This window comes from Jaculus jaculus, chromosome 1 (genome assembly GCF_020740685.1).
Source record: "Jaculus jaculus isolate mJacJac1 chromosome 1, mJacJac1.mat.Y.cur, whole genome shotgun sequence".
Taxonomy (NCBI): Eukaryota; Metazoa; Chordata; class Mammalia; order Rodentia; family Dipodidae; genus Jaculus; species Jaculus jaculus.
Window position 1 is genome coordinate 30,418,699 of NC_059102.1, and position 121,896 is coordinate 30,540,594.

General features: G+C 40.4%; 2 protein-coding genes across 4 annotated transcripts; one reads left to right on the top strand and one right to left on the bottom strand.

Moving 5' to 3' along the window:
- The first annotated feature begins 4,132 nt into the window (after positions 1-4,132).
- Positions 4,133-109,897, top strand: Cfap43 (cilia and flagella associated protein 43). Its single transcript, XM_045161221.1, has 38 exons — positions 4,133-4,197; positions 5,341-5,594; positions 10,466-10,562; positions 15,703-15,870; positions 18,896-19,046; positions 22,800-22,956; positions 25,947-26,014; positions 28,271-28,402; positions 31,760-31,876; positions 45,632-45,712; positions 50,001-50,149; positions 53,406-53,509; positions 54,739-54,879; positions 56,081-56,253; positions 60,131-60,280; positions 62,220-62,350; positions 64,645-64,798; positions 67,582-67,680; positions 69,693-69,770; positions 71,253-71,378; positions 72,983-73,087; positions 74,951-75,067; positions 77,617-77,847; positions 80,005-80,211; positions 82,908-82,997; positions 83,244-83,324; positions 84,103-84,228; positions 86,656-86,775; positions 90,214-90,321; positions 91,869-91,955; positions 92,817-92,905; positions 94,805-95,018; positions 96,535-96,647; positions 98,347-98,506; positions 103,635-103,799; positions 108,092-108,172; positions 109,069-109,222; positions 109,533-109,897. Exons 1-38 carry the CDS (start codon positions 4,133-4,135, stop codon positions 109,697-109,699), a joined length of 5,010 nt encoding a protein of 1,669 aa, XP_045017156.1. The 3' UTR covers positions 109,700-109,897.
- Positions 109,898-111,692: 1,795 nt separating this feature from the next.
- Positions 111,693-116,246, bottom strand: Sfr1 (SWI5 dependent homologous recombination repair protein 1). Of its 3 annotated transcripts, none has more exons than XM_045159891.1 (5): positions 116,174-116,246; positions 115,787-115,921; positions 115,561-115,678; positions 114,590-114,997; positions 111,693-112,967 (listed from the first exon to the last, which is right to left on the bottom strand). In XM_045159891.1, exons 3-5 carry the CDS (start codon positions 115,654-115,656, stop codon positions 112,776-112,778), a joined length of 696 nt encoding a protein of 231 aa, XP_045015826.1. In that variant the 5' UTR covers positions 115,657-115,678; positions 115,787-115,921; positions 116,174-116,246; the 3' UTR covers positions 111,693-112,775. The 3 variants fall into 3 exon arrangements, with proteins under 3 accessions (XP_045015826.1, XP_004659429.2, XP_045015827.1); XM_004659372.2 differs by having other exon boundaries at positions 116,165-116,246; XM_045159892.1 differs by lacking the exon at positions 116,174-116,246 and adding an exon at positions 116,009-116,075.
- Positions 116,247-121,896: the final 5,650 nt, after the last annotated feature.

The window sequence follows — 121,896 nt, forward strand, 5'->3', positions numbered from 1 at the left end:
CTACAAATGAGTGCAGCATTTTTGTTTGCTTTTTAAGGCCAAACTTTCCATGGTCAAACAGATAGGATGAAAAAGTTATGAGGGTTGAGACCTTGCGTCATTCTGAGTGGATGCTAGCTAAATTTCTGCACCCAAACACCTTCCTTGCCTCACCCTATTTGTGAGCTTTGTGCCCAAGTTCTGAAAAGCTAGCAGTGTACAAGAACAAGATGCCCAGAGTCAAAGCACCATCATGAGCTTCCCACCCACATTCTAAATTTCTGAGACACATTCGGGTTGCCAAGGACACATTACCAGAAGTCCAGTAGTCCTGAGGCCACTTGCACATCTCTGTCTACATGACATTGAGGAGTCACCTGGTCTTGGCTCTGACATTGGTAAACTGAGGCTTTCTAGGTCTGAGATTAAGTGGGAATGTGATTTATGGAACTAACATGGAAGGATGGACAAAAATGTAGGGTGTGTTTCACACTAAATTATTTCTGTGATTTACCTTGCTCGCCACAACTGCCCAGTCAGCCTTTTGTACAAAAGTATCCTCAGGAAAATAATTTTTCCAAAGTGACCAGCCACTAGAGCCAAAGCAATTTAAAACTCCAAAATGCTGATCCATTGTCTTACTGATACCATCTGTATAACTTTAAAGAGAGTATGTCCAGGAAAAAAGACATAGATTGTAATGGCTGCCTCGAGATCAGGGAATCTAAATATCGGTCATTAAAATGACAGTCTCATTAGATGGCTTATAAATGAGTACCTTTTAGCCTTTGGAATTGTCATGTATACAGACATTCTTGGCTAAAAGTGTTAACATTTTTTTCTTCCACAGAATAAGAATCTTTGAAAATCTTCAAAATAGTAATGTAGCGCCATTTTTCACTGTCATTCTGGAATTTCCTGTGAGATATGCTTAGATGGTAATACAGCATGCTTTATATGGATTGAGGAATTCATATAAAGTGGGTTCCGTGACTGGCTTTTATATGATTTGAAAGACAAAAGAAGAAGGGAGGGAGGGGAGAGAGAGAGAATGGGCACACCAGGCGGCTGCCACTGTAAACAACTCCAGACGCGTGCCCCACTGTGCATCTGGCTTTACGTGGGTACTGAGACACTGAGGCTTTGCAGGCAAGCACCTTAACTGCTGAGCCATCTCTCCAGCCCTTGATTTTATGTTTTGTTCACTATGTTCCAAGTTTCTAGCACAATGCATGAATGCATAGCAGAGGCTCAGTAAACGTTTTGCACGTGTATTGTGTGCTGGTTGTGTGCGTATGCATGTGTACTGGTTCACATGTGCATGGGCGCATGTTTTCCATGTGGAGACCAGAGGTTCATGGCTTGTTTATGAGTCAAGTTCTCTCACATGAACACAGACTCATCAATTTTGCTAGTCTAGATAGCCAGCTCGCCCTGCAGATCCTCTATCTGTGCCTCCTGAGTGCTGGCATTGCAGGCTGGTTGCCACGCCAGTTGGGCAGTCACACGCCGGCTGAGCGTCTGATGCCAAGTCCTCATGCTTGCGCAGCAAGAGCTTTAATCCACTGCGTCGTCTTCCCAGACCTTAATATTTTTGAGAGAAATAAAGGGAAAATAGATGGTGTAGTGAAGATGTGGAAGTTGTTAGCAGAAAAAAGTGGAGTCACTTGCATTAGCTCTGACCCAGAAACAGTAAATAAGGCTAGGAGACTATTACGGAAAAGTTCCCTGATAATCATAATTGCAGATTACAGCCTTGTGTAGAAGCCACTGTGACTTTATACAGCTTGTGCTTCCGCAGGACATCTGCCTCGTCATTGTCTGGCAACCTCAGACTGACTATGGAGACAAAGGTGTGGCCGGTGCTTAGCTACTCCACAAGGCATAGAATAATTTTCAGGCTGGGTCCCTTGCCCTGAGGGACTCCTTTCTCTAAAGCAGCGGTTTGCTCTGTTGTCAGTTAAAAATACTGAAGCAGAATGACCCTTCGGCTGGTTTGCTCATGGACATAACCACCACCTGTCCAGTGCTACAGAATGATAATTGACACAAAACAAAATATTACCACTTATGAACCCAACAAATTAGAACAGGAGTGCATGGGTAGAGTGGCATATTCAAACCATACCAGAAAAGTCAGGTGATGTAGTCCTCTGTCCCCGGGGTCTTATGCATGAGGGAGCACCCATCCGTGACATCTGCAGCCTCAGGTGTCCTGAGCCTTGACTGCAGGTAGCCTCTCCCAACTCTATCCCTGGGACTCTGGCTCTGCATGATTCACCTTCCAGACCTGGTCCACTCAAATAGCCATGTGTTGGAAGCCAGTGAGCCTTGGTCTGGGCTCTGTGCCTTCTAGTCTTGTGTAGAGCTGCTCTGTGCTCCATTCCTTATGTTAATATCTAATCACCTTTAATGAGCCCCTTTAGATTAACTCTCTGCCCTAGCCTTCAGTAAGACCCCTTTGGACCCTGCAGGCGTTTTAACCCTTTCTTAGCCATTCTGTATCTATATATCCTGTGTGTGAAATCTAATATGAGAGTTCATAATAGTAATGAAAATATTGGAATAAAAGACCCTGTCATTGCCAATGGCCTCAAGATGAATTAAAGGTAATGAAATTGACGTAACTTGTGAATTTATTGTTCAATAAACTCTAAGATGGTGGAGAGACACAAGTGGTCTCACCTGTGTTCCTGACACAGCTTATTCACTGACTTCACTATTGTTATTATTGTGATCAATAATTATTGCTTCAAAATATTTTGAAGTACACTTCCCTGTCTTTCTCTTTGAAGGCCCCCTTTGCCCCCGCCTATTTATAATGAACCACCATGCCAGAAAGCCATAAAAGCAAAAGTTAGGAAAGACTAAGCAAGGGATTAAAATGACTAGCTTCTTTGAAGACCATTGCTTTATGTGTCTTGGTGGGGGTGGGGGGCTTAGGGGAGGAGCTAGACCTCTGTCCTTCATTACCATGGCAGGAGGGCGGGAGGGAGAGCCAAATCCTATAAAAGCCAGCCCCTGAGCTCACTTTGGGCCCAGTTCTGGGACACTTCGTTCTCAAAAAGGGAGCTTTCGCTTGCAGCCAAAGAATAAAAGTTTGCTGCCTGTCTGCTGTTCGGTGTATTTCTGAGTCTTCATTTCTGGAGCTTCCAAAGCCTTGTTTGCTTCTAGAAAGGACCCTAGAGGGGGAAGCAGTTTTCCCGCCACAGGAGGGAGGAGAAAGGGAAGGAGAAGAGCGGCGACACACTGCCTTCCACCAGCTCACTCCAGACTGCTTCCTTGAGGTGGCAGGGGAGACATCTGAAAAGTGTTATTCAGCAATTAAAGGCTCGGAACTTTGGCTTCAGACTAGGTCTGGATTGAAGCCTATTCGGCAAATTACTTTCCTTATGGGTGATAAGGGGATGACGGGGCATAGAATGAAGTATTAGTTGCCTGACGTGTACAGAGCAGTGTGTGGTGCGGTCAACACTCAAACTAATAGATGCTCCGGGCTGCAGGGATGGCTTCGCGGTTAAGGCACTTGCCTGCAAAGCCAAAAGGACTCGGGTTCAATTCCCCACACGTAAGCCAGATGCACAAGGGGGCACATGCGTCTGGAGTTCGTTGGCAGCTATAGACCCTGGGGTGCCCATTCTCTGTATGTGCCTCTTCCTGTCTCTCTCAAATAAACTTAAAAAATTAAGAATTAATAGCTGGAGCCGGGCGTGGTGGCGCACGCCTTTAATCTCAGCACTTGGGAGGCAGAGGTAGGAGGATCGCCGTGAGTTCGAGGCCACCCTGAGACTACACAGAGAATTCCAGGTCAGCCTGAGCTAGAGTGAGACCCTACTTCGAAAACAACAACAACAATTAATAATAATAATAATAATAATAATAATAATAGCTGCTTTGATAGTTTCGTCCGGGCTGGACCTCACCACTGCCCATTCACGGAGCCCCTCCTTCGCTGGGCTTGCCACTCGCCTATTGGTCCAGATCGCAGGGCTTTGGCCAATCGCCGGGCTCGAGAGCGAGCGCATGCGCAGGCAGAGCCAATGGGCGCGGGCGTTGCGGTCTCCTGGACACGGCGCGCACCGCGGCGGCCGCTCCGAGGGCCGCTCGGCGTCTGCGCTCCGCCCGGCCGGCCGCCGGGGCCCGGGGACGCGGCATGGCGCAGGACCGCGACCGCGACCGCGACGAGGCCGCCTTCCAGGCCGCCACGCTGTCCGTGAGGTGCCGCGCGGGGCTGGGGCGGGGCGCCCGGACACCCCGTGCCCGCTTCCTCCCGGGTGGTCTGCCCGCTCGGCGCCCACCTTTATGCCCGGTCTCCGCCCCACCCTTTCCCGCGGCCTCGCCCGGTTTGGTCCAGGCCCCCTCCGCCTGCTTACCCGGCCTTGCCTCCCTCCACCCTTCATTTCTGCTTCAGCCTACCCAGCTCTCGCTGTCTGTCTGTCTGTCTGTCTGTCTGTCCGTCCCGCACACCCCATCTCACATCCCGGAGATGTTCCCCCCCACCCCACGCCCGTCGTTATTTCAGGCCCTCCACTGCCTTCCCTCCAGCTCCCACCCTGCAACCGCGGTTGCTTTTGCATGTGTTGAGGGCGTTGTAACGTAGACGCCCCCCACTGCCCATACTGCATCCCGAGGCCAGCCCCAGGGTCCCCTCCCACCTCCTGAGAGGACTTATCAAACCTGTGTCCATGGCCTGCCCTTGCCTTCTGTGCCGTCTTGAAGCGCAGCTTCAGTGTTTAAATAAAAATACAATCTTCCTTGTATTCGACCCGCCTTCCCCTAGCATGTATGCTTATCACACAGGCCTTGAAATAATGTTCCCCTCACGTTCTAATCCTTTCACCCATGACTCCACTCACCTTTTAAAAATAGATCTTCAGGTTTCAGATGCAAAACCTGTTCACTTGTGGAAAGAAGCGACTTGGACCTGGGTCTTTACAACCATGCCGACCTACTCAAGTCGTTTTTAACTTTTATGTTTAAAACACAAATCAGTGACAAGAGCCCTGTGCGCGCTGTTTCCTGTTAGACACTTGATCTCTCCTCTTTCTGCTGCTGTCAGTTTTGCTCTTGCAACTATACAAGACCTCAGAAATCCTTTGGTGTCTTTAGGTTCAGTCAGGGTTTACTTAAAAGTTCTCTGAGGAACGACTTTAAGGTCTGTGGAACTTTAAATGTCTATAGTTCATGGATTCAAACTGGTGTTCTACCCAGAATGTCACTGATCTTAGTTGATGGGGCAGAAAGGGAGTGAAAAACAGAGCAGGCATGTTTCAAAGATCCTGACAACCTTCTATTTGCTCTTTAAAAAGGAAAGAAAAATTATTTGAACTGTATTATATTGATGATGTCCTTTTTCCAAAGATGGGTGCAAGGATTCCCTAGTCAGAATGTGCATTTTGTCAACAATGACACCATTTGCTACCCTTCTGGGAATTATGTCATCTTTATTAATATTGAAACCAAGAAAAAGACTGTACTCCAGTGTATTAATGGAATTGTGGGTGTCATGGCAACCAACATTCCTTATGAAGTTGTGGCTTTCTCGGACCGGAAGCTAAAGCCCCTCATCTACATATACAACTTTCCTGCATTGACCAGAAGGATCAAATTAAAAGGTATCCTGGGATGGCCCTCCTCTACCCATAACTGAAGGTCTTATAAATGAAGATGGTTTTCCTTTCAAGTCAAAGGAATCAAGCTGATCATTAAATATTTAAGTAGGCTACAGCCTTGCTAATCCAAGTACCTATCTGCTTATCATCAACATAACTGTTGACCAGGAAACTATTTGAAAGTGCAGAAACTGAGCTGGGTGTGGTGGCAATGGCCTGTAGACCCAACGTCTTAGCAGACTGGGAAAGGAAACTGCTTTGAGCCCATGAGTTGGAGGCCAGTCGATCTAGGCAGGAGAGCAAGAACCCAATCTCAAAAATAAATAAATAAATAAAAGAAACTGTCTTCCATCCCAAACCCACCAAATCAAAACTTTTAATAAGACTTCCCAAGGGATTTGAGAAACACTCATGTTAGAAGACTGACTTCTTACAGAACAATGATCTTTTTCTTCCTTAATCATTATTTATTGAGAACTCGCCTGAGCTGATGTCTGCATAACCAATAAAGACAAGTGTGAACTTCACTCTGTAGGGGGAAGGTAGTATCTAATGTAAAGTTTGTGATGATGGCAGATGAGTGCTCACTGTGTTCATGCGCACGCGTGCACACACACACACATACACACACACACACACACAAAAAAACCCAAGTGCTCAACTGGTGTTACCTACTGCTTGTACATTTTGAAATCTTTGTGGGGGCCATGCTGCATGTATTAAGGTAAGAGGACAATCTGGCGTGTTGGTCCTCCCCTCCCACCTTGTGTGAGGCCTGGTCTCTGCTGTATACCACACACGCTGGCCTGCCTGCAGCTCACTGTAGGAATGCTGGGATAACAGACATGAGCGGCCTTGTCCAGCTTTCTGGGGATCTGAACTCGAGTCCTCATTCTTGCACTTGGGAGCTCGACATGTAGCACATGCCTGCAGTCCTAGATCTAGAAGATCTAGAGTTCAAGGCCAGCCTGGGCTAAAAGTGTGACTGTTTCAAACAAAACGCTATACACTACGTGGGCCAAAGGTCATGCTTGAGGCTGCTTTTAGTTTTGGAGCCTTGTAAGTCAAATAAGTGGGTTAAGTCAAGAACCATCACTAATTTACACGATTTGTGGGAAAATTTGTGTCCTCACCAGATTAAGTCACATTTTAATATATTTTTGTTTATTTGAGGGAGAGAGACAGAAAGAGAGAATGGGCACGCCAGGGCTTCCAGCCACTGCAAATGAACTCCAGATGCATGCACCCCCTTGTGCATCTGGCTTACATGGGTGCTAAAGAATCGAATCAGGATCCTTTGGCTTTGTAGGCAAATGCCTTAACTAGTAAACCATCTCTCCAGCCCTTAAATCACATTTAAAAACAACTCATTTAGCATGTTGGGAGCTGTCTATACAGGCTATTAACTACCCTTCATCTTTAAAGATCCCCAGCTTAGTTTTCAGCTGTAGACCTGTGCAAGAAATTGGAAATAAATCCACACCAGTAACATGTTAAATAATAAAACACTAAAAGAATTCACAATAAAGTTAGGACCAATTCATCAAAGATATCTATTATTAAAATAATCACTTTATATCAACCTGTAAAGTCTAACCGGTATGATAAAATGTTTAAGAAAGTATAACTGTGGGAAAGGAGAGTCTAGGGAATGTCTATAAAAATGCTTATATCAAGATGCAAGTAGACTTAAATATTTATAAAGAAGCCAGAGACATGAGTTCAATTGCTCATGATGAAGACAGCCACTAACATCATGGATTGGAAGTATTAACTCCATAGAGACATCCCTGATGGAAGAGCTACCTATAATAAATCAATGTGTTTCTGACAAAATCGTTCATAGGTTTATTACCATAGAGAGAATGTAGTACTTAGCTAACTGCAGAGTTCACCTGGGACAATAAGAGAGCATGGTGACAAGGCAGAGGGTTTTGGTGACCTTATGGTGCTATAGACATTAGGAGTGTGCTATTCATTTGGGGACTACTGGGTCATGCAGGAGTTGAAGACTGGGGACAGGATCTAGGAAAGTGAAGTATATGATGGAGAAATTTACAAAAGGATGTGGGCTATTCAACAGTGATGTTAAGAAAACAATATTTGGGGGCTGGAGAGATGGCTCATTAGTTAGAGGTGTTTGCTTGCAAAGCCTAACAGCCCAGATTCAGTTCCCCAGTATTCATATAAAGCCAGATGCACAACATGGTGCTTGTGTCTAGAGTTTGTTCTGCACACCCATACTTTCTCTCTCTCCCTCTCCCTCTTCCCTCTCTCTCTCTGCAAAGAATAAGTTTTTAAAAGAAAATAATATTTAACCAAAAGCATCAGGTTAGATATACAGTACATCAAAATATATCACATGGAAAAAAGCAAACCCATTTGAAAAGTAGAAGGCAATTTAATAGGCTACTGAAATTATTTCATGTTCAGAAAAATTTTACATATACTTTAAAAAGATAGAATGATGAAAGAATGACCTTACCTAGACAGATCACATAATTATAAATGACCAATTATACACAGTCCAATTTCACTGTTAAAAAAAAAAGTGTAGTTTAAGCCCGGGAGCTACTTTTTTTGAAATGCAGTTTTCTAAAGACCATGATTGTTAGTCAAAGTGCAGTGGGACTGACAGCATTCCTGTAAGCTTGGTCTTCCTGGGAAATGTATATTCATGGTCACTGTGAGAAGCAAGACTCCACTTTAAGGCACTATGATAATCAGAAATACAGTTACAGTTTTGTATGCAGAGAAGTTAAAAAGTACTGCCATAAAAACTGAAGATGGAAAAGAACCCAGTCCCTAGCAGTACGAATACATGGCAGTGTGTCAAAGCTCCCTGTACAAGGTTAAAAACATACATTTTAGGGCTGGAAAGATGGCTTAGCGGCTAAGATACTTGCCTGTGAAGCCTAGGGACCCACATGGGACTCTCAAGATCCCATGTAAGCCAGACACACAAAGGTGAGGCAAGTGCAAGGTCGCACATATTCAGTAGGTGGTGCAAGTGTCTAGAGTTCAATTTCAGTGGCTGAGGCCCTGGCACACCAATTCTCTCTCTCTTTCTCTCTCTCTCTAAAACTACAAATAGGGATGGAGAGATGGCTTAGTGGTTAAGACCATTGCCTGCAAAGCCAAAGTCCCAGGTTCGATTCCCCAGGACCCACGTAAGCCAAATGCACAAGATGGTGCATGCATCTGGAGTTGGTTTGCAGTAGCTGGAGTCTCTAGCATATCCATTCTCTCTCTCTATTTGCCTCTTTCTCTCTCTAATAAATAAATAAAGATGTTAAGAAGTGAAAATAATTTTAAAACTAAAAATAAAATTAAAAACTACATTTTAAAGAAATATTAAGAAAATGGTAAAATGCTTGTTATAATGTGAACATAGAAACCAACAGGACACTATGAATGATCTGAATTCTATTTCTGTGTCTGGTTTTATGTGGATCTTACGAGCCCAGGCCTATAGGCTTTGCAAGTAAACTCTGTAACCACTGAACCATGTCGCCAGCCCCTGAATTGCATTTTATTTATTGGTCTATTTATTTTCAAACAGAGAGAGATAGAGAGAATGGGCACACCAGGGTCTCCAGCCACTGCAAAGGAATTCCAAATTCATGCACCACTGCGCATCTGGCTTTATGTAGGTATTGGAGGGAGAATCAAACTCCCATCATTAGGCCTTGCAGGTAAATGCCTTAGGTGCTGAGCCATCTCTGCAGTCCTCAAATACCATTTTAAAAATATTTATTATATGTAATATTCACTCCATACTCATAGCTATAAAAAGCAAACTTACATTTAAATAATTATATTTGTATGTATTTTTACATGTAAATACATAGGATAAAAATACCAGAAAGAAGCTGGGCACAGTAGTAGACATTTGTAATCCCAGTATTCAGGAGGCAAGGACAAGAAGGTCTTGAGTTTAAGGTCATTTGGGGCTACATAGTGATTTTTGAAGCCCGCCTGAGCAAATAAACTGGAATTATTACAACTTCCCAAAGTACTGGAATTGTGAATAACTTTTAATTGCAATGTCTCATTTGAGACTTTTTGCTTTTGTTTTTCGAGGTAGGGTCTCACTCTAGCTCAGGCTGACCTGGAATTCACTATGCAGTCTCAGGGTGGCCTTGAACTCATGGTGATCTTCCTACCTCTGCCTCCCAAGTGTTGGGATTAAAGGCATACACCATCATGCTCTGCTTCATATGAGTCATTTTAAGGACTTGGGATCATTCATTTTGAATCAAACTGAAACATTAATGTGCCGAGTTCTGAGATGACATCTATCCACAGGGTCCTAATGGTCTTAATTCACTCTAGTAAAACATGGATCCCAGGGCTGGAGGGATGGCTTAGTGGTTAAGGCAAGGCCAAAGGGCCCAGGTTCGATTCCCCAGGACCCACGTTAGACAGATGCACAAGGGGGCGCATGCCTCTGAAGTTCCTTTGCAGTGGCTGGAGGCCCTGGCCCACCCATTCTCTCTCTCTCTCCCTCTTTCTCTGTGAAATAAATCAATAATTTAAAAAATTTTTAAATGGGTCCCACTAGGACTGGTGGTACCTGCTTATAATGCCAGCATTTGGAAGACTGAGGCAGAACTATCATGGGTTCAAAGCCAGCCTGGTTTACATTGGAAGACTCTGTCTCAAAACAAAACAAAACAGACCAAAAATAATAATGACAAAAGCAATGAAAGCAGTTCTTAACTTTGCTATTAGATTTCTGTTCATGGTCTTAGAGGTTGACCAGAAGGAAATCTTTTGCTGCAATAAATAGTTAAGTGCTTTAAAGATACATTAAAAAAATCACTAGAAAAGAATGTGACCATCAAGTCCTTGTAATGGCTTTTATATTTTAGGCAATATTCTTCTGGACTACACTTTACTTTCCTTCAGCTACTGTGGCACCTACCTGGCTAGTTACTCCTCTCTGCCAGAATTTGAGCTGACCCTCTGGTAAGTTTCAGCACCCCAAAACATTTCCTTCACTAGATTCCACTGGAATTGTGTCCTTCTGGATATTATAAAAGAGAACGTACATGAATATCTGAAACAAGGGAAGATAGAATAAAAATCCCAGTCATTTAATGTAGTTGTTTAGGTATGAAATTTGTCAGGGCAAAACCATATGATGGCTAAATTATTGTCTCTTTTAACTCACGTGCTGCAATATTTCCTTCATCGGGTAACAGGTGCAAGTACAAGTATTGTTTTTAGTGACATCAGAACAGAATGCTGAGAGTGTAGCAATAGACCACATCTGTCACCTGGCCATCCATGTAGGAAAACCTGTGGATTAGACAGACACAGCTCTGGTCTGAGCTGAGTCATTTCGCGTGACCAACTTCACGGCCCCATTCACTTTTCCATCTGTAATATCAACCTCTTCAGGAGAGAATAGTTGTTATAAGGAGAAGTATAAAATGTTCCAGGAATTATTGAGGACACTCTTTAGACACAAAAATTTCTTGCACAAAAATGTAAGAATCAAAAGCATATTGAATTTATGTGCTTTATTTCTTGGGTGTGTGGACATGTTTGTATGTGTGTGGGTACATATGTGTACACGTGTGTGGGGGCCAGGGAACAATCTCAGGTGTTTCCCTTAGATTGTTGTTCACTTCTTCTTAAGACAGGGTCTCATTTCTGCCACCTCAGTGCTGGCCCTAAGGCATGTGCCTCCCACTATGCCTGGCATTTATGTGGGTGCTGGGGATCAAACTCAGGTCCTCATGCTCATGAGGTAAGCCCTTTGCCAAATGAGCCACATATACCCCTGGTCCAATTATGCATGATTAAAAAATAGCTTTACTAAACCAGGCATGGTAGTTTACACCTGTAATCCTAGCACTCAGGAGACTGAAACAGGAGATTGTGGTGAGTTTGAGGCCAACCTAGGCTATGTAGTGATTTTTGGACCAGCCTTGGCTACAGTGTGAAATCCTGTATAAACAAATAATCAGTTTTTATTGAAGGCTGATTGCTTACTTAACCTGCATGAGGCATGAGTTCAATCCCCAAAACTACCAAAAAAAAATCTTCAGCTTTATCGAGATGTAATTTAAATGTAATAATCTGCTCATATATGAAGTATACAGTTTAATCATGGAAGCCAAATATATCCATCCTCCATGTGCCCTTTGAGAGGCTCATTATTGGCCCTTGCCACACATACCCTTATCTTATCCCTGACCTGGCACTAAGCAGTGCCTGATATGTTTGTATCACTCAAGATTCACTTGCTTTTTCTAGAATTTCAAACACAGGGAGTCATACAGGGTATCTTCTGTTTCATTTGCCTGATTTCAGGCAGCACAAATGAAATTTGAATGTCAACAGTCTTTCTAGCCCAGGACATGGATATGCCACACTTCGTCTAGTCACCTCTTGGCAGCTAGTGGTGGGTCTCCTTTACAAGGGTGATGACCCTCTTTATGAGGTCCTGCACATCTGAATTGGGGGCGTGGGGACAGAAACATTCAGAGGCAGCAGTTCCTGAATACATAAAAAAAGAAAAGCATACCACAGTTCAAACAAAGAATGGTCAACTAGAACTTTAGAAGAAATACAGGAATACCAGAACAGTGAACATCCCGGAAGTCTCTGCCATAGCACTGAACTGGACTGTTGTACCAGACAGCACAATCACAGCATCACCTTTGTTCTGGTATTGACCTTTCCCCAGTGAAGTCACGCTTCCCCTTATCCCGTAGAGCTTGCACTCAGTACCCCACTGCAGTGGTGTTAACACCTGAACTCAAAGCAAGGAACAAAGTCCACGGTTTGAGTTCAAGGGAGCTGGTTGCAAACTGCTGAGCCAGCAGTTTTCTTTTATTCCAGCTTGGCTTTTTTCTTCTTGTGAACTCTTTGTCCAAATTCATGTAGTGGGTATGTGGTTGAGTAGGAAAAACCTGAAAAGGGTCTGAGATCTTCCGCAGCATTCAGTGGTCTTGGGCTCAAAGGTGCATGGACCAGAGACACCTCCTGTACCCTGAAGAAGGAGGTCAGGTTTAAGTAGAAGCCTGTATTAGTTTGCTAGGCCCAACTTAACAGGTACCACAACATAAGTGGCTTAAGCAACAGAAATCCATTGTCTCAGGTTCTGGAGACCAGAATTTCAAGATGGAGGTATGGGCGGGGTCAGTTTGTTCTGCAGTGCTGAAAGCACATCTGTCTGTTCCAGCCTCCTGCCAGACTCTGCTGGTTTGCAGGCATTTTGGGTGCTCATTTACACGTGACCCTCTCTCTCTCCCCCTCCTTCCCTGTGTGTGTGTGTTTGTGTGTCTTCATTAAGGCTCAGCCTTGATTACCCTGTCTTAACATAATCACCTCTGTCAAATTCCTGTTTCCAAATATGGTCATATTCTGAAGGAAGTCAGGTCACTCAGCCCCTTTTCTCTGCAGTTCAACCCATAGCAATATCAAAGGGAAACCAGGGATGAGCCTTAAGAAGAGGAGAAGGATCCCAAGCAAGGGAGAGGCACGTGCAAAGACCACAGGATCAGAGAATGTATATCAGGCTTTAATTGAAAGGTCGCAAGAGATTTACTTTAAAGATCACAATAAAGAAATTAGGCATGAGAGAAACAAGCCTGAAAGGAAGTGTGAGGCCAGCTTGCAGTTATTCAGCAGGGAGTGTATCCTCAGGAGGGAGGCAGGGTAGACCTATGTCTTGAAGGCCAATCTGGGTTGCATAGCAAGATCTTATCTTAGCGAGAGAGGAAGAGAGGGAGGAAAGGGAGGCAATGAAGGGAGAGAGGGAGGGAGGGACAAAGTGAGGGAGGGAGAAAGGAAGGAAGGAAGGGAGGAAAACTGAGGCTCTGTGAACTGCTGTGAGTATGGACAATGGGGAAGAAGATGAGGGGAAACAGTTTATCCCTCCTGTATCACTGAGCAAAGGTTCACACCATACACTACTGACTCCTCTGGTTTATTGCCCCCTGCAAGCGACGCTCAGGGAAGCCCCTGAGCATGTGCAGCATGTATGAAGTGAGACACAGGTTGGGTATGCCACATGAAGTAAGTAAAGCAGTAATGTCCACAAAATTAGATAGTCATTGAATCCATGGGAACAAAGGAGGTTAAGGCCCGAGACACAACGAGGTTGGGAGGACATGAGGTATAACATACAAGCTGCATGCCAGAGCATCAAGAGTTCTTCCATGGCGCATGCCTTTAATCCCAGCACTCAGGAGGCAGAGGTAGGAGGATCGCCGTGAGTTCAAGGCCACCCTGAGACTACAGAGTTAATTCCAGGTCAGCCTGGACCAGAGTGAGACCCTACCTCGATAAACCAAAAAAAAAAAAAAAAAGAGTTCTTCCAGAAGGTGTTAAAGGTTGAGACATGCCCTCTTGATTAGTGGCAATGGCAGATGTCTATGAGTTCTAAACAGAGGTGTGGTAAGGGAATGGTGGCGATGGGTACAGGAGGCTTGGGATGAGGAGGGAGAGTGGTGCCGAGGGAGGAGATACAGGGAGTTTAGCACAAGAAATTTAGCTGGAAGAAGACAGTGAGAGACATGGATGGCTTGGAAAGATGCAAAAGAGAAGGTATGAGTGAATAAGCTCTGGAAGACAAGACCTGATCTAGTGCTGGGTGGTCAGAGGCCTTCAGCTGGAAGCAGGGTAGGCCTTGCATGGTAATGGGAGAGAAGTGGCCCGGGAGGCAACCAGAAACAGTGGTTAAACTTGAAAGTGTCCCGACCCGCGGGACCTCGTTATTCGTGGGGGCGAGGGGAACCCTAACCTGAAATAAGATGGGCGAGAGAGAGGAAGAGACTCAAGCAAATGTACACTTGTCAAGAGTCCAATTTTATTGAGCCACAGCGGCCTTTTTAAGGGTTAGGGTTAGGATCTTGGCGGGGGGGGGGCTGGAGGAGGCAGGTGGTGGAAAGTTACAGAATCTTCTTGGCCTTTGGCCTAGGACAGTTTGCGGTTATTCCAGGAATTCACAGTATAGTTCTCACGTCTCTGCAGTCGCCAGGCAGGATGTTAATTAGTTAGGTGTGGCGGGGTGAGGGGATGGAATCAGTTAGGTATGGCAGGGTGGGGGGATGAGGAAAGGTCGGAAGTTGCTCAGGGCAGAAGTTATCTCAGGGCAGAGGTTATCTCAGGGCAAAGATCTGTTCAGGGCTCATCTCCTCGTCTCCAACATGAAAGCAGGAGAAATTCTGTTTTCTTTGTTAGAATGGAGACCATTCATGTTGAGGAGGTAACTCGGGTTAAGGCTTCAGGAGAGTGAAGAGTATTAAAAATGTCTGCTCTAGAACACGAAAGAGAAAAGCAGTCAGGGATGCGACAAGACAGGAGGTTGCTTCGATTTGAGGGTCCAACAGTGGCAGGAGCCAGGAATCTGTAGCATCTCTGGTGTGCACAGCCACATGCTCTTTGCTCCTATGTCTGGAGAAGCCTAGGCGCTCAAGTGTGTCTGACCAAGATTGACAGGCTTGTCAGGTGTCTGAGACAGGAAGTTGAAGAGGAGGGAGTCCACAGGCAAGGGATGGTCAGGAGACATCAGGTCCTGTTTTGCAGTCACTGCTCTCTGAGTTCCTCAGGTGAGGGTAGAGCCCCCATACGTTTAAAATCCATTTCTTTGTTCTTTTCCATCCATCTAACAAAGGACCTCGTTCATGGTAAGTTTTGAGGATATTCACTCAAAAGGGTAAATGAAAGAATCAATTTTAAAATGCTATTGATTTGATTTTAAAACTTCATAAGTGATCAGTTTTCCTTAGTGAATACAGTATCCCCAGACCCATGTGAAATATTCAAACATAATAAACTACTACTTTTATTTTTCAGCATATGTGATGATATATTCCATTTCCTAGGTTTGGCAGAGTTAAATTCAAATCAAATAAGAAGGTTAAAGTAGCCTTGGTGTAGTGTACAGCAATGTGATATTTTGAAAACATACTATTTTGCTTCTTAAAGGAATTCAGTTAAGCATAACTGCCAATAAATTTGATGTTTGTGTTATAGGTTATATAAATTATACACTATGTTCCAGTGTAATAAATTGTCTTAAAATAATCAGATATTTTCATGATATAAATTAAATATAGTTAATGTTTTCCCAAATGCTGTTTTTTCTAAGGAACTGGGAATCCAATACCGTCTTGTGCAGGAAATCACAACCTGGTGTGGATGTGAGCCAGATGTCTTTTAACCCCATGAACTGGCACCAGCTGTGTTTATCAAGTTCAAGTATTGTGAGCGTGTGGACCATTGAAAAGTGCAATGAGGAGCATTATTTAAAATCAAAGTAGGAGGCTTTGTCATTATATAGCAGTAGCATGTTAGTCTTTGAGTTCATGGACTGGGATTGGGCTACTTTGATGAATAAAGTGGTTTTCTATACAAGCACACATACACACATACATGCAGCTTATCAGCTATAACATCTTTCTATATCTTATTACCATGGTGTAGTTGTTTGCATATCAAAAACATTCTCTTTGACTTAATTTCCCAATTAATTTTTTCAAGTCCTTTGAGAATTGCTAGCACAGCTTAATTTTCAAAATTTTAATTTATTCTTAGTATTTTTTTAATGCAACTATTGTAACAAAGGGGAATTTATAAGTTTTTTGCTCCTACTTTTTTTGTTGTGTCCTACTGACATCTCAAAAATAAATATTTCAGGACAAGGGAGAGGGCTTAGTGGATCAAGTGTTTGTTGTTCTGAGCACCCAAGTTGGGATCCCCAGAACCCACATAAGAAGGCAGACAAGCAGGCATCTGTCATCTGAGCACACGATGTGAGAAGGGAGGTAGAGGCAGGATAATTCACTGGAAACTCACAGGCCAGCTAGCCTCCTGAACAGACCTGTGGACAAGAGATCCTGCCTCAAACAAAGTGGGAAGCAAGGATGGACACCTGAAAGCTGTCCTCTGATCTCCATACATGAGTGCCATAGCTCCCCAACCCAAATATGTGCCCCGTTAGATGTAGGAGGTGTGCAGATCTATACAGCATATGGCGGGGTCACATTATCCACATAAGAGGAGTTACAGGAATGGAGAGATGGCTTAGCAGTTAAGGTGCTTGCCTGAAAAGCCAAAGGATTTAGGTTCAATTCTCCAAGTCCCACGTAAGACAGATGCACAAGGTGGCACATGCATCTGGAGTTCGTTTGCAGTGGCTAGAGGCCCAGGTATGCCCATTCTCTCCTTCTCTCTTTATCTCTCCCTCTCTAATAAATAAAAATAAATATTTTTTTAAAAGAAGAGTATTACATATAGTGTTGTCAAGGAAGTCACCTGTTTATAAAGAAACAAACAGAAAAAAACTCAATGGTTCAAAGAGGAATTCTGGGACAAATTGTTAATAGTGGGCACAGTTAATAACAACCGGTGTATATAACCAAAGAGTTCAAAGCCTCAAAGTGCCACTGAGCCGATCACCTTTTTTTCAGAACAAGACATGGTCTTGAAATTTCAAGCTTTGAACAATTGTGTTGGGGGCTGATGAGACAGTCCAGTGGGAAGAGTGCCTGCCTCACAAGCATGAGGGCTGGAGCCAGCCGGCCAGTTCGGCCTAACTGGTGAACTCCAGGCCAATGAGGCCCTTTTCAAAAAAAAGTGGCAATGTACCTGAGGAAGGACAACCAAGGCTATTCTCTGGCCTCCACCTCACATGTACACATGCACCTGCAAACACATAAACATGCACACATACACAACATAAAAAATACATCACCTTAAACCATGAAGCCAGTTAAAACAGAAAACAAGCAACCAGATGAAGGCTAGGGGGAAAAAGAGTTATGCTTAGAACTCTGTCTCTCAAGTTCATTTTCATAAGAACCCATTGAATAGATAAATCTGTCTCTAGTCACAGCTGACAACACCATGCTTTAGCACCGAGGACAATGTCTCTATCAGATCCCTGTGAGGATCTTCCCCTTTCCTCCTTTGCTGCCCTCGAACTTACTATTGTACTTCTGAAGGTTGACTTGGGTGACTTAAAAATATTTTAAATTTATTTGAGATAGAGGGGCGGGAGAGAGAGAGAGAGAGAGAGAGAGAGAGAGAAAGAGAGAAAGGCAGGTAGAGAGGTAGAAAGAGAGAATGCCAGGGCCTTCAACCTTCACAAACAAACTCCAGACTCATGTACCACCTTGTACATCTGGCTTACCTGGGTCCTGGAGAATCAAATGTGGGTCCTTTGGTTTTGCAGGAAAGCACATTAACCACTAAGCAATCTCTCTAACCCTTGGGTGACTTTTTTTTTTAATAAGCACATGAAACAAGTCCTGCCTCAAAAAGCAACAGGATGCTACAGTAGTCACACCATGCAGTTCAGCCCTCTGCTTATGTGATCACTCTCAAAATTACTGTCATTCACGGAACATACCAAGGAAGCTTCCAATTTAATGCCAGCTTCTCCAAACTTACCTTTATAACCATATCATAGATTAAAAGCAGATATATGGTAAGTTTGAAAATGAATTCTTGTTATCAGAGATTGCAAAGGTGGCTGAATACAGCCTATATGTATGTTGATTTTTGCCTACAAAATTTGATTAGTTGCCAACATTTTAAGCTTGTGCTGTGTGTGAAGGAGATGGCTCAGCAGTTAAGGCACTTGCTTGAAAAGCTTGCCAAACCACGTTCAGTTCCCCAGTATCCACATATAGCCAGATGCACAAAGTAGCACATGCTTCTGGAGTTCATTCTCAGTGGCAAGAGGCCCTGGTGGGCCCATACTCACTCCCCACTCTTTCTCTATAAATAAATAAACATGTAAAAAATAAAATCTAAGCTGTTTCTCATAAATACCCAGACTATGGTATTTTGGAACCAAATGCTTCCCATGTTACCAACTCTTTTGAATAAAACTGAGGAGTACTTGCCACTTTTACAAGGGACAGACACTCTCTACTGGTCATACTCCCTATCTCCTGCCCATCAGCATTGTATTTTACAGTTCTTGCTTCAGACATTAACTTTGCATACTTTATTTATTTAATGCGTATATGGGCATACCAGGATCTCTTGCTGCTGCATATGCCAGATGTATGTGCTACTTTACATCTGGGTCATCAGGTGTTTCAAATAAGTGCCTTTGACCGCTGAGCCACTCTCCAGCTCCTAATCCCTGTACGCTTAACTTATAACTGTGTGTGCCTTGTCCTTATATGATATATATTTTAAAACCTGTCCCTTGGCTTTCATCTTCCCATGTATTTTTATATCACAACCCTCCCCTATCTTATACTGACAGGCAGAGGTTACGTCCATAATTAGTTTCTGTTAATCTGTTGTGATGGCTTCCTTATCTACAGGTCAGTAAAACTTCCTCTAGAAGATGGAACATTTTTCAATGAAACAGATGTGCTTTTCCCCACTTCATTGCCCAAGGACCTCATTTATGGACCCGTGCTACCACTGTCAGCCATTGCTGGGCTAGTGGATGAAGAGGCAGAAACTTTCAGGGTAATTACCTTGTTTGCTTAACAGATGGTAGTCTTAGAAGTGAGTTTTCACTTGGCTATGAGACAGGAAGGCTTCAGAGGATGGTCCTGATGAAGAGTGAGAGACAGAGACTTTGGATGGCTGAGTTTAGATGTCTGGGAAGATGATGAAAAAACTGGGAGCCTCAATGATAATTTTATTTTGGACAGACTGAAGTTGAGTGGACAGGAAGCATTGAAGCAAAGATGCTGGGTGGAAGATGGCAAGTAGACCCCATGTCAGGATAGAGAGGCAGGGCTGGAAACACAGACGTCAGTGTCTATCTCACAAGTGGCACTTGGGAGTGTTCAGTTCAGGTGTGATTAACAAACAGAGAAAGGATGAGAGAAAAGAATAGAGCTCAAAGAGGAGAAGGCGTGTGGTCCAAAAACAAGCGATGCAGGAGAGAGGAAGGCAGAAAAGAATGGTAGAAAGTTTCAAGAGGGAGAATTTGTCCACAACTTCTCCTTTCCCTCCCTCCCTTTATCCCTTCTCACTTTCCTTCCATACATATGTATCAAGCTCCCTTCCCGTAGCAGACACTCTTTTGGCAATGAGACCACATGGAGACCCAGCAGCCATGATCCTCAAGCGGTTCCCATTCTTATGTGCACCACAACAAAAGCAGCATCCCTCAAACCACAACAAAAGCAGCACCCCTCAAACCACAACAAAAGCAGCACCCCTCAAACCACAACAAAAGCAGCACCCCTCAATGTGGTCGTTGTGGCAAAAGGCAGAGGTCTGGGGAATTGGCACTTGGTGGAGGGTTGGGGGCTGGCGTCCCTAGCAGAGAAGGGCACTTCAGGTGTACAGAAATGCCTGTTCAAAGGCCCTGGGGGGAGAAGATGGACAGCTACTGGAGGAACTGAGACTAGATCTGTGTGGCTGGGGCATGATAAAGGAAGACAGGGTGATGGCTGAATGAGGCGTAGGGTGGTGGAGGAGGGCACACAGCACAGTAGCAGGACAAGGCATTTGAGATGAAGGTAAGGAATGTCAGTCCCCCAAGCCTCCAATACCTGTGTTAGGCTGGCCATTCTGTGAAACTCCTAAACAGTTATCAGAGGGGGATGTTCTGAAATAGTTGAGACTGCTGCAGAAAATTAATCTATGAATGCGAAAAGTAATTTACCGTGAAAACTTAAATTTTATTATAAAATGTTTGTGGCAAGCAAGGAAACAAGTTCAAGCTCCCAGTGACTCCTCTAATGAATGACAATAACTCACTGTTGGCAGATTCTTGGCTAGCCCCAGGTTTTAGTCTTGGAAGTAGCACCACACTCAGCCACTAGGGGGCAGCAAAGAAAAACAAGCGGCTCAGTCATCACACTTGTTTCTATTTCAGTTGGTACTCTGTGCCTACATTATCCAAATTTCATCTCAAATCCTTTTCTCTTTCTGTAGTCAACTTCTGTATGAGTCCTCATATTTCTCTACACTACATGATAAATCCTACACAAAGCATTTAATATGCAGTCAATTGTTCTTTGCCTTTGGAAAATGTTGGGATATAACTCATTCAAATACCTGGAGTTGCCATTTTGAAGAAAAAAAAAATCTTTTTAGAGCTCCATGCTGATTTCCTTCTTTTATTCGGGGATCATTCATCTAGCAAACATTGATTGGGGCATTTGATAAATTTCCAGAGACTACTGTTCTAGCCATAGGTATACAATAGTAAACACAGCACGGAAAGAGCCCCTAACTGTATGGTGCTTTACTGACTGGTGAGGGGGAACAGTAAGTAATAAATTATGAAGTTATACATAGAATGTTATGTGCTGCAAAGTCTGATGAAATAGGTATAATAGGATAAATTGGAATATGTTTCACAGTTGAGAGGCAGAAGTAGGATTGTAGTGAGTTCAAGGACACCTTGAGACGACATAGTGAATTCCAGGTCAGCCTGGGGTAGAGCAAGACCCTACCTTGAAAAAACAAAAAACTAAAACAATATCACCTCAAACAGATTGCCAATGTGATTCTCCCAATGCCAGTGAGTCTGCGTGTATGAAACAGAATGTGAGAATTAAAACTTAGAATTTTCTGGCCAGGGCAAGCTAAACTTGTATGTGACTTTTTTTCCTTATGAGCTGTCTTGGTATTATTTTCTTTAATAATATATTTTGTGTTATTTAAAAAATAAATGTGGACTGGGTAAATGGCTCATCAGTTAAAGATGCTTGCTTGCAAAGCCTGCTGGCCCAGGTTCAGTTTACCAGTGCCCATATAATACGTTTGATCCAATTTCTGCCCAGATAACACCTGCCTTTGATTTCCCCACACTATAAGTGGATATGTTGCTCACATTCTCAGTAAGCTGTGTAATGTGTCCTAGGCCTATTTATAATGTGCCTTTCTAGCAGTAGCTACAAGAAAGATAATGGGATTTTTCAATATCTATAATCTTGTAAAAGTCCTTAGCTTGCCAACTTATATACATACATGGTTCATAGTATCCAGGTCACAAGAAATAAGATTTGGCAGGAGGAATGAAACTAAGACCCTTGAGGTTTACTTTTGGTTATACTTTTGTTCATTATTAACACTAATCAAAGCTTTAGCCATTTTCCTCACCAAAATGAAAAGGTAAATGACTGATAATTTGATTTAAAAATTAAATGCAAAGTGTATGCTTTATCAATATTCCCTGTATGTCTTAGAGCTATTAAACTGTAGCATTAAATTTCTGTTTTCAGAAAGAGGGTAAAATAGGGACTGGGGAGATGGCTCAGTAGTTAAAGTTGTTTACTTGCAAAGCCTTCCAACCCATGTTAAGTCCTCACCAGCACCCACATAAAGCCAAATGCAAAGTGGCTCATGCATCTGGGATCCTACAACAATGGGAGGTGAAACCAGGAGAATCTGAAGCTCTTTGGCCAGCTAGACTGGTGTTCATGTGCAGTGGCAGTAGACCCTGTCTAAAGAAGGCAGAAAAGAAGTGCACAGACACCTCCAGGTTATGTTCTGACTTCCACATGCACACCATGACACATGCCGCACACATAGTCCCCCCCCACCGTACACACACATAAATAAATAAATTTAAGTTTTTTCAAAAATGGAAAGGTTAAGATGCGTGGAGTAAGAAGCCCTAGGAAATGACAATATTTATTACCAGCACTTTTCAAAATGGCAACTCTAGGTATTTGAATGATTTGTTTTCAGTCCCCAAAGTGAACTTTTCTTCTAAAGACATTCCAGGTTTTGTGCATTTCCCCTTTTGTGGGATCAAATCCATGTGGGATGTCTTATGAACCAAATTAGAGGAGCCACAGAATCAGGGTGGGCTCTTCCTCCCTGTCACCAGCTAAGTAGAGGCACTAAGCCTTGGTGAGCTGTGCAGATCAGAAAAGAGGAATGTGGATGGACGTCTCCCCACCTCCAAAGGGCAGTTTTACACAGAAAATAATTTTTCTTAGACTCAAGACACCAAAAGTGCCCACTAAGAAATGATTTATAAGTTGTCATAACTTTCATGAGAGTCTGTGACAACAGAGCTCTGAGTGCATTGGCAAGAAAGCTTAAGCGTTTTTCTTGGTGAAATAGCATGTAAAGAGAAGTAGAGTGAGGAAGGAGAAATTCACTGTAGCCATTGGCACATGGCAAGGCCAGTGACTTTGTGAGTGACCATATGAATTGGTTTCTCCCTGGCAGTTGTTTTGATGGGCATTTCTCTGGTTCTTTCACATGATTGATGTCTAACACAAGGTTATTATTCTTGCCCCAAAGCCCAAAGATGATATCTACCCTTTGCTTCACCCCACAATGCATTGCTGGACTCCAACAAGCGACCTGTATGTTGGTTGTGAAGAGGGTCATCTTCTGATGATTAATGGAGAAACCTTGGCGGTGACTGTGCTGCAGAAGCAAGAGGAGAATTTACCAGGTGAGACCCGGTCCTGCTCCACAGTCGCAGAGGCCTAGCGCAGCCATGGCCCCTAGCTGGCGTGCTCTTGTTCCCTGATTTTGCCCTTTTTTTTGGAGATACAGCTGATCCTCCTTCCGTTTCACCTCTACTTATTCACCATGATACTCTTATCACAGGTACAGCCTATTGAGTGTTTTATATGCATATCTCATATAATCATCCAAACAGCATAGTGAGGAGTTACATCTGCATCTCTGTAATACAAACAAGATTTAAATGAAAACAAAACAGGTGCCCCCATGGTAGTATATGCCTTTAATCCACAGCACTCTGAAGGCAAAGGTAGGAGGATCACCATGAGTTCAATGAGGTCACCCTGAGACTACATAGTGAATTCTAGGTCAGCCTGGACTAGAGTGAGACCCTACCTTAAAAATAAACAACAACCAAAAAAAAAAAAAAAAAAAACAGGACTGGAGAGATGGCCATAGTGATTAAGGCGCTTGCCTACAAAGCTAAAGGATTCAGGTTCAATTCCTGGCACTCCTCTCTCTCTCGCATTACAAATAAAATTAAATTAAATTAAAAAAAAAAGAATTTCAAGGAGAACCATAGGTCCGGTGCCCATTCTTGGTTCCATCAGCTGTGATCAGGGTGAGGTCTGACTCAGGAGATGACACTGGCACCCACCTGGGCAGTAGGTGTGGATTCTGGAGAGAGCCTCTCCAGGGAAACCTCCCCAGACCTGCTTGTAGGCACTCTATTCCAGTTGCATTCATCGTTTCACACCTTGATTTCGTCAACCATCTCAGACCCTCACTGACCTTAATCTATCTTGAGGGCATCTGCAGGGCATCTGGTCCCTGTTGAACTACCCATTTTGAAGACCATGTCAGCACACAATTCCAGGCCTGGGCAGCCTTGACATCAAGCCTGCCTTACTCGGATCCTAGCTGCTACATTAGCAATGTTTCCCACACCCACTCAGGATCACGTCTCTTCTCAGAACAGTATTTCTTCCAGCATTTCACAGATGTGCCTCTTGGCTTATTTCCTTATCTCTGTTTCTCTCCATACCTTCCAATGTACAACTCAGATATCAAACACTTCCAGAAAAGTTTCCCTTACTGCAATGTCCCTTGTTGACTCTCTCAACCCAGTCTCTGATCATACATCACTGGCAAAGCTTTTCCACCTGACAGCCCTTACTCTGACTGCTTCTCCAGATCCGCTCCCCTTATAAGCATCTCCAGGGTCCCTGGAAGCTCTCTGAGAGCCAGCCTCCTTCTGCTGGCTCCAGCTCCTCTCACTTGAACCTCTTCTCAACTTTCTTAACATTCTCTTCAAATTCTACCAGCTGCCTTTGGTGGTTACCTTTGTCTGGGATATCTCTCTCTCCTGCTTTGTGGAGCCTTCTCTGGCCTCACCCCAACTTCTAGGTATAATTAGGTGGCTATGCTGGAATTCTTGGTTAGGGCCTTGCACCTTGCTATCACAATGAACCTGTCATTCTTTTCACTCAGCCAACTTCATTCTTTGGCTCTTTTTTGTTTTATTTTATTTTTTGTTTATTTTTATTTATTTATTTGAGAGTAACAGACAAAGAGGCAGATAGAGAGAAGGAGAGAGAAAGAATGGGTGCGCCAAGGCCTCTAGCCACTGCAAATAAACTCCAGACACGTGCGCCCCCTTGTGCATCTGGCTAACGTGGGTCCTGGGGAATCAAGCCTTGAACTGGGGTCCTTAGGCTTCACAGGCAAGCGCTTAACCCCTAAGCCATCGCTCCAGCCCTCTTTGGCTCTTTGTAATTCCAGATATCACCAGCATGAATTATGAAACTGCTTCTTGTTTCTGAGCTCCTATTATATTCCTAATATAAATTTAGGATTTAATCCCATGTTGTCTTAATATTTTTCACTATTTTCTTTTTACATACTACTTTATATGATTTTTATGGTATTCTATAAATGCCTTCAAATAAATGTTTATAAGTTGCATGTTCTGGCACATGCCTGTAATCCCAGCACTCAGGAGGCTAAGGCAAGCAGATTGTAAGTTCAAGACCAGCCTGGACTACTTAGACACTGTTTCAGAAAAATTTTAAAAAAAGAGCCAAGTACAGTGTTTTAAGTGTCATTATATATGGAAGACACTACGCAAGGTACATTAGAGGATACATAGTCTTAGTATTTCATCCTTAAGGGACATAGGTTTTAATAACAAGTCAACAAGTAACTACAGTCAGGGTGACTGACTAGACATCAAAATACCCCACGTGGAGGTAGACCGCAATATGGAGTGTGCTTGGATAGATTAGTTTAGGAAAGGCAGCTTCTCAAAGAAGATGGCTATAAGCAGCAAGCACCTGTGCCAGGCCAGAGGCCATAAGAATCTGGGCTCCAGCGGCGGGTGGGCTGAGGAAGGGACTGCTGGGAGATGAGTGGTCCTCAAAGGGAAGACAATATGTTTCCCAGCATGTAGCAAAATGTCAGGCATGTGGCATGCAGGAGACAAATGATTTATCTGATGGAGACCACTTGAACGTTTGACTAAGTAATTCTTTCAGTGTATCTGTGTCTCATAGGGCGCCTGTGTAAAGAGGCAAGGTGCTTTGTTCTCCCCCAAGGAAAATATTGTACTAATGACACATGTTCATATTGAACTTGCTTCTTTTCACTTTCTTTATTCCCTACTTGATTAGCTTATTGATATGAATTTATATGCTATAAAATGCATATTTCTTAAATATTTGAATGTATTACTCAAGTATAGCAATATAGTTGTGATTTGTTTGTTTTTACCCCCAGCTTATTCAAACCTCTAATAATACTGCCCTGTAAAATGTTATATTTTTATGATGTCATTCTATGATACTAGTTATATAGATCTTTTGTAATGGACCTACAAAGTACATTTGATTTATATAAGACATCATTGCAAGCAGCTTGTATTGTTCTGTTGTTCTTTTAATTACACATTGTATACTTGACCTCACTTATTCCAAACAGATGGAGCAGAGCTCATGAGTCCAATCACCATGGTATATCAGAAGAATGGCTTGCTGGCTTCTGGAGTTGTAATGTATTCTATTTTCAAAATTACTTTCTACTAAAGAACATAATACCCATGTTCCACCATTTATCATTATGAGCTATACTTTGGCATATCAAATAGTTTTCAGATTATTAATTTAAATGATTTCCTTGCCCTATATATAATAAAAACATTAATTATGAAGGATTTTAGTTACATACAAAAGCAGAGAAGAAAGAACTACCATATGTCTATCATGTTGCAAATAAACAAGAGTTTAAAAATCTAATCATGAGAGGGGATTATGATCAAATGACATTGTTTACATGTATAAAAATTGTCAAATTAAAAAAGGTGAAAAATCTGCTACTGACCTTTGCCAAGAAAAATCATCTAATATCTATAACCCAGTGCATGTTTGTTTCTGCAGTAGTGTATTAGGTTGCCAGGTACGAATTTAGATCTTTTCTCTGAGCCCACATTTAGGCTTTTAGCTTCCTAGTATCAAATTGTTACTGTTGGCAGCTAGATTTAGTACTAGTACTTCCGTTTACTTGGTGCTGACTTTGCACCAGGCACCACGCTAAGTGCTTTACTAAATTGTCTTACTGATCCTCACAACAACCTTATCAGGTAGAAATCTGATGTCCTCCTCATACAGATGAAGGAATAAAATCTTATAGAGGTCACAGCACGTAAGTGAACTCAGGGGTGCCACACTCCAAAGTATAGGTTCTCAGTTATTTTATTAGAACATGCAGCCCCAGCAAGTTTGAAATGGTGAGGTCAGACCATACATTTCCATGCTGTTGTAATCTATGTAATTAAAGCTAAGGTTCATAGCTGACTTGACTGAAATCTCAGGACTAGTTGAAGTTGCCCCTAGTCCATTGTTCACACTGTCTGTTTCATTGCCACAGACTACCTTGGGGCCAGTTAGGAAATGACATTAAGATGTAAGATGTAGTTCCACCAACCAGGAACCACCCAAAGCCTGTATTCTTTTTTTTTTGTTGTTGTTGTTTTGTGTTTTTGGTTTTTTGAGGTAGGGTCTCACTCTAGTTCAGGCTGGAATTCACTATGTACTCTCAGGGTGGCCTCAAACTCAGGGTGATCCTCCTACCTCTGCCTCCTGAGTGCTGGGATAAAAGACATGTGCAACCACACCTGGCTAAAAGCCTGTATTCTTATACTCAGTTCATATTTTCCTCCCCTTTCTTACATGTAGTTTGCAATTGTTGACCTTTGTGACTCTTGCATTTGTCTAAGCTACTTTTGGTATTTGCCTTAATTTGAATAAATGATTGCATCATTTGCTGTGGTGAGGAACAGTGAACTTAGAGAAAGCATCTTGTATGTCTCTCTTGCCACCCAAGTCCCAACCATGTGAATGAACCAAATGCCTACTGTTAGTTATGATGGGCCAGTCTAGATAGTGATGCATACTTTTGCCCAAGGCCTCTTCACTACTATAAAAAGCAAGGGGACTGAAAGGATGACTTAGCAGTCAAGGTGCTTGCCTGTGAAGCCTAAGTACTAGGTTCAATTCTCCAGTACCCACATAAGCATGCACAAGGCAGCACATGCATCTAGAGTTTGTTTGCAGTGATTAGAGGCCCTGACATGCTCTTCCTCCCTCTCTCCCTCCTCCTCTTCCTCCCTCCCTCTCTCTCAAATAAATAAATAAAAAAAATATTTTTTTAAACCTCAGATTCTTCTTGAGTGGTTAAATTAACTTTAATCTATTTATAAGACAACTGACTGACCTGCCATTTTTCTTGGATACCTCTCATGCTTGAACACTGCATGGGAAACTGGAGAGAGGAAATAAAAGGCACATTCCAATTTTTGGGTCATGTAGAGGGATAAGACATGTATGTATTAATGATTAAAGCACACACTTAGGACTACTGCCTTTGCAAAAAGGAGACTGCTATAGATAGCCACACAAACTCTGCCTCAATTATCTGTCCTGCTTAGTGAAGAATATGGGGATAACAGACAGTACAGACATGCTCAAAGAACTTAAAAAAATCAAATACAAGGAACTCATAAAATTTTAGGTGATTGAAAAATTTATCACAAAAGAGATTAAATTAAAACTCAATCAAGGAACATGTTTAAAAGTTGCCTAAAGAAAGATGAAAGGACTAGGTATTAGGTGGTATAAGCACAAAATGTGATCCCAAATAAGTGGTAGGTAGTGACCTCTAAACCATAGCTTGTCTGATGAGGAAAGTGTATTATACATTTACCCAGACTGACTTTCTGTATCTCTCTCCTTGTGTTTTGTCTATAGGATGGTATTGTGTACTCTTTCACAATTAAAGAGTCGAGTTACCAAATAGAAAATTTTCTTCAGGTTGAAGGGCCAGTGGAAAATTTAACATTTTCTCCCAGTTACAAGACATTGCTGATTCAAACAGACACGGTATGTTAGATGGAATTCCCTAACAGACAATTTTCAGGTATATCATCATTGTATGACAGAAGTGAAGGACAAAGTATGTTGTACAATGATTCTCTTCTAGTCAGGACTCTTCCTGCAAATGGAAAAGTGTCCTCACTAAAGGCTTAAATGACAAGTAGGTGTTTGTTTCTGTACACATCCTGAAGGAGCAGGGGATGAATCTGAATCCAAAGGCTTCTGTGGTCGCACTGGCCTTGCCTTCTGCACCTCCTGGCTCTGTCTTCTCTCTGCCACCTCACTTTGCATGCAGAGTCCCTCCTTGGGTATTGAGAGCTCCTGACATTCTGGCTTATATTCCTATCCTCGTGGTGACTTTGGAAGAAAGTTACCACCTGGAAAGCATGTCCTGCTATAGAGACACACTGGACTAACTTGGTCTCTTGTCTACCTCAGGATCAATCATGGGGCTAATTGAAACTTTGATTGGTCAGGCCTAAGTCACATGCCTGGAGTCAGCTCACCCAAATATATCACCCAAATGTGACCTGAGATTGGGGATATAGGTGGTTCTCTTAGGAAACTGTGAGCTCTGTAAGTGAACAAAGTTAGGAATTAACATGGTATGGAAACAAATGAGTATCTGAGTTATATGTTTAGGAAAACTTCCAATTAATAAAATGACACTCAAAATAGCAGCCATTTATATTGTTATGTAACAATGTTGGATATACTATAAATAAAGTTTAATATTTTATTTTTAAACTTTTAAATTATTTTATTTATTTATTTGAGAGATGATAGAAAGTAGAAAGAAGAGAGAGAGAATGAGAATGAGTGTACCAGGGCCAGTGCCTCTAGCCACTGAAAATGAGTTCCAGATAAATGTGCCACCATGTGCATCTGGCTTACATGATTTCTGGGGAGCTGAACTTGGGTTCTTAGACTTTGCAGGCAAGTGTTTTAACTGATAGGCCATATCTCCAGCCCAATTTTAATATTTTAAATTTTAATATGGAAAGACTTAAGTGTCTAGTATACCAGAAGTTGAAATAATTGTGCTATGTTTTTATAAATATATGCTTAAAATAGATATAGAGAAAAGAAAACTATTATTATTATTGGTTTTTGGAGGTAGGGTTTCACTTTAGCCCAGGCTGACCTGGAATTTACTATTTAGTCTCAGGCTGACCTTGAACTCATGGAGATTCTCCTATCTATGCCTCCCAAGTGCTGGGATTAAAGGTGTGTACCACCATTACTGGCTCCAGAAAACTATTTTTTAGAGTATTCTACCAGAAGAAAAAAAAAATTACCAAATAAAACTACTAAAAACCAATAGGAAATATTAAGTAACATATCTGGCAAAAGATTTTTACATAGCTAAAGAAAGAATCAATGAATTGGACCACAGGTCAGAAGAGATTGCTCAGAATGTAGCTCAGAGAAGCAAAGGGAGAAAAAGTACAGAAGGGAGGACAGGAGACACGAATAACAGAGAGGAAAACATCAAACATATACTTGAGTGGAGAAAGAGGCAGAGGTAAGGCTCATCGAGATATTGACTCAAAATTTTGCAGAACTGATGAATTTTTAGAACTAAGGGGTCCAGTGAATCCCAAGAGGGCACATAAAGTGGCAGCCACAGTTAAACTTCCCAAGGCGAAATTTTTGAAAAAGAAAGGCAAAAAGAAAACAACTTAAATCAATTAAAGAGAAAAGAAAACAATTCTTCAAAGAAATTTCAAACCAGAAGTAGTGGTAGAGTCCTATAATCACAGCACCTAGGATATGGAGACATGAGAATTAGGAGCTCAAATCCATCCTGGCTATAGCAAGTTCTAGGCCACCTTGGGCTACATGAGATTCAATCTCATCCAACCAAACAAACAAAAAGCATACAGAGAAAACTTTGCTGTGGCAATATTCTAAGTAAGAAGTAATGGAGCCAGGCATGGTGGTTCATACCTATAATTCCAGATGAGGAAGGAGAATTGTGAGTTGTATGTCAGCCTGGACTACATAGCAAGATCTGGTCTGAAAAAAATAAATGAAAGAAAGGAAAGATGGGAATGAGGGAGGGAGGGAGGAAGACTATAATGGTATTTTGATGCAACCCAGAAGTCAGTAAACCATGGTGAAACCCAGTATGCTCCATGTTCCTGTAAACAAAGTCTTACTGGAGAGCAGTCTCCCCCATTCTCCTGCAGTTGCCATCACACTACACTTGCAACAGAGACCACATGGCCTGCAGAGCGTCATGTACTTACTACCTTTCCACGGGGAGGAAGTTTGTTGACCCCCTGATGTAGCGAACTTGAGAGTTCAACAGCAGCAACTAGCACTAAAATTCTAAAGATTATACTTCAGGCAGAAAGAAAATGATCCCAGCTGAAAGGTCTGTGATGCAAGAAGTGTAAAGAGAACTAGTGTATTAGGGAAAAATGTATGAGAACACTCCTGGATAAAATAGCAAAGAATAATGTTTAACAATGACATTGTGTTAACACTGCAGGCAACAGAGCTGGGTGTATATAAGCTGGGTGTATATAAGTGGCTGCGTGCTTGCTTAGCATGTGCAAGGCCCTGGGTTCCATCCTCAGCACTATAGCAAATAAACAATCCCAGACAACAATACTGTAAGTTGAGGAGAAAGAAGAATTAGTGAAATAAAGAGCTTCAAGATTATTATCTTATGGAGGAGGGAGTAAGGTTATTTAAGGCAACTTTTGAAATTATGCCTGCATGTGTGACTTCTAAGATAACTACTCAACAAATAAAAACATAGATCAGATTTCAAAACTATAGAAACTTGGGCTGGAGAGGTGGCTTAGCGGTTAAGCGCTTGCCTGTGAAGCCTAAGGACCCCGGTTCAAGGCTCAATTCTCCAGGACCCATGTTAGCCAGATGCACAAGGGGGCGCACGCATCTAGAGTTTGTTTGCAGTGGCTGGAGGCCCTGGCGCGCCCATTCTCTCCCTCTCTCTCTCTCTTTCTCTGTCTGTTGCTGTCAAATAAATAACTAAAAATAAACAAATTAAAAAAAAACTATAGAAACTTCAAATGACATGGTTTTCCACACAAGTAGACAATATTTCTGAAATTAAAAAAATGTGCTTTATAGTTTAAAAAACTGCCTAACATGAAGGAAGTTTTGTTATTTTAAATGAGTGAATGGATGACTCAATGCGTCAATAATCAGGCATTTACATTTTGAGTTCCTCATGGTCAGGGCCTAATTGAATTGTGATTCCCCATTCCCTGTTCCCATACAGTGTCTTGCTCACAGTAGGTAAATAAGTATTTGTGGAACTATATATACAAAAATTATAACGTGTTTCTCTCTTTTCTTTGTGCTTGTGCATTTATGTGTATTTTTCAGGGGTCTGTTTATATCTACACCTTTGGTGAGGAGCCAGTTTTAGATAAAGTCCTAGATGCATGTGATGGGAAATTTCAGGCAGTAGACTTTGTCACACCTGGAACTAAACACTTCTTGGTAAGAAATAGTCTACCAGGCAACAAATAAGCTTTAAAGATATGCTGTTTCAAGATATACATTCCTGTCCATAAGTACCTGGATAACTTTGGAAATTCACGTGCAAAGTGGTACAAATGAAAGAGAGAGTGTGTCTTTAACATTATAGTGGAGATGTCAAGCCCTGTGTGTCAGCCACTTCCTCATTGCTGGGACAAAATACCTGACTAGAAGCAGCTTATGGAAGGAAGAAGGTTTGACACAATTTACATTACCAAAAGGAAGAGTCCACCAAGGAGTGGCAGCCAGAGTGGGAGCCAATGTCACCCTCTCACATCACCAGGAAAGAAGACCATGTCAGAATTGACATAAAACCTCAGGGCCTGTCACCAGTAACACACGTCTTCCAGAAAGGCTCCACTCCCTAAAGGCTCTATGGTGTTCCCAGATCGCACCCCTTTGCTGGGGATTAAGCGTTCAAATACATGAGACTATGGGGGAGTGGTGACATCCTTCATCATCAGATCTAATCCTCGATTAGAATTATGTCATCATGGTATGACTTCTCAATATTATCACCTAAAAACAGACAAACAAATTGAGATCTTAGAAGCTATCTCTTTTATATTCACCAGCTAAGCTATCCCCTGTCAGAGTGAAGCAGCAGTGCCACCCAAAGATGAGAATGAGGTAATTGCTGTACCCGAAGCATGAATTCAGTTTAGAGAGGAAACGTACAAAGCTACATTTAGAATCATGCACTTCTCTAGTGTCTATTAACTTTTTAAATTTTGTATTTATTTATTTATTTAACAGAGGGAGAGAGAGAATGGGAATGTCAGGACCGCTAGTCACTGCAAACAAATTCCAGACACATGCACCACTGTGCATCTGGCTTTATGTGGGTACTGGGGAATCGAACTCAGGTTGTTAGGCTTTGCAAGCAAGCTCATGAACCACTGAGCCATCTCTCCAGCCCAGTATTTACCTTTTACTTAACTCATAAAACATATTTTATATGATTTATCAATAATGTTATTAAGATCTTGGATGTTCAAAACTATGAAAACAAGGCTGAAGAGATGGCTTAGTGGTTAAGGCACTTGCCTGAAAAGCCAAAGGACTCAGGTTCAATTCTCAAGGACCCACAAGGTGGCACATGCCTCTGGAGTTTGTTTGCAGCAGCTGGAGGCCCTGGCATGCCCTCTTTTTCTCTCTCCTCTCTTTTCACTCTCTATCTTCCTCTTTCTCTTTAAACAAATAAATAAAACTATAAAAACACACGTAGGCTATGTAATTAGTAACGTTTAGCTTTTTCCTAATCTTGAGGTTCTAATTATGATTTTTCTTCCAGATGTGCTCTTACAAAAACATGTCTATATTATGGTGGTTTCAACTCAGTTAAGTTCTATTAATTAATCAATTTATAGAGAGACCAACAGATAGAACTGGTGAGCTGGGGTCTTTTGCCACTGCAAATTAACTACAGACATGTGCATCACTTTGTACATTTGGCTTTATGTGTGGTACTGTGGAATTGAACCCACATCAGGGGTTCAGGCTTTGCAAGCAATTGTCTTTAAATGCTGAGCTATATCCCTAGCCCTAAAACAATTAAATTCTATTCAAGACATTCATGTTTAGAAATTAGGTATTTGATACACATTCTCAGCTTCTTAGTCAAGAAATAGAACTCATGTTTGTATTATACTTCAGTCATTTCAAGCTTTCAGTTTTGATGCTGAGAAAGTTACATACAGGGTAAACATTGCCTCCCATTTAGAGACACAGACAGGCAAATACAAAGGACTTAAACTTACTAGACACAATGCCCAGAAGCAAAAGCCACTGCTGAAGCCAGTAGCAGGTGTTACACTAAGTGCACATCTCAGACCTTCTCTAAGGAAACAATGGAGAAACACCCATGGACAACAAAGGAGGAAAAAATCAGACACAGTTATAGTAAATAGCAAATCAAGCCTGCTTCCTAGCCAGATAAGCATAAACCTTACCACGAAGCCTGTGTACCTCAGTTCCCTTTACCCACTGCATCATGTACAACTTCCAACAACGAAAATTACAAGGCATACAAAAAATAGGTCAAGTATGTTTGAAGATACATACTAAAAATCAAAGGTAAAGATACTAGAATGATCAGATAAGGAATTAAAAACAACTATGAAAAATATGCTAAGGACTCTTATGGAAAAATGAACCCCATGCAAGAATGAGTTATGTAAGTGGAGATATGGTAATATTTAAGAGTCAAAATCACATGATAGATAGCTGGGTGTGGTGGTGAATACCTTTAATCGCAGCACAGGCAGAGGTAGAAAGATCACTGTGAGTTCAGGCCAGCCTAGGGCTACAGAGTAAATAAATGCCAGGTCAGCCTGGGCTAGAGTGAGACTCTGTCTTGAAAAAAAAAAAGAACCACAAAATTAGATGCTAGAAGTAAAAACAATATGAAAAAATATGAAGAATACCTTTCATGTACTCATCAGTGGAAGATATTGCTGAGGAAAGAATCAGTGAATGCAAAACATACCATCAAAACTGAAATGCAAAAAAAAAAAAAAAAAAAAAAAACTGAAATGCAAGAAAAAAAACCCTGAAACGCAAAGGGAAAAAACAGAATATGGAAAAAAAAAAAAAAAAGAAGAATCCCAGGCCAATTATAAAAAAATGCAATGTAATGAGATAATGAGAATACCAGAAGGACAAAGAGAAGGAATAGAAAAAATGTGTGAGATAATAATTATCTAGGATTTTCCAAAATTAATGACAGATGCCAAACCATGGGTTTAAGAGATTCAGAAAACAGTGGCATAAGTAGAAAAAAACCATATTCATATTGATATCATATTAAAGCTGTAGAACATAAAAACTAAAGAATTTTGAAAGATGTCAGTGGGAGAATAAAGAATGTTATAGAGGAGAAAGGATAGGAATTACACTGGAATTTGAAAACATATAAGTGAGATGAAACTATAAGATGGATCAGCAGAATTAATATTGTGAAATGACTACATTACAAAAGGCAACCTACAGGTTCATTGTGTTCTCCATGAAAATTCCAGTGAAATTCATCACAGAACTAGAAAGAATATTAAAATCCATGGAAACACAAAGGACCTCTCAAAGTCAAAGCAATCTAAAGTAGGAAAGAGTAATGCTGGAGGTGTTTTAATTCCTGATTTCAAATTCTACCAGAGAACCATAGTGACAAAACAACATGGTACTGCCACAAAACCAGAGTACAAACACCAATAGAATAGAATAGAAATAAACCCACACAGGTATAGCTGCCTGATTTTCAACAAAAGTGTAAAAAACATCAGAGAACCACAAAAAAAAAAACCTACCTCCTACAACTGGTATTTTTTTCAAAGTTAGAAATAAATTACTACCATTCTTAATCTCCCTCAAACACACGTGAGTTTACAAGCACTCCCTCCACATCTTTTGTCAATTTGCTTTTCTTCCCATTTTCAATAATTTATGGAATTAAATCTAGGGTTAGATGCCTTAGATTCCTCCCAACTCAGGAGCTTTCTGCTTTACTTTATTTTCTAAAATAAAACTAGTGTTTAAAAACCTTTAAATTGGGCTGGTGTGGTAACTTAGCAGTTAAAGCGCTTGCCTGCAAAGCCTAAGGACCCATGTTCAACTTTCCAGATCTCGCATAAACCAGACACACAAAGATGAGGCAAGCACAAGGTATAACATGCCCACTAGGTGGTTCAATTACAGTGGCTGAGGCTGTGGTGCACCAATTCTCTCTCTCTCTAAAATAAAAATAGAATGTCTTTAAATTATCTGATATAATACACTTAAAGATAAATGCTTTTTCTATACAAAAAAAGCACATTAGAGAAAAAGCAGTCATGTCCAACAAACAACACTGGAAAATCTTGGCATGGACATGTAGTAGAATTAAACTAGATCCCTACAACTTACCCTGTAGAAAAATCAATTCAAGATGGATCAAGCTGGGTGTGATGGCACAAGCTAGTAATCTCAGCTCCTGAAAATGAGGGTTAGTGAGAATGGGGGGCAGTGGGAGCAGGAACCCTTCTGTAGTATTGATTGGAAAGCAAACTAGTACATCCATGCAAAAAAGTATGGAGATTACACAAAACAATTAAAACACAAGTACTATATGATCCAATTATCCCACTTCTTTATTTTTATTTTTTTTATTAGCATTTACCATGATTATAAAAAAAATCCCATGCTAATTTCCCCCCCACTTTCTCCTTTGAAATTCCATTCTCCATCATATTACCTCCCCATCACAATCAGTGCCACTTCTTCATATACATATGTGCCCAAAACAATTTTAAGTCATCAGTCCACAGACACTGGCACATCCATTTTTTTTTACAGTATTATTCACAGCAGCCAAGATATGGAATCAACCTAGATGTACATTAATAGATGAATAAAGAAAATGTGGTACATATATACAATGGAGATTTTTGTTAGCTGTAAATAAGAATGGAATTATGTCATTTTCAGTAAAATAGGTAGGATCAGACTTCATAATTTTAAGTTAAATAAGCCAGACTTGGAAAGACAAATAACTTTTTCTCTTGTATATGAAATCTAAGTTTAAAGATAGATAGATAGATAGATAGATAGATAGATAGATAGACAGACAGACAGACAGACAGACAGACAGACAGACAGTGTAGCAGACAGCTTTAGGTTCACTGAGATAAACTTCCAAAGCAGGCACAGTAATGGAGGAAGGGATTTATTGAAGCTTACAGATTCAGGGGAAGTTCCATAATGGTAGAAGAAGTTGGTCCCCTTTTAAAGGACCAAGCAGAGAGAGAAAAAGCAGCCCCAAGCCAAAAGCCATACAGCACCCTCCAGGAACTCCAGGCACTTTGTATATCTTTAGATTGGAATCTCAAATCCACCTTCGGTCTAGACCCTAAGATTCATCCAGTGACACCTCCTGCCAAGTGGCTGCAGATCTAAACTAGAAACTAATAAAACACTGGATAAATTGGGGGTCATCTATCAAAATGACCCTATTCTGCCCATGTCCCCCAATAGGTTTAAAACCATCACACATTGTAAATTGCATTTAGTTCAACTACAAAGGTCCTCAAAGTCTTGATCAATTTAGGATAGTCCTATAAAATCAAACAAGTTAACATTTATATTAACATATAAAGGCACAGAATAAACATTTTTTAAATATTTTATTTATATTTATTTATTTGAGAAAGACAAAGAGGCAGAGACAGGAGAGAAAGAGAGAATGGGCACACCAGGACATCCAGCCACTGCAAGCAAACGTCAGACACATATGTCCCCTTATGCTTTGGTTTATGTGGGTCCTGGAGTATCGAACCTAGGTCCTTTGGCTTTTCATGCAAGCCCCTTAACCACTAAGACATCTCTCCAGCCCCAGAGTAGACATTTTTAACTAGTATAAGGCACAGCAAAGAGAGACTAGGACAATGTAAACTCAACAACCATCAAGCAAACATCAAGCTTTTGTAGTTTTAAGTCCAGTATAACCAGAGATTGACAGTCTCCTGATTTTTTAATTCTGCCCATCCATCTGGGATGAGTAGCCTGGGAAAACTTCCATCCCTAGCTAACAGCCTCTATGGTAGCCCTTGTGTAGTCCTGGTAAATTCAAAACGTCTTTAGGTCTCCATGCAAACCATGGTCCATCTCCAATAGCTTTATCAGCCTATCATGGTCATCATGCCCTGTCTGATTCCACATCTCAGCAGCAGCACCTAGAAACCTGTGTACTTCATGACCACTCCACACATTTTTTATGCTTTCAAAATTAATACCAGGTGGGCAGGACAGCCATATTCATAATTCAGGAACAAAATAAATCATTACTTTGAGAAGCAGATTCCTTTTCTAGTCAACTCTTTTCCAAAAGAGTGTGTATTTTTATCATAGTTTTTCCTCAGGCATCCTCTCCATTGTTTTAATGTAAAGCAGTTGGGCCATCTTCTTTAAGATTGTTAATGTGTTGACAAGAGCAGCTTCAGTATCCTAAAACCAGTCTCAGTGCCTGTAATTTTAACTTGCTTGAGGTTTTTTAACTTAAAATTTTAAATCTCTCAGTCTAATATCTTTAGCCAAGCACATCAGTCCATTACAAATTTAACTTTAAATTTAATTTGATCCCTGGGCAGTAGAACACAGCCAGCCCTTATTCCAGTAGCCCAATTCCAACAGAGACCTCGGAAGTCTTTCCTTCCCCTTAGAAAACTCATAAGCTAAGCCTTGAAGTTCAATACTGTCTGTACTTAGCATTCTCAAACCCTCATCAGAATAGTCCATAAAATTTGGCTTACCACTCCAGAAGGCATCTTCAGTTGCAAGCACCAAGTCCATGCCCATTCCTCCAAAACAAAGGTTCCAAAAGACCAAAATCCACATGGTCAGATTCATGCCAGCCCACTCCTGGTACCAACTTCTGTAGCAGACAGCTTTAGGTTCACTGAGATGAACTTCCAGGCCAGGCACAGTCATGGAGGAAGGGATTTATTGAAGCTTGCAGATCAAGGGGAAGTCCCATAATGGTAGAAGTTGGTCCCTTCTTAAAGGACCAAGCACAGAGGGAAAAAGCAGCCCCAAGCCAAAAGCCACACAGCACCCTCCAGGAACTCTAGGCATTTTGTATATCTTTAGACTGGAGTCTCAAACCCACCATCATACCTTAGGGCTGGATCCTAAGCTCCACCCACTGACACCCCCCCCCCCCGCCAGGTGGTTACAAATCCAAACTACAAACTAATAAAATACGGAATATACTGAGAGCCATCTATTCAAACTACCACAGATAGATAGATTAAATAGACAGACAGATAGATAGGCGATAGAAAGAGAAAGGTGGGCAGAAAGATAGACTCAAAAAGGAGACTATATGGAAGGAAGAAGACTAGAACGAGAGAGACAGGCTGAGGGAGAGGGAGTTTAATAGGAAAAGAATATGATCAAAGTACAAAGATAGATACATATGATAGCATCAAAATGAGACCTATTACTTGTATACTAAAAATGTTTTAAGAGAAAAGCTATTATTAAAGTGTTGTGGTAGAAATGAACAACAACAAAAATTAACCAATTTAGAATTCTATAGTCAGTGAATTATCCTTTAAAAGTAAAGGAAAATGCTTTTCAGACAAATGAAAGCAGAGAATTTGTGGCCAGTAGACTCACTTTCCAAGAAGTGTTAAAGTCTTTAGAGAGATGGATCTAACAGACAGAAGCTCTAAATTATAAGGATACAGTCAAACTGCACTATTGATCAACTGCATAAAATAAACACCTCTAGAATGCTTCATCCAACAAAACCAGATGCATATTATTCCTGGGCTCTTATGAAACATTCAAGATAGATTACATTCTGGGCCATAAATCTCCTTAACAAATAGAATAGAAATCATACAACGTATATTGCCAGGGCACTATGGAATGAATTTAGAAATCAAGGAGATATCATTCAGTGATAAAGTGCTTTTCTAGAATGTGTACGGTCCTGGCTTCAATGCCAATGAAAATATACAATAACATATACTTGGTTATCCCCAAAATACTTGGTGATTAAACATAAATAAAAAAAACTTTTTGTGTGTATATCTGCAGGTATATGTATGTGCACATGTATGTGGAGGTTATGGGTTGATGTCAAGTGTTTTCCTCAACTTCTCTCCACTTTATTTACTGAGCAGAGTCTCTCACTTGAATCCAGTGAGGCTAGTCTACCCTGCCAGCTTGCCCCAGGGATGCTCTGACTCTGCCTCCCAAGTGCTAGGAATCACAGGCTGGCTTCCCTACATGCCCAGCCTTTGTGTGTGTGCTGGGACCCAAACAGTCCCCATCCATGCCCAGCAAGTGCTTTTTCCATTGAGCAACCTCCTCAGCCCCTAAACAGCACTTTCTAAAACACTTCTAAATAAACATGGATCAAAGAAGATATCTCAAAACAAATTAGTGTTTTCAAGTAAATGAAAATGAAATACAACAACAAACTAATGGGGTGCAGTGAAAGCAGTATTATCTTTATTAGGAAGGAAGACAGAGCCAATGCTAATAATCTAAGCTCCAACATTAGGAAGCTAGAAAAGCAATTAAATCCAAAGTAATCAGAAGAAATGAAATAATAAATAATAACCCAGGCATGATATTGAATATCTGTAAAACTAGCACTCAGGGAAATGAGTCAAAAGTGATTGCATGTTCAAATTCAGCCAAAGTGAGATTGTATAGGCCAAACCAAAATGGCAATGAATAAAAAATAAACAAAGAAACAAAAGCAAACTAATTAGAGCAAAAAATCAATAAAATTGCAAATTGAACATCAATATAAAAAGTGAAACCAAAATATGATTCTTTAAAAAGATCAATAAAACTGATAAACTTCTAGCTAGGTTAATTAAGTAAGTAAAAAGAGGAAATACCAATTACTAAAGTGAGCTGGGCACAGTGGCACATTCCTGTAATAAACTAATGTAATTTATCATATCAAGGTCAACTTTGGCTAAAGAATAAAAATCATATCATCATATAGGTAGTCACAGAAAAGCATTTGATAACATTGATTACCTAGTTATAATTTTTAAAAATTCAAAAAATGAAAATAGATGTTCACCTTGATAAAAGAATATCTACATAATAGCTACAAAATATGTATTGCTGACATTGTACTTCGTGGTGCAAATTCCTCTTTAGCATTTTACTGGAAATCAGAATTCATACAGCAAGACAAAAAAAAAAGGAATATAGACTGGAAAGGAAGAAGTAAAATTGGTTTTGTTCTCTGTTGCTATGCTTGCCCATATAGAAAATTGTAAAAACTAAGCAAACACTCCTAGAACTTAGTGATTGTAGCAAGGTTGCAAGATAAAAGTATAACATGGAGGAAATTGTTTCCTTGCATGACAGTAATGAACATTTAGAATTAGAAATTAAAATACAATACCATTTACATTAACACAAAAAATGAATTGAGTATAAACTTAACAATAGGTATACAATTTCTGTTTGAGAAAAACTACAAAACCCTGATGAGAGAACTCCAACAATAATCTCAATAAATTGACACCGATGTTGGAAAGGAGAACTCAGCATTGTTAAGATATCAGTTCTTCCCACTTGTTCTATAGATTCAGTGTAACTCCAGTAAAAATATCAGTAAGTACCTCCATTCATGCTCATGTGGAAGTACTAATTAAACTCAGCAGGGCTGGAGAGATGGCTTAGCTGTAAAGGCACTTGCCTGCCAAGCCTACAGCCCCATGTTCTACTGTCCAGTTCCCACATTAGCCAGATGTGGAAAAAAAAAAAAAAAAACCTCAGTGGGTCACACATTCAAGAAACAAAGGAGACATCAAAGTCAAAGGACTGGCCAGGAAGAAGGGGTTCAGTGGAATGAAAATAGGGAAGAGAAGGAAACAGAAGGGGATTATGACCCAATGCATTATGTATATGTATGAAATTGTTAAGAAATAAAATAAGACTTACATAAAATGTTTTAATAATAAATAAAATATTAGCATGTTATCTTATGAAAAGTAACTGATTCCAAAATTTATGTAGTCCCAATACAATATTAAATGAGTCTTCAATTCAATATTGGAGAAGAAATACAGTCAGGACTAATGCTTTCTGACTCAAGGCCCTGTATAGCTAGAATAACAAAGACCATTAGTATTGATGAAAGGATAGACAAATAGACCAACAGAACAGAATACAGAGCCCCAAAATAGACCAACTTGCAAGTTCAAGGCCAGCCTAAGCCTGGACAACTTTGGGAGACATGTCTCAAAGTTTAAAAAGAAATAGATCAGTAACTATATTTTTGTTGGTCTATATTATATCAATGAATCAATGAAGATATTACCATGTCTTCAACAGATGGTGCAGGAACAATTGGGCATCCATGTGCAAAAAAAAAAAAATTGTAATGCAAATTGTATACTTACACACACACACACACACACACACAACCTCAAAATGGCAATAGACATAAACTTAAAAGCAAAAGTATATAATTACTAAGAAACAAAGAAAATGTGAGTGACCTTGGAACACATGATAACTCTTTAAATCAAGACCAAATCATAATCTATGGAAGCAAAAATTGGCAAGTTGGGATTCATTACTTTAAGATTTCTGTTCTGTGAAACATCTCCCAGATAGAAAGTACCAGGCCAATGGGAAGACAACTCATAAATTGGAGGGGAAAAGGTGGTATAACACATGTAGTTGATAAAGTATAGTTGTCCAGAAAATACCAAAAGCTACTAAAAATTCAACAATAAAATGATCAACCTCATTAAGAAATCAACAAAAAATATCAATAGACACCATACTGAAAAATAAGTGTAGGTTAAAATTAAATGTATAAAAAGATGTTTAAGGTGGCTGGTAAGATGACTTGGTGGTTAAAGGCACTTGCTTACAAAATGTAATGGCCCAGGTTCAGTTCCCCAGCATATAAGTAAAGCTAGATGCTTAAAGTGATGCATGTATGTGGAGTTCATTTCCAGTGGCAGGAGGTCCTGGTGTGCCCATTCTCCCTCACACATTCATTCTCTTGCTTGTAAATAAATAAATAAAAATATTTTTTAAAAAGAAAAAATTCTCTCTATAGAAATTAATATGCAATTGGATATTTTAGCAGTTTTATACTGAAAAGTATAGCACATGTAATTTGCCATCTCACTGTTCTTAACAGGAAGCAACCTCCAATGTGTGTGTGCACATCAGAGGCAGGCATGTTACAGCACCTGGCAGACACACAGTGACTGGTCCCTTCAGCAGTCAGGTGGGGACAGTCTGAGTTCTACCCATGATACTTCAGTAAATTCCTCACCTGAACAAGAGTGGCAAGACACTCAAAAGCAGATCCCAGAAGTGACACTATACTCATTCCATTGCTGGAGTCTTTTTCAAATTTTTAGCAAAATACAAAAATGCAAAGATCACTGGTGTTCAGTTCAGATTCGTACACTGGATTCACTACACAGTCTGTCCATAGATGCACAAACAGCCAAGGCCAGTCTAATAGAACCCTGCATCATAATACTGTCCTCCAAGTGACGACTCCAACTTCTCAATAGACTCTGAGTCACAAGATTGTCACCAAAGTGACAGATTCCAGCTTCTTCTAAATTAACTATGTTTGAGTTTAAAATGCATGTAAATGGAGTCACAAATAGGCACAAAGGTTTTTTTTTTTTTGTTTGTTTGTTTTTATTTATTTATTTGACAGCGACAGACCGAGAGAGAAAGAGAGAATGGGAGTACCAGGGCTTCCAGCCACTGCAAACGAACTCCAGACGCGTGCGCCCCCTTGTGCATCTGGCTAACATGGGTCCTGGGGAATTGAGCCTTGAACCGGGATCCTTAGGCTTCTCAGGCAAGCGCTTAACCGCTAAGCCATCTCTCCAGCCCACAAACAGACACAAAGTTTTGTGCCTGTCTTCTTTCCTTCATGTGTGACTAAGATTTCACCACATTTACAGCTAGCTTGGAATTGGTTCATTCCATTGCTTGAATAAAGATCAACTTATTTAAAAAAAAAGAAAAAAATTCTCAAATATTTACTATTAGAAAATTGTACTGTAACACTGAGATACCATTCTCATCTCTTTAGAATGTCTAAAATTCAGCATCTGCAAAAGCCAGATGCAGCTGTGGAACAGCCGACATGCTCATTCATTGCACATGGGATAGCTGACTAACATAGTATGGCAGTTTATCACAAGATCAATCACACACCGTCTGCATTAGCAATTATACTCTTTAGTATATATGCAAATAAGTTGAAAACACATTCCCATCCAAAAACAAAACTACAAATGAATATTTATAGTAGCTTATCATACCTCAAACCTGGAAACAACTGAGATATCCTTCACTAGGTGAATGTGAAATATAAAATAGTCAAAGGAAAGGCTATTACTAAATAATGAAGAGAATTAAAGTACCAGACCACCAAAATATTTGGAGAATCTCAGATGCACGTGCTAAGTGAGAAACCTTCATGTTGTAGAATTCCAACTATAGAATCTCCTAGAAAAGGCAAAACTATGGAGACAGTAAAAAGATAAGAGATTGTCAGGATGTGGTAAGGAGGGAGGGAGAAATAAACAGGTGGAGCCAGGGGATTTGCAAGGCATTGAAACTGTATTCTGTGATGGCAGGTACATATCAATGCAAATCTGTCAAACTAACAGAATTGAAAACACAAAAATTGAAGGAACCTTAATATACACAATAAAGTCAATAGTACATCAATATTAACTCATCGACAGTAACACATCTACAACTCTAATTCAAGGTGTTAGTAATGGGAGATTGTATATAAGGAAGGAAAGGGAATTCTTTGTATCCTCTGCTTGGTTTTTTATAGTCCTAAACTGCCCTAAAAATAAAATCTATTAATTAAAAAAACAACAATATATTATTTCCTATTTCTAGACTTGTTAGGCAATAATCTCATTGGGTTTGCAAGTAACTTTATGTAAGCCATGTTTATAGACAAAAATCATTATTTTAAAGCCGGGTGTGGTGGTGCACGCCTTTAATCCCAGCACTCAGGAGGCAGAGGTAGGAAGATCACTGTGAGTTTGAGGCCACCCTGAGAATACAGGGTAAATTCCAGGTCAGCCTGGGCTAGAGTGAGACCCTACCTCACAAAACCAAAAATAAAATAAAATAAAATAAAATAAAAAAATCATTATTTTTCTTTTCTTTCTTTTTTTTTTTTTTTAGGTAGGGTTTTACTCTAGCCCAGGGTGACCTGGAGTTCACTCTGTAGTCCCAGGCTGTCCTTGACCTCACTTGATTCTTCTACCTCTGCCTCCCACTGCTGGAATTAAATGCATGTGCCATCATGCTTGGCTTACTTTTCTTCTTTTTAAAACTTTTTATTGATTATTAAGTTGCAATAAGAGAAAGAGGGTACGGGGGAGAATTGGCATGCCAGGGCCTCTAACTACTGTAAACAAACTGTAGACATATGTCCTACTTGTGCATCTAGCTTTACATGGGTACTGGGAAATTGAACTAAGGCTATCAGGTTTTGCAAGAAAGCACCTTTAACTGCTAAGCCATCTCTCCAGCTCCCATTATTTTACTTTTCTAACCCTAATTAGTTATCAAGTGTTACTTATAGTAAAGATAGTCATTTATAAAACACAAAAAGGGGGCTGGAGAGATGGCTTAGCAGTTAAGGTACTTGCCTGTGAAGCTTAAAGACCCATGTTCAACTCTCCAGATTCCACATAAGCCAAATGCATAAAGGTGAGGCAAGCACAAGGTTGCACATGCCCACTAGGTGGCACAAGCATCTGGAGTACGATTGCAGTGGCTAAGGCCCTGTCTTGCTAATTCTCTTTGTCTCTCTTAACAACCCCCCCAAAATATTATAGTTAATATTTCTTCAGAAAGATATTAATGTTAAAGTTATAAAACAATTATTAATAATCTAGATAATGTCTTGGGTTTTTGTATTTTAGAAATAGTTTCTCACTCTAGCCCAGGCTAACCTTAAACTCACTTTCAGGTTAGCTTAAACTCATGGTGACCTTGGCCTCCTAAGTGAACCATTGTGTCTGGCTTCAACAATGAAGTTTTTAACTGACTCTCCCGATTAGCATATAAAAACCCAATTTGAAAAACAAACAACAACAACAAAATACAATTTGCAATGTGCTCCCATAGAACAATCTTATCTTACTTTTGGTTTCATTTATTTACTTTTACTTTCTTTCACAGACGCTCACACGCTCAGGTGAAGTTTGCATTTGGTGGCTAGAGGACTGTACTTGTGTAGGCAAGATGTATCTGAACACTACGGTAAGTGGCTCTAATGAATCAATTTTTAAAATGCTGTTTCTAAACCCAGTCTGCCTTTCTGCAGTCACGTTTCAGTGGTCTGTGGAAATACTTGCTAATACATTTTCACCTTACAGATTTATAGTCATCCTCACATATGGTCCATGGCACAGCCTGAAAGTGGGAGCATGCGGGTGCCTAGGAAAGGGTTGTTTGCCTAAGGCGACAGTTATTTCTGGACTCCTAGTGGTTTCTGTCTCACTCATGCTGTAGGGTTCATTGTGGACAGCAGGTTTGGCTGCTGCATGCAAACTCTCAGAAAGGCAGGTTGATGAAGAGTTCCATCAACAGTACGATGGTAAGGAAGCAAGAGTGTGCTTGAGGGTCATTGCTTTTGCTCAGAAATGGAGGAACTTAGTGGCTGTAACTAGCAAATGGCCCTACTCTATGAGAACATCAGTTAGAAATGAGAGAATTGCTGCTCTAAGTAGCTTAAGCTAAAAATTAAAACATGGGCATTACTGGCTCGGGCAACCATACAGCACAGTACTTGCCTAGGCTACATGTGCCTTAGCCCACATTACCACCAGTCTCGTCTTTCTCCATGTTCACTGTGTCCTCAGAGGCCTCATTCAGTGCACAGCTTCCTAAAATGGGGGTCGTGACCCCATATGGGGTCATGTAATAAATGTGGGCATTAAGAACATTTTGACAATGGTAAAAGGAGTCTGAATGCACAATGATCAAATTTTAATTTCAAATCAAACACTTGCTGAATCTGAGGTGCTTTTGGAAGTGCCTGGCCGGGTTGCATCACGGAACTTCACTGTGGCCTGGGTTCTAACCACACAAGATGGGCCCTGCATACTGCACATGCCATCTTGCCACACACTGCCAAGCATTGCCTAAAACACCTCCACCCAGATTTGCAATTATTATATGTTATGAATTGCAGTATTTGCTGCAGTACAAAGTTCTGTGCTCTCATAGAAACATAATAGCTCACTTATGATAAAAGGGCTAACTCTTCCTGCTATCACTCCTCATTGGGTGTGGCGGTGTGATTCAGATGCCCCATTAACTCCTGTGTTCTGAATGCTAGGTCCCCAGCTGGTGGCAGTTTGGAATTTGGAACCTCCTAGAGGTGATGTATTGCTGGGGACAGGCTTATGTGTATTATAGCCAGCTTTCCCTTACCCATGTTTGGCACACTCTCCTGGTGCTGTTGTCTACCTAATGCTGGTCAGAAGGTGATGTCCACCCTCTGTTCATGCCATAGTTTTCCCCTGCCATCAAGGAGTTTCTCCTCAAATCTTGAGCCAAAATAAACCTTTTATCCTACAATCCCCTCTTGGTTGGGTGTTTTCTGCCAGCAACATGAAGCTAACTGCAACAGTGGGTAAATATCAAATCAGTACATCGTTGGGATGTGTTGCGTTAGAATATTTGATTTTAAAAATTGTTGACTTGAGTTGCATACAAAATGTTCATTGAATTTTATCTTGGGATTAGGACAGCATTTCCAGCAATTTCTGAAATGCCCCTTAAGCGTCTTTCTGCCATTTTATATTGTGTGTTTAGGTCAAGAAGTATTCTCAGCATTGACTATTATAAAATCAACATATTAATCAACTTTAAATATCTTTACAAATGCCGGGCGTGGTGGTGCATGCCTTTAATCTCAGCACTCAGGAGGCAGAGGTAGGAAGATCGCCGTGAGTTCGAGGCCATCCTGAGACTACATAGAGAGTTCCAGGTCAGCCTGAGCTAAAGTGAGACCCTACCTCGAAAAAAAAAAATATCTTTACAAATGCTCAGTGTCTTTTCAGTATCAAATATTCATCCATGATTTGATTCTTTATGTAAAAATAAATGAGCCTATCCATATCATTAGCATTAAAATGTGCTTTCCTCTTTAATAAATGGTAAAATTATAGGCATGCCAAAGAATTACTCTAAAGTAAATTTCTTTATGATTTTTTTTAGCAGTAGATGTTTGATCTCTATACTATGTTTTTGTTTTTTTCAAGGTGGGGTTTCACACTAGTCCAGAAAGACCTGAAATTTACTATGTAGTCTCAGGTTGGCCTCAAACTCATAGCAATCCTCCTACCTCTATCTCCTGAGTGCTGGGATTAAAGACATGCACCACCACGTTCAGCTGTATACTATTTTATATAACTATATGCCCAGGGTCATGTAAAACTTTCTCATGTAAAAATGGACTATGACTAGAAAAGATTAAGAAGCCCTGATTTAGTGGCACCCAGCTGTCATAGTGCTGACATCACATCATAATTTTAGGGAAGGAAACAGTTGACAGTAGGAGAAAGTTTCTCTCTCTATAAGCCTATGAGAGAGAAAAAAAATATATATATTAATATATATCATATAAATATACAATTATATATTAATATATAACTAATATATTATAGCATAATATATTGTTGATATATATTATATATAATTATCCTCTAGTGAATAATCACATGGATAAGCAGGTGAGAAATGCTAACTGGCATAAGCTCACTGCTATAAATGGGGTTGGATTCATTCCAGTAAGCCCTACAAATAAGGGAGGTAGTTTGCCAGTGTACATTCTAGAAGGAAGGTGTCTAGGCATTGGCTAACAAATAACAACAGTCCATAACACCTGCTTCAATGTGATGTTATTACTTCTGCCAAGTCCACAATATGTTCTGCGTAAAATAATGTAAGAAAATTCAAAGCTCCAGTAAATAATGATAATGTGTTTTTTTTTTCTGTTCTAATGATTTGGTACATTACACAGTTCTTCATGAGCTATGGGTCTTAGTAGATCAGAGAGTTATAATCCTTCCCCTTTATAAAATCAAAATCTCAATTTTACAAGACTAAGTATCATCCTTATATAATATAAGAAAAATAATATAATTCAACAGAATCAATAGAACTCTACCCCAACAGTAAAGATATAATTAATTGCCTAAAAGACCATGAATTTTAAGAACCCTCCATAATCTCTGACAAAGATTTGGACGTGTTGATTCTGTTGGAATTTCTAGAACTTGAAGAGATCTTGTACCTCCATCTGGTCACATCTCCTTTTACAGACGAGAGGCATATGTTTAATAACAGCCCTAGGGGCCCATAATACCAGAACTTAACCTTTTCCCCTTTGGACAACACATGATACAGGTACCATCAGAAGGCCTTGGACAAGCTTCATTGAGCTCCAAACAAGTCCTGGTGCAACCTGTAATGGGAAAAGACATTGGTGTTTCCTTACTGGAATATCCCACTGCCGTACAAAGAAATGATCTCTGGACATACCTAGTGATACTGAGGCCAGATATTTCTGCTTGTGCCATTGCTGTGTTCCCTGTGAACACTTTGGCAGTTATCTCAAGGAGCCCAGCTCAGCATCACCATGGCTACATGCCCTTGATGACACTTGCAGGGGACATAAGACTCCTATGGCTATTGCTATAGTTTTCTAGAGTAGACCTCTATTGCTGTAGAATGGAGAAGTCTGACAGATCATTTGGTGAATGTTACACACACACAGCCCACAGAGGTCCCATAAAGGCTTCAGCTAAGTAAATGCTAATAACAAAAGCCCACTCAATTGGGAGACTGTTGTGTGCTATGAGCCAGAACCTATGAGCACTGTTACAGCGATGGGACCCTGGGAAGACTGCAACACCTCTTCGGCCTTTCTTTTCTTGTCTACAAAACGATGATGTCTTAAGCTTATTTTTCAGTCCTAACATTCTCTGATTGTACTACAATGCAAAACTATTTTACAATGAACCTGATTCCTTCAGAAAATTTAATGGAGTTAAGTTTATTCCCTTAGGCATCAGATTATGTGTAAATAATTGTGAAATAAATACAAATCTGGTATGCATTTCTTTGGTGAAAGTATATTCTCCTATAAACTTCTATTAGACTGAGAACCTGCAAAGGATGCTGTGTCTCCCCATGATATTATAGTTTAAAGCCAAAAAAAAAAGAACAGTACATTGTACCATTCTAATTTTAGAATTAAAAAAAATGTGGAGATATTCCTGTGATTTCCCATGCAACTGGTTAGTTAATACATGTTGAGTTCATGATCTGAATTAGGTACCACTGCACACTTGTTGCTCTTCTCATTCTGTGGGCTTTTCCAAATGTTGTGAGCATTTGAAGTATAAGGGAAATGCTAGAATGGAACCCAGCACCTTGTTCACTCTGAGTGTAAGGTTAACCCCAGATCTCCATCCCCAGCCTAGTAGGTTTCTTGTTCCTTCAGTAGGCTTCATTCTCTGGGGTTTATCTTGAACAGGCAACCACTCTGGCATGTTCTCCTTCGACCCTCTCTGCAGCCGTGGGGACTGTGGATGGCTATGTGTACTTCCTGGATATCGTCAATGTGGAATCCCCACGCCTGATTCAAAAGGCCTTCCTCTCAGCATCATCGGTGCAGCACATCATGTAAGCACCACCTGCTGTGGCAGCATGGCTCAGCAGGCCTATGTTGAGGCTCCAGGGTAACCATCACATTACCCAACATTATACTAAATGGAGAAATACTAAAAACATTTCCAGTAAAATTTGGAAAGAGACAATGGCATGCTTACTTCTTTCCACTCCTATTCAATATAGTGCTATAAGTCTTAGCTAGAGCAATAAGATAAAAGTTAAAGGGTATAAATAGGAAAGGAAGAAATCAAATTATCCCTATTGTGGGGCTGGAAAGGAGGTTTAGCACTTAAGGCACTTGCCTGCAAAGCCTGAAGACTCATGGTCGACTCCCCAGATCCCACATAAGCCAGACACACAAGGTCTCATATGCACACAAGGTAGTGCACACATCTGGAGTTCGATTGCAGTGGCTAGAGGCCATGGCATGTTAATTCCCCTCTCATAAAAAATTACATAGCCAAAAAAAATTACCCCTATTGCAATTGACATGATTCTTATGTTTTAGAGACCCTAAAGATTCCACCAAAAAACTCTGATCTGATAAACACTTTCAGAAAGGTAGCAGGATACAAAACAGACATACAGAAATCAGTAGCTCTTTTATATACCAATAATGGACATACCGAGAAAGAGATTGGAAAAAAATATCATTTTCATAATAGCTTCAGAAAAATAAAGAGAATATCCAGGAGTAAACCTCATCAATGAGGCAAAATAACTCTATTATATAAACTTTAAAATATTGAATAACTTGACAAGGACACTAAACGATTGAAAGACCTTCCATGGTCATGGATTGGCAAATTAATGTGACAAGGGCTAAATTACCAAAAGTAGCTGGGTGTGGTGGTGTATACCTTTAACCTCAGCACTCCAGAGGCAGAAGTAGGAGGATTGCTGTGGGTTCCAAGCCAGCCTGGTACTATAGAATGAGTGCCAGGTCAGCCTTGGATAGAGTGAGACCTAGCCTCAAATAAAACAACAATAAACAACCCAAAAGTAACTTACAGAGTCAACAAAGTCCCCATCAAATTCCAGTGACATAGTACTAGAAAAAAAAAATCATAAAATTCAAACAGAAACACACAAGTCCCCAAATAGTCATAGAAACTGTAAGCAGAAAGAACAATGTTGGAGGTATCAAAATACCTGATATCAAATGATACTAGACCCTAGTACAAAGACAGCATGGCATTGGCACAAAACAGACATGCATACCAATAGAACAGAACACAGGAGCCAGAGATAAATCCATACAAGTTACCTAATTTTACCCTAACCCTGGAAAGGATTATACTAAGTGAGGTAACCCAGGCCCAGAAAGCCAAGCGCCACATGATCTCTCTCATATGTGGATCCTAGCTACAGATGACTGGGCTTCTGCGTGAGAATGAAAACACTTAGTAGCAGAGGCCAGTAAGTTAAAAAGGAGACATAAAGGGAAGAGAAAGGAAGGGAGGAGGGTACTTAATAGGTTGGTATTGTATATATGTAAGTACAATGATTGTGATGGGGAGGTAATAAGATAGAGAATGGAATTTCAAAGGGGAAAGTAGGGGGGATTACCATGGGATATTTTTTAATAATCATGAAAAATGCTAATAAAAATTTTTAAATAAATTAAAAAAATAAAAGTATATTTATTATTTGAGAGAAAGAGAGAGAGAATTGGTGCACCAGGGCCTCCAGCCACTGCATACAAACTCCAGATGCATGTGCCTCCTTGGGCATCTAGCTTACATGGGTCCTGGGGAATCTAACCAGGGTCCTTTGGCTTTGCAGGCAAGTGTCTTAACTACTAAGCCATCTCTCCAACCAAGTTGCCTAATTTTTGACAATGGCATTAAAAATACAATTCACTGGATAAAAAGAGCCTTTTCAATAAATATTGTTGGGAAAAGTAGATATCCATATGTAAAAGAATGAAATTAGATATGTATCTCTCACTCTAAACAAAATGAATTTAGGCTGGGGAGATGTCTCAGTGGATAAAGTGCTTGCTAGACAAGCATGAATACTTGAGTTCAGATTCTCCAAATCCACGTAAAGTCATATGTCTGTAATCCTAGCAGATCTACATTAAGAGAGAAGTAGAGGACAAGAAAATCTGGACCAAATGTCCTGAAGGATGGAGCAGGGAACAAGGAGAGATCCTACCTCAAATGAGGTGAAAAGCAAAGTCTGATACCCAAAAGTTGTCCTCCAACTTTCACATGTGTGTCATGGCACATGCATGACCACATCACACACAGATACACACACTCATACTGAAAAATCAATTTAAAATGAATTAAATATCCTAAATATATCTACATATACCTAAACATAAAGAACTGCAAAAATTAAACAACAATCCCTTTCCAATCTCCTAGTCAATTAATGGGCTAATGAACTGAGTAGATGGTTCTCAAAGTTAGAGACACAAATAACCAAGAAATAAATATGTTAGATTACATCTCATTGTTTTTTTCTACCTTGAAGAACTTGTAGAAATGTTCTATTAGGTTCTTCATTTTGATAAAAAAAATATTTTTATTTATTTATTTATTTGAGCAAGAGGAAAAGAGAGAGAGAGGCAAATATAAAATAGGTATGCCAGGGCCTCTAGCTGCTGCAAATGAACACTAGACACATGCACCACCTTGCGCATCTAGCTTATGTGGGTCCTGGGAAATCAAATCTGGGTCCTTTGGCTTTACAAACAAGTACCTTAATCACTAACCCATCCTTTAGCCAAGCTCTTCCTTTTTCTGCCAGATACTATTTATGGGGTGCTGAAATGTCATACCCATCAATAGCTAATTTCAGAATCACTTATTTCCATTTGAAACATCAACAAGCTCTGCCAACATATTTCATTCATTCATGATGTAACAGTTGCTTTCCTGATGTTTTCAGTGCTTGGGATTGAATCTATGGTTCTTCACATGCTAGTCAAGCACTTGATCACTTTCTTGACTGTATTTTTATAACTTGAAATTGGAATTGCATTGGCCAAGAAGGTAATGATTATATCTAAGGTAGAGGTAGGTTTTCTACAAGGTCAGAGAATATTTTAAAATCACAAACCATGATCGCAGATCACCTGCCTAGAATGCACAAGATGCTGAATTCCACTCTCCATACAACAAAAACAAGAAAAAGTCATAAACTGCGAGAATGACTTATCTTAGATATATCACCATGGCTATTCATTCAACCAGCTCAATCACCATCTAGCAGGTGAAGCAGGTAGAAACTGACCATAAGATTGCTTCCTTTCTAGCTATGACCAGTGTGGAACTTACCTGCTCGTTGGAACAGTGGAAGGAAATATCTTTATTATCAATGCCAACCCCTCAAGCTCATTTGAAATCATTGGATTTACGGGTATGATTTATCCATTACAAAATGCATTACTTTATTCAAAATAATTTAAGATTATTGAAATGGAATTATAGTGAAATAATTGTTTATGGCATATTTCTTTTAAAGAGTATTGCTTCCATTACAATTAAAATTTACTTAGAAGGCTTTCCACATTATGTTTAGAAGAATTTGAAGTATTAGAGTTGTCTGGAACATAATTGATGCTTTAAAATTGTATGAAATGGCTTAGCAGTTAAAGTACTTTCCTATGAAGCTTAAGGGTGGGGGATGGCTGGAGAGGCCCTCATGGGCTGTCCATGCAGCAGGCAGGCCTGAGAGACAGGGACCAGGGTGGGAATCAAAGCAAGGAAAAAATGTCAGTACATAGAGTTCCAGTCTGAAGAAGTTTACAGAGAATGAAATAGGATTACAAGGTTATTGTCAAGGGCAAAGCAAGTTGGAGAAAGGCTCTTGGCTGAAGATCAGGGCCTCTTGCAGGAAGAACAGAAGAACCAAAGAGGAAACAAGAAGAGAAAAAGAAGTGCTTGATAGTGCCTGGTCTGATAGGAGATTGAAGAATGGGCTCAAAAATACAGATAAGACCTGAGATTGACCCCTGCATCACATGAGTGCAGAGATAAGGAACTTGAGTTGGAATTTCTGTGAGATGTCCTCTTGTTAACAAAGGTGGAAGGCAAGCAATTGAATAATTTGGTGAGGACTGAGAAAGGGGGTAGCACTGTCCAGTGGAGGAGGTAAATGTGAAATGAACCCACTCCAGGCTTCAGGCATGCCATACTTTGTGATGGTCTTTCCAAGGAGCAAACTCAGAGTAGAGTGAATATCTACCACATCTGCAGTCCACTCACCACAGACTCAAAACACATGGATGTCTGAGCTAATCCAGTTTATCCAGAGTGAGGAAAATGATTGGAGTGTTTGTATAAGCGTCCAGAGCAGAGTGGAGATGAGAACTGTGGAGAAGGCAGAATCTGGGAGGCACTCTGTTGGGTAAGAAGCTGCGTCAAATCAAACGTTTTAGACTTTGACAGTCTAGGCATATACTCAGAAAAAAGTGCCCTATCATCTGTCATGTATGATTAAAGTTTCCTTTTAAAATCAGTACATAAATTTAGTAGGAGAGATTGTTGAATAGTATCTCTTACGACATCTTAATTGGAATGGTAAAGGATTCCTTAAACTTAACCACTGAAGGACCACTTGTGTGGTCTCTTTCTTCTTATTGTCAGAAGCATGCAAAGACATAGTGCAGATATCCACAGTGTCTCTTCCGGAAACAGACATAGTAGAAGTGCTGGTACTGTCCCCGCTTCCCGAGACAGGAAGAACCAGAATAGAAATATTCACTCTACCTAAAATACTAACAAAAGGTAAAGAAAATCAAATGCCTCCAGCCCTTCCTTCTTGGCCTTGAAATTATATTATATTATATTATATTATATTATATTATATTATTGCTCTCATTATTTTTAAGGGGGTTGTTTCATTTTTCTTCTTGTGACAGTATTCGTTTTCCTTAGATAGGAAGAGGTAAAACATTTGTGCATCTTTACAAATTAATATCTAATATGGCTGCTAAGCAATTTCAAATATGGACTTCCCTCTAGGCCTTGTAACTCATGAACCTGTCTTACTACCAGAGAAAAGGAACAGGATTGACTGCTATGTCCAATTGATCTATTATTTTGTGATAACTTTTGTATAGTAACTTAAAATATGTACAATTAAATCCATAGTTTATAGTACAGTTATGTTCACTGACACCATTATAAATAAAGTTTTCTGGCCAGGTGTGGTGATGCATGCCTTTAATTCCAGAACTTGGGAGGCTGAAATAGGATCTGTGAGTTTGAGGCAAGTCTGTGGCTACCAAGTGATCCCAGGTCTGCCTAGACTAGAGTAAGACCCCATATTGAGAGTGGGGTGGGGAAGAGAGAGAGAGAAAGCTTTCTGAATAAAATAATATGAGAAAACAGATACTTTCTTGGTCTTAGATGACAAATATAACTGGGTAGCACTATATAAAGGATTAAAAAATAAATCTCAAAATCCTTTTATGTTTCAATTGAGATTTTTCTACTCAGGCATGGTGACTTGTGTCTGAGGCTGAGACAGAAGACTGCTACAAGCTTGAGGCCAGCCCGGCATAGAGTGATTTCCAGATCATAAAAATATTGTAATGACATGTCTTTAAGCTAATTGATGACATTAAAGCCAACAAAAGATTGTTGAAGCCAGGTATGGTGGTACACTCAGGAGGCAGAGTTAGGAGGATTGTTGAGTTTGAGGCTAGACTAGGCTTTTGGAATGAATTTGAGGCCAGCCTGGGCTAGAGTGAGACCCTGCATAAAAAAAGATAAGACAACAACAGAAAAGATAGCTCATTATCAATCATAAGTACTTCTTCTGGAGACAACTTGTTCTAAAATCATTTTTATCACAGAATAGTCTCTATAATATTAACAAAGCATTTAAGACATTATTTTGCCTGTTATAACTTTTCATAATGATTTTTAAAACTAAAATCCATGTATACCACACCTGATCTCTCTTCTTCTCCTAATCTTATAGTTTATACATCTCTTACTGATGAAAGAGGAAGACTAAAAGATGAATTAATTCACAAGTTCCTGTATGAGATTGAGCACGTTGTGTCTTCTGCAGTCTTGGACTTTCAAAGCAACAAAATATATGGCTACTGTAGTCAAGTGCCGTACATCTGCAGCTATCCTATTCCTGACCATGTATGCAAATTTCAGCATGTCATAATTTATCATTAGTGATCAAGATTGACATTGTATTAATTAGACATGATCCTCTTGACTTCCTCAGTAGGATAATTCAATTGGAAAATGGCTTAATTATATTAACATCAAGCCAAATCTCACAGTCCATAGTTCTTATTGCATTCAGGTCTTGTAGCTCAGACCAGAATAGTCCATCAAGCTGTACTTACAGCACTGCAAGGTATCTCTTAGGCCAAGGTTTCAAATCCTCCCACAGTCCTCTTGAAAATCAGCTCCAAAAGGCCAAAGCCACACAGTCAGGTGTCTGGCAGCAATCCCACTCCTTGGTACCACTTTACTGTTGCAGTCCGGTTCGCATTGCTGGTAGAAATCACCCAATCAAGAGCAGCTTCTGGGGAAAAGAGTTTTATTTTGGCTTACAGGCTCGAGGGGAAGCTCCACGATGGCAAGGGAAAACGATAGTATGAGCAGAGGGTGGACATTACCACCTGGCCAACATAAGGTGGACCACAGCAACAGGAGGGTGTGCCAAACACTGGCATGGGGAAACTGGCTATAAAGCCCATAAGCCCGCACCCAACAATACACTCCCTCCAGGAGGCATTAATTCCCAAATCTCCATCAGCTGGGAACCAAGCATTCAGAACACCTAAGTTTATGGGGGACACCTGAATCAAACCACCACATAGATCTACATTACTGTTACTTGTTAATCCATCATAAAATACATTTGAGCAAATTCACATTTGTTCCACTGTTGTAGCCAGTTCCAAGTTGTTAAGAAGAACATTCAAGCTAGACACAGTTATGGAGGGGGGGTTCTTTCATGCTTACAGATCCAGGGAGTCCCATCCATGGCAGAAGAGGCTGCTTACTTCCATACATACAAGCAGAGAAAAAGTACAACAAAAACCCACCAGAGCACAAACCTGTTATCTTCACCTTTTGGCTGGAATTCAGATCTACCCCTAAACATTTGGCTGGACTCAGATGCACCCTAGTGATATGGTTCCTCTGGCTAGAATCTGCCTGCTAGGGGCTAAAGTTGTAAATTCAATTTTAATAAAACACCTGAGTTTATGGGACTACTCATTAAAATTTCCAAATTCTACCCCTAGCCCCCCAAAACTCATAATCATCTCACATTGTAAATTGCATTCAGTCCAGTTTCAAAGGTCTCCATAACCTTTACCCACTTCAAGATTGTTTCAAAGTCGCACCTGAGATTCAAGACAGTCTCTTAACTGTGAGTCCTGTAAAATAAAAACAAATTAAATATTTTCAACCCAGAATGACATAGAGTAAACATTTCTATTGCAATAAGGCATAACCAGGAGAGACTGGACCAATACAAAATCAATTACCATCAAGTAAAAATCAAACATCTGTAGTTCAGGTCTGACACTCATCACCAGTGACAGCAATCTATGGATTTTCAATTTTCATCACTCCAGCTGGGCTGAGTAGCTGGGGGAAAACTTCCATCCTGAGACAGCAGGGTTCCATGGTAGCTGTTGCACAGTACTGGTATATCCAAAACATCTTTGGACTGGTCCATCTTCAGCTCCATACATTGGCCTTAAATACAGGAATATCATCCTGCTTCACATGCTACATCTCAGCAGCAGCTCCTATTTAACTTCAGACAGTGGCCATATTGGGACATTGCACTGTTACACATACCACATCTCATCAGCAGCTCCTAGAACCACGTGCACTTTATGACCCACTTCCATGCATTTTTCATGCTTCCAAAACCAATGCAGCAACACAGCTATTTGTTAATTCAGGAAGGAAATAAATCTTGACCTTCAGACTTCAGAATTATTTCTTTCAGTCATCTCCTTTCAAAAGAGTTTGCATTTCTATCATTCAACCTTTCCTGGGTGGACATGACCCTTAGGCACCTTTCCATTGTTTCAGTGTAAAGCAGTTATTCCACTCTTAATTGTAAGTAATCTGTTTAACCATACCAGCTTTGGCAACCTAAAACCAATCTCTGTGCTAGTAACTTTAAACTTGCTTGAATTTTTCCAACTTTAAATCATACATCTTTCAGTTCTATACCTTCTGCCAAGCACACTATTACTTTTAAACTCAACCTTGATCAAATTCTTAGGGCTTGGCAAAAGAACACAGCTGCCCCTTATGCCAGTAGCCCAGTTCCAACAAAGTTCTCTGCTGTCTTTCCTTCCTCTTTGAAAGTTCATAAAACAATACAATTCTCTCTGCATTTAGCATTTTCAAACTCTTAGCAGGACAGCTGATAAAACTTGACTTACTGCTGTCCGAGGCTTCTGAAGTCCTAAGTACCAAGTTGCTACACATTCCTCCAGCACACAGATCCCGAAAGGCCAACATCCACGTGGTAAGGCTCATCATGCAGCAACACTCCAACTCTCTGGTACCATATTCTGCTGCAGTCAGTTCCAAGTTACTGGGATGAACTTCCAACCAGACGCAGTTATAGAGGAAGGGCTTTATTTCATACCTACAGACCCAGGAGAAGTTCCATCAATGGAGGAAGTAGTTGCTTACTTCCATAAGTCCAAACAAAGGGAAACAACTGTGACAAGCACAACACCAGCAGCAACCAAACACAAACCTGCCAGAGCACAAACCTGCTCTCTGCACCTTTTGTCTGGGATTCAGATCCAGCACAAACACACGTTCAAGCTGGACTCAGATCTGCACTCAGCGACACGCTTCCTCTAGCAGGAATCTGCCCGCTATAGGCTAAAGTTGAAATCTCGATTTTAATCACACTACCATAGCCACATTCACCATACTTGTATGATAAACATGCAGATGCTGTTCTGTTGGTTTCTTGCCTTTAAAAAAATCTAGCATTTGATCCATTCCATAGATGCCAATAGCTGTAGGAGAGATGACTTTCAGTGGAACTTTACACTTATGTTCTAACTAAAGTTGTGTGAGATAATTAAATTACACTTCCAGCATGTTTTTACCACTCACTCTGCAAACTTACATATTGTGTTTCCCACTGCACACACTAGCCCAGAGTCCAACTGCTTACGCCCTCTGGCAACTCAGTGTCCCACTGATGGTTGTCTCATCAGAACCCTCTACCTCCCTGCTTCTCTGATCAATGTTTAGTCAATATTCTCTAACTGCTTCTCTCCCAGCATAGCTGGTATTAGACTCAGACATTAAGAAAAAAGAACTGGTCTGTGGCAAGTTGTGTTTCGATTCAAGCATTGTGAAGGAAATAATACTTGAACTGGACTTTGAAGGATGATGCTGAGTAGGGAAGTAGAGAAGGACTGGTGGAGATGGAGTCAGCAAGGAGACTGGGGGCCACATTACCCAGACCATCTGTATAATTCAACTTAGTGATCCTTACTAGACTCATTCACACACAACCCTCTCCCCCGCCCCCACACCAGAAGCATAATGCCAGACAAAAAGAAGGCTTGGAATTAAGAAGGCATGAGATACGTAGGGGAATAGTAATGACTCTATTTTTACTTGTGTATAAGGATGTATGAAATGGTTGGTAAAAATAAAGATTGTCAGGGCAGGCTGGGATTCTTACTAGCAGAATGGCATATAAAGGTGGCTCCTGGGTCAAGCTGTATCTCAGTGGTCAGAGTGCTTGCCTGTAATGACAGTGCCCTGAGCTTGACCTGAAAAAACAATGTTCCTCAGGGGCAAAAACAAACCTTTATTTGCAAATAAAGATGAGCTTCGTAGTGTAAACCCAAGTAACTCCTTTACCCCATACTGGTTTATTTTCAAGAATGGCATTCTTGTATTTGAACCTGACTATGTATGTGATGCATACTGCAAACGTAAAAATTGCTGATCACCTAATCTTTTCCATAATGTGCTCCTCCTTTTCTTTGATTGTCAGGGTCAGGCTGGTATTTGCATACTTAAGCCATGCCAAAAAGTGCAAAGCAGACAGTACGGGCCTGGAATAATCAGTATGTCTTCACATGGATTATGGCTCCTAACAGCAGCTAAATGCGGATTTCTGTGTGTCCGAGATACTTACACTTTAGTAAGCTCCTTTTAAAAATAAATGTGATTATATGTAGCAAAAGCACTTAGAAATCAGAAATGGATTAAGTAAATAGACTCAACCTTTTTTTAAGTAACTGATAATATTAATGATTTTAAATGCTGCCCTCTGGCTTGGAGGGACTCTGGCTTTTTTTTGCCATTGCCCCACTTAACCCATCACAAGATTCTGGAAGAGAAGGGGGCAGGAAATGCCATTTAAGCCCTTCTCAATCCTTGCAGTCAAAGCACCATCAACACTAGCATTTCTGGTGTCCATTGTTCAGAGTTGCTTCTCCCCACTGGTTGGAAGATCCCTTCCTAGATCTGGAGGCCACATTACCCTATATAACTCAACTTAGCCAGGTTTCTACACCCCTCTCCACATACCCAAATAATCACTTCCACCCATATGACCCTCCCGCAGGTCCATAAAAACCAGAGTCTTTAGCACATGTCAGATCCTTTTCTTTACATCTACCAGAAAGCATATTTGGACAAATGTGACTGTTCCATAGGGAAATTATTCTATCACATATGGACAGAACCTCATAGAGGAACTTACTCACAGCAACACTGCAGAAACAACCTAATCTTCACCCACAGATGAATAGACAAATAAGTATATTATGGTACAAAATAATACATAAAATATGTAATATCATGCAACTATGATACCAAATGAGGAGATGTATATGTAACAATTTAAAAAAATTAGATAGGTAAAGCTATGCTATAGCCTATGTGGACAAAATTGTATTTGCAGCTGGCCGTGGTGGCGCACGCCTTTAATACCAGCACTCAGGAGGCAGAGGTAGGCTTGCCATGAGACTACCAGGGTAGAAGGCCACCCTGAGACTACATAGTGAATTCCAGGTCAGCCTGGGCTAGAGAAAGACCCTACCTCAAAAAAAAAAAAAAAAAAAGCTGTATTTGCATAAGATCTGTTGGTGTATACATAAAGTTTCTACAAGATTATCAAGGGCACTATTTCTACTAGTTATGATGAGATACTGAGACATGGGGACAGGAGAGATTCCCTTTGAAGCTGTTTGATAACTTTTGAGTTTTGAACTATTTGGATGTATTGCCTTGAGAGTTGTTAAATACTGGGCTGGGCTTTGTGAACACCCTGGTGAGGCCTTCCTCGGAGAAGATGTTCTCTGTGCTCTGGCACAGTGCACTGCCTGTTCAGAAGGGTAAATGCAGGGATGCTGGAGGACCAAAGTGACAGCAATCACCGTGTTTAGTGGAGGAGCTTAAACTGTCACCCAGTGGGCCATATTGGTGATGGGTCTGTTTAGCTTGCTACATTGGCTTAATGAAATCCCCCCAGGACATGCTATCCTCCTTCTTCATGTTTCTTGTCACTTTTTCTCATCCCACTCAGTTGCCTTGAACATGTGTGGATCCTGCCTGATTCTTTTTTGCTGTTGTTGTTATTGTTTTGGTTTTTTGGAAGTAGGGTCTCACTAGGATCTCACTCTGGTCCAGGCTGACCTGGAATTAACTATGTAGTCTCAGGGTGGCCTCGAACTCATAGCAATCTTCCTATCTCTGCCTCCCTAGTGCTGGGATTAAAGGCATGCACCACCACGCCCAGCTCTCTGCCTGATTCTTGAAGGCCTCTGAATTTTGCTTGCTCAGGGCCCCTTTCCAACTGCACAGACATCACTTATTTGTGTCTGACACCTGGTTTAGTCAGCAATAATCCCTCTCCTTCCACACTACACAAAGTAGTGAGAAAATATATCAATATGGGTTTGAACTAGAGGTTTTTAAGTGCTATGTATTACTAAGAGCTACTACCATGCCAAGTGAAATACTGCTAGCAAGTAGGAAAAGATACCTACAAGTAAAAGTGCATGTAGCTGTGTTAGGATACCCATGGCAGAGGATTACATTATTAATTTATCCACTTTGTTCCCAAAACTATTGAGGAAACATTTGCTCGGTGTCGGAGTCATTCACACCAGGGACATGGGATTCAGTCCATGACAATATCAATGGATGGACAAAATGTTCTGGTGAATGGGAAAGGTGACGGCACCCTTGTCTACCTAAAATGGAAGTACGTACAGTAAACAGTAAGCTACCTCATGTATGATGCTTTAAAATATAGATCTTATTGGAATTTGGGCCACTAACACTAGGAGATAGCTGTTACTGAAAAGATGGACTGTTATAGATCTGAGGAGAGAGGTCACACCACGCTATAGAGACCATATGGGATGGTGCCAGGGTGGGTGAAGGGGCTGGGGGAGTGGGAAGAAATTAGGATGGGCTACATTGCATAAGATCATCAGGTTCTGGGGCACAGGAGTCGTGCCTAGTTGTCTGGAACTTGAGGCTTAAGGCAGGAAAACAATGGTCCTGAATATGAAAACCTTTCTAAGGAGGTGGCTGGGATATGGCCTCTGGATTACTGGGTTACTTTTGAAAGAATGCTCCAGGAGAAATTGTTAATCTCTCTAGGAATGACTAGCCCTGGGAGAGATATTCCCTCAGGACAAAAAAGCACAGATAGCTGGGTGTGGTGACGCACATCTTTAATCGCAACACTGCCGAGAGTTCAAGGCCGCCCTGAGACTACAGAGTGAATTCCATGTCAGCCTGAGCTACAGGGAGACCCTGCCTCAAAAAACTAAGAAAATAAAATAAAGGCACAGAAAATATGCACTAAGGTGATCAATCCCACTCCTATAGCAACTGCTAGAGGAGCAGAAGGAATAAAGACAACCGTGAGCATTAGACTTTAAAAGCTCCTATTTAACCCCAAGAACTATGGCACATGCGTTGTATGTGTGTTATATGTATGTTCACTTTTATAGATCTGCTTAAAAGATAGTAAATTAGCACACTTTTAGTCTCAGCACTCAGGAGGCTGAGATAGGAAGAAAGCTGTGAGTCTGAGGTCAGCTTGGGCTAGAGTGAGACCCTATCTTGAAAAAGCTAAAACAGATTTATTAAATTATTCAGATTAAGTTTGTTTAGACTAAAATAAGATATGAAATAAACAAACCCTACCCTAACATGCAGATAATAGCAGGGCTTTAGAGAGTGTGAAGGTGACCCAGGATGACAGCCCAGATTTTGTATGCTGTCTTGTTCCACATGCTGATAGGCACAAATCACCAGTGTGAAGTGCATTTTAACACTACTATTTCCTGGTGCCTCCTGTGACTCAAAAAGCAATAAAACTTAAGTGTTTTGGCTGGGAAGATGGCTCAGCAATTAAAGGCTCTTGCTTGCAAAGCCTGCTGGCCAGGATTCACCCAAGTAAAGCAGAGGCACAAAGTGGAGCAAATGTTTGGTGTTAGTTTGCAGTGGCAAGAGGCCCCCGTGTGCTCATTCACATATGAAAACAGAGAGAAAAAGAGAGAGGGAGGGAGAGGGAAACAAAAAGATTTTGAAAACTTACCCTTCTTGATAATGGTATGAGAATTTTCAATATTTGAAGATTTTATATTATAACAATTTGGTAACTGCTTATTTCAAAGTCTCACTTGAAATATCATCCACGCCTATTTTTATACCATTCAGGAATCCTGAGTAAAATCTAAACTTGTATTTATTAAATAGGCCCCAATATACCCTTTATAAGCAGTAAGGAAATAACATCACAGGCTATAGCAAAAAAATGCAGGAGCCCTATATGTAGAAGGAAGAACACTTCCATCCATCGGTTACTTCCATGCTTAACAAAGCTGTATTTGAAACCAAGGCCTATGAGCCTATGGTCTTTGGCATCTATAATGATGTTATTCAAGGGGGCAAAGGGCCTGTAATTTCTATGAACTTGTTAGAAATGATTTTGCGGGGGCCTCATCCAGACTTTGTGCTTTGGAATGTCTGCAGATAAGCCTAGGAATATGTTTTCCCAAGCTCTCACAGTAATGCTAACCAGTCCCCAAAGATATCCCAGGGTGTTGCACAGAAGTAGCCCTATGAGGTGGACCATAGAGGCTGAGTGCTATAAAGAGCTCAAGCATATGAAACAGCTCGATATCTGGTGCATTCTGGGGCTCCATGGGAACAGTGGTCCTTCTTTAAAGTGACTAAAGGCCATGCTGGCTATGAATACAAGGCAACATGAGGAGAGATCATCCTAGAAAAGCAATGAGTCTTGTTTTGGAGCCCATGAAAGGATTCTTCTAGAAGTCAAGGCCTAATAACTTAAGGGCACTGTGGAGCATTGTCCTCATATTTCTTTGTGTAGATATCTGGAATTACTAAATGCAATTTTTATTATGATTTTATAGCTTTCTTTCTTTCTTTTTCCTTCCTTCCTTCCTTCCTTCCTTCCTTCCTTCCTTCCTTCCTTCCTTCCTTCCTTCCTTCCTTTCTTTCTTTTAATTAATGTAGGCGACTTGGAGCAAACTTTGCAAATGAAAACATTGAACATTGCCAGAAACTAGTAACTGCTTTGGTCAGCACAATGCAGACGGAGACTGAATACTTATCTTCATTAGTGCACGCAGATGTGGAAAGTGATGCTGAACATCCCGCTGAGACTGACGTAACTGGCTTGCTTGCTCTTTTTTTTTTTTTTTTAATAAATCATACAGAATCATGTTGTTTTCTTTAAGTACATATTTAATAATGATTTTTTTCAAATAGAATATAAACTACATCTGAAAGAAAACATACAGTTTTTTTCAAAGTGGTCAAAAACATTACATATCAGGTCTTATTTAGACCATAGTGTAAGATCTGGACTTGCTCAAAAAAAAAAAAAATCTTTTACTAATACTAGTGGTTGTTCAAAACGATCTCTTTCTCTCTTTTTGTGTATGTGTATGCACGTGTGGTGTGCATGCATGTGAGTATATATGGGTGGGTAGGTGGAAGCAAGTATTTATGAATGCATTCCTGTAGAAGCCAGAAGTCATCACTAGGGACAATCGCTCTCCGCTTTATTTTCTGAGAGACCACACCCTGCTTTTACATAGGTTTTGGAGACCTGAACTGAAGTTTTCATGCTTACATGCTTTCACTCACCCCAAACTATCTCTCTATACTTTCATGCCATGTTCACAATTTAAGAAGTCAAGTCTCTGGCTAGAAAAAATAAAAATAAAAACACTCATTCACTCAACAAATCTTTATTGGCACCTCAAAATGTTAGGATAGATATAACCTAAAATGAACAAGAGAGAAATTAATGTTGTTATGGTGTTTGCATTCTAAAGGGGCTGATGGTATGCAGAGAGCTGGATAAAAAAAAAAAGTTAAATACATAAGGAAAGGTGTTGTTTAGTGAATAAAATATTATAAAACAAATTTGAATAAAGACACATTAATGAAAAATGACATAACAGCCTCTCCGTAAACTGAGATATGAACCAAAAGAGCGCAGAGTCTTGTAAAGACTTACAGTGGTGAGCACAAAAGAGCTCGGAGTCCAGGGGCAAAGGGCTTGGCCCACACGTGAGGACTTAGCGCAGCTGTGTGCACTTGAAGTAGGCAGAAAAGAAGTCCTCGAGGTAGGAAAGAAATAGGGAAAGACAGGCTTTATAAACAGGGAGAGCTTCTGGTTTTATTTTGATGTGATAAGGATATCTTGAAGTGTTCTCAGCAGAGGCTTAGTAAGACCACATTTCTCATTTTGACCTGGTCACTTGCTGCTGAGTGGCGAATGTTTCCAGTAGGGGATGGAGTAGGCTCAGGGAGACAATTTAGGAGGCTGTGATAGAGGTGCAGGTGACAGTGATGGGGTGATGGAGAATGGGGGCTGGGGAGGAGACAAACGGTGGGTTCCAGGTTGATTCCAGAAGTAAAATGGGTAGAACTTTCCAAGGGGTAGACATGGAGCAGAATAGAGTCAAGGACGACTTGTATCAACTTGGGGAGATGTGAACAAACATCTGTTCACCCCAAATAGGGCACTAGCAATAGATCAAAGAAACAGTCATAGTAAAGTCCAACTTGGTGAGCCAGTGAGTTTCTTGGAGGTCACTTACAGAAGCACATGGGTGACTCAAAGGCAGCTGCATGACAGAAAAAGCCCATGGCAACCTCAGTAGCATGACATGGAAACTACACCTCTGGAGCTAACTGCAAGCTTGTAGGCCATCTGCCTGGTCCAAGTCTCTCCACCAGCAGTTATCCACTGCTTCCATAATGGGGCGGGGGGGTGCATCTTATAAGTTTCAGCTTTCTCCAGCCTTCCTCAACCACCTGAGTCTCATAAGACTCCCACCTTGAGTCCAGGAGGGAATGTTTCTGGTCAGATGAACTGGCCACACAACCCTTAAAGACTCCTCTTAACAGCTGTGTAGTTGGCACCGTGTGTGGGATTGGGGGACTGTCAGGGTGCCAGCAGCTCACAGGGACAAAGCCAGATCTGAAGTCAGTTTTCCCCAGGCTGGGCTTGAAAACCTGTTCAACATCCAAGTATAAATACCAGCCAGTCCAGTGGATAGATGAACCTTGTGTTTTGGGGAGAGATGAGGACTGGACATGTTGAATTGAAAATCAAAGGCACTATGGCCATACCACCCTGAAGGTGCCTGATCTTGTCTGAAAGTTAAGGGCAGGTGAATTGAATTCAAAGGCACAAAACTAGGGAAGGTCATGATGCGTGAATAAATGTAGAGAAGCAGAGGGACCGGGTGAGGACTACTTCTAGAGAGCCACAGGGAGATGGGGGAATGTAAACTCTTCCAGGAGAAGGGAACAAATAATATCCTAAGCACAAATGGCACACAGCCCTTGCTGGGCAGGAGCACCTGGTCCAGTCACAGGAAAGAAGCAAGCGTCATCCAGCTATGGTGTGAGCTGTGTGATCATTTCTTCTTTCTCAATTACTTAGTCACTTGCAAAGTAGCAGTTAGGTTGAAACAGAGAAGCAGTTTTACTTCATATCAAGTCATTTTACTCTACTTTAGAATTGTTTTATTCCTGTGATAAGGACAGGCTCAAAGGAATTGAATTAATAAAAGGTTACACTTTGGGCAGACAAATGTCTGGGTTTTTTAATTTATTTATTTGCAAGCAGTGAGAAACAGACACATACAGAGACAGAGGAGAGAGAGAGAGAGACTGGGCATGCCAGGGCCTCTAGCCACTGCAAACAAACTCCAGATACATACACCACTTTGTGCATCTGGCTTTATGTAGGTACTGGGGAACTGAACCTAGGTTGTTAGGCTTTGCAGGCAAGTGCCTTAACTGCTGAGCCATCTCTCCAGCCCCGGTGTTATTTTTTAAACACAATGTGAAGGGATTCAGTGCAGCGATGTGAAGAGAGGTGGGAGGAGAACTTGATGAATTTTAAAGAATTATCTGTCTCTTTCTAAGCTCTCTGGGAATAAGTTAAATTATGACTCATCACAAGAGGAATTAGCCACCCCTCTTTCGAAGAAGGAACTTTCCTGGATGGATCAAAAGAGCCAAGAGGTATGTATAAAATGTGGGAAAGGTTTGAAATAATGTTCTGTGGTATGCCAATTAGGTATGAAATAATGCCCTGTGGTGTGCCAACTAGATATGGAAAATAGAAGAAAATTATAAGATTGAATGAGACATTTTTTGGCAGTGTATTACATTGTACAAGTAACTTTCCTGAGAGTAAATATACACCTAAACCCAGCCCAGTCTTTTAGATTATTTAGACAAGCTTTAAGAATTGTACTTAAGGGCTGGAGAGATGGCTCAGCAATTAAAGGCACTTGCTAGCAAAGCCTGAAGGCCCAGGTTTGATTCTTCATTGCCCACATAAAGCAAGATGCACAAAGTAGCCATGCATCTGAAGTTTGCTTACAGTGGCAGGAGGCTCTGATGTGCCTATTCCCACCGCCTCCCCATCTCTCTCTCCTTGCAAGTAAATAACATATTTTTTTCAAAAAAGAATCATACTGGGCTGGAGAGATGGCTTAGTGGTTAAGCACTTGCCTGTGAAGCCTAAGGACTCCCGTCCAAGGCTCAATTCCCCAGGACCTATGTTAGCCAGATGCACAAGGGGGCGCACATGTCTAGAGTTTGTTTGCAGTGGCTGGAGGTCCTGGTGTGCCCATTCTCTCTCTCTCTCTCTGTTGCTCTCAAATAAATACATAAAAATAAAAAATATTTTAAAAAGAACCATACTTAGGGGCTAGAGAGATGGTTTCGTGGTTAAGGCATTTGCCTGCAAAGCCAAAGGACCTTGGTTCAATTCCCCAGGACCCACGTAAGCCAGATACACAAGGTGGCACATGCATCTGGAGTTCATTTGCTATGGCTGCAGGCCCTGGTGTGCCCATTCTTCCCCCCCTCAAATAAATAAATAAATAATATAAAATAAAAGAATTAATCATACTCAGGTTCACATAAAGTCCAATTTAAGTATCCAGTGAAGCCAAGGCAAGAAATGAGCTGTAATGCCCCATTGTGGAGTGAGTTTTGAGGGAACAGAAGAAGAGAGAGAGGTCGTGGCTTAAGATGACAAGAGGGTGACACAGGAGGCAGACTAATGGCAACTCACGTCTGAACTCTACCTGGCGACTTAGTTCACCAAGGGCACATTCATTTTCCTTCAGTTATTCAACTATTGAGTCTTTCATTCGTTATTTTCTTCCCACTGGCTATGTAATTAACATGAGTTTCAGGTTGCCTCAGTGGTCATTTATGAATACCATTAGATTTAATCAATCTTACTTCAAAACTATTTTAGGGCTGGAGAGATTGCTTAGTGGTTAAGGCACTTGCCTTAAAAGCCAAAGGACCCATGTTCCATTCCCCAGGACCCACATAAGCCAGATGCACAAGGTGGCACATGTGCCTGGAATTCATTTGCAGTGGCTGAAGGCTTCCCCGGCCAGCGAGGAGTTGAACAAGGACCCAAGGGGAAGTTAACTGGAATGGGAGAAGGCAAACAGACACAAGAAGGAGACCATGCTAGTTGTTTGTAAAGGCCTCGAGATTTATTCAGGCAGACATAGCTTATATATAGAAGACAGAACTTTTTTGACAATGCTTACATGCCTAAGATCAGTTTAACCAGGGTCGTATGTTAATCCCTCTATCAGGCGCCCACTGCACCTAGGCTGTATACTAAACAATGCCTTAGAATCAGGCACTCACTTTATCTAGGCTGCATACTAAACAATGCTTTAGGATCAGGAGCTTACTCTATCTAGGCTGTATACGAAACAATGCTTTAGGATCAGGAGATTAGGAGATTAGAGATCACCCTAGCTTCCAAGGTCAAAGAGCAGCTACAGATCATGAGATCTCCTTTGTATTAAGAGACAAGAGAACACCCTTAGTTCCCAAGGTCAAAGAGCAGCTGCAGCTCCTGACAGAAGGCCCTGGTGCTCTCATTCTCTTTCTCTCTCAAAGAGAAATGCTATCAATGTGGGTATCAAAGGATCTGCCATCTTTCCCTGTCATTTTCTCTTGCTCTGTTAAGTGATATATTTGCTCCATTTTAGGCCATCAAAAATGAGGTTACACTGTTTTCAAATATAAGGAAGGAGATAAAGACCAGAATCAAAGAACTTACAAAAACTGTAAGTGTTGTGATTGTTATGCTTAGATGCATCAGTCCTCCATCTAAAATTACTTTTGAATTTCATTTTGCTTAACACAATGTCATGAGGAGATTATTTTATTTTCATGTAAGACCTGAGTCATTATTCAGGTCAGTTGCTCTGTTCTCTCTTTTCTTGGTCACCAAGAACAGGGCTGCTAGAGACCCTGCCATCTTCAACACATGCCTCCCAAGGTTTCCTTTCTCAGTCTTATCCCATTCAGGTGGCAAAGAAAAAGAGCATGGGGTGTATCTAAGACAAATCTAGAGGTAGTTATTATAATTAGATAAGACTGATATTTTACAGAATATAAAATTACATAAGTGATATTTCATATAGTTTATCCTACAAAAATGGTTGAGGCAGTGATTCAACCTATAGGTAATATATTCTATCTTACATCTTAACTTTTAATAACATGCCTATTTAAATGTAAAACTAAAGTTGAAGCATGGTCTAGGATATTCTTTTCTTTATAGCATTTGCCCTTTGCATCTGGCTTTAAAAATCCTTCCAAAATCTGGGCATGAGGGGCTAGAGAGTTGGCTTACTGGTTAAGATGTTTGCCTGCAAAACCAAAGGATTAGGGTTTGATTCTCCAGGACCCACTTAAGCCAGATGCACAAGGGGGCACATGCATCTGGAGCTCATTTGCAGTGGCTGGAGGCCCTGACGTGCCCATTCTTTTTCTTTCTCTCTCTCTCCCTCTCAAATAAATAAAATATATTTTAAAATATAAAAAATATATTTTTAAAAAGCTGAGCATGAAATGTATGCCTGTGGCTCCATCTGCTCTGGAGCCTAAGGGAGGAGGATCACTTGTGCTCAGGAGCTGGAGATCAGTCTAGTCAACATGGTGAAATACTGTCTAAAAACTAAAAGTAAAAACCTTCCCAAGTTTCACATATCTTCCTCTAATATCCTTGTATTACTCCTGCATTTTACTTTTGTGAATATAATAAAGTATGTATCTAAGTTACTTTTTTCAGATAAATATCCATCCTTACCCCCGTGCTTTATAAATTGAACTTGTCACCCTTTTTCCACAGATTTGCAGGGTCTCTTTTTTGCAAGGGAGTGCTGATCTTTACCTGAACCAATATCAAATTATTTGGTTATTAGAGCTGTTTAATGTATTTTTGCATACTGAGATTACTCCTCCCTTTGCTATTCTTAAAAAAAATTTTTTGTGGACATTAACTTTGCCATTTGAATTTTAAAACCAGCTTGTGACAAGCATACATGTTCCTGTGGTGTTTGCTATTGGATGAATGAGCTCTAAAAGGTCAAACTTTAAAACTTCAATAACCACAATAAGTCTGTAACTGATCCTTTACTCAGCAGCACATTTAGATAAATGGACCACCTATTTTTATTGACTATTGTCTGAAAGAGACTAAGAAAACCATTTCTTTAAAGATCAGTTCTTGAGTTATCATCCTTTCTTATTTCAAAATTCAGATTACGAAGATGATGGAAGACAATGAAGAATTAAATAATATAGCAAAATTGGGGCAACATGAATTTAGCCTGGACCTTGATGAGCTGGAAAGGCTTCATGATGAGAGTGAAGAGGAGGTGGCAAAGGTATGAGGACCCAAGCAGACAATGAAAACCTGGTACAGAGACAGACTCTTCCCACCTAAGTTTCCCTTGTGCTGTATTTTGCCTGGGCTCTGGGCTTTGGGAAAAACATTAGCCCTGGATTAGCAGCTGGCACCATGAACCCAGGTGGCTTTCAGCATGTTTGGGGACAGAACATTAGACCCTAGAAAGAGTCAGCTGTACCTCTCAGTAAGGGATCCCAATGCTAAAGATCCTGAGTTACTGGCCAGCTCCAGTCAGGGTCCCAACAATAGAGAAAAAAAACAAACTCAAGAATAGCTATCTGGACACTAACCTGTTGGTCAAAGGGCTGGACCAGTGGAGCAAGGAGGTCTGAACACACTGGGGACTCAGGCAGTTCTGACAATGGTTCACCATTAATTCAATGGGTCATAATCAAAAAGAAATAAAATACAAATTAAACATAGTCATGAAATGTATATTAAAGTCGTTATATTAGAAGATGAATAAAGCATAAATAAAAAATGTAATAGGGAGGGAAAGATAGCTCAAGTGGATAAAATGCTTTCCTTGTAGGCATGAGGACCTGAGTTTGATCCCCAATACCCATGTAAAAAAAAAAAACAAACCCTAGAATGGCAACACATGCCTGTAATTTCAGTGCTGGGGAGGTGGAGATAGGCAAATTCCTAGAGCTCACTGGCTAGCCAGTCTAGCCTAATTAGTAAGTACCAGGACAATGAGAGACCTCATCTCAAAAAACCAGACCCAGGATTGACCTCTGGTTTCTCCACACAAGCATGCACATGCACACATGTACTCACATACATATAAGCACATATGTTCCCACATGCACATGAACATGCACACACACACATGCACCTCATGTATGCACTTACAAGAGTAAAACAATTTTAGGATCTGAAAGATTATTTATAGGTAGTTTGCTAATCCTGCCATAAAAGGGAAATGCAGCAAAAGTTCTGGAAAGAGTTCAAAAGACTATGGATGGTTGGGTTCCCCTCTCATACCAGGTCTTTTGGCAGACTCTTGCAGAGGGACACTTACCTACATGTAGATGACAGCAGCAAATAAAACTAATTGAAGTAACACATATGCCTCTAAGTGTAAAAAATAAGTAGTAGGAATTCTTTTTATTTTAGACATAAATAACTAGAGAATTAAGTCGATTCCCAACAGAGGCCACAAACTGGCACTTTAATATAAATTGGCCAGAGTGTGAAGCCAGCATTCAGTTATCAGTTATGTATTGTGTAAGTATGAATTGCAAACCCCTCTGACAAAATAGCAGGCATGATGCATGGTCTCATTTCCCTTGAGTCTGTGGGTACCAGTCAGCCTGTTGACCACAGTGAGGAATCTGTCCACACTTTGTGTGTGTGTTGGGACTCCAGTCGTGAAGGCAGGGAATGCAAGCTTCCTCAGAGATTAGGCTGGGCCCCAGGCATTCACTCCAGTGAAGGGCTGCTCATAGCGCTGGTGGAAGACAGTCCAGTCCTCCCAGTAAGTGTTCAGCTCTGACGAGTCGGGGCGTTTACAAATGGTTTTTTTTCTAAGCAGCCACATTTTCATTTTGCCTTTCCCCTTCATTTGTTCTTTTCAAGATAAGAAAGGATGCAGAGATGTATAACTTAGCCAAGAGCTACTTGACAGAGATCATCAAGGAAGAGTGCTGGAACTCCATGGCTGTGAAGGGTCGTGCACTGAAGGTAACAGGCACTTGAGTCTTGACCGATGACAACATTCATTGAATGTTACATGGCATAATGCTTCCAAAAGAGAAAATCCAGGCTGGAGAGATGGCTTAGCAGTTAAGGAGCACGCCTGCAAAGCCAAAGGACCCAAGTTTGATTCTTGCATGCATCTGGAGTTCATTTGCAGTGGCTCAAGGCCCTGGCATGCCCATTTCCTCTATCTATCTATCTATCTATCTATCTATCTATCTATCTGTCTGTCTGTCTGTCTGTCTGTCTGTCTGTCTGTCTGTCTATCTATCTATCTATCATTTATCTATCTATCTATCTATCATCTATCTATCATTGATCTATCTTACTTTCTCTCTCTGCCTTAAATAGATAAAATTAAAAAATCCACACACAGCAAAGTATTCAACGCATACCTTGCTACTTGCCACACTGCACCCCACCTAGATGTCACCTTTTAATTCATTTTTCTCTCTGCCCAGTCTCCATGTGCTTCTAAACCAGCATCATTTCAGGTTGATTTCCACACCTCTTCTGTCTTCTGTGAAGCTCTTTGTGTCTGGGTCTTAATATCTGTCTACTCCCCAAAGTCATCTTACTCGTGTTCCACACAGGCTAAAAATATAAGCAATATTGTTTGCATTTACACCTCTACCTCCGTTCACATGTCCTGAGGAGTTCTTTTCATTCTCTCCTGTATATACAATAACCAACCATTTAGGTTTAAGCCTGTGGTCTCCGGTAACTATCAACGGCACATTTTTTTTTTTTTTTGCCAAATATTTCACTCCCCCTTCACCTCATTTGGATTATTGATTTGAGTGACTGAGTATTGCTCTAGGACAGGCTTTTCTAAGAATGGCACATTTTAGGTGGGTAATTCTTTGTTTCAGGGGCTGTCATAGGCATTACAGGACGCTTTGCAATATCCTTAGCTTCTGTCTACTACACAATAACATTCCCCCAACAAACACCAGTATCAGCAATAAGAAAAAGTCCCCAGATGCTGCCAGATGTCTGGGAGGGTGAGAGTGGGCAAAATCATTTCTACTTGAGAACCATTGTACTAGAATTAAATCATTCAGAAAAGCACAGTATTATTTTTATTTTGCATGTGTATGTGTGTGCGTGTGTGTGTGTGTTTGTATGCATGTGAGCATACATGTGTAGGTTGTTGTACATGCCTGTGAACATTCATGTGCAAGCCAGAGGTGTTGAACATCTTCCTCAATCACTCTCCACCTTATTTTTTAATATGTTGTTTGTTTATGTATTTGAGAGAGAAAGATAGAGTCAGAGAATGGGTATGCCAGGGCTCCTAGCCACTACAAATGAACTCCAGACACATGTGCTACCTTGTGCATCTGGCTTTACGTGGGTACTGGGGAATCTAACTGGGGTCCTTTGACTTTGCTGTCAAGCATCTTAACCATTAAGCCATCTCCCTAGCCCACCTCCTTATTTTTTGAAGCAGAGACCCTCACAAGCTTACCAGTTGAGCTAGACTAGAGAGCCAGCATGCCCCAGAGATCCTCTATCTCTACCTGCGCAGCACTGGGATTCCAGGCCTGCACCACCAGGCCTGGCTTTTATGTAGGTGCTGGGCATCTTATCTCCGATCCCCAAGCAAGCTCTTTACTATCTGAGCCATCTCCCCAGCACCAGACTATATTTTATGCAAAGCTTATGTCAACATCAATGGCATTACATCATTTTAAAATATGAAGGTTTCCATTGTCAAGTTCACTCATGGCATAATAACCTCTGAATTAACTTTAATCAGAGAAAAAGCCCCCAGAGCCCCAAATACCCCACAATCAAACTAAAAGAACATCAACCTACTTCAACTTTTTTTTTTTTTTAACCCAGAGCTTCCACATTCCCTGTGTGGTTGAGAACTTTCCAATGAGACCACGCACCAATGAAGAGCTGGAGGAATTACAGAAAGTTTTGCAGCAAAAGAAGATTGAAGCAGAGTGTCTTAAGGTATAATTTTAAGGGTGTGTGTGTATGTTTTCAGGACCAGGAACATAGCTCAATGGGAGAGTGCTTACATAGCATGCTGAGACTCTTGGTTTGATCTCCAACACTGCAAAAAAATGTTTTAAAATGTGTGCATTTACACATGATATGATTTATTTAGGGTCCTTTTCATGCAGATTTAGGTTTGGAAATAATTTAATATTAAGTTTACATATAGTATAAGTTTATTTATATTTTTATTTCTTATTGGTAGAATATGTTCTAATAAATATAGGATCTTCTATCCATACAAAAATCAAGGAGCCTATGTCCTAATACAACATTTTGTCAGGCCTCAAAAATGAAGATATGCTTTTTTGCATGTGTATATATGTATGGAGTGTATGTTCATATGCTTGTGGTCACACATATGCATATGTGCATAAGTGTGTGAGCGCGTGTGGAGGCCATGCCAGGTCAATGTCAGGTGTCTTCCTCAGTCACTCCCCACTTTCATTTCTTGAGACAGTGTTTCTTGCTGAACCTAGAGCTCACCAATTTGATTACACTAGCTAGCAAGTGAGTCTTAAGGATTTCCTGTCCCCCACCACACTAGCACTGAGACACAACAGGACAACATGACACCATGACTCCTGGCATTTTATGTGGATTCTGGGGTCTGAATTTGGCAAGTACATTATCCACTGAGCTATCTAGCCCAGGATATGCCTTTTTTTTTTTTTTTTTGGTTTTCGAGGTAGGGTTTCACAGTAGCTCAGGCTGACCTGGAATTCACTATGTAGTCTCAGGGTAGCCTCAAATTCATGGTGATCCTCCTCCTCTGCCTCCTGAATGCTGGGATTAAAGGCGTGCACCACCACGCCCAGCTCATGGTATGCTTTTTGGCTTGTTTTTTTTGTTGTTGTTTGTTTTGTTTTTCGAGGTAGGGTCTCACTCTGGTCCAGGCTGACCTGAAATTCACTATGTAGTCTCGCGGTGGCCTTGAACTCCTGGTAGGATATGCTTTTTTTAAAAAATTAAATTACAGGAGCTGGGGCCAGGCATGGTGGTACACGCCTTTAATCCCAGCACTTGGGAGGCAGAGGTGGGGATCACCATGAGTTCGTGGCCACCCTGAGACTATATAGTGAATTCCAGGTCAGCCATGAGCTAATGTGAGACCCTACCTCGAAAATTTTAAAAATAAAATTATAAGAGCTGGAGGGATGGTTTAGTGGATAAAGTGCTTGTTTTACAAGCATGAATAGCTGAGTTCAAAAACCTAGAACCCACCTACAACATCTGGATGTTATGGCAGGCGTTTGTAATCCAGCCCTACCTAACAGCAAGGACAGAGGCAAAGAAGCTCAGTGGCCAGCTAGCCTTGCTGAAAAGCATTGGTAAGCAATGTAAGACTCTGCCTCAAAGGAGGTGGAAGGAGAAGACGGATAATCAGAAGTTTCCTATGACCTCTTCATGCTCACTATAGCATATACACACACACATACACACACACACACACACACACACACACCACAACTCACCACACCACACCACAACATACCACTCCACACCATACCACACTACAACACAGCATACCATACCACAACACACCACAACATAGCACAACAAACTACAGCATACCACAACACACAACTACACAACACAGCACATCACAACACAACATACCACAACATAACACAATACAAAACACATAAAATAAGGGATTTTTGTCCTCACCTGGCTCAAAAATTGTCTTGTTCCACACACGCACCCCTCTTCTACCACTAGAATTTATTTTTAAGCTCATTGATCAAAGATGAAGTAGACTCTGATTTGATGCAAGTTTTTTAAATATATATTTTATTAATTTATTTATTTGCAAGCAGAGAGAGAGAGATGCACCAGGGCCTCTAGCCATTGTGAATGAACTCCAGATGCATGTGCCACTTTGTGCATTGAGTTTTACATGGGTACTGGGGAACTGAACCCTGGTGATTAGGCTGTGCAGGCAAACACCTTAACCACTGAGCCATCTCTCCAGCCCCCAAAGTAGAGTTTGAAAGCAATCCCAGCTATTTTTTAAGTAACAATCTTTTACAAAGCAGTTAAAAGTAACATTTGGTGTAGCTTTGATCTAACTAGAACTTTGTACCCTATCTTTTTCTGAAGCATACAGAGAAGGTATGTCTAAATCTTAATCTACACCTAATCCCATGTGAACAAGTTCTTTGGTAAAATATAAAGAAAGCATATATTTTTTTCATGCTTAAGTAGCAAGAGAGATTCAGAATATTTTCAATCAGGTATCATCCTGACACAAAAGCATAAATATTATGTGCTACTAAAGGTCACTTTTATTCTTTTGATTTATAAGCAGTTTTTACTGGCTCCTGAAACTTTAATCTCTTCTGCAAAAGTTTCAGGATCTCTCTATCATTTTGAAATGCACCCTTGACAAGATAATTTGAAGTCTTATAATGATTTTTGAAATAATTAGGTTGTCATAAAATTGTTCTTTTATAGAATTTTTATTATTGTATAATATCCATGTCATCTTCTTCTATACTTAGCTACGGCAGGAAATTGTAGAGGTACAGTCTGCTATCACTTCAGTTAAAAAGCACCATGAAGAGGATGATGAAGAAGATGAAGATGAAGAGAAAATAGCAAAAGATACTAACTTGCCCAATTACCTGCTTGGTAGCCTGAGTCCTGAATTTGGGGTAGATACCTCTTTATTGTCAAGCCAATTGGAACTTCATTCCAGAGAGGAAAAAGTCAACCAAATTATATTACTAAAAGTGAGTAGATTTTTCTCTTTATCCTCAAATATCTCCAAAACTATCCAGAAGGTGTCTTTCAAGAACTGGAACCTGATGATAGTCAAGTGACATCTCTAAATACAATAGAGAAGCATACACACTAGCATCAGTGTCTTTTAGGTAGAGCTGGGTGCAAAGTTATTTCCATCCATGCAAACTGGATTTGGCAATGCCAAGTTTTCTCATCCTATTTTCCTCTGGCTGACACCATGGGCCATTATTCTGCTGGGAGCTTTTAGTCATCTTGGAGACACTCCTGAAGTCTATCCTCTCAGTGATGCAAACATAACTTAGGATCTTGTAAGGTCAAGACATGAAAGCTCATCTGTCTACATAACAGAAGGAAATACAATTTCTTCTCTTGAGATTTCAGGAATAAGATGTGAGGTCTCACTGGCTTTAAGCTCCTATTCCTTGCTTTCCACCAAACAAGTCAATTTCAGCACACATCTGAAATGTGTGTAAGACTGTACTGAAAATTTTTGAAAATTCACCCACTTGGCTGGAGTAGGATAGCTCACTGGACCAAGTGGTTGTCATGCAAGTTCAGACCACCAGAACCAAGTATAAGCTGATCATGGCAGCATGTGGCTATAATCCTAGTGCAGGGGTATCCACAATGCGAGGACCTCTCGGGCTTCCCGGCAAGCTAGTCTAGTTGAATTGGTGAGTTCTAGGCTCAATGAGGAACCCTATCTCAAAAAAATAAGGGATAAGTAATGGAGGAAGATATCCAATGCTAACTTCCACCTTCCACATGAGCACATGCATACATTCATGCATACCCACACACATACATGCACCCATACATAAACATGCATATATACACATGTGCACACCATATACAAATACACATTTAAAAAAAGAAAATGCAACCACTGAGATTACAGTGTGAAATTTACCATTAGCTATTCCTACTCTCTGGAGTCCTTCAGCCACATCTGGGATTTGTGCTCCTAATTTATACTCAGAACTATTTAGTTATTTTTTGTTGCTCAACTCCTGATAAATCAGCCCCCAGACGCTGCTCTTCTTGCTGCCTTATTCCTATATGGAGGTAACTTCAGCCCAAGAGGTGTTAAGATGGGTTTTCTATCCTGCTTTAATGCTTTAATCTTCAGTACAAAGATTGAAAGACTGAACTTGGATGGTGATATACAGGCCACTCTGAAATGGGACATTAGTGACTGAGTCAGAACAATCCACTTGAACTGGCTGCCACAGTAGGCATCAGTTGATCTAGCTGGCTTTTACCCAAGAGTGGCCTGGCCTTGTACATAAAGAATCCTCTCCAAATACCCTCTACAGGTCATTTCTTCCTTTCTACATATTTCCCCCATCGAGTTTCCAACGAAGAAATATTTAATTACCATATGCTACCTTTTAAATGTTTTATTATCAATTTTTTTTTGGGGGGTGAGATAGGGTCTCACTCTAGCCCAGGCTGACCTGGAATTCACTCTGTAGTCTCAGGGTGGCCTTGAACTCTCAGCAATCCTCCTACCTCTGCCTCCCGAGTGCTGGGATTAAAGGCATGTGCCACCATTCCCGGTTTATTATCAATTTTTAAGAACATGCAGATAGGTCAAAAGAATTTTCCAATGATCTCCAAGTACCTATCACCCACTTCAGTGCTTAGCATCATAAGCCTTGCTGCACACTGGATTACAACTCATATAATCAGAAATTGGTCATAGTATAGCAGTTATACTGTGGCCCTTAATTCTACCCCTGATTGGATGCTACTATAGATTACTGAACCTGCAAAAGACTCAGTAAAAAAAAAAAGGGGGGTAGAATTGGGTTGGAGGGATGGCTTAGCAGTTAAGGCATTTGCCTGAAAAGCCAAACCCAGGTTTGGTTCCCCAGGACCCACGTTATCCAGATGGGGTCTGGAGTTCATTTGCAGTGGCTGGAGGCCCTGATGCACTTGTTCTCTCCCTCCCTCCCTCTCTCTCTCTTTGTCTGCCAAATAAGTAAATAAATAAATATAAATCTTTTAAAAAAATGGGAATCCGGTAAGATTTGTTTGACCTTAAAAGATAATTTCTAGAATGATCTTGAAGGGTGAATGTATGTAGGATCATGTAAAGAGATAAAATATGATGTGTTCTCAGTAACCTGTTGATATTTTAGGATATCATTCACAAAGTCAAAACTGCTTTCAATGCTGAGTTTGATACAGCATTTAAGCAGAAGGAGTTTGAAATCACACGTGTGAAAGAAAGAAATGTTAGAATTGAAGAAATTATTGCAGACCTCCAATTGGGAGAAAAAGTCTGGCAGCCAGTATTTGAAGACTGTGAGAAGCCAGAAAGAACCCTTGTTGTGACCGACGATGAGGTACTGGCTAACCCCTTCTTTCTCAGGAGCTCTTTTGGGTGCGCTCTACGGATCTTGTCTGCAGCGCTGCAAGCAGCAGTATTGGGTAGCCCGCCAGGTAGTACTAGTGAGAGACGCGGTGGCATCGCCTCCACAATGGCAAAGTGTTCTCATATGAATCCCATGGAATCCAGGGAAGAGTTGGACTCAGTCTAGGCAGAAGCAGGAACCCCTGACTGGAGCTTCGTGGGGTCAGAAGGCTTCTTCCTTCTTCTCTTAGTTCACTTCTGTATGAACAATTTTTACTTCATATCTCCCACTAGAAAGAGCTGTTCATCTGAATTAGAATCCCAGTCCCAGTTCCGTGCTTGCTTGGGAAGTAGCTCCTTGCCCGCATGGGCACAGGTACTGGGGAGGGCACCAGGCTGCCCAACTGAGGCTGATGGAGTTCCACTAGCACATAGGCCATTTGGGTGGTATAGACCCTAGAGAGGCTAGCTGGATAGCCTTGAAAATACTACGCAGAAATAGTTTCCAGAAAAGTACCTCAAAATGCTTAAATAGGACCTTATTTCATTTTTTGAAAGTAAAAAACAATATATGGTCTTATAATTTATATAAATAGTTAAACTCATATATATATATATATATGATAAATAAAATCATAAATACATGTATGTGTATATATATGTACAAAATATAAAAGTGGAAGTAACTGCTTAAGGAAAAAGGACTAATGGGAGAGGCAGGACCATGAAGGGGTGAGTGGCAGATACAGAAGTGAATATACTCAAATACATTATATACTTCTATGAAAATGGCCCTACATGTAATATAACAGAAATAAATAAAATCACACACTAGATAATACACAAAGTAAATCTCTTGCTCACATAAAACCAGCTTAAGTACTTTGAGGCAAAAAAAATTGTATTTAAAAGAATTTTTATTTTATACAAAGCTTTTGTATCCCCTCGCCCCCACTCCCATTTCCTTGGGGGCAATCCTTAGTGGGGTCATGAAGGCCTTTGTCTGTCTCTGTGAGGAAGGGGGCGACCATGCTTCAGAGTGTTCCTACCCACTCTGTGGGTCTTTCCACCCCTCTTCTGCATTGTTCCCTAAGCCATAGTGGGCCTGTTGGCAGTTTGATTTAGTGTTGAGTTCTCTGTAGCCTCTGGATTTCTACTTTGGTGGTTTTGATTGGCCACAGTGTCTGTCACCATCACCCTGGAGCTGGTCATCAGGCTAGCAATGAGTACCACCGCCTCCTCTGCAAGTTCTCCTGGGCCCTGCAAGATGTGGGAGAGGTGGTACATCTCATGGTGGGCACATCTCTTTTCTTGTCATGTTGATGTATCTTGGTTTTCCTCCATTTTCTCTGCCATCTGCAAGATAAAACAACCAAGAGTGAGAGCACCTTGGGTTAAAAGAGGTATGCATAGTTATGTAATAGACTTTTTGGCATGTAAGCTCACTCTTCTTATTAAAGAGCAGTGGCAACCTCTCTCCAGTCTTTGAGTTTCCTGTCTATGGGATTCTGACTTGATTTCCAGTACTGGATATGAGTTCTGTCCCACTGAGTGGGCCTCATGTCCAATCAGAGGACAGTTGGTTATCTGCAAAGGCTGTATGTCCCTATTGCACCAGTATGCACTTCTTGTCTGGTTGGTTGATTTTGTAGCTTGCAGGGTCCCCTGCATATTCATGCTGTTGTTGACGTCCTCTGGCTGCTCCAGTAGGGCTTTCCAGCACTATAAGGGCTAGCCAGGAGACATCAACAAATATTTCTTCCAGTCCCTGCTAGATCCCAGGCACCAGGCACAAGTACCCTATAAGACTAGAGTGCATTTATGATTATACCAGCTTATAAAGTAGCTTCAAACCTTATTGCTGCAAACCTTACACCACACTACAGATGAGGAGAGTGAGACAGAGACCTTCAGCAGCTAAACCATAGCCTCTCAGCTCATGAGCAACAGAGTTGAGACCTAAAGCTGTCCAAAAATCATCATGCTTCAAAGACAACTTCATGTCCTCTGCCCTCTGCTATGCTTACCTAAGCATGCCATTCTTTCCTGAGCTCTGCTGTATGCCCCAGACCCAGATCAAGGTGTCAAGGAAGACCTCACTCTGTCCCTCTCTCAAAGAGCCCTGCTTATTGGCATCCACATTGTGTATGCTCAGTGAAGCCCCAGCCCCATTTACCCTGAGCTCTAACCCACATTACACACACAAGAGTGACCAAATACGAAGCCCTTGCTCTGCCTTTTCCTCATGGTGGCTGTGCATGTCACTTGGGACAAAGCCCACAGGCCCTTTTTGCCTGCCTCTCCTTGCCTTCTCCTTGTCTGGCCATTCTCTGTTCTGACCACACTTTCCTACCCTTGGCTCCTTGACTGCCCAAGCTCCCAACCTCTTAAGACCTTTTACATTTGACATGGGTGACACTTCATTGAGGCCCATACCCTTCTCCTTTAATCTTCTTCAAATTCCATTAGAAGCTCTTTCGTGAGAAAGACAAGATTTGAGAGCTCACAGAAAAGTAAAGATCTAGTCTTATTTCAAACCTTATCCTCATTCCAAAGTAGGAAATTGGTTGAAAATCTGGAATATCCCTTCCATCCCTTTAATACCACTTAACCTCTTCCAAGTATGTGGTAGGAAAATTTGGTTTGGATTTTATAAGAAAAGTACCAGGAAACTATTTTCTCTTTCAGATTTCAATTCAAAGATATCATACTCTATGGAAAAAACCCAAATCAGAATTGACCTTGGCACATGAAATGGAACAGTGGCATCAGGCACGGGTAGGTGGCTTTACTCAAGTGGTACCCAAGACCTTCTTTCATTTAGAGATAATTACTTTTTATCACAGAAACAACCAACATTGTTGTATCATGGTCCAGAGATAACTTGGATCTCAGTAAATTTCATCTACATCACTACTACCTCCTTGGCCCTACAAGGCAGCCATTCTAATAGCAGGTGGGAGACTACCCCAGCTGTCAGACCCCTTGTCTTAGCCACCCTCTCTGATTCTGGCTCTCTCCCAGGCCTCGGATGCCAGACTCAGAGGCCTGATGGACATGATGGGAGGTGTTCTGGAAGTCAAGAAGGAGGACATTTTGAGAATGGTGAGATTTGGGGCCATCTTTACGTATGGTGCAGTGGGGTGGAAAGAACTACTTACAATTCATGATTTTTGTCTGTTATGAAGTTCAGTTTTAGAAATTTGGTAGCAACAAATATGCAATAACTTCCTGGTACCTTTTAAATATGCCAAACAAGAAACTTGCTATCCATCACCACAAAAATAAAAAAGGAAGGGAGGGAGGAAGGAAAGAAATGAATACTAACACATCAGCACAGTGGTCTTGGTCTCTAATGATGGCAGGAATACCACTTCATCTGTAGTTGTTCAGATAATGCCAAGGAACATTTAAAACATATTTTTATTTATTTGAGATAGAGAGAGAATGGGCACACCAGAACTTTCAGCCACTGCTCCAGACGCATGCACCACCTTACACACCTGGCTTACGTGGGTCCTGGGAATTGAACCTGGGTATTTTTGGCTTTGCAGGCAAGTACCTTAACCACTAAGCTATCTCTCCAGCCTGCAGGGAACATTTTTTAATGACATTGAGGTTGGTATTCCTATAGTTCAGATAGAGTTTTAGGTATAACAATTCCAATACACATTGGAGTCTATCAACTAAGAGTCGGGACAATCCCCAGGTGACCCCATCTTTGAAGTCATACACCAAGAACAATGGTCTGACTCTCTGACCAAAGGCCATGGTCCTTGGCTTTTTAGTTTTTTGAATGCAAGCTGAGCTGTGAGGCTTTACTATACTGTATGACGTATGTAGCTATCTGCACTAAAGCATATGTTTCCTTTTGTATCTCCAGGTGATTCCTCAACCTGCTTTCATGATAAAACCTGATACTCTGTGGACTGAAGAAGAAAGGAGACATTTCAGAGATTATGAGAAAAAAGTCAAAGAGTTAAATGAGGAAAGAGATAAGTACAGAAAGGTTAGAAAAACAAAAGCTTAATGTAACCCACCTAACTTTTCCAGTCAATTTTTTTCTAGTGTCTTTCATATCTTAAAAGATTTAGCTTAAATTCTCATGAGGTAGAAAGGGATAAATTTAAAAACGTATAACATTTTTTTTTAAAGTTAAATGTGTAACAATGGTTTGGTTAACGTTCTCAACGATTTCAACACTTCCACATGGTTACCATTCGCTTGGTCCTTCATTCACTCTAACCATGCCCCCTGTAGTGCATGCGAGTCACTGCAGGGGCTGCTCTCTGTCTTGGCTATGCTCAGAAATGCCCTTGCTTGGAGTGTTCTCAGTCTCAAGGAGAGGGTTTGAGAGAAGAATAATGTAATCAGTGTGGCCCACACTTTACAGTTACTATTTGAGTTTTTTGGAATGCAGTCCTCTTTTTTTATGTCCTTCCATTGCAAAGAAATGTTCTCACATTAAATCTGCTTACAACTATAATAGGGATATAAAAGTTTATAGTAGTTGGGCATGACAGAGCACACCTGTAGACCCAGCACCTGGAAGGCACAGGCAGAAAGACTGAGTAGAGTTTGAGACCAGTGGGCTACATAACAAGACCTTGTCTCAAAAAAAAAAGTATATAACCAAGTAGATGATAGTTATTCTTCTATGGAGGAGGTAAAAAAGCCACACCATCATTCAAGGCAGGACAACTTTTCAGTTTTACTGTGGCAGTTTCTCACCAACACCTTCTCTGAACCTGTTCCTAACCGGTCTGTATTTTTATTCACTGAAGCCTTCCCTTGCATTTTAACTAAGGTTTCAAGATAAGCCTAAAAGGCCAAATGAGTAATCCTGGAAGAAGTCAAGACTTGGGTTAGGGAGTACAGATGACTATGTGATGAAGAAAGGTGACCATTTAACTGCATTTACTGTGTTTTTGTGTTACTTCCTTGATTATCCTCCATTAGAGTTCTCTGGTATAACCACGGGAATCCAGTATTCCATCTTCTCTGCACCAGCTCTCATGCAATGACAAAGAAAAGAAAACAACAGAAACCCCGTGGGTCCACCCTGGGTGAATGACCTAAGCAGTCTCAGTTGAGTCCCTACAGCTGTTCAGTGGCACTTCTCTTCCACTCCTAGCCTCGTGCTCTCACCTTGGACCACAACAATCCATATTATTTAGGAATCTTGTTAAAAGTGTGGAATCAGCTTCCACTGGGCATTCCATTCTGGGCACTATGAAGAGGCAGAGACTCTGCACTTCTAACAAGCTCCCAGGTGGTGCCATTACTGCTGGCTCATGGACCACACTTTGAGTAACAGGATCCTAGGGACCAATTCACACCAGTTCCTATGTCTTCAGATGTCCAACACCTGAGGGCCTCAGAGCACTCTCACTAAATCTTTTGTTTCCCTATTAGACTAGAAGCAACTGCAAGAGCTTTTCTTTAGTATACCAACACCACCTTTCCCACTATACTGTGCTGAGTCCATGGTATCTCACTTTTCTGTTTGTGGGTGGCATGACTGGGCACACACTCAGGGTTGTGCCTCCACTGTGAATGAATGATTCACTATCTCAGCTACTCAAGGTCATTACTAACTTGGCTGTTTTTCCTGCATCTTTTTTTCCCCTTTCCTTCCTATTGGTTTTTCCCTATTGACACAGATGCAAACTATCATCTTGAATATCTCTCATCTATCAGAAAAGTCCTCCCTTGAGGGGGTACTATAGTTCTTTCTCCTGCTTATGTGGCTTTTAGATGAAAATGATTTTATTTCAAATAAAAAGTAAGGAAAAAAAAAACTGTCCTTTTCTTTGGCCCTACTTCAACCCATTGCTCAATGACTCTACTTCCCTGCACAGCAAAACTCAAAAAATTTATATTTAGTCTTTCTTAATTTCTCCATTCCCAATTTAAGAGGTTTTTATTATGGAAAATATCCAATATATAAAAGTAGACAGAGGAGTATAACCACCTCCTTGTCCAGCACCAACAGTTACCTACTCACAAGCAGTCTTGTTTCATTTTATACCTCTGTCTTCTTCCCTCCCACTGGACAACTTTTTCAGTAACATAAAAATTAAATATAAAATATGCAATTAAAGAATAAAAATTCCATGAGTTTCAAAAACCAGTAAGATTATTTTAGGGCCAATTGTGTGTCTTGAAATTACTGTCCTATAATCAGTTTTCTGGAAAATTTTGCACAATTTGTTTTAATAGGCCTACTCAGTTAGTGATTTTTAATTTTTTTCTGTTATGTACTTTTTAAAAGAACAAAACATCCCAAAAAGCATCTTAGATGCATCTACACAGTGCGTCTGGCTGCAGAGGCAGAGGGTCTGGGAAGACGTGCAGAAGGCCCTTCCCGCTCCCCGTGGCAAATGCTAGTGCTTCTTCCTGTGAATGTTTCATTATCCCACTGCCTTCCTTCCAGTCACTGGAAGCAGAACTGAAGAAACTTCAAAACTCTATTCAAGAGAGCACACAGAACTTCGATGATTATTTGAAAAGACTCCTTGAAAGGAGAGTGAAGGCGGAGATGGTCGTCAACCAGGTAAACCCAAGCTTCAGGACTGTAACTCATTCTTTTCAGGAGCCCCCCAGGGACCTTCCATCACTTGTAGGAAATTGATCGATTCTCTCACCTGATGCCAAGGTCCTGTATGCCCCTGTATCCAGTCTCATGTTGGTGCTATGCTTGTATTTGCCACACTTCTCCTTCCCAGGTGCTGATAAGTGCTTGCTTTGGGGAAAGGGAGGGGGCTTCTGAAAGGTATGGGTGGGTGGGAAAGCCCCTAAAGGCTTTTCTCTTGGAGTGGCAGGATGTTCTAAAATTGATGGTGGTGATGGTTACATGACTGAACATGTACCGAAACACTGTCTTATACACCATAAATCGTGAATTGTGTGGTATGTGAAGTATACTTCAACAAAGCTGTTATTTAAAAAAGAATGCCCAGTATCTCTTATATACAAGGAAATGAGGAAACTATAAAATACTAGTAATATGCAAATGGCTCCTGAGCCATAGTCCTCTAAATAAGACCACTTAAGATTCAGAGATAAAGGGTTGGAGGCCTAGCTCAGTGGTACAGTTCTTACTTGACATGCATAGAGACCTGGACTTAATCCTCAACACCAAATTAAAAGATAATTTCATTTGTTGAAACTCATCAAATGTGTCAAAATTCATGTAAAGAAAATGTCAGTTGGTCACCTTTCAAAGAATAACAACCAGTTCATTGTCTGAAAACTAATAAAGGTAAGGTGTCCATTTATTCTGACTTTCCTATATGAACTAGACAACCAGAATCCATAAGTCTTTGTAAGTATTTCAGACCAACACCACTTTTTCTGTCTCATATGCAGATCCTAGCCTGCAGTATTTTTAATATGCGTATTTGTGTGGGTGTGAATGTGTATAGAGGCCAGGAAACTAGAAAGGGTTGGCAAAAAAGACTTTAATGGAGAGGGAAGGTAGTAGAACATGCATGATATGAAAGTGGAAGGGGGAAATACTGAGGGCAGAAAGATTTAAGTGGAAATGGATGTCAGGAATATAGGGGAGAAAACAGGTAGGGGAGGGTCAACAAAATCTATGTATGAAAAAGTCACGTGAAACCTGCTACTTTGTAATTTAAAAATAAAAATTTTGAAAGTAAGGCTGGAGAGATGGCTTAGTGGTTAAGCGCTTGCCTGTGAAGCCTAAGGACCCCGGTTCAAGGCTTGGTTCCCCAGGTCCCACGTTAGCCAGATGCACAAGGGGGCGCACACGTCTGGAGTTCGTTTGCAGTGGCTGGAAGCCCTGGTGTGCCCATTCTCTCTCTCTCTCTCTCTCTCTCTGGCTCTCTCTCTCTTATTCTCTCTCTCTCTCAAATAAATAAAAATAAACAAACAAAAAAATTTTTTTAAATTTTTTAAAGTATTTCAATCAGTAAGTGAAAAGAAAAGTAAACTCAAACTTACCATTGTACAACTCAGTGGATTTATGGACATGCTTGGAGAATACAACCTATAATCCTGCCAAAAGGGTCTGGCCTATACAAGGGATGTGGAGCCTGACAATCTGCCCTGTGAGGAAGCAACTGGTGAGGCACTGTGCTATAGTCTACTGGTTGCCACAAATGGACTGTGGTAGAAAGAAAATAAAAGGGGGCATGAAAATTATAAGAAATTCGGAGAGGTAACAATTTCCAAATGGGCACTCATGTGCCTAGGAATGCACACAAATAGAATGGCAGAAGATAAGAGGTTGTTACTATCAGCAGTTGCTATTGGGGTTGAGATTCTGATAGGAATACCAAGCTCCAGTGCTGGCAAAATTTGATTTCTTTTTTTTTTTTTTAATTTTTATTAACATTTTCCATTATTATAAAAAAAATCCCATGGTAATTCCCTCCCTCCCCACCCCCACACTTTCCCCTTTGAAATTCCATTCTCCATCATATTACCTCCCCATTACAATCATTGTACTTCCATATATACAATATCAACCTATTAAGTACCCTCCTCCCTTCCTTTCTCTAAAATTTGATTTCTTATGTTGAGTGGTGATGACAAGAGTGTTGGCATTTATAATAATTCACTAAACAATTCATGCATAGGCTTAATGGGTAAAAGCACCTCCTGCCCAAATGTGACGATGTGAGTTAGGAGTCTCATAACCCATCTCCAGCTGGACACAGTGGCATGCATCTATAACCCTAGTGCACCTTGGCAAGATGGAATGTGGAGACAGGAGAGTTACCAGATGAAGGGCTCAACTGAGAGCAAGAAGGAAGTTGAATTCAGGAGAATAACTGGACGTGCTTGGTGGCTCACCACCTAAGTGTATTCTTTTTTTAAAAAAATTTTTTTGGTTTATTTTTATTTATTTATTTGAGAGTGACAGAGAAAGAGGAGAGAGAGAGAGAGAATGGGCATGCCAGGGCTTCCAGCCACTGCAGGAGAATTCCAGATGCATGCACCCCCTTGTGCATCTGGCTAAAGTGGGTCCTGGGGAATCGAGCCTTGAACTGGGGTCCTTAGGCTTCATAGGCAAGCGCTTAACCGCTAAGCCTTCTCTCCAGCCCCTAAGTGCATTCTTATGTTGAACTTCCTGCGCTGTTCTCAGAACGACTCCCTATGGCTTCAAATTATAAGTAACATATAAAGCAGTGATTGAGCTCTTACACCCTGTTTTGCTCAGGGCACAGCTCCTGTCTTGCTTAAGGTATAGCTGCTTTGATTTTTACCTCACACACAAACATTTTTCTTTGTCTTGGTTCACAATAAAAATCACCATGTCTCAGTCCAAAACACTCCTCCTCCAAGAGAGACTGAGTCCTCTGCTGGTGCTGGTGCTGGTGTTGCATCTCATTTCTGTGTCCGTGGTGACTTTGTCTCCGAACTCCAACAACCAGAGGCCTGTTGGCCAGCTAGCCTGGCATATGCAGTGAATAAGAGACTTTCCCACAAATAAGATGAAAGGCAAAGAGTAATACTCAAGATTGTTCTTTGACCTCCACATGTGTACCATGACACATGTGCAGTCTTACACAGAGAACAAACATGCACACAGATCTTAAAAGTCATTCATGTTATATATTTTCTGCAGATATGTTTTATTTATAATAAAACAATGAATAAGATGACATAAATAAATATTATTGTAACAGTCTTGTCTCATAAACTTTGTTGACTAGAGCCAAGCCTATGACCCTTGATAGGAAGTCCTTTCTCAGAAATATGGTTCAGTGGCTAAAGACACTTGTATGCAAAGCCGTATGGCCCGAGTTCGGTTTCCCAGTACCCATGTAAACCTAGATGCACAAAGTGATGTATGCATCTGGAGTTGGATTGCAGTGGCAGAAAGCCCTGGTGCATCCATGCGCGCGCGCTCTCTCTCCCCCTCTTTCTCTCTGTCTCTCTCTTTCTCAAATAAATAAATAAACAATAGTTTAAAAAGAATATTGAAATATTAATTGCTGCCTCTGTTTTACTATTTCCACAGGAGGAATTGAAAATAAATAATCTCATCTTTTCTTTATTGCTGGATGAAGAATTAAACTCCAGAGAACGGTTTCTGAACAATTACCTTGTAAAAAAGCAGGAGGAAAAAGTAAGTTCAGTGTCTGATATCTGAGAGTCATGGTGTCTGACAGCTGTGCCTTTTATTCAGTAATGGCTCCCACGTCTGGACCCTCCCTGTCTTCTGCCCTTCCTACTCAACTGTTGGTTGAGGGCCTCCCTTTGTTCTTTGTCTTGGGCTGCTTGAGGACCATATGAAAGTTCTCACTCTCATCTCTTACTAAGGTCATGTGATTCACACCTGGGTAAGAGGCAGAGCTAGACAGTTTTGGTACGACACACTGTGCATGAAATAAAAAAAAAAAGAACTTTGTGGTGGAAAGCACCAACTTTCAACCATATACTGCCTGTATGACCTTGAACAAGGCATGCAACCTTTACAGGTGCTCCAAGGCCATTTCTTTAGGAAAGAGTGTTCTTTCTGAACCATTTGTGGAAACACAATTAAATGTGGAAACAATGGGTTAGTATCATCTTCTGAAAAACTAAATTTAAGCATGAATAGGTAGTAGTTGCTAAGGCAACAATGAGTAAAAATATGGAGTACACGTTTGCACAGATGTCTGCTTGGGTTAATAGCATTAATACTGGACAATTGTGAATACACACTTATATCATAAACTACAATCATATTCACTTTAAGAGTCTATTAAATAACATATGCAAAGGACTTTCCCTGGCATGGTGGTACATTTCTATAATCCCAGCACTTGGACAATGAAGTGGAAGGATCACATGATTGGGGCAAACCTGGCCTACGTAGGAAGACCCTGTCTTTAAATGTCTCCTTCATAATAACCTGCACGTTATCAGATTTCTATCACATCTGTGGAGACCAATTCATAGATAATCATATAACATGCCTACATCACCCTCTAGGATAGAAAAGAGCAGAAACAAGGACAGTAGAAATAGGTGAAAACCACCCCAGTGAGGATAAGCGTAGACTTTATTCAGAGCATAGTGGATTAAGGGAATTGTGTTTAGGAGGCAGAGTCTGGAAGCAGGCAGGGGAGAGAGAAGAAAGGAGACTTTGGGTACACTTGAACTGGAATTTGTCAGCATGGAAAATCAACCAGAAGAAGAGCAACATATTGCTGTCAGGAACCTATCTGGCCTTCTCTGGGTGGCCATAAATTCGAATGGGGACCAGAATTAAAGGTGCTGGCAATTACCGATCAGTTCTTCACAGTGTAGAGGTGATTGCATGAATGTCATGGTTAGCTTTCCAGAGGGCCACTACAGAGTTCTGTTCTTACGCACGATCTGTCTCTTGTCCTTGTGTACATTCAGTATTTGGGACACAGGCCCATGTGTCTCCCAAGCCTGCACTTTCCTCATTCATACTGCCCTGCCAGGAACAGTGTGCTTCCCAGACACTTACACACTCATGTGGAGATGGCTTCCTTAGAGACAGACGACTGCATGCTCTTCTACAGATGTTACCTATAATGGTCACTTCACAGACACACTTATCTTATGCTATGAAATGTCTTTTTCTTCTTAAAAACCCTCATATTATTGTTTATCTTGAAAAGTCTCCAGCTTGAAATAACTCTCCTATTGCTATTGCTGTAGAGCCAGACTTCAGAAGCCGTTCAGAAAGCTAAAGAAGAGGTGGATTTGTCCAAGGAACAACATGACAACCTGCTGGCAGAAGACAAAGTGAGAGTCCAGCTCAGGCACTTGGCCGGCTGCAGGCTTGTTGCTCTTGTTGTTGGGAGGAGGCTGAGTGGGACAGCACTCTATTTCCTCCTCACTGAGTTTCCTTATCGTTCCTAGTTCTGAATGAACATCATTCTATGTGACTATATATTTCTTAAAATCTGTAAGTTAAAAGTAATTTTTTGGAAACTCTTGAGTTAAGCATTTTCTTGTAGAAATAAGGAGGCCATTAAGACATTAGGGCTTTTCATACTTAAGGTTGCAGACCTCACGAGTTGGTCATAAACTCAGCTTGTAAATGGAAAAGAATATGATGAACTAGTTTTTAAAAGACAAAAAAGAATGGAATGGAGAGAAAGGAATGGAATGAAAGGGTTGAAGAGAGTGAGCACTTTGTGAGTATATATTATTTGGAGAAACTTCTAGTTGATAAAAAAAAAAGTCATGGTGTATGTGTGTGTGTGTAGGTCAAAGGAGTTGTTTGTGCTCTACTATATTGCATCAAGCTGGACATGTGTGAATGGAATTGAACCTGAGCCAGTAGGCTTTTATTAGCAAGCCCTTTTAACCACTGAGCCATCTCCCCAGCCCTGTTCTGGTTTATTGCAAGACTCCTTCATATGAAATAACATTTTAATACATGGAGGTGCTTCCTATGAAAGAACCTGAAGGAAATCATTTTGCAGAGAAAAGGAGGAATTTTTTTTACAGTGAATATTTAACTTCCAAAAATTTTTTAAACCAAGTCTTCGTATTTAAAGTCAAAGTGATACTACCTGTATCTCAGAGAGTATTGTTAGAGAGTGTTGTCAACAACTAAATGGTTTCTGTACACAGCTGTAATGACATGTTGATCCTTAGATTCTAGATCGCAGCTTTAGAAAGGAATTTTCTGAGATTCCCAGTCATCAGGTGGATGTACTCTACAAACTTTTTAAACGTCGGCCAAGGTTGGTTTCTCCTATGCTATTATATTTCTGAGGTAAAAATGTGTTAATGAAGAGCAGAATTATACGATTTCATGTTTTTGACTAATTAGGAAAGAAGAGTTGGGGTAATATCTATTAAGTAAAGATGTTTTATCAGTATCATAATTCAGTATTTTTTTTAGATGTCAGTATATTTTTTTAAGATGTCAGTATATTAAGATAGGAAATGGGGCTGGAGAGTTGGCTTAGCAGTTAAGGCACTTGCTGCGAAGCCTAAGGACACATGTTTGACTCTTCAAATCCCACATAAGCCAGATGCACAAGATGACACAAGCGGGCAAGGTGGCATATGTGCACAAGATGGCACACATGTTTGGAGTTCAACTTCCGTGGCTGAAGGCCCTGGAGTGCCAATTCTCTCATAAAAAAGATATAAATAAAGTGTAATAATTTCACTGTTAAATAGTTAAGCACATATACAAGCATGGTAGTATAGTATTGTTCCTATTTTATACATGAAAGTAGGTTTTAAGTTATAGGTGACACACAGATTTTTTTCAACATGTTCTAACATATATGAGTCCTTATGGTATGAATTAGTTTTATATGGAATAGGCTTCTAGGACTAAATATGTTGGAGGAAATGCTATGTAAATGTGAAAGAGATAAATGGCTCCCTTTACTGAAGAACCTCTCAAAATTTGTTTTGGCCTTGGGGTCTCAAAATATAGGAACAAGCAAACAATACTTTCCAAACTTACTTGAGTGAGAAATGTTTTCCCACTTTATATGACTACAGCTGGCTTTTTCTCAGGGCACCTAATGGGGTGATGCTCAAGGCCAAGGTTGAAAGTGTCAGGATAAAGATAAATAGAATGATTGGCAAGAATCCTAAAATATCTTCTTCAAAACTGAAACTTTAAGCATAATTTTCTGATTTCTAATATAATAAATTCAGATTTTTTCCACCAAATGTAACATAAAAATCATGCTGTTTGTCACAAAGGATTAAGTTAATTTTTGAGTTAGACATAAATGCATTCTCTCACCTTTGACAGGTCACATGAAGGATTTAAGTACTTTTTCTTATTTTTATTTGTCTTTTGAGATAGGGTCTGACCTTGAACTTTCAGTGACCCTCTTGAGTGCTGGGCTTCTAGGCATGAGCCATCATGCTTGGCTATGAGTGTATTATTATAAGCCCAGGTGAATACCTTTTTCTTGAAAATGAAGAAGTGGAAGGCATACAATTCCTTGTCAAATAGAATTAACTTTAAAACCAGACTCCACTACCTACCAGACTTGGAGCTGGCCTTGGCCCAAGGGCTTCTCCCAGAGCCCAACTTTCCTGTCTAGAGATGAGATAAAACCACTGTCCTCACTGTGTACCTAAAGTATCTTTGTAGTGAGTGCCCAGCACACCTCTTTGTATATTTCTTCCTTTCCCCAAGGCAGCCTAAGAAAACTAAGCCAATATATTAATGTCGATAGAAAGGGTTCTTCTCCAGTTCCACAAACATCCATGAATCTCTTCCTGCAGAAAGGACCCAGGGAACACACACATCAGAAAGCATACACATCAGAAAGTACACACAACCAGGGAGCACACACACACCTCCTGGGTATTCATTTACCTGCTTATAATACAGAGAAAGGCAATGCATTCTAGCATAGGTAAAGCTGCCATGTTGCCAATTATTAGGGATGTCTGTGAGTTCTGGCCAGGGTCATGTATAGGGACCAAGACAGTGGGGAAGAAGGACAAAGTGGGTGCTTCTCTCTCTCTCTGGGATAACCCACCCACAAGCCCTGAAATGACAAAGGAAAATGCCACACAATGTTATTCTTGTGCTAAGAGCATAGGCTTTTTTTATATTTGTGAAAGTATGGAAGGTTGATGGTCTTCCTTAATAATGCCAGGTTTCACAAACAGAAAACACCTACAGATGTGGGCAATATGGTCCCTTTTGGAGATCACACCGGAGCTGGCAAGTTGAATAAGGACAATTTTGCCCAGTTAATGAAAGGCATGGATGACTTGGATAATATCAACAACATGCCAGACGGCTTGGACCCAAATGTCTGGGAACATTTCTGCACAACCAGACGAGCAAAAGTGGAAAATGAGTATAAAGTATGTAATGCCATTTTTAAGTACACCAAAATCAATTGTACAGTTCCAGGCTGTAGAGCTGGCTTGGCAGTTAAAGGCACTTGGTTGCAAAGCCTGACAGCCTGGATTTGATTCTCAGTAACCATGTAAAGTCAGATGCACAAAGTGACACAAGCATCTGGAGTTCATTTGCAATGGCAAGAGGGTCTGGCTCAGCAATTCCTCCCTCTTCTTGCAAATAAATGATAATAAAATTTTTAAATGGACAGTTACATTGGTCATTACATCCAGAAATTATATTTTTAAGATTTTCTTGTTGGATAATCATTACCAATATTAATAATAATTTAACAAAATACAATACTATCATTGATGTTACTGAGGGCCCATTGCAGCCTTATAATCCTACCTAGTGAAAACTAATGGCCTCTGGTGAGTGGTTATTGTGCATTTGAAATAAAATTTGGCCATTCTTACTGGGATGTGCTGTAAGGAAAATATACATAGGTTTAGAAGACTTAGCATGGGAAGAGCTCAGTATTTTGTATCATTTATAAGTTAAGTAATAATATTTTCAATATACTGTGTTCAGTACATTGTCAAAGTAATATTCAGTTCATGTGTTTCATTTCACTTTGCATGTGCATGTATGTGTGGGTGTGAGTGCCTGTGTGCAGTGGCACACGCATGGAGGTCAGAGGACAAACTCGGGGTGCCAGTGCTCTAGAAACACGAGACCGACTCACGTGTGAGCTGTGAGCTTAGAGCTTCTCCTGACTTGGGCTCCCATTGCTCTGGGCGTGCTGCACTGCCTGTGTCTGGCTTTTCACTTTTGATAAAGTGGTTACTGGGATTTCTATAATCCTATATACAGCTCACAGGGTGTCTCTCTGGGACAACACTGGTAGAAGGATGATCTAATAGAACAAATTTCAAAGTAAGATATAAAAAAGTCTAGTCATGGGCTGGAGAGATGGCTTAGTGGTTAAAGCGCTTGCCTGCAAAGTCTAAGGACCCAGGTTCCATCTCTCCAGATCCCACATAACCAGACACCCAAAGGTGACACAGCAGAAGGTCACACATGCACACTAGGTGGTGCAAGCGTCTGGAGTTCTATTGCAGTGGCTGAGGCCCTGGCAATCCAATTCTCTCTCCCTCTAAAAAAAAAAGAAGAAGAAGTCTAGTCAAGGGGCCAGGCGATGGTGCACACCTTTAATCCTCAGCACTCAGAAGGCTGAGGTAGGAGGATCACTGTGAGTTCAAGATCAGCCTGAGCTTGAATGAGACCCTAACTCGAAAAAAAGCCTAGTAACTTGTACAATTGATTTTTCATCAGAAAGTCTATTTGATTCTTTAAATGTCTCATCGGATGTACTAGGCATGTTTCACACACCTCATATTACATAATAACAGAGATCTTACTAATCACTGAGAAAGATTGGCTTGTTAAAATTTTGTAACAAAAGAAGTTAGCGACATATTTTGTCTAAAGTCAAGCCCCTGGATGTTCTGAGATATGTGCTGTTTGGTTCTTCAGGTGAAGCAGAAATCTGCCAGCTTACTTGAAATGACGGCTTTTCTCCGGAAGAGAGTCGATGATGACGAGACCGTGCAACACGAGATTGAAAGAGTGTTCCATGAGCTGCTCCGGTAACCTGAGCCTCCCAGGCTTATCCGTTCACAGCCCAGCTGAGCTGGACTCCACGTTGTATTGTCCTGCCGGGCACCAGTCTCCTGGCTGACTGGTCTACGGCTGGCACAACCTTTTGTCTCCATCCTGGCATTGTACTGAACTTTCTCAATTCAAAAAGTGCATGTTTGTGCACTTGTCCTCGGATGGAATTTGTCATATGTGCTCTTTTAATAGAAACAAGCTTAGAAAAAAAAGATCTTAGGGCTGGAGAGATGGCTTAGTGGTTAAAGAGTTTGCCTACAAAGTTAAAGGACCCAGGTTTGATTCCCAGGACCCACGTTAGCCAGATGTACAAGGGGATGCAGGCATCTGGAGAAAAAAAAAATCTTAGTATTTCACAAATCTGCCCTAAAAATATTTCATAAGTCCGCAAGTAAAATCACAAAAGATCTGCATCTACCACTGGGAACCAACGAGCTCAAGCTGTATAAACAACGAAGCAGTTGTCCAGAGAAGTGCTGTGTAGCCTCCTGCCACCCACTCCTTTCTGCAGGGGCGTGTGCCGTTTACATCAGGGCTGTATGCTCTTCTTTTTCTTTATTCCATAGTCACAATCACATTCATTTTTCTTTTCAGTTTTAAATATTTTCATTTTATTTATTTGTGATCAGTGAGATAGAGAATGGACATTCCAGGCTCTCCTGCCATTACAAAGGAACTCCAGATGTATGTGCCACTGTGCATCTGGCTGTACATGGGTACTGGGGAATCAAACCCAGGCAGGCTGGCTTTGCCAGAATCACCACTGAGCAATCTCTTCAGCCCTATATATTCTTTTTAAGTCAAAATGGCTGTATTTACAGCTACATAGATAAGTCTTTCTCTAATGTCCTCAAATTCATTATTATACATCACTTTTAATTTTTTAAAAATTTACTTGAGAGACAAGGAGACAGAGCGAGGAATGGAGAGAGAGAGGAGAGAAGGAGAAAATGAATAGTCAGGGGCTCTAGCCATTGCAAACAAACTACAGATGCATGTGCCTCCTTATGCATCTAGCTAATGTGGGCACTGAAGAATTGAACCTGGGTCCTTAAGCTTCACAGACAAGTGCCTTAACTGCTAAGCCATTGCTCCAGCTCTGTACATCATTTTCTTATCTAGGCTACAGATGAGGGATATGAGTGATACAGAAATAGATTTGATAAGTAGTTTATAAGTTAAATATTGTTGGTATTGTTTCAAGTTAATAAATAAGCTCAGAAGTTTAATAAACTTGCAATTTACATCATTTATTTTCTTCATTTTTAATTTTTTTTTTCAAGGTAGGATGTCACTTTGGCCCAGGCTAACCTGGAATTCACTACGTAGTCTCAGGGTGGCCTTGAACTCACAGTAATCCCCCTATCTCTGCCTCCCGAGTGCTAGGATTAAAGGCATGCACCAGCATGCCTGGCTCCACTTTTAATTTTTTATTCCAATCAAACCTACACAATCTTTTTTTTTCATCCTAAAGTAAGATTTTATGACTGTAATTCAGTCCATAATATTATTTGAGCAATCAAATTATAATTTCAAGTCAGTTGGAAAGTTTGTCTTTGGGAAAATAATAACCTTCATACTACCCAAAATCTTATTTGATTTTATGTTCTCAGATAATAGGTGATATATGAAATATACTACAACTACTTGCTTTGAAGTATTTTTTAAATTTAGATTACAGGAAGAAAAGGCAAGGTTCCAGATCAATTTGACAATACAAATTCTTCTTAAACAAGGACAAGTAGAACTGGAGAATTTCCAGTTAATTCTGGAATATTCTGATGCAATTCTCATCAATAAGAACATAATTGAAGACTTGAATTCTATTATTCGGGTAATTATAGTTTTTGAAGAGAATGTATTTCCTGCTGCATCAAGTGTTTTATATTATTCTCTTGTTTCCCTAACCTTTTTTTTTTTGCCATGTGTGATTGTAGCATGTGTGGTGTGGTGTGTGTGTAGAGTGCAATTGCAGGTGGAGGCCAGAGCAGAATACTTGTTATCCTCCTCCATGGATCTTTCACTTTGTTTCCTTAAGATGGAGTTTCTCACTGGACCCTAGTGATTATCCAATCTCTGCTCTCCCACACATACACACTAGACTGGATTTACATGCATGTGTGCCCATATCCAGCTTTTTACTGGGTGGCAGAGATTAGACTCAGATGGTCTCAGGCCCTCATGTTTGCACAGCAAGCTGTCTTACCCACTGAGCCATTCCCCAGCCCCAATAAATAACCCTAATTAAGTTAAATAAGTGGGTCATGTCAGCTAACTACAGTTAGAATCACCTGAAGAATTTTGTAAATGTGCCCAGACCCCTACCCCAGATATAAGGATTTTTTTAAAGATTCCTAGACAATTCTAGGGTCCATAAAATCCAGAACCATGTAGTTAAGTGTTTGTTCTATGTACTGCTGAGATAATTTTCATTATATGATCCTTCCGATTAATGTAGTGCTGGTAATAGTGTGTAGACATTTGCCCCCTTATTGATTTTTTTCAAAGAAACAACTTCTATTTTTATTTTTCTAGGTAGAGTCTCATTCTAGCCCAGGCTGACCTGAAGAACCAACTTTTGATTTCACTGGCTCTTGCTGCTTCCCTATTTTCTATTTGACTTACCTCTGTCCTAATCTAACCCTGTCCCTCTTCTGGCTTTCAGTTTACCTTGTTCTTTTCCTCATGTGGACAGTGTAACATGAGATTCTGGACGGCAGTTTCCCTCTGGGTGCTGCTTTTGGCTCATCTGTAAGTTTAGGTGTACTGTGTCTCCATTATGCATTTCAAAGTATTTTAAAATGTGCCCTTTGATGTTTTCTTTGACTCAAAAGTTCTTTGATATTTCATTTTCACATTTTTGAGAACTCCCCTGGTTTTCCTTCTATTAGTGACTCCAACTTGCATTCTGTGCAGTGAAAAGTTGGTATTTCGTAGGATTTCCATTCTTTTAAATTGATTAAGACTTGTTTCATGGCCTCTCATTCAGTCTGTTCTGAACAATGTTCCATACACACTTGCAAAGGATGCATATTTGGCTGTTGTTGGTATCATTCTGTATTATCTTATTTGGTCCAATTGATTTATACTGTTGTTCAAGTCTTCTCTTTCCTCGTTGGTCTTCCACGTATTTATTCTGTTCATTATTGATAGTAGAACATTGACATCGATAATTATAGATCTACTTATTTCTCCTCAATTTCTGTTTGTTTTTGCTTCACATATTTTTGGGGTTCAGCTCTTAAGTACATATATGCTCATAATATATTATAATCCTTTGTGGATTGACCCTTTACTAGTATATAATCCCTTCTTTGTCTCCTGTGACAATTTTTGACCCAGTCCATTTTGTCTGATGCTAATAAAGCCACCTAGTGCTCTTTGGTTACAGTTTGCATGAAGTACAGTTTTTAAACCTTTCACATTCAGGCTGTGTGTGAGTCTCTTCTAGACAGAATATCTTTGGATCATGTTCTGTAAAATCCATTTGCTTTCCCTGTTGTTTTTTTTTTCCTAGTAAAAAAAAAAAAACACTTTAAAATATTTATTTGAAAGGGGGGCAAAGAGAGAATGGGCATGCCAGGGCTTCTAACCACTGCAGATGAACTCCAGACACATGTGCCATCTTGTGCATCTGGCTTATGTGGGTACTAGGGACTCAAACCAGGGTCCTTAGGCTTTGTAGACAAGTACCTTAACCACTAAGCCAGCTCTCCAGCCCTTGCTTGTCCCTGTCTCTTAAGTGCAGAGGTTAGTTCACTAACTCTTAAGAAATTAGTGAAAAAGAAGTTAGTTTGTACCAAGTTTTTTAGTTCCTCAAACCCTCCATTACTGTTTTATTCTATATAGTTGGTTTTCTGCTGTTTGTATTCACTTTACCATTGACTTTTCTGTACACTTTATAAATTATTTTCTTGGTGGATTCCTTGGATATTATATCCCAACTGTATAGTAAAATTTGAGTCAATGCCAATTTAGCTTCAGTAGTATACAATACTCCAGTCCTATAAAGCTCTTTTCCTCCCCTGGTAGGCTGCTATTGTCACTAATTATGTCTTTTCACATTATGTGTTCATTAGCATAGATTTGTAATTATTGTTTTGTGCATTTGTATTTTAAATTGTGCAGAAGAGAAAGAGCAGCTATGAACTATTGTATATTTGCTTATGTGTTTACATTTTTTAGGTTGTGTTTCTTCTTCCTTTTTCTCTGAGCTGCTATCTGGTAACTTTTCAAGTTGAAGAACTTCCTTTAGTATTGCCTACTAGTAATGGACTTGCTGAACTTCTGTTTCTCTCAGAATGTCTTACTTGCTCCAATGTCACTTAAAGCTTCAATTTTTCTTTGTCTTTCCTTCCTTTCTTCCTTCCTTCCCCCTCCCTCCCTCCCTCCCTTCTTTCTTCCCTCCTTCCTTCCTTCCTTCCTTCCTTCTTTCCTTCCTTCCTTCCTTCCTTCCTTTCTTTCTTTCTTTCTTTCTTTCTTTCTTTCTTTCTTTCTTTCTTTCTTTCTTTCTTTCTTCCTTTCTTTCTTTCTTTTTTATTTTTCTGAGAGAGAAAGGGTTTTCCTATGTGGCCTAGACTAGAGCCTTGAATTCACAATCCTCTTGTCTGAGACTGGGTTCTGAAATTACGAGTGTCTTACTACATCCACTTATCCTTCAATTGTGAAAGACAGTTTTTCTAACTATAAAATTCTTTAATTCTTAGTTGACAGCTTTAGGGGTTTTATTTATTTGGAGTTTTTCGTTTGTTTGTTGTTTTCTTGACTCTTTCCTAGGAGTAAAGGTTATTTTTTTTTTTAAAAGAAAACATGATTTAAATGTCTGTTTATTTTTATTTATTCATTTGAGAGCAACAAAGAAAGAAGCACATAGAGAGAGAGAGCGAAAGAGAGAATGGGCACACCAGGGCTTCCAGCCACTGCAAACAAACTCCAGATGTGTGCGCCCCCTTGTGCATCTGGCTAACGTGGGTCCTGGGGAATTGAGCTTCAAACTGGGGTCCTTAGGCTTCTCAGGCAAGCACTTAGCCACTAAGCCATCTCTCCAGCCCCAAGTAAAGGTTTTTAAATTGCTTTTCTTTTTGATTTTTCTCCTTTATCCTTTCCCTAGACACAGTTGTTCTTTATGACCCTAGCACGACAGGGTTTTCTGTTCTTCTCTCAGTGGTTTAAGGCTTTAGCTGTGTGAAGAAGCTTCTGGGACAGGTTCTGCACCTCTCCCTGATTGCTGGTCCCTGCCCTTCTCCAAGCTCATGCAAACATGTAAATGCTCCAGCCGCATGCATGTGTTTCTAGAAATCATGTAGTGGAGGTCTGCAGAGCCAGGTGTGGTGGTATGATTGGATCTGAGTTCAAGGACAGCCTGAGTTATATAGCAAGATTTATCTCAAAAAAACAATGGGTTGAGCAGCTGAGTAGATGATGGTGTTATTAATGGATGTGGGAAATACTAGGCACTGTAGTTTTGGCTTAGGTTATAGAGAAAAGGGTTTCACTCTTGTTAATTTGATATGTCATGGAATGTTTCAATGAAAATGCCAAATAGAGGTCAGGGCTGAGAGGTTCTCTATAGACCATATAGAAATAATTGCATGTGGATTATTACATACAGATATTAACATGCAGATAATTTAAGACATGAAATTACATGATACCAGCTAGAGAAGTAGGTAGATCAAGAATAGAGAGGTTGAGCCTCCAACACAATCAACCTCTGACAGACCCAGCAGAAAAGTGAACAAATATGAGAAGAAGACCCTCCAGTAAATCAGGAAGAAAACTAGGGTATGGTCTCCTAGAAACCATGAGAGGAAGAGTTCCAAGGAAGGACTTAAGCTCTGTGTCAGTTACTTAACAAGAGTAGTCTCAGTGGACGGTTGGGGAAGGAGCTGCATTCAAGATGCTGGAATAATGACATGGGCAAGTAAAGCCAGTGACTTTAACTACAATGACTTTGACTGAAAGGAAGGCAGAAAGGAGGTATAGCTTTAAAGTAGTATTTGTCCTCATCGGTGCTTTTGGGTGGGACAGAAGATGCTTGGCTGTGTTGTCCTGTGCATTGTAGGGTGTTTCAGCAGCATCCATGGCCACTACCCACTAGCTGCCTCTCATTGTGTCAACCCAAGCATAGCCTTTAATGTAGTGTCTCCTTTGGGCTCAACATATTACCCACACAAAGAAACAATGTTCTTGAGACATGTCTGCAGTTCAGATTTTGAAGCCGTCAATGGCTAGATCAAGGATGGAACCATGAAGTACAATAAAGAAGGCCACTGGAAGTTGGAAGCTGAAGAAGTTGAGATGCAAAGCCATGAAAAAGATGGAAACAATAGAAAAGAATGAAGGTAGTATAGTCTAATGGCCTGAGCTGCAAAAGTCAGATTTAGGAAAGAAAAGAATTCCCCATATAAGTTCATTGATTGGTTGGTTGATTGTATTTTTTGGGGGGGGGGGACGTGGTCTTACAATGTAGTCCATGCTGGCCTGAGATTCACTATGTAGCCCAGGCTGGTCTTGAACTTATGGCAGTCCTCCATCTGTTCCTCAAGTGGGGGGATTAGAGGTATGAGCCATTAGACCTGGCTATAAATTTATTTAGTGACATGTTAATTTCACTACTAGAAATCTTAGAAAAATTTCATAAAAATATTCCTAGATTCCATATAGGTAATTCAAAATGAAGTATAAAACACCTATGTATATTTTACACACACACACACACACACACACACACACGTATGTGTGTGTATATGTATGTATATATGTATATTTATATGGCATTGTTTCCTTTTTCTACTAGTTACCAAAAACTGGTCTGCCTAGCTGTGTTCACTACAATGTTTATCCATAGCAGCAGGGGAGAGCAATGAATAGGTTTTCAAATGCATGAAGGCTGGTTGTTTAAGTACTAGCAATTCTGTGTGCAAAAACATTATATATAAATATCAAATGTACTTTTTTAGACTCAAGGGCAAAAAAAGGTTGCTAGCATGATGGAAAGTAAAGAGGTACACAAAGGAATATATCAGATTGAGTGGGAACACAAGAAAATGGAAATGGAAATGGAAGATCTAAACCAGAAGGCTTGGGATATTCAGATGCTGTTTTTTTCAAGAGATCGTCAAAAGGCAAGTGCTTCCTGACTTCTCCAACTTTTTTTTTTAAAAAAAATTATTTATTTATTTATTTATGAGAGAGGGAGAAAGAAACAGAGAGAATGAGCATGGCAGAGCCTCTAGTCACTGCAAACTAACTCCAGACACATGCACCACCATGTGCATCTGGCTACGTAGGTTCTGGGGAATTGAACCTGAGTCCTTAGACTTTGCAGGCAAGCACTTTCACTCCAGCCTTGAAAAAAATGTTTTAATGAATTTATTTGTAAAGAGAGAGAGAGGAGGGGGGAGGAGAATAGACATGCCAGTGCCTCCATCCATTGCAAACCAACTCCAGAATGCATGTGCCACTTTTTGCATCTGGCTTTACATGGGTACTAGAGAATTGAACCTGGGTTGATAGGCTTTTCAGGTGAGTGATTTAACCACTGGGCCATCTCTTCAGCATCCCTCTGCAGTTTTAAATTCCGGTACTAATGAGTTTCATCCATTTCATAAGAAGCCTCCATGATGGCGAGCATATTCTAAGCCAGAAGTATGTCCTAATGAGTGTGGACGTGGCTGTGAGTTCTTTTCCCAGCACTCCACATTTGCTGACCTCATGCCTGATTCAGTGGTGTCATTCTATATGGCAGCCCATTGAGAACTTCCTGATTGTCAAATCATTTCCCTTTTCCTAGTCACTTCCATCCTTTAATTATATTGCATTTGACCACCGTAGCTACCCTTTTGGCTTTATCACTTTCATTTTCTCCAATTTTTTCCCATTTCAAATGACTCTGCCTCTTTAACTGAATTCTCTTTTTTGTTTCGTTTTGGTTTTGGTTTTTCGAGGTAGGGTCTCGCTCTGGTCCAGGCTGACCTGGAATTAACTCTGTCATCTCAGGGTGGCCTTGAACTCATGGCAATCCTCCCACCTCTGCCTCCCAAGTGCTGGGATTAAAGGCGTGCGCCACCACGCCCGGCTTGAATTCTCTTTTGCATCTCAGTTGTGAATGCTGTTTTTCTTTAAGATTCTGACTTAGCTGGGTTGTGTTATTTCCCATGCCCTCTCCCTTTGTGATAACCTTGCTTTTGCTAGCATCACCATGGTTGAGCAAGTGTTTCTGTAGGAAACAGTAGAGTCTTTAAGGGCATATGCCTGAAAGATACATAGCTGGATCTATTTTTAGCATTTTGAGGAGTCTCCATACTGATTTCCATGGTGATTGTACAAGTTTGCATTCCCACCAGCAGTGGACGAGGCTTCCTCTTTCCCCACACCTTTTCCAGCCTTTGCTGACATTTCATTTTTTGATGATCACTCTTCTGACTTAAGTGAGATGGAATTGCAGTCATTTTAATTTAAATTTCCCTGATGACTAAAGATGTTGAACATCTCTTTGGGTGTTTATTGGAAATTTATGATAAATTCTTTCAAGTAAACTGGTAGAATATAAAGTCAACACACAAAAACCAGTAACTATAGTGACCTGATCTTTGACAAAGGGGCCAAAGTGAACATTTGCTCACTGGAAAAAAGACAGCATCTTTAACAAATGGTGCTGGAGAAACTGGATAACCACATGTAGAAGAATAAATTTGGACTCTTTTTCACCTTGCACAAAAATCGACTCCAAAAGGATTAAGGACCTCAACATAAGATCTGAAAGTTGAAAATAACTAGAAGAAATAATAGGGAAAACACTCTAAGATAGAGATATAGGGAAATACTTTCTGAACAAAACCCCAGTAACCCAGAGTTAGACAAACTCTCAACCATTGGAACCTTATAAAACTGAAAAGCAGGTAAGTAAACCATTAAGAGAGTCAATAGACAGCCTACTGAATGGGAGGATATCTTCGCCAGCTATACAATCAACAGAGGTTTAATATCTAGAATCTACGAAGAACTCAAAAAACTAAACAATAAAAAAATCCAGCAAAAAAAAAAAAAAAAGTGAAGCAGGGAATTTGACAGAGAGTTTGAAGTCTTATACTAAGGCATTTGAGCCATTTGGAGTCAGTTTTTAATACAGTGTAAGAGATGAGGATCTATTTTCATGCCTCTACATGTGGATATTCGGTTTTCCCAGCACTATTTGCTAAAAATATCTTTAAAAAAAAAAAAAAAAAAAGAGGGCTGGAGAGATGGCTTAGTGGTTAAGTGCTTGCCTGTGAAGCCTGAGGACCCCAGTTCAAGACTTGATTCCCAAGGACCCATGTTAGCCAGATGCACAAGGGGACACACACATCTGGAGTTTGTTTTCAGTGGCTAGAGGCCCTGGTGTGCCCATTCTCTCTCTCTCTCTCTGCCTCTTTCTCTGTCTGTCACTCTCAAATAAATAAACAAAAAAATTTTTAAAGAGGTTCTTTTCTCCAATGAGTATTTTTAACCTCCCTGCCAAAAATCAGGTGGCCACAGCTACATAAGTATATGACTGGTTCAAGTCTGTTCCCTTTATCCATTCACTAGGGCTTAAAATTTGAGTCATCTTTGATTTCTATCTTTCCTGTGCTTTTAAGTCTTCTCTCTTACAACTGCCTCAGTTCAGTTAGTTCCCATTTTCAATTACTTGGACAGTATTAAAATTAATCTCAGGCTGGAGAGATGATCGATAGGTTAAGGCAGTTGCCTACAAAGCCTAATGACCTGGGTTAAATCCCCACATAAAGCCAATTGCACAAAGTGGTGAATGCATCTGGAGTTTATTTGCAGTGTCTGGAGGCCCTGGTATGCACATTGTCTCCTCTCTCCCCTTTCCTCTCTCTCTCTTATCTGTCTCTCTGTGCTCATAAATAAATCAAAAAATAGTTTAAAATAATCTCTAACTGGTTTCTTCATATTGGAATCTCTTTCTTAAATTTATTTTATTCTGATTATTCTTATTTGTATAGTATTGTCATTTGAATTTATATTTCATTCTAGTATCATTAATACTAGACTATTTTACTCATAACTATAAAATGAAGTCGCTAGGCAGACAGTACCTTTCACCTTAACTCTGCGGCAAATAAGAGGAACTTTGTCACTGTACTTCTCATGACTATTCTCAAACCAAATGAATTTCCTTTTGCTCGTACTGACTCTTCTACTAGAATGCCCTCTTCATTGTCATCCTTCTCTTCCCCCCACCCCCATTAAACCACCTGGCTTAATTTACATCACCTTCTCTATAAAGCCTTTCTTGCTATTCTAAGCCTGGAAAAATCCTCTCTCATTATAAACCACCTTTGAATTTGCTAACACTTTTCATTTATTGTCTATCAATGAATCATTACTATGTCTTATCTTTTTCTTGAAGGGCTAGGTCATGTTTTCTATCTTTTTTTATTTTATTTATGAACGACAGACAGAGACTTGGGGCTTCAGGGCCTCTAGCCACTGCAGTCAAACTCCGTGCACCATCTTGTATGCATGCGCAAACTTGTGCACTTGCATCACCTTGTGCATCTGGCTTATGTGGGTTCTGAGTAGCCAAACTTGGGTCCTTAAGTGTCACAGACAAGCACCTTAACCAGTAAGCCATCTCCCCAGCTCCAGACTATATTTCTAACTTAGCATGTAGATGAATGTATTGATGTCTAAGTTCGAGTAAATATGGCAAAAAGCCTAATCAATTTTTTTATTATTTATTTATTTGAGAGCCACAGAGGGCGGAGAGACAGACAGACATACAGAATGGGTGCGCCAGGGCTTCCAGCCACTGCAATCAAACTCCAGATGCGTGTGCCCCCTTGTGCATCTGGCTAACATGGGTCCTGGGGAATCAAGCCTCAAACCAGGGTCCTTAGGTTTCACAGGCAAGCACTTACTTGCTAAGCCCTCTCTCCAGCCCAGCCTAATCAATTTTAACTTAAATATAGTCATTTAATAATTTTTAAAAACTAAAATCATCTTTATAAAGTTTTCTGTTGAGCCAGGCATAGTGGTACACACCTTTAATCCCAGCACTTGAGAGGCAGAGGTAGGAGGATCACTGTGAGTTTGAGACCACCCTAAGACTACATAGATCAACCTGGACTAGAGTGAGACCGTACCTCAAAAAAATAAAAATAGGGGCTGGAGAGATGGCTTAGTGGTTAAGGAACTCACCAGCAAAGCCAAAGGACCGAGATTCGATTCCTCAGTACCCACATAAAGCCAGATGCACAAGGTGGCACATTTGTCTGGAGTTTCTTTGCAGTGGCTAGAGGCCCTGGTGTGCCCATTTTCTCTCTCTGTCTCTCTCTCAAATAAATTAAAAAAAAGAAAAACCAAAAGAAGTTACCTATTGAAAGAAAACAGTTGTCCTTATGCATATTGTGCTTTTTTTCTCTTAAAGTTCCTAAATGAACCAAACTATGAGTCTCTGATTACTCTTGAGATTGGAATAATGGAGCAAACCATCGCTGTTCTAGACAAGGTCAGTCTCAAAAGCTTTTTAAAAACGATTTGCGATGTGCATGTATGTATATGCACATGAGGTCAATATGCCATATCACCCTGCACCTTACTTATTGAGACAGAGTCTCTCCCTGCCCCCAGAGCTCACCAATTCAACTACTCTAGCTAGCCAGCTTGCCCTAGGAATTTGTGCTGGGACTACAGGCAAGTGCTGTCATGCCTGGCTGTTACATGGGTTCTAGGGCTCTGAACTTGGGTTCTCATGCTCACTTAGCAAACACTTTACTGAATGAACCATCCCCCCAGCCCCAGTCTCAAAAATATTGATCACTATAATTCCAACAGTTGTGAATCATATGAGCAAAGTAATAGTATTTCAGTCATAAAGTTAGACCGAATTTATCAAAATCTTAACAATTTAATGGTATTCATAAGGTTCCTATATAGTGTCTTTGCAACCAAAACCAGTGGGGTAGACTGAATTACTTTTTTCAATATTAGAATAATCTCTGGAGACATGTATGAGTGAAAGTGGAGTTCTTATTTCACATTAGGTTATATTTATGCAACACAAATGTTGATAGCCTTTCCTTGACAATGTTAAAGGTTTTATCTTAAATGAATAACAAATTCTCAGTTTTATTACATACTATATGCTGTAAGATTAAAAGAAATACAAGTTTTTAATGCTCTCATTTTATAACTGTATAATCATTTTCTAAAGTGATATTAACATACTATATTTCAACAAATAATCTGAAGGTCTACTATAGACGGACCACATATGGCAGACACTAGGAATATGGTGCAAGATGTTATCTTTAATGATAATGTATTTAAAATGTCAGAATGTCTATATAACTTACATTTTTTCAAAATTATTTTCGTGGGATTTCATGGAACCAAAAAATTCAGACCCACAAAAAGAATGTAGAAAACTGCAAAAAACTACTCAAAAAATTGGGAAAATTCAGCAGTCAAAAAGATGCAGCTAATTATTCTCTAAGTTGCAATCTACGAGAAGAATTAGTAGCTGTCTCAGAAAGAAAAGATATTTGCAACTCAATAGGTAAGCCTTTTTCTTATTACTTTTGTCATTTGATTAAGACAGGGACACATGTAGCAGAGGTTGGCCTTGATCTTCTGATCCCCGACTCCATCTTCCAAGGGCTGGGATTAATGGTGTGAGCCACCATGCCTGGCTACTTTTTTTCCCTCTGTAATCAACTACAGTTTTCTCTAAAGTAACTCCTGAAATCTGTAAACAGTTATAAAAACAACCAGCATCTTGTCCACACAATGGATTATGGTGTTGTTTCTGCATTTGGAAGTGTTGATGATAATCCAACTAATTCCTCTGTCCTTCATTCCTGGGTTAGGGTCTAAACTGACTTGTGAAAAGATTGCCAAAAATCGATATGAAAACACGATGCAGCAACAGAAGTTGACAAATATTTCAAAGCAGCAAGCTGAGCAGATTTCAATACTGCAGGCTGAAGTTGAAAGATTAAGGATGAAAGCATTTCCTGCTCTTGTTCCAATGTAAAATGATAGCAGGAGAAACATGCCAAACCAATCATTTCAAAATAACTTCATTTGGATAAAGTGACTTCTTTTTCTCTCCAGAGAATTTGAGTAAGATGATCAGCTCTTTGTTGCATGTTTTTAATAGCAAAGTGTTAAATTTTAGCCTTCATCTGTATACAAAATTTTGTCCTTAATTAATAAATGTGTAAAATGCCAATGAAATAGCTTGTATTCATCAAAGAACAATGTCTGATTTTCAAAGAGTTTTTAGTTAAAAAGTATCTAAAATTTATTTCGTTCAATTGAAATTATCAAAATTTTAAGATTAATCTTTTTTTTTAACCAATGAGACCAGTGCAGATTATTTACATTTTCTAAGGCTTAAATAATTTCTAAGTTAGATTTTGAAAACAGTCTTCATTTCTTATTTTAACACAGTTGATTTTTGTTTGCCCTACCCAAGAGTTTAGTCATAGGAAGTGCTTTCTCATTTACATGAAATAGTTTTATTTTACTCACATAAACAATGCTAATTGTATAATGAAAAGACAAATAGACCCCAGCCCTTTGCACTTATACAGCCTATGGATTTCTGCATTCCAAGAGGACATATCATAGGGATCACTTACCCCAGCCTCCAAGTGATGTCAGTGCCTCACTTTTCTGAATTATATAATCTAAGCATTAATGTAATCCACAGTACAGATCCAATGTACACTGGTACAGGTGAAGCCAAAACCTATTATAAAATCTCCCATTTAGGGGCTGGAGGGATGGCTTAGCAGTTAAGGCATTTGCCTGCAAAGCCAAGACAACCAGGTTCAATTCCCCAGGACCAACATTAGCCAGATGCACAAGGGGGCGCATGCATCTGGAGTTCGTTTGCAGTGGCTGAAGGCTCTGGTACACTGTTCTCTCTCCCTCTCTTTCTGTAAAATATTTTTTTTAAAAATCTTCTGTTTAGGAGCACAAACCTGTAACCCCAGGGATTGTAAGAATTTGGGGGAAGCCGGGCGTGGTGGCGCATGCCTTTAATCCCAGCACTCGGGAGGCAGAGGTAGGAGGATCTCCAAGAGTTCGAGGCCACCCTGAGACTACATAGTGAATCCCAGGTCAGCCTGAGCCAGAGTGAGACCCTACCTCAAAAAACCAAAAAAAAAAGAATTTGGGGGAAAGTTCTCAAGAGTTCCTTGAGCACCCTCATAGTGATCAATGATGGGTGGAGGTGGTAAGAACAGAGGCATCATTTAGCTGACTCCCTCGTCAGGGTATAGAATGGATTCTAAATAATCACTTTGGCTGATTTAGCATGGGAGAGACCATTAGTAACATTTTCTATAGTGCAAAGCCTTGTGGGGAGCAGGGAGATGGACACAAGTGAAAGGTGCAAATACTTTATGGGATTGCTAGTTCTCTGTCCTGTTGGTTTGAATTAACCATGAACATGCTAGACTCGAGGTGTTGTTTTTTTTTTTTCTGGATTGTTAGTGCATGGACAGTCCATCTGCTAAAAGCTAATGTCCTAGATTTCACTGGGTACTGATGGGTGGAATTCCGGGTCTTAACAGACCAAACAGCCTGTATCATTCCTGTTTCCTCATCATCACCCTCGGTGGATCTCCCTATGCTTCCACCTTGGCTTTGAGGCATAGGTGGATTACAGGAGCCTTTTGCCCTCAAGCTGCATTTTATAAAAACCCTTTCAATCACAGGTACTTTGTGGGGTGGTGGTTAGACAGGTGCTTTGGAAGGGCTTGTGAGTCATGCACCCAAACTCCTTTCTCAGTACTTCATGGTACACACACTTCACATCTGTAAGCCAAAATGAACCCCCCCTTTTTATCCCCACAAGCTGTTCTTGGTCAGCTGTTTTCTTCCAGCAATGTGAACCTGACTGCAACAGGCCTTGTATGCCATGATACCTTGATATGAGATATAACAATATGCAGTTTCCTAAGAAACAGATGGTCATTTCATTACATAAGGAACATGCAAAACAAATCTGGAGAAAATACAATTGTGGACATAAGAATTTAATGGCCTGCTAGATCAGCATATGGAAAGATGTGAAAAGCAGATGAAAACAAGGTTCATAAATTTAGGACAGACAGTTACTTCACAGACTTAATATTGAAACTAAAACCTGCCACAAAATGAAAAAAAGTATTAAGCCTGGTTTCTAGAATTGTTCAAATTGCCTTTAAAGACTTCAGGGTATTGTAAGTGGGTAATTAAGCCTTGAACTATTGGTTGGTCTTGGGCATATCATTCGGCTCAAAAAAAATTACATTCATTGATATTTACTATATGGAACTAAGAAAAAGAATTCATTACTAAACAATTAAACACCACATGCTACAAATTAAAAAGTCAAGATATTCAATGCCACATTTAGGTAATACATTTTCAAATTCTTTGCTCTATGCCCACATTTCTTCACTGAAATCATATTAGCTATCTCTTCACTACTATGTTACCTATTCATTTTTTTAAGTTCCTTACAATAGAAAAGGCCAACAATGTCATAAGCCCTTGAAATGAAACTTTTTGTACTATGAAAGGTAGAAGAAAGTGATTTCAGATTTTAAAAGGTTAACCTTAAACAGATCAACTGTGTTGATATAAACAAAAAGGAATCTTTTGCACTGGCTTAAATAAGGAAAAGATGCATTTCTAGGTACCATATTTAATAACTTAAAACACATATCTAAAGTACTTTCCTCTAATACAAAACTATAGTCATTTTAAAATTGAAAAGAACATGAAAGGAACATTTCCCTTGCCCACTGACAAAATGTTCACAAACATGAACTCGGGCATGCTTTGAATTTGATATTCTTGGAAATCATTCAGCTTTTACTTTTGTGTTAATTTTAGGATAATATGAACGTTCACCTATGTGAAAAGTCGTAACTGAACATCTGGCTCTATTTCAATGTAATCTTCAGATTTCTTCCCAGAATTAAGAAAGGAAAAAGTGCGTCTTTTCATATTGTCTTTCCCAAAGATATTCTGGAAAGGAGCTGAGACTATCTCAGCAGTGGAAGGAAGAGAAAAAAAAAAAAAAATCATAGTATGAAAGGGGAAAAAAATGATTAAATATCTATAAATTCTTCTTCACTTCTGTTATAGTGTAACAGTTTATCATCTAACCCATAGTAGTCTATCAACTGAGTGAGGCTTAGTTTCTTGTTCTCTTCAGACATAGCAGACTGCAAATCGCACAGCACCAGCTGGCTACAGTTCCTCCATTTCTCTATTAATACCTGTAACTGGGATAGGTCATTCTGAAAGAAAAAAAAAGAAATTAAAAAATGAGTCAGTGAGGCAAGTCATGCAATTTTAACTTAGAGCATTCAAAACAGCAGAATAAATTAAAACTAGAATTACTATCTAGGCTTAAAAGCTAACACCCCCAGGGCATGAAAAGCACTTCTACCTAGGAAAAAAGTAGCATGGTTATACACAGAATGTCACTCACTAAGCTTAATATATATACCTATTTCATCTGCTATAAAATCTGAACTAACCTTACCCTAAGGGAAAAATTAAATGATTAAATAGGGCAAAAAATTGGAGAGATTTTTTTTAAATCTACTTCTTCTACGACACTATGCTGTACCCGCCTCTCAACTGTTTTATGAACCCCAAACTGCTCTTAAACATAAGAATACTCAAGTTGGAGGGGCTGGAGAGATGGCTTAGTGGTTAAAGCATTTGCCTACAAAGCCAAAAGACCCCTGGTTTGATTCCCCAGTACCCACATAAGCCAGATGCACAAGGGGGTGCATGAATCTGGAGTTCATTTGCAGTGGCTGGAGGCCATGGCGTGCCCATTCTCTCTCCCTCCCTCTCAAATAAATTAAAAAAAATTAAACAAAAAAAAACTCAGGTTGGAGAGATCACTTAGCAGTTAAGGCACCTGCCTGCCAAGCCTAAGGACCCAGGTTCCATTCTCCAGTACCTACTTAAGCCAGATGCATAAGGTGGTGCATGTGTCCACAGTTCATTTACAGTGGCTAGAGGCCCTGGTGTGCTCACTGTCTCTCTCTCAAATAAATAAATAGTAAGAATACTCAAGTTAAAAAGTTTTCAACATCTTATAGCTCGTAAATAACTTATAAAAGTCCCAAAAATTCATAACAGCAAATGAAACATGGTATTTTAACATTTATTCCATCTTACTGGGGGAGAAGGAGCTATTGCATAAATAGCCAGGTAGTAAGAGGCAATCTCCTTCTAGGTACCCAAGCTCTACTGCATAAAATCAATGTGGGTTGAAATCTAAAATCTACTCTATGTTGCATTCTGAGATAAAAAGCCCACATTTTATTTGAGACATACAATCATTACTAAAAATAATTTTTAGTGCATTTTTATTATTTATTTATTAAATTTGTTGTCAGCTACTCATTCTGGATCCACTGTATAACATATAACATTTTATACTTCTAAAATATACTTCTCTCTCATATACTTTTATACGATACTTTATACTGGTTAGAAAGTATGGAAGTTGAGGCTAGGCTAGAGGTATGGCTTAAGCAGTTAAGACACTTGCCTACAAAGGTAAAGGACCCAGGTTCGATTCCCCAGCACCCACATTATCCAAATGCACAAGGTGGCACTTGCATCTGGGGTTTGAGTGGCTAGAGGCCCTGGTGTGCCCATTCTTTCTCTCTGTTAAATAAATCAATAAAAATAAAAAACTTTTGTTTGAGGCTTTTAAAAATGTTTTACCTGTTGTGAACAGACCTCTTCTACCTCACTCTATGATTTTATTTCAACTCAAATTGTTGGAAGCCAACAATTTAGATATTTGGCTTTATTTATGATGCTAAAATAATTTATCTCCAAATTCTGAAATTACTTGGCTGCAATTAACCAATGATTCTGAAGTTTTTCTCACCTTTGATCTATACATTTTGACTAGCTTTAGCCTACGAAGGAGGTCCTCTTTCTCTTGGACTTGCTTCAACAACTTTGTCTTATGTTCGTTTAATTCGTGTTTAGAATTCTTACTCACATCATCATTTTGGTGTGCACTATGTGACCCGGTATCAAATGACTTAGAATCACATGCATTTATAGTCTTACAGCTATTTTTCAAAAATGTATCATTTTCTTCAGATTCAGTGTGTATGTGTTTAATTTTTTCTTGAAATTCCAAACAGTTTTCTTCTGAAGATGCTGTTTTTTCTAAGAAGCTCTGATCATTTTCTTCATTCTCTACTTTAAGACGTTTTACCACACTACAAAAAGACTTAAATGAAGATCTTGTTTTCTTTAATCTTTCTCTAAGTGTTGCACTCATAGGCTGAAAGGGACACGAAACATTTAAAATGTTAAAACATTATTGAAGTAAATAAATCTATTAGAAATAAAGGCCTTTCATTTCACTGGCTGGCTGTTACCATATATGTAGCAAGTAAACACAACAATAATGTCCTTAACCTCCAGAAGCTCCCTTAGTTTTACTTTAGCAGCGTTCATACCCTTCTAAAATAGTGCTGAGACATTAATGCCAATAATGAGAAACATCTGTTTTGCAACTAGCAGTTGCCTGACACCACTTCATGTTCTTCAGAATTACAGACTGAGGAAGAGTGAGGTTTCATGACATAATGGTTAGCATTCTGGACTGTGTCCAGGAGAGACCTAACGTCTCCGTAAGGATGCTGTACACATCCTAACTATCTCAGTTTGTTGTATAGCTGTAACCTGATAGGAAGGTAAATGAATTGATTCAAGAAAAACTAAGGCGGGGGATAAGGATACATTATGCTAATTAACATTCCAGTGTCTTTAAAACCCCACCTGCCTGCCAAAATACTCTGAAATATACAATGGGTCCACTAAAAATAAAAGGGGTTTTCATACTTGTTTTCCTGAACTATTTGTATAGGGAGACAGTGGACTCCGGCAGGCCTGAGGAGTGCTGGGCCACATCACAGCTGAGTCTGAGGGACTTTCCATGTTGGAAATTCAATCTTGATTTCTGAAAATACACACAAAGAAAAGGTATCAATAATCATCAAATTATACTGCAACAGAGTCCTGAATTACCAAAAACTTTATTGTGCAAAACATCAATTTCGTCTAATACCTCGCTGTCATTCACTGATCCTTGTGCAGTTTTTCATTCACCTCTCCACCCTGGACAAGGTTTTTTTTGTTTTCGGGACTAAGTGGCTTGTGTCACCGACTTTTGCTCCTCTCACACAACAGAATCTTTCAAAACCTGCATTTTGGAGAAGTGAGAATAACTTTATCCAGTCAAGCACTCTCTGGACCCGTTACAACTTCACAGTTAAAGGACACAGCCGACCCGCACGGAGGGGTTGAACGGGGCGGCCGGCGCCCGCCTCACGCTCGCTCGGGGCCGGGCGAGCTGCAAGACGCCCCAGCGGTCTCCCAGCCGAGCGGGACTCCTCCTGCCTTCCCCCGCCGCCCTGCACACGACGCAGTGCACACGGCCCCTCACCACGGGCACCTCAGAGACCCCCACAGAACGGGCTCTTCACGCGACGTCGCCGCGGCGGCTGTGGTAAACAGACCGCGCTCCGGGGGCGGGGCCACGCGGGAGGCGGGGCGACGTGCTATTGGCTAACTCGACTGTCTCTCGCGCGCGCAGGCGTTTTGCCCAGCTTCAGCGGGACGGCGCCACGCAGGGAGACTCCTGATTGGCAGGTTTGACCGGCGCGCGCGCCCGCGCTTCTCTGCTCCGCCCCTCGCCAGAGAGGGGGCGGGGCTACGCGCGTGCGCGCGCGCGCGCGGCCGCCAGCCTCCGTGAGGCGTTGGGGAAGGGTGGGGCGGAGCTGCGGAACAGCGGCCTGATCCTGAGAGCCGGGACGCGCTTCCGCTCGCGGCTTCCCTTCCGGCCTAGTCTGGACAGCGCGCGGGAGGACGTCACCGCCCTCCCCTTCCGCCGTCGCTGGCTCCGGTCAGTCTGGGCTCGGCGCTCTCCGCGGCAAACGCTACGCGCAGACGCGGCGGTGCCGATAGGCCGCGGGGCGGGCGGCGTGTTGCGCTTTCTGCGGGTGAACTGTGCAAAGGCAGAAACCGCCGGAGAGCGATCCATTGAAGGTCAGCCCCGGACACCCACATGAAATCATCTCTGGCTTTCTTTAAGGCCGCAAACTCCGAGTGCCCACTCCTCAATTTTGGACTGGACCCACCCCATCTTGACTTCACATTTTTAAAAGTCAAATCTAAGAGCGAATGTAGCCTGAGGAAACCGGTTGTGGCTCACTACAGGAAGCAGGACACCACTGAGTTGACCCACAATAAAGATGTGTTAGGTCCTGTCGAACCTCGGGCAGCAACAAACATCCTGGAAATTCACTTGCGGTGTCGGGATGTACCGTTGCTATGCAACGATAAAGCTTACTGGCTTGGGTGGAGCCCTGGGTTTAGGGAAAGGCAGTTGAGTAACTTCTGAGTCACCTGGAAGCTGGGGATTTTCACGGGCCAGTATTTTCAGTCCTCTTAGCAAATGGCCATTTTAAACACTGACACTATCTCTTTACTGACATCTAATAATGGTGGCTTAGAAGGACACAGAAAGTAATAGGAGTCCTAACGCAGTCAGGTATAATAGAAATACAGAATCTGACGATCTGGGGACATAAATGTTGCCTTCAATTGTCTAGTAAATCCTGGCACCGCATTTTTATCTGCCTCTGGAATATAGTATCTATGTGCCCCAGTTTCTTCATCTGTAAAATAAGGATAATATCTACCTCCTACAGATAGAGGAGTTAAACAGTAATTCATGAGAGGTAGCTTGAACAATGCTAGGTCCCTAGGAGACGTTTAAAATTGTTTTTTTTGTTGTTGTTGTTGTTTATTTTTATCATTTATTTGAGAGCGACAGGGAGAGAAAGAGGCAAATAGAGAGAGAATGTGTGCGCCAGGACCTCCAGCCGCTGCAAACAAACTCCTGACGCGTGCGCCCCCTTGTGCATCTGGCTAACATGGGTCCTAGGAGACGTTTAAGTAGTCAGGTATATTTGTCATTCCCTAACAGGGAATGTATCACAAGCTTTGATCCTTTTTTGCTCTACTCAAAACCACATATTTTTTAAAAGATTTATTTTTTTTTTATTTATTAGAGACAGAGGGGAGGGAGGGAGAGAGAGAGAGAATGGGCGCGTCAGGAACTCTAGCACTGCAAACGAACTCGAGATGCATGTGTCACCATGTGCATCTGGTTTACATGGGACCTGGGGAATCAAACCTAGGTCCTTAGGCTTCGCAGGGAAATGCCTTAACCACTAAGCCCTTTCTCCAGCCCAAAACCACATATTTTTTAAATGATGCAATGATATGCTATGATCTATAAAATTTCACACAGCTTTAAACCCTCAATACTAGAAATCTTGGAACCTACACACACACACACACATATGTATGTATGTATGTATATATTATATATATATATATACACACACACATACATACATACATACACATATATCCAACTCCTACATTTTTAAGAAAAATAAATTCTCCTTCAGGAATTTACACTGTCAACAACAGAATTCGTGGTTTTGTGATACAAGTGCTATTCATCTCGCCAATTCACAGATCACAATCAGTACATTTTTTCCTCTTTACTTATTCCCTGGCATGATCACTGAAAAAAAAAAAAAGCAGAATGATTTGTCTTGATCTAAAGCATAATGCAGACTCTGCATATTCTTTATACCTTGGGGCAAAAGGGTGAGTTGTTTTTATGAGTCCTTAAATCAGCTGCTCCCAATTCATCATTACAACCTATGCTTACAGCTGTGATTTTGCTGGCTACATAAAAAGGAAAACAATATCTTCCCTTGTAAATGTTCTAACTTGTTTTTAAGTTTTTTATTGTTTTTCATCTGCTATATTAAAATGAGGTTGGGGTACTGAGATACTGCTCTCTAACAGTGTTTGGCCACTGATTTGCTCTGAGTTCAATTCCCCAGAACCTATGTAAAAAGCTAGGTATGGCCTCACACACCTTAACCTCAGTCCTGTGGAGAGCAGAGATTTAAGAATCACTGGGGCTTTCGGGTCATCCAGTATGACCAAAAACAGCAGCTCAAAGTTCAGTGAGAGACTTTGTCTCAAGGAAACACACCATGGAGAAGCAATAGAGGACACACAACATTCTTTTTGGCTCTCTGCTAGCATGCACATGAGGCATGCAAAGCTACGCACACACATACACACATTATATACAAGACCACATTGCATGGGTGCATAAGGCACACACACACAAACACACAAATAAGATAAGTAAGATTGGCCAATTTTTCAAAAACAACTCTGAATAAGTACTCGGAAAGTCTGTATTTCAGAAATGTGCATTTTTTTTACCTGCATATCTAACTTAAATGTGTTGTTAGGACTCAGTGATTTTCCATTTGTTTATATTTTACTTACTCTCATTCCATACCTAATTAGAAACATGTCTTCTATTCTCAACTTAGTGTAAAAAATCTAGAATCTAGATACTCCATATACACTGCAGCTGTAGCTTCATAGATCAGCACTTGCATTTTATTCATGTGGCCCTGAATTTGAACACTAGTCTTGAAAAAATAATGAAATGTAAAATAGGGAGCCCTGGGCTGGAAAGATGGCTCAGCAGCTATAGCACTTGCCTGCAACCCTAATGACCTGAGTTTGATTCCCTAGTACCCACCCACATAAAGCCAGACACACAAAATAACACATGCATCTGGAGTTTGTTTGCAGTGGCTGAGGTCCTGGCATGCTCATTCTGTCTCTCAGCCTCTCTCACTCTCCCTCTCTCTCCTCTAACTCTTTCTCTTTGCTTGCAAATAAAAGTGAAAAAATAGGGAGCCCTTATACTTTTCATGTATGTTTAAACAAGGCCTAGAAGACATTTCCATGTCTTTAGTACCCTGAGATCCATTTGCCTATGAAGAGTTTGATGTTTCTGACACAGTACATTGTGCTTTTCATATGAAATGTCTCAGGCAGGAAAAATGCTGCCTGGTGAACCAGCATACAAAGACAATGCTACCATTGTCTACAATTGTTCTAGAACTGTTATAAACATAATGAATACCAACATACCAACCTCAGTCAGGCTTTCAGTGCGCTGTTAAATTTCTTCAATACCCAAAGCTACTGTTGTCTTCTTTGTTCTTCATCAGGGAGTGGTAAAAATTACTCTTCCGTTCTTCCCTATGATTACTGCTGGCGGGACTATGACATAGACCTAAAAATCTTTATAAGATATTTTTATTCTTTTTTAAGCAAGAAAACAATAGTGTATAGTCCTTCTTCCTCTTTGTCCTCCTTCCCTCTGCATGTGCAAGAACAAAGATATTTTTTAAACACAGCTCCATTTTTTCATTTCAATTGGCGTTTTAAACTTTTTTTTACCTTTAGCACTTATTATTATTATTCATGTGTATATGTGTAGCCAGCAAGCCCTAGGGGTCTTCCTCACTCCATCTTCCCAGCACTAAGATTTCAGACATACACTACCATACCTGCCATACATGGGTGCTGGATGCTTGAACTCAGGTCCATATGCTTGCAAGGCAAGTGCTTTGCCACTGAGCCAACTCTCCAACCTCTAACATTAAGATGAAGATGAGGGGCTGGAGAGCTGGCCTGGTGGTTAAGCAGTTGTCTGTGAAGCCAAAGGACTCTGGTTCGAGGCTTGATTCCCCAGTACCCACGTAAGCCAGATGCACAAGGTGGTGCATGTATCTGGAGTTCGTTTGCAGTGGCTGGAGGCCCTGATGCGCCCATTCTCCCTCCCCCCCCGCCTCTTTCTCTCTCTGTCTGTTACTCTCAAATAAATAAATAAAAATAAACAAAAATTAAAGAAAAGATGAAGATGCTACACATTGAATTTTATGGACTTTTTGTTTTGACAAAAGAAAATGAATTTTCTTGGGGGCTGGGGATATAGCTTAGTTGGCAGAGTTCTTGCCTGATACACACGGAGCCCTGGTGTGGTGGTTTGATTCAGGTGCCCCCCATAAACTTAGGTATGCTGAATGCTAGTCTCCCCAGCTGATGGCAATTGGACATTTAAGCCTCCTGGAGGGAGTGTATTGTTGGGGGCAGGCCTATAGGTGTTATAGCCAGTTTCCCCATGCCAGTGTTTGGCATACTTTTTTGTTGCTATTTGTCCACCTTATGTTGGCCAGGGGGTGATGTCCATCTCTGCTCATACCATCGTTTTCCCCTGCCATTGTGGAGCTTCCTCTCAAGTCTATAAGCCAAAATAAACCCTTTTATTCCCCAAAAGCTGCTCTTGGTCAGGTGATATCTGCCAGCAATGCAAACCTGACTGCAACACCTAGGTATGAACCAAGTATGGATTAGACCTGTATAATCTCAGCACTTGGGAGGCAGGATAATCAAAACTTCAAGGTCATCCTTGGCTACATTTGGAAGTTTGAGGCCAGCATGAGCTGTAGACCCTATCTCCAATATATGCATAGTCTTATGTACATTTTCTTAAAGGTATAAACACTTTGGAAGCTAGGATTAAAATATATTTTGGGCTGGGTGTAGTGGCACATGCCTTTAATCCCAGCACTCAGGAGGCAGCAGTAGGAGGATTGCCGTGAGTTCGAGGCCACCCTAAGACTCTAGTGAATTCCAGGTCAGCCTGGACTAGAGTGAAACCCTACCTTGAAAAACCAAAGAAAAAAAAATTAGTGAAAAAAAATACACCCAGAAGTGGTTGTGTACACCTTTAATTCCAGCACTCAGGAGGTAAAGGTAGAAGGATCACAGTGAGCTCATGGCCAGCCTGAAACTATATGGTGAATTTCAGGTCAGACTGGGCTAGAGCCTACCTTGAGAAAAAAATAAAATAAAAATAAACTAACAACACATGATTAGGTTGATTTATAGCACAGGAGAAAAATTCACTAAAATTTAAAAACCATTTCTTAGGGCATTTTCTTACTTGTATATAAATGAAACATAAGCTTTAAAAACTGTTCTCTAGATTTTTTTTTCTTGCCATAAATTCTAGTGATCAATGATACTCTACTTCCCTGTCATTTCATAGGTTTGCTTTTGAAAATAATTGACAAGCTATTTCTAGTTATTCCTCTCTTACCTTCTTATCTCTCCTGGAATTCTAAAATGCCTGATTAATTGACTTGTAGAGGCTATTGCAGACTCTTACCAAAGAGTCTGTTGAAGACCTCTGAGGGTTAATTATTTAATATT

Bases quoted from the DNA above. Each gene is read 5' to 3' on its own strand.
- Cfap43 (XM_045161221.1), top strand. From the start codon at position 4,133: ATGGCGCAGGACCGCGACCGCGACCGCGACGAGGCCGCCTTCCAGGCC. The intron at 15,871-18,895 runs GTAGGAGGCTTT...CCTTATCTACAG, and splicing joins GAGCATTATTTAAAATCAAA to GTCAGTAAAACTTCCTCTAG. The intron at 80,212-82,907 runs GTACTGGCTAAC...TTTCTCTTTCAG, and splicing joins TTGTTGTGACCGACGATGAG to ATTTCAATTCAAAGATATCA.
- Sfr1 (XM_045159891.1), bottom strand. From the start codon at position 115,656: ATGGAAAGTCCCTCAGACTCAGCTGTGATGTGGCCCAGCACTCCTCAG. The intron at 114,998-115,560 runs GTATGAAAACCC...TGTCCCTTTCAG, and splicing joins CAAATAGTTCAGGAAAACAA to CCTATGAGTGCAACACTTAG. The intron at 112,968-114,589 runs GTGAGAAAAACT...TTTTTCTTTCAG, and splicing joins TCAAAATGTATAGATCAAAG to AATGACCTATCCCAGTTACA.